Source organism: Zingiber officinale, chromosome 7B (genome assembly GCF_018446385.1).
Source record: "Zingiber officinale cultivar Zhangliang chromosome 7B, Zo_v1.1, whole genome shotgun sequence".
Taxonomy (NCBI): domain Eukaryota; kingdom Viridiplantae; phylum Streptophyta; class Magnoliopsida; order Zingiberales; family Zingiberaceae; genus Zingiber; species Zingiber officinale.
The window spans coordinates 74,645,407-74,789,585 of NC_055999.1; the positions used below are offsets into that span (position 1 = coordinate 74,645,407).

A 144,179-nucleotide genomic window follows, 5' to 3' on the forward strand; every position below is an offset into this window, starting at 1 on the left:
ACTGTACAAAATTTTTGTACAAAGGTCTGAACCTTTTCCTAGCTACCATGTGTTCTTTTAAATTAAATTTTGGATCGCCTGCGGAACTTAACACGTTTGATCCAAAACTTAATCTATTCGTTCTTTTAGGTTTTGACTTGGGTCTCCTACGGAACTTAACACGTTCGACCCAAATCACCTTAAGTTATTAATTCCATTAAATATTAATTTCCATAATTGGTTCCCAGTACTGACGTGGCGAGGCACATGGCCTTCTTGGATATGGGAGCAACCACCACCGACTAGACAAAACATTTTATGGAAAGCTAATATTTAATTTCCTAAAATAACTTTAGGTTAACCGAAAAGAACAATCAAATCACAAGGGAAAGAAAAACAAAAGAACACTATATCGAAAACAAATTCGAAACTCTAGAATCGTATGCCTCTTGTATTTAGTATTATTTTCATAAATAACTAGCATGATGCGGAAAGGAAAAATTACTAGTTATACCTTCTAAAAAAACCTCTTGATCTTCTACCGTATTCCTCTTCTAACCTCGGACGTTGTGTGGGCAACGATCTTCCGAGATAAGAACCACCAAGCACCTTCTTCTTCCTTGCAAGTTTCGACCACCACAATTCTCCAAGAGAAGTAGAGGTCCGGCCACCACCACCAAGCTCCAAGGGATGCAAGAAACAAAACCACCTTTCTCTCCTTCTTCTCCTAGCTAGAACCGGCCACCATCAAGAGCTCCAAGAGAGGTTGCTGCCGGCCATAAGAAGAAGAGAAGAGGAAGAAGCTAGGGCCGGCCACCAAGGAGGAAAAGAGAGGAGAAGAATAGAGTTGATCACCCTGAAGGCACCTCTACCCCTCTTTTATAATCCTTGGTCTTGACAAATAAGGAAATTTTAATAAAAATTCCTTAATTCTCTTGTCATAAAAAAGAAAAATTATTTTAATTAAAAACAATTTTCTTCTTTTAATAATAATGGCCAGCCACTTCTAATTCCCCAAAACAAGAAATTTAATTCACACAAAAATTAAAACTTCCTAATTTGTTTCTAGAAATTTATAAAATTTCTCCAATAATTTTATCCCTTCATGATTGGTTAATAAAAGGAAATTTTATAAATTAAAATTCTTCTTCTAAACATGTGGATAATTTCCAAAAGGAAAGTTATCTCTAAAAATTAAAATCTCTTTTCAATCTACAAATAAGGAAAGATATCAAATATTTTCTTAATCTTTTGTAGAAACTAATAAAAGAGAATATTTAAATTTTAAACTTCTCTTTTAAATTATTATCATGGTCAAAAAGGAAAGTTTTTCTTAAAAATAAAATCTCCTTTCAATCTACAAATAAGGAAAGATTTCAAATCTTTTCTTAATCTTTTGTAGAAAGCTTTAAAAGGAAAGATTTAATTTTTAAACTCTCTTTTAAAACTATGATATCCACATAAGAAATAATTTTAATAAAAAATCCTTTTTAATATGATGTGGCCGGCCACCTAAACTTGGGCTCCAAGCTATTGGCCGACCACCTTAAGGCCAACCTTTAGGCTTGGCCGGCCCTAAGCTTGAGCTTCAAGCTTAGCTTGGCCGGCCCCTATTGGTTGGGTAAGAAGGTGGGTATGTGGTGGGTATAAATCTCTATATACAAGAGGCTACGATAGGGACCGAGAGGAGGAATTAGTTTTGGTCTCCCGATGAAATTAAGCTTCCCGTGTTCGCCCCGAACACACAACTTAATTACATCAATAATAATTCATTCCACTAAAGAACTATTATTGAACTACCGCACCAATCCCAAATTACATTTTGGGCTTCTTTTTATTATGAGTGTGTTAGTCTCCCTGTGTTTAAGATGTCAAATATCCACTAATTAAGCGAGTTATTGACAACTCATTTAATTAATATCTTAGTCCAAGAGTAGTACCACTCAACCTTATCGTCATGTCGGACTAAGTCCACCTGCAGGGTTTAACATGACAATCCTTATGAGCTCCTCTTGAGGACATTCTCAACCTAGATCACTAGGACACAGTTTCATTCTATAATCAACAATACACACTATAAGTGATATCATTTCCCAACTTATCGGGTTTATTGATTCATCGAACTAAATCTCACCCATTGATAAATTAAAGAAATAAATATCAAATATATGTGCTTGTTATTATATTAGGATTAAGAGCACACACTTCCATAATAACTGAGATCTTTGTTTCTTTATAAAGTCAGTATAAAAGAAACGACCTCTAATGGTCCTACTCAATACACTCTAAGTGTACTAGTGTAATTATATAGTTAAGATAAACTAATACCTAATTACCCTACGACCTTCCAATGGTTTGTTCCTTTCCATTATGGTCGTGAGTTACTGTTTATAATTTATAAGGTACTGATAACATGATCCTCTGTGTGTGACACCACACACCATGTTATCTACAATATAAATTAATTGAACAACTATATTTATCATAAATGTAGACATTTGACCAATGTGATTCTTATTTCTAGATAAATGTTTATACCAAAAGCTAGGCTTTTAGTATACACTCTAACACATGATTCCTCCAGTAGAACACATCATACACATAAGCCCTCTACAACATGTAAATGCACAATCAACATGATAACACTTGTAACATATACCAAACATGTGTACACTCAACATCATCTACATAATCAGCATATTAACTCAATCAACAAAACATCACCTACAATACATACTCTATATATGTATATATAATAGAGTATAGATATTCAAAGTCAAGACTGTATTGAAATAACTGGATCATCTCTATGGTCAAGCACATAAGTATCAAGAAGGATAATAATACAAATGGATTTAAGGTAAAGCAGCATAATCCATCAAATAATAAACATGCACTAAGTCCAAAGAACTATATAGAGGATAAGAATGAAATACCCACCTTTAATGGTAGAATGTGTTGAACTATCTCTACTTTGGAACACTTGTCTCATACCAGTGTCCTGCAATAAATCATATAATTACATCCAAATCCCTTCATACATCAAATAACTACTTAAATCCAAACCCAATTAGGAACCCCTAAATAACTTCACCCAATCCATCCACTTCATAAAGGTTAATCAATCCATTTTAACAATCTGATTCTAATAACAACATTAAACTAATATTTTAATCAATCACCAAATAATTATCATGAATCAACTCTAAAACTTACCTAAACTCAAGTGGTTTGATGGGTAGCTCATGATTGAAGAGTGATTTTAGGTCAAAAAGATGGTCGGAGCCATGGATCGCCCATGAACAGTGACATATGGAGTTACAATGGCTGATCTACAATTACAAACATTCCAAAACAAATCACAATCCTCAATCCACAATAACTACAATCAAGCTAAATCCCAAAATCTCAAACTCCTCTATTTGTTACCTTCATGCCATAGCACGTAGCTTAATTATATCCAACTGCCCTCACCACCACCAGGATCGTTGGCCAATAGTGGTGGCCAGAAACTAATACGGAATGGGGATTCATCGTGGCTATGGATATGCTCTTTAGAACATGTAGCTCCAGTTACACAATATGTCGATAGTCGGACAGAGAGAGAAACAATGATAAATGTTACCACATACCTTCTTGTGGCCAGAAAGGAAATCGAGTGATGGCCACGCAGGTCTTACTGTAACAGGTTTGTCGGGAAATATGTGTACCCATATTTTTCCACCACGACGCACATATCGTGTCATTGCTCTTCGCCCTGCTTCTATTTGTCTAGTTGTGATCCAAGTGGGTTCGAGTGCTTTAAGAGCATATCTGCCGAAACAAATATAATTGTCGCGACAAGATATTCCCTTCATTCTTCCTCTATGTTGTTTACGAAATCTGGTTCTTTTGGGGTTATAGTTGATGGTCATTTCTTAATTCGATCTCTACTGCAGAACTGGACATGAAAGTTTCCTTTCATCCAGCTCCTCGCGAATAAAAAGATTCACTAATATGACATATTACAGGTACACATGAAAAAAATAATCCAATAAGACATTTATCAATATTGAATTTATTATATAGGAAGATGTATGTACGGGATATACAGATAGAATATTTCTATTATGCCACGTCAGACGATTGCTTGAGATCTCTTGAGGAGGAAGAAATCACTTGAGATCGAGTGAATCTACAGCGTTGGCAGCACGTAATCGGTGGTGAAATGTGGTGTGGCTTGCGACATTAGCCAAATCGGGTAGCACATACGGAAGGAGAAGATGAGGGATCGACAGTGGTTGTGGCGTCACTGATCTGACCTCACATGAAGGGTGACGACGTCGGGTGGCACTCCAGTGTCGGCGACAGTGGATTAGGAGAGGGGAAGAGAGGTTAACACAACTCAGTGGGGTTCGTAGTGGCCGCAGCCTAGTAGCTTTTGGCCGTGGTGGCCTAACACAAGGTAAGTCATCATCGGAGCAACGATGACCAGTGATCAAGTGAGATCAGAAGAGGAAGGCCCATGGCGGAGACAAGGAGAAAAGGTGTCGACGAGATTAGGGAAGAAGAAAGATTTGGGAGAAAATGAGAAAGAAAATAATAAAACCTAGGTTTTCTAATTAAGCCTTATGTAAATGGAATTAATCAACTCCCACTTAAAGGGTATTCCAAACGGGTTTTTCCCTATCCCAACCGATTCATCTCCTTAAACGTGTCATATAGACTCCGTTTAAATCCCGAAAAATTTCTAAAATTTTCTGTAAAATACAATAAAGTTATTTCTCCAATAATACTTATTATTTAATTTATCGTATCTTACAATTATTATTATTATTATTTTAATAGTTAAAGGGTACATGATTGTAATTAGGTTTATGGAGTTTGAAGTTTTATTTTAGAATTAGCTTTGATTTGTAACCTAGATCTAGATTTTGTGAGTTGGTAAAATTATTAATAATGTTTTCTAGTTTTTTAATTTTAAATTTCAAGAAGTTATTTTGCTTTTCTAATTTTCTTAACTTTGCATTTTTAAATTTTGAAATATTATTTTCTTTGTTATTTAATCTTAAGATAGAATTTTGATTTTTATAATTTAAAAATTTATTTTCTAAATTCTTATGTTTGAAGATTAAAGGATTATTTTTTAAATCTAAATCTTTATTTTTAATTTATAAATTTTTAATTAATTTTTTATTTTTAGTTATTTTTAAATTTTCATTATTTGTATTTAAATTTAAATTAACTTGATTAAATATATTTAGATGTACGTTTTGATCAGATAAATTAAGGTTTGGGTTAATTTGATCAAGTTGAGTTACTTTCGAATTAATTAAAATTTTATTAATTAAATTATTTTTGTTAAATAATGTCAATTCAGAATATTCATGCATTTCTAGTTTTTAAGTATAATCTAAACATGAAAAATCTAAAATATACAAATTTTCTTGAAATTTAAATTGATTTACCTTAATTGCTCCCCCTAAGTCTTTGGGTCTTCTCTCTAGGCATTAAAATTTGTAATATCCCATTCTTTTGCACTTGAAGCATTCGATATGGTCCTTCCTTTTCTGGACTCTAGGCTTTGGTTCCTCCTTTGCCTACGTTTGTGCGGATCGATTCTTTGGACATTTACTTTTGTAGTGCCCTTTTTCACTGCACTTAAAACATGTTACATGATCCTTAAATTTTGAATTGACAATGTTACCTTTTGAAACCTCGGTAGGATTCTCCCCCTTGACCATTGCTATCTTGGATTCGAGCTTGAGCATTTGGTCAGACTTGGGTTCGGATCCATCAGCCATCTCCTTGCCCATTAGTGCAATGAAGTGGATTTGGTCTTGTTCTTCTAAGTCTGACTCTGAGAATAACTCTCTGGATTCGAACTCGGGTTCAAACTCACTTTTGCCTGGATCTTCTAGCCTTGACGGTGTCTCGTGAAGCTTGATCAATTGGGTCCACAACTCGAATGCATTCCTATAATTTTCTAGCAGACACACAATTTTGTTAGGCAAAACACTAATTAAAATATTCGTTACCTTTGTATTTTGCTTCTGAGTTTTGAGAGGATTGTTTCAATGCAATCCAGTTGTCAAAGCTCTCACTTCCTACGAAAGATTCCATTCCCCGCCTTCAATAATTGAAGTAGACTTGATCATATGGTGGAGGTTTGTAGATACTTCACCCTTCTTGATAGGAATTTGATATTCTTGCAATCAAAGAATTTAAGAGACAAAAATTTCCAAGACTCTCGTCTTGGGATTAGTAGTGTGGGAAAAAAGAAATAAGAAACAAAAATTCTATAAGGAAAAGGAAAAAGTTTTAAAATTTGCTCAGAAAATGGTTAAGTAATTCAGAGCAAACCTTGCTATGATATCAATTAAAGGATCGAAAGGGAGTGATAAAGGGGGGTGAATATCACTCTTTTAAAACTTTTTCTTTTCATATCGATTCGTAAAATGATTATCAAAGTAGCAGTGGAAAAACAATATAGAATACTCAGGTGGTTACTTAGTTCGGACCCTATGTTGACTTCTACTCCAAGACCAGTGATCCTTGATCGCACCGTTGGGCAATCCAATAAAACTCTTCTTTCTAAAATTTTCGAAAAGAAGCAATACGTACAATATGAAGAATGTAAGATAGTAACACACTACTATCTTTAGGAAATTAAAATAATGCAAGCTTAAACAAAAGTTATTCCGACACGAGATAGAAGATGAAGCTCAGTCAACATTTCTGATGGAGCAACTTGCTTGTGAAGGTGAAGCAATAGATGATAAGTACTCTAGTTCCCTTATATAAGAACAAACGAGACATACAAAGTTATACAAACTATAGGGATATTAAACTAATAAGTTATACTATGAAACTTTGGAAAGTAATAGGAAAAAAATTAAGGAAGATGACTACGGTGACTGAAAATCAATTTGAGTTCATGCTTGAAAGGTCGATAATAGAAGCTATACATCTTCTTAGACAATTAATTAAAAAATATCAGGAGTAAAAATAAGATCTACACATGATATTTATTTACTTAGAAAAAACTTATGATAGAGTCTCAAGAGAAACTATACGGAAAATTATAGAGAAGAAAGGTGTTAGTTTAACATATATTGAATTAATTAAGGATATGCACAAGGATGTAATGATTAGAATAAAAATTTCATGCGGAGTAACTGAAGCATTTCCAATAAAGATAGAGTTACATCAAGATTTAACTTTAAGCCTCTATCTTTTTACACTAATTATGGATTAACTCATTGCACACATTCAAGACACAATACTCGTGATGCATGTTGTTTGCAGATGATATTATTTTGGTAGATGAAACATGTCAAGGAATAAATACTAAACTAAAATCCTAGTAGGAAACACTAGAAAGGAAAGGTTTTAGACTTAGTAAAATAAAGATAGAATATATGAAATTTAAATTTAGCAATATTAGACATAATAAAATAATTGTTAAGATAGGAGATGATGAGTTGCTTAGAACTTAGAGCTTTAGATATTTAATATTATTTTTGTAAAATGATAGAGGGATTGAGAGAGACGTCTTATATAGAATATAAGAAAAATAGTTGAAATAATGGAGAGCATCAGGAATTTTATATGATTATAAAGTATCTCTAAAACTTAAAGAAAAATTCTACAAAACTGTAGTTAGACTTGTTATATTATATAGAGTTGAATGTTGGGCTATGACTCGAACACATGAGCAGAAGATGAGAGTTGCAAAGATAAGGATGTTAAGGTGGATGAATGAACATACGACAATGAATAGAATAAGAAATGAGAGCATTAGATAGAAAGTAAGAGTTGAATCTATTGAGGAAAAATTCCGAGAGACACATTTAAAATGGTAGGAGCATATACTTAGAGGACCAATAAATACTCTAGTTGGCGATGTGAAACTATGACAAATACACATATCAAATGAGGAAGAGGAAGACTAAAGAAAGACTTGATTAGTAAAATAAACAAGATAAAATTTATTTACATATAGATGATAATATAATATAAGATATATCTTAATGGTGTAAAATAATCCATATAATCAATTTTATTTAGTGAGATAAATTTGAGTTGTTGTTGTTATAAAAAAATATTAAAATAAAATGTCGTATCATTTTGATAATAAATTAAAAAAAGATCGACGATTATAATAAAAAAGATTTTTCTAAAATGGATAGATTCCATGATTATGACTTTTTTTTTAATCTATCACCAGCTCTAAAATTTAACTACTTTTTTTTTCATAAAAAATCGAGCAAAATAAATTTCCCAACTGAGAAAACTTTAGTCGTTGCCATAGTAAATTCCAATAAAACTAATGGACGCGAAGGAAAAAAAAGATGCGGGTTCTAATACCTTATGTCCATTTTTTTTTTTCACAACATATTAACCATTCGGATAGATTAAATTCAGAGAATAAAGTTAAAAAAAAATTCATTCCTAATCAATTTGATAGTATGCGATAAGTTTATCTTTCTTGACCTGAGGACAAACGGTGATGGGAACATGAACATAATTGGATGAACGTCCCATCATGATATCTTTCTCACTTTAAAAAATCTTGGAGTTTTTTGTTTTTTCAAAAAAAATCTCTAGGAATCGTAGTGAGAATGGCGATCACTTTAACGTACGGTGTCATCACAGACATTGGAAGATTGGATTAGGCTTCACTAATCAATCATATCCACGTCATCGACCAAAACCTACTCCTCCAACTCCGAGATTATGTGTTGACTGTTGGTTTAAGTAGTTTCAATTCCAGCCGCCTTTTGTGCCCGTCAACGGGTGTTATCTAACAAACTGTTGATGCAGGAGGCTGATCGATCTTTCTTCGACCTTTTCTCTAACGATCTTTTAATTTATGTTCGATTAATCTTTAGGGAAACAAGAAGAAGAGATTTTATAATTATTTTTTAGAACGGCGATCATTCATGGCTTCATTCAACGCGGTTGGTTTTGACCTGACAGAAGTTGAGTGCAGAGAGGAGCAGGAGAGATCGAGACAGAGGCACGAGAAGTGTTGACGGACGGCGGCTACCTTTCGCCATGACCCCTTCCTTCCTTCCTTCCTACTCCGTCTCCTCCCTGTTTATATCTATCTCCTCGATCTCAAACCACCGGAAATTAAGACAATTAACACGATCTCCGACCATGAAGCTCACCGTCCTCCCCCTCCTTTGCTTCCTCTGCTCGCTGGTGCAGATCTCCACCGCCCAGAGCTGCGACGGTGTGAGCTTCTCCGACGGCGTGTCCTATGACACCTGCAACGATCTCCCCTACCTCGGCGCCGCCCTCCACTGGACCTACCACCCCTCCAACGGCACCGTCGACGTCGCGTATCGCGCGCCGCAGTCCGACCGTGGCTGGGTCGCCTGGGCCATCAACCCCACCGGGCGAGACATGGTCGGCGCCAACGCCTTCCTCGCCTTCCACTCCGCCGCCGGAGTCGTCACCGTTTACACCACCCAGTTCTCCGGCACCGAATTCCCCCCGTCAAGCGTCGCCGACCAGAACCTCACCTTCGCCGTGCACAGCCGCCGGGCCGAGTACTCCGCCGATGGCGGGTACTACACCATCTACGCCTCGCTGGATCTCCCCGGAAACCGTACGACGCAGAACACTGTGTGGCAGGCTTCCACCTCCTTCACCAACGGCGTGCCGTTCCGCCATGATTTAAGCGGCGACAACGTCATGACGATGTCGTCGGTGGATTTCCTCTCCGGCCAAGCATCTTCATCCGGAGGCGTACCGAGGCTTCGCCGGAAGAACGTACGCCGTGCCCTGTTTTCTCTTTTCTATTTTTCGATGCAAATCTTCGCTCAATTTTCGGTGACGATTCCTTCCAGACGCACGGCGTGGTGAACGCGATCAGCTGGGGAATTCTGCTGCCCGTCGGAGCCATCATAGCGAGGTACGTGAAGGTGTTCAAGTCCGCCGACCCCGCCTGGTTCTACCTTCACGTCTCCTGCCAGTGCTCCGCCTACATCGTCGGCCTCTCCGGCTGGATCCTCGGCCTCCAGCTCGGCAGCGACTCCAAGGGAATCACCTACCACAAGCACAGGAACCTCGGCATCGCCATCTTCACCCTTGCCACCGTGCAGGTCTTTGCCCTGTTTGCGAGGCCCAACAAGGATCACAAGCACAGACTCTACTGGAACATCTACCACCACGCCGTCGGGTACGGCATCATCCTCATGAGCATCATCAACATCTTCGAGGGCTTCGACGTCCTGGACCCCGCCAAGAAATGGAAGCGCGCTTACATTGCGATCGTCGCCACTCTCGCCGGCGTCGCGCTGGTGCTGGAAGTCCTCACCTGGCCCATAGTGATACGGAGGAGGAACTCCGACAAGGCGACTGGCCACGCCGTCCACGTCGCGAATGGATACGCTTGAATCCACGGCCGACCTCTGCGCCAGCAACATGAAGCAGATCGATGTGTTATATTGTTCTTCATACTTCAGATTGTTATATATATTTGTAGCGGGCTCAGTCTCTTGGCAGATCGATGCTCTATTTCTTCATTTCTTTCCGATTTTCCTCTCTTTTTGATATATTTTACTGCCTTTGATGAATCTTTATCAGACGTTTCCATTACCTTTGTCCATGTTTAAGCGTGTTCACGGATAGATGTAGTGGCTAGTACATAAAGTGTTATCATCATGAGATATGAGATTCGAATCTCAATAAAATCGAGATAAATACTTCCTTTATGTGCTAGTCATTATTCTAAAGGTTAATATTCGCTCGTGATTTACCTCCTCCGTGTTGACCTTGTGACGGATTGACAGAAGTGCTGAATGCGAACGTATTCATCTTTTGTTACCATGTTTAAGCTCATAGTCATCCCTTTCGGATGATCTAATGACTAGTATACAAAGTATTATCAAATTATGAGGTTCAAATTTCGATAAAATCGAGAAAAATACTAATCACTATTCCAAGACCCGTGAATGATTTACCCCCTTCTGTCCTGAAATAAATTAATTGGGACGGGAGGTGAAGTTATTCGTCTTTTACCTTTAAGCTCACAACTTCCAAGCCATCAATACCTTAGTCGCCTTAGACGCCACGTGGCGCACTTTCGAAACGTACATCGTGAGATCAACGGAGAGGATCATTATCTTAGCACGGTCGCAAACTTGTGCAGGCAGCGAGAAAGTGAAAGCTCAGCAATTTACCATACAGCCCTTGTCCCAGATTCATCGTAGAACGAAAGAACAAGCGTATTATGGTCTTTTCGGAATTGCCAATAAAATCGAAAGGTAGCCGTCGCCAGCTCCGGCTCCGAGCGAGACGAGCGAGTGCGAAAGGGCGAAAGGGAAGAAAGGAGAAAGAGACGGGCGAAAGGAGAGAGGAAAGAGAGACGGAGAGAGAGAATCTCCAGAGAAACCCTAATCTTCCTCTCTTCGAAGCCTGTCTTTCTGTCGGTTCCATCAGGATAAGATAAGGAGGAAGGAGTTAGGGTTCTGCTCGCCATATCAAAAATGGTCAGCATATGTATATATTATGTTTCACTCGTAGACCCAGAATTCGGTTCGTTCTCATGGCTTTTTGATTACTGATCGGCTTTTTAAAGGGTTGACCGATGTTTAATTAAGTTTTCAATACAATGTTTTGTTTAATTAACGTTGTTCTCGAGGTCTGTAAATTTGATTCTGGAAGTTGATTGGAATCCGTATCGTTTGAGGAATCGGGACAGCATAGCGTAGACATGTAGAGTCGTACTGTGTATTTAGTGGGAAAATAGTTAACCAGAAAGAATCAAAATTGCTTGCTTGTTTGTTTCCTCTCTCTTCCTTGTGAAATAAATCAAGTTGTTAGATGCTGAACTTGATGGCGCTAGTGTCCTGGATCATTCGTGTTTGTTTTGTTTGTGCTTTTGAGCTGGCAGCATTTGTAGTTTTGATGTTAAAAAAAATGGCATATTGCTTCTTATTCATCAAGTAAATTTATATTTTCGAGCTTCAACAGCATAAGTTGGGAAGAGGACACCGGGATAAAATTCAGCAGTTTATGGCTATTACTGGAACCAGGTATTATTTTTTTGCTAATGATGTGCACGGTTGACCTTAAGTTCCTGAAGAGTTGTATTTTTCTGCTAAAACTAAATTATAATTGAATTTTAATCTTTATGTGGGTTAGATGTTCGTGGCTAAAATTGAAAATTACTACCTTACTCTTCAATTTCACTTTAAGTTCAATGGCAGAGAATCCATGGAGCTGAACCATTTTTTTTTCTCTAACATTGCTTTATCTTGTTCATCCTGTTACTTGTTGTTTACAATTTAGATTTACTTTCGGATGCAACATTTATTACTTTGTAAGGCATAATCACAATGATGATCAGATACTGGTTCAATTCTTTGGCTACAACACCCTTTTTTTTTTTCCAGATGTAGCTTAAGCTTTTATTTACTGTTTTGTACAAGCAATGTGTTGCACATTTATCCAGTGTTGACTTAAACAGATGATGCAGTTGATGAAACTTATCATGAATATTGCATATTAAAGTCTTTTTTTCATGTTGTCATAAGAGCAGCTGCAAACTATATATTTTTCACTATACATTCTTCCATTGAAGGTTTAGAATACTGCTATTGGAACTGATTTCTGTTCCAAATCAAACTATTTCTGTATTTGTACCAACTTGGCACTAGTTGGTGTAGGAGGAGGAAGAAGAAGTGGTGGTGGAAGTGGTAAAAGCAGCAAAAATCAGTTGCTGTTTGTCGCCTAGGAAACTGGGGTTAACTGGAGAAGTTGCTCCTCTCCTTCCTTGAGACCACAAACACTTTGTTGGATCTTTCATTATCTTTTCTCATCAGAATCTTCTTCGCACAGATCAATGGTGTGAAATCTCGTGATCTACGTGTTGCCCCATTCTGGCAATGTTCTATGCCTCAGTGTACATTCAAAATGAGACGTTTTACATGTCTCCAAGGAAAATATATGATTTAAAATTTTAATTCTGTTAGCTTAAAAACATGTTTTATTTGATGTGATCATGTGATATGAAGGTATTTACAGAATTTGTCAGATCTATCTGGGCTAACTAAAGTTGAGACTCCTATCAAATGTAGATATTACATAAATAACTCAAGTTGTCATTTTTTTTAATTCAATATATTTGGTTTTATACTATATACTCTGCTTAAAAGGAACACTGGAATTCCAAGGTACTTTACATATGCCTCAATATATGTAGTATCTCATTCCTCTTTTACAGTATCTCTTATGTCTTAATATTTTCACTTCTTTTAATTTTGCCATTTTTGCAGTGAGAAAGTTGCTCTTCAAGCTCTGAAGGCAAGTGATTGGCATTTGGAGGGAGCTTTTGACATGTTTTACAGTCAGCCACATATTAGAACTACCACCAATACCAGACATCTTGAAGATCTCTATAACAGATACAAAGGCTAGTTTTTTTCCTTTAGTAGTATTTTTCTTTTTATGAAAGCATCACTACAGGCTCATTTGCATCAATTAATATAATATTTTGTTTATAAGGCAACCACTAGGTTCTGATTCTCCAAGTAAAGCTTCATGGCATCTGTGATATGCAAGCCTAAGTAGGTTGCTAAACCATGCAAGTTCTGGTCATATGCTCATTCTTTTCGTGTTTGTTAAGCATCTTCAGACACCACCCACCAGAAATATGCTCAAAATTCAAAATAATGTCTTCTTTATTTCCCACTGTACATCTAATCTAATCTTGATGCATTCTCTAGTGTTGGGCTCTGTATGGATGTGTTAACGCTTTGTGAGTAGGTTTTCTTTTCTCATTAAAAGTATAGTATTGATGTGACTTTCCTATTAGATAAGTACATTTACACATAGGGCGTATGCAACTACTTTCTTCTTACCATTCTCATCACTCAAATTTTTACTGACTTCAAGTACAAACACGGCTACATAGCTTTATGATGATGATTCTCGTTAGTAATAATTTACATCAGCATTCTCAAAACACTACAGTTGAACTCATTTATTATTGGTGCTCAACTTGTTAGAAATCTATCAACCTGACAGATGTCTAAACTTAGATGAGAAAACCTATAAGTTAATCATGAGAATTGTCAAAAAAAGTACAAGTATAGTTGCTTTATTTCTTTTCCTGCATAAAAATAATACTCAACTTGAAATATTGAATTTAACGTGACATGCAAAGATGCTCAATTGTCATATCATAGTTACATGAATTACAAATAAACTATTCATCTCTACAATTGGGTGCTTGTGACAAAGTAGCTTGCTGGTAATTAATACTTGCATATTCTTCTTCTGAAGCAGATGGAACAATAACCTTTTGATGATACTAGGCCTTGTTTATTATCAAGTAAAGTTGGATGGGAAGAATTAATGAGGAGCAACAATTTGATTTGGGATGTTAGAAAAACTTCATTAGGGACAACATATGAGAAGTTACATTCTTAATATTTTTAAGAGATACCCAAAGAAGTAAAATTCTGTGACTCCAACCATAAAGAATGCAGTTGTCATCTTGTCTATGTCATTATTATCAGCACTTGTAGTTGTGAATCCTTGGGAATAATCTCCTTAATTGTATTGATTTGTGCACCTAATTGCATTCAACGATGTTAATTATTCATAAGTAGAAGCAACAATCAATTTCTAGATTTGATGCTTAATTTTTATGACGATCTTTAAGAGTTACTTGGCCTATCTTCATTTAAATGGATATTGAATTTTTGAACCATTTTTATCCCGTTTCCACACCATAGATTGATCTCAGGGATAAATTGCAGTATGCATCTAGGAAAAAAATATCCTATAAAGCACCATAATGTGTACATGAATAATTATTCATCTACCTTAATGCCCAATGGTCACCTAATATTCATGTTTTGCAAATTGGTTATTTCCGTTAAGAAGAAAGCATTATTTGTTTCTTGCAGATCCATATGTTGATATGATACTGGTTGATGGGATATCCCTTCTTTGCTCCGATTTGCAAGTAAGATTTGGTTTAGGTGTTCATCATATGTACCAGTTCTCCCTTTTGCACCGCTGAATTCTGTTAGTGGTTTTGAAGTGGCATCTAGTCATGCTCCTTGAACTTTATTATCTTTGATCAGGATGTCTGACATCAATGGTGATAGAGACCCTTGATGCATTGCTATCCATGATGCCTACTAACTATAATAAATATTTTTCTTTCAGTGTTTTTTGGTACTGATGGCTATTGTGGTTCAGTAGTAACCTTTTATGTTGATTGAACTATTCTCTTGCTAATCCTATTGCCACGATGATTAAAGAAAGATACCTGTAACTTTAAATGCTTATTCCTTCATAGGTATTAAAAATTTCCTTATAATTTTTGTTTATTCAATTTATTGATTTTCATGAGACTTTGATAATTGTGACTCAACCATGATTTGATAAAAACTTTCTAGAAAATTGGTCATTCTGTTAGTTTCTTATTTGCTCCATAGAGTGCATTAAATAAAACACTTTATGAGGTATAAGATGTCACATATTTATACCATGCCTCTTTTTGATTCCTGTATCAGTTTCCCTTGCAAACTATTCATTTGCTTCTTCATATAGCTAATAGCAACCTGGTTGTTGCAGGTGGATCCTCAAGATATCGTTATGGTGAGTGTCCTTACAATGCGGATGAACTACTTTCCTTCTGGTATTAAGTTTTGAGGAATGAGAAGGATTTCAATAGGCCTAAGTTTTTTGTTTCTGATAACCTATCAATTGCCTTGGAGTTAATAACTTGTCTTTGTGTCATTTGTTTTTGATGTATATATTAACTATCTGTTTTAGTATTCGAAATTTCAATCCATAAATTAGGAATCAGTGCCTTTTCCTTATCTGTTATTTGATGTGATAATTTTAATAGAGATTTTACATGCTTTGCAATGATGAACAAGATGTTTCTGTTGTTTGAGTCTGGACTCTAGGACATATCTTGATGTTAGTGCTTCCAGTCGTTGAGCATGTTGACGGTTACATTTTTTAAGCCTTATTGAGATATTTATAATTGTACGAGAAATTGCCCATGGAAATATTTTCACCTTGTTTTCTTGCATGTTGTTCATATTGTCTCATTTTATCTATCAATGTCGGCTCGGTGACATTTTTTATGGCTGGACATTACTTTCTTAAAAATGTTTTAGCATCTCTGTATGCGGCACACTCAATCTGAGTTTTACTGATTATCAGCATGATTAACTTCAAATTTCAGCATAGTTTAACCTGAGATGGTCATGTCAATGTTTTCCAGTATCTCACTATTTGTATTGTGCTTATCCTAACAGCCTAAAGTAGCCTTGTTGCAATATCTTGCTAAATACCTTCCAAATATTAATTTTGGTACATCACTGGCCTGTGAACTAGACACATGTTCTCTAACTTTTTAGTTATGTATAGTCTTTTAAGAACCTTTCTTCCTTTAACATTTGGTTTAAATGTTATTAAAGGCACAAGGCATCTAAGGTGCCAAGATCCTTCACTGCTTGAGGCTCTTATATATTGTTTAAGGCTTTGAATCCTTTATAAACTAAAATTTTATAACATCAGTGGAGCAACATAGTATTGATTTATCACCTCAATCAGTGATCTCAGCAAGATAACACTTGACAGAACACGGGATAGGTCTGTAACCCTATGCTGGCTATTTACAAAGTTGTGTGCCTTGAAATGGATCTTGTGAAAGTGGAGAAAATATAACTGTAGAAATCATGTGTTATTACTTGACTACAATGGGACGAAGGTTACTTTTGTCATCTTTACCATGATATGGTATCATTAGGAGTTGGGCAACCATACCACAAATAGTTGGGACAAGCACAACTTGATGCAGATTCAAGCAAAATGAAGTAGATGAATTAGCAATATTAAAAATATAGTAAAATATAATTATATAAACTGATTTATTTTTTTATTTGCTCAGTTCATTTTTCAGTGATCTTTTTTACTTGTTTGCATCATAGGTATATAACATGAACTAGAAGAGAGGAATTAGGAAGTAAAAACAGAGTAAGATCTAGAAAAATGAGAAAACAGGAAGAAAAGAACAGCAAACTAGGAATAGAAAAAACAGTAAGAAATTAAAAACAAATACAATTTTAGCAAACTAGGAATAGAAAAAAGAGTAAGAAATTAAAAACAAATACAATTTTAGCAAACTAGGAATAGAAAAAACAGTAGGAAATTAAAAACAAATACAATTTTTCTTAGAAAGGCAATTCAAAAAAGCAAAGAACAAGCAAATGAGAAATATAAACAAAGAAGTAGAAAAAACGAGAACTAGAGAGGAGAAAGTGAAGAGCAACCGCTAACCTCTGGCTATCTAATCTAAAATATTCAGAGTGAGCTGTATTCACATTTGTTATGCTATGCATAATCAGAAAGTTGGGATAAGGACCAACAATAGCATGGTATGGTGGTAAGTGAGTTAGATCCCAAGACTTTCTGCCAATATTTGGGTTTTAATCTGTAAAATGGCACCGTTGGAATACACTGTTGGAGGGGTTTAATTTTTTCATCTCCATCCCGAACAGAATATATATATTTTTTTCTTTCAATGTGGTGGACCTGTGGTGAAGACCAAAAAGGATAAGGTACAGTATGCTGGAACCTCAGTATGATATATTTTAATTGACATTCCAGCACTCATATGAACCATTATATCTCCAGCTCTTATACATTTTATTGTACGATAATACCCTTCCATTTCTTCTGTGGCAATGATAACAGGGAATTAAATAACTTATGGATCTGAGCATGTTATTGGTGAATTCTCGACTAATGTGCACTCTACATTATGTTCTCACACCCATATATATATATATTCTTCTTTTCTTAAGTTACCTTCACTGCTTTCTCCTCTGTTTCTATTGTCTGTTTATCTACCAACTGCATTTAGAAAAAAAGGACTCCACTGACTCTATCAATGGGCTCTTCATATTGTTGTGACAATGTTAAAGTTTATATGGCTTATATGATTAACCATTTGCATTCAACCAACCATATTTATATTACTAACATAAGGGTCTGATCTCATATGGTATCTTGTATATTACAATTGCTTGTATTTTTTTTAAAATATTATGCAGTTGGTTGTATCTTGGCACATGAAGGCTGCCACGATGTGTGAATTCTCACAACAAGAATTCCTTGGCGGATTACAATCTCTAGGGTAACCTTTGATCTGCTGGTTAGCTGTGAGGATGATGGTTTAATAATAGTTGTGCTGAAAGTAGCACTGTTTAATGCAGGATAGATACAATTGAGAAGTTTCGTGAGAAGCTGTCATACATGCGTAGCGAGCTAAGAGATGATCGTTAGTAATTTCTATTCTGTTCATTCTATGTATCACATGCTATTTGCAACATTTGGTTTCTTGTCATGTTAAAACTTCATAATTTTTCTTTTTGTTTTTCTTGAATGAAAACAAAAAAATATCTTTGTTTCCTAATGCTACTATATGGCTTCTGTTCCTTCAGAAAAATTTCGCGAGATATACAACTTTGCATTTGCCTGGGCTAAAGAAAAGGTATTCCTAATGCTACTTTATGGCCACTTGGTAACACATTTGTACAGTTCAGTGAAGATTATGGCTCCATTTTTGATGGAATAATAATGACTTGCTTAATAACTTATTGGCATGACCACATGCACTGTTCATTGTATTCTGTTAGGGATGCAACAGAAATATTTTGTGAACTGTGAATCATGTATCTTTTTTTATGGATAAATTGAATAAACATGGTATGAAGATCATACGTTTAAACAACGTCACTGCATGTATAGTTCATGTAACGGTTATTAATTATACTCATTACTCATGCTGAGAGAGTGAACCTCCGGAGATGTTCATTATGATATTTTTTATTTTTGCTAAAGAAATTTTACATTTGGGGGACTGGTTCGCCTTGTTTTAAATCTGTTTTATAAGTCGTTTGAAGGATAAAGAGCAAGCCATGTTGGATCTAAGTCATGCATTCATTTGATTAGTTAGTGATTTGTTTTCAAAGTCGTCATCTATGCACTATGCTGCACTAACAATTTTCAAGGATCCATTAGTATATGAAGGTAACATGTAATTTCTAAAAAATATTTACCGATTGTACTTCACTAGGGGGTTGCACGAACTCTACTTCTCTCATATCAGGTGAGAAGAATCAATCAGATATTAAGAATGGGATTGGTCCTAGATTATGATCTCTTGAATTAGGTGATACAGAATGAATGTCCATGGTTTCTCAAGATAGTAAATGATTCAGAATCACGTAATTGAAGAACTTATTGACTAGACTACTATTTGCATCCCATTGTGGCCATTAAATAATATACATTTTGAATATAATATTTAATTCTTAATAATCATTAAAGAGGAAAATAGAAATTCCTCAATATTGTATATAGATTCATTTAAAGGGCATAGTAACAAGATATGCATTGAATACACCTCAATCAATGATGATACTAACTCAGCGTATGTATTCAATATGATCAACTATTTTAGCTTGTTACATAGAGTAAAAGAAAACATGTTAGTAAACTAAAACTAATAAATTAAGGGCTTGATGCAAACTAAAACTAAATAACAACAACAATCAAACCTTATCCCACTAGGTGGGGTTTAGGCTTCATCCCTTACTATATTATCATTTATATTTAAATAAATTTTATTTTATTTTATTGTTACTAACAAGTCTTTTTTTAATGTCTCTCTTCCACATTTGATGTACACATTTGTCATATTTTCACATCAGCTAACTAGAGCATTTATTTGTCGTTTAAGTATATGTTTGTACCATCTTAAACGTCTCTCAGAATTTTCTTCCAATAGGTGCAATCCTGACTCTCTCAAATATTTTCATTTTTAATTATGTCCAATCCACACATCTATTTTAATATCCTCATCTTTGCAATTCTATGTACTCGCAGGGACAAACCCAGAAATTTTGTTTAGGGGGCACAATTCATATAAAATCATAAAAGTATAATTTATATCAACTAAAAGATGAGCAAACAAGTTAACATTATCATCAATTCAAATGTGACATTACGGTCTTTCATTTTTGGATAATAATTCATGAAACAATCATTTGATAAGTTACTAAATATATTTTTTTCAATATATGTCAGTAAAGAGTTATTTAACCATTGATCACCCATTCTATTGCAAAGTCGATTTTTCATAATTTTCATAATTGAAAATGCTCTCTACTATGGAAGTTGCAATCGGCAAAATCAAAGCCAATTTTAAAAGCTTGTAAACCAATGGATATGCTATGTCTCTTCTATTTTCCACCATCAGTCGATTAATGTCATTCAATCCCTTCAAATTTGAAAAATTAATATCTGGTCAATATTAGAAAAATCTCTTGGATAGAATTCGGCTAATTAAATCAACTTTTGACATGCAACATAAAGAAACAATTCAGTCTCATTAAATCGACTATTTAGCTCTTGTAATTGCATATCAATGACGATGTTGAATAATTCAACGTGGTTGTGATGGAGATTTGTCATATGTTCAGTTATGCGTTGTGATCTTCCTTAGCTACAATTGTATCATTCATATTGGGAACATGAATAAAATGTTTCCCACAAAAATTGGAAGTCACATCCAACAAAAACATCACTCATCATCCCTCATTGATTGAAGGCGTTGTTTAGAAATATCAACCAATCTCATAACATTCTTAATATCTTGATCTTTCCTTTGCAAAGTTTGTGACAACTCATTTGTTATTCCCAATAATTATTGTATCAAATGAAGAGTAATCACAAACTCAAAAGATTGTATTGCCTTTAGCAAACGAGATGCTTCAAACTTTTTATCTGAAAATAAGCCCTCTTCCACAATTACATCAAGTACATCAACCACAAATGCAAATAATGTAATGAAACCATTTAGAGTTTTGTAATGTGATCCCCAACGTGTATCACTAGGACGAGCGAGAGATGTCTCTTGATTCAATCACCGTCCACTAAGGATTTCTTCATTTTCTAGACTAGCAATTATTCTAGCAACTTGTGACTCTCGTAAAGCATCTTGCCGCTTACATGAGGCTCAAACCACATTAACAATATCAAAAATTAAATGGCAACAAGTAATTTTTAAGGGTATACTAGTAATGTTTTGTTAAAAAATGAGGGGTCTAGGACCCCCTTGCCCCTTTATGAGTTCGTCCCTATGTACTCGAATCATAGCCCAACATTCAACTCCATATAATATAGCAAGTTTAACTTCTGTTTTATAAAACTTTTTCTTTAAGTCTTAGAGGTACTTTATGATTACAAAGAACATGACATTTTCTTTTATTTCAATTATCTTGCTTGTATTCTATGTAAGCTCTCAATTCCTTCATTCTTTTATAAAAAAGACCAAATACTTAAAGCTCTTAATTACAAACAACTCAGCTTCTATCCAAACAATTATCTCATTACGTCTAAATTGTTAAATTTAAATTTCATATGTTCTGTCTTCACTCTTTTAAACCTAAAGCCTTTTACTTTTAGCGTTTCCTGTCGAGATTTGAGTTTAATATTTACTCCTTTATGTGTCTCATCTACTAAAACAATATCATATGTAAATAACATACACTATGGTACAGATTCATAATTATAATTAATGTAAAAAGATAGGGACTTAGAGCTGATCCTTGGTATAACCCTATCTTTATAGGAAATGCTTAGGTTAATCCACTTGAAGTTTTTCACTTTTGTCATTACATTCTCATATTTATTCTTAATTAGTTCAATATACACTATACTAATACATTTCTTTTCTAGAATTCTATAATTCTCCTTGAGACTCCATCATAAATTTTTTCTAGGTCGACAAATATCATGTGTAAGTCTTGCTTTTGTTCCTGATAATTTTTAATTAGTTATTTGAGAAGATGTATAACTTCTATTGTCAACCTTTCAGAGATAAATCCAAATTGATTTTCAGTCACCATGATCTCCTTTCTTAGTCTTTTTTTTTTATTATTCTTTTATAAAGTTTCATGGTATGGCTCATTTGCTTAATATTCCTATAGTTTACACAATTTTGTACGTTTCTTTTTTTGTTCTTATATATGAGAACTAAAACTAAATCAACCTGCAAAATTGAAAAACAAATTTGAAAAACAAAGCTAATAGTTGAAGGGGATTTTTTATACTAATGCTACAAGATGGTCATAAATTGATGATCGTTGTACTAATATTCTTGTATATGGCAAGTTGGTTGTCTTTGATGAATTGGAAATCACTATGCTTGGTGTTCTTAGGTTGTTGGCAATTAATACTGTGGCTAGATTGTCATAATGCATGCTTGCAAGCTCTGAGTGATAAATACGCTCCATGTGGAATAACTCACCTTTTTAATCTGCCTTTGTATTTCAGCAGGTCACCACATTTTGTCTTTTATTTCTCTAAATTACTAGATCTCCATTAAACAAATGACGTAACCTAAGAGGGCTTCCTACTCTTTATTGATTCGGGATAATTAGCATATGAAAAAGATTAGATGCAAAGATGTCCATTTTTACTAGCTAGTGTGTGATCTTTTGGGTAACAAGATATATCTAGCTTTGTGATTATTTGATAAAGTTCCAACTAGTCAACATGAGTATGTACAATCATTGAATTATGCGGTAAAAGGTAACTCGCTCACCCCAAGCACTGCTCATAGTCGGCCCCACAGCGAGATGAAGAGAGTAAATCTTGGTGATTGAGCGATTTCTCTAGGCGGGAGGGATTTTATTTTCCAAGGGATTGTTCTATGGGGGATTCAATCCTTGTTCTCATGTGACAATCTACCATCCAATTACAATCATTGAATTATGTATCTTTGTTAACCAAAGAATTTGACTTTGGATTATTAGAGCATGTTTTAGTTTGCAATTGTATACCAAAATCATGTATGCACAAATCCTTTGGTGACAAAAAAGGATTGTAATGATCAACGAATCTATCAAGAATTTCACTGTAGTTCCTTTGGCAACATAACATCCATCTCACACTAATTTTGATATTATTTTATCCATCATGTCTGAGGAGGCCCTTTTATACATCTAACTCCAATTTTACTGGAAGATTCTTGAGAGTAAGAGTTCCCTTTGTTCTATTCTTTTGCAGGGTCAAAAATCTTTAGCACTAGAGACAGCTATTGGCATGTGGCAGTTGCTATTTGCAGAATGGCATTGGTCTTTAGTTGATCATTGGTGTCAATTCTTGCAGGTATGGAACTGTTACCAGGGGTGAATCATACCACTGAACATGGAGAAGTTTCATGCTTTTAGCATAATATAATGTTTAACACACATGTTAAGAGTTTGATGCAGTGTACCAGATGATCATTGGTTACACAGGAGTTGCGATAAATATTTGCTTTTTTGTCTTGCTAGGTATCTGAATTTTAAGTAATATTATTTCCAAAATAATAAAAGGTCACGGGTTCAAATCTTGGAAACAGCCTCTTGCAAAAAAGCAAGGTAAGGCTGCGTACAATGGATCCTTCCCCGGGACCCCGCATAGCGGGAGTTTCGTGCACCGGGCTGCCTTTTTTTTTTATTATTTCCAAAATAAGTAAATTGATGAGGCATAGGAAAGAGAGGTTATCCATAGGGTATAATTTGGAAAAATAACAAAAAGTGCTTATAAAAATCTCACAATTTCCTGCTCTTGTTTAACTTGTGAGGCTATATTGTGGCAGAATAACCTAAATGTCAGGATTATATTGTAGCAATTTGAACTTGTCAAAAAAGCCTTCGACTAACACAACTCAAAATAATAGGAATGTTATTTTACTTTATCTTATTTTTCTTAATCATATTCTTGCAATATTTTTGATTACACCTCCATTTTCATTTTCACTATATATGAAAACTATCATGATTACGTTTTGTTTCTATTAATCATTTTGAATATGAGTATAAAAGTAATAAAATTAAGAATTTGAAGTACTATATTTCTATTTTTAGGTTGGTATGGGAAATTTTTTAAATAAGTCTAGTAAATTGAAATGGTGAATTTTAGTAATATTTGTCTAATTTGGTAGTTTTGCAATTTAATAAATATGAGAAAAAAATAGAAGTTTGGAAGTTCCAAGTGATTGTTTTTAGAAGATTAACCTCTTTTATTGGTTTTGTAATTCGGTATTTATGGTAGTAAAGCTCACCATGAAGTACTAAGCTTCCGTGAAATCCCATTAATCAGAGATTTTTTGTTCATTTTCATTTGCTGGTAAATTTTTAGCAACATAATATCAAATGGTTTTTTGGGGGTAGATAATTTTGTTAGTCAGTTTCCCATAATAGCAGTTTCTTCATTATGTATTGAGTGCATAGCTGTTTCGTTTGATCTTTCTAAATTTTCGTTATCAGCTAAAACATAACAAAGCAATATCAAGGGATACCTGGTCTCAGTTATTGGAATTTGCTAAGGTATGTACTACGTACTTGTAATTTTTTTGCAGATATGTAATTCTGTTTTATATATATACTGCATGTGATGGCTGTAATTGTAGGATGATGTTTCTAGTGGCCAGTATTTTATTTAGTTCTTTTGTAGTGTATACGAAGTCCCATTAGATATTTCTCCCTTAGTCATTTTATATTCTAATTTAAGTAGACATGTGGGAAGTGTGTCAACTTTTGCATGCATTTTTTTTATTATTGATGTTTGTAATTATATAGTCATGAATATTGGAGTTTTGTATTTTCCATGTGGGTTCCTACTTCCTATATAAGGACTCTAGTTTCGTTATATAAGAACAAGGGAGACATACAAAATTATACAAACTACAGGGGTATTAAATTAATGAGTCATATCATGAAACTTTGAAAAAAAGTAATACCAAAAAGATTAAGAAAGGAGACCTCGATGATCGAAAATCAATTTGGGTTCATGCTTGGGAGGTCGACAATAGAAGCTATATATCTTCTTAGACAATTAATTGAAAAATATCGGGAGTAAAAACAAGATCTACACATGGTATTCATGACTTGGAAAAAGTTTATAATAGAGTCTCAAGAGAAATTATATGCAGAATTTTAGAAAAAGAGAGGTATTAGCATAACATATATTGAACTAATTAAGGATATGTTCGAGAATGTAACGACCAGAGTAAACACTTCAGGCGGAGTAACTGAAACATTTTTTAATAAAGATAGGGTTACATCAAGGATCAGCTCTAAGTCCCTATCTTATTACACTAATTATGGATGAACTGCACACATTATATAGTATCGTGGTGCATGTTGTTTGCAGATGATATTGTTTTGGTAGATGAGATACGTGAAGGAGTAAATGCTAAACTAGAATCTTGGTAGGAAACAGTAGAAGGGAAAAGTTTTAGGCTTAGTCCCCGGGATCCCGCATGGCGGGAGCTTCGTGTGTCGGACTGTCTTTTTTAATATTAGATGTAATGAGACAATTGTTAAGATAGGAGATGACGAGTTGTCCAGAACCAAGAGTTTTAAATATTTAGGATCATTTTTGTAAAACAATGGAGGGATTGAGAGAGATGTCTTACATAGAATACAAGCATGACAGTTGAAATGGATGAGAGCGTCAAGTGTTTTATGTGACCGTAAAGTACCTCTAAAATTTAAAGAAAAGTTCTACAAAATCGCAGTTAAACCTGCTATGTTATATGGAGCTAAATGTTGTTCTATGACTCGAGCACATGAGCAGAAGATGAGAGTTGCAGAGATGAGGATGTTAAGATGGATGTGTGGACATACGAGAATGGATAAAATAAGAAATGAGAGAATTAGAGAGAAAGTCGGAGTTGCATATATTGAAGGAAAATTCTGAGAGACACGTTTAAGATGATACGGGCATGTACTTAGATGACTAATAAATGCTCTAGTTAGACAATGTAAAACTATGACAAACACGCATATCAAATAAGGAAAAAGCGGACAAAAAAGATTTGGTTAGTAACAATAAAACAAGATAAAATTTATTTAAGTATAGATGATAATATAAGTAGGAAATAGAGCTCAATGACGTAAAAGGATTCATATAGCGGACTCACCGAGTAAGATAAAGCTTTGTTGTTGTTGTTGTTATTCCTACTTCCTATACAGAACTATCAGAATTCTTAACATATTCTAAACCAGTGAAGTAGATTGGTACATTTATGTAATTGCTGGATGCAGTAAATGTAGACAATTAAATGGAGACAACCCAATGCTACCCCATTAGCTTTTGGCCAAGCCAAAGTAAATGCATTCATTATTCAAAATTTGTGTAACTGTAGAATGCCATGTTTAAATCTGTCTTTTTCTGCCATGGTCTTTATCCTGTTCTCACGAGCTTCTCATTTGTCACCATCTCCATGGATGGTTCATAACTGTGCCCATCCTAGCAGACGGTTAAAATTGATAATAATATTTTTGGGTACATATTTTTATGCAAAGCATCTCATTTTCATTTTGCAGAGGAAAGTGGTATCATAGTGGAAATGGAAATAACATCAATATTAGTAACAATGGTTAGAATAACATCAATATTAGTAACAATGGTTAGTCAAAATGGAAAGGATCTTCGGAGTCTGTGTGATCGTTGTGTTCCCCTTGGTTAAAAGAAAATTTTTATAAGATTTGTGGACTTATCATACTCTATAGATTAGAGTGTTAGGTTAAGAATTAACACGCACAAAATGTTTCTGTTGCAGCTTTGCAGGGATGAGAATGGTAAAATGGATATGTAGAGTTATTAGGAAGGACAAAAAAACACTAATATTCAAAGAGCAATTAGATCTAAGTTAAATACACAATAAACGCGTTCAAAGGTCACTAATAATTAACCAAGTAAATAATGTTTGGTTCGGTTATAATACAAAATAATTTAATTAAGATGAATATATTGTTTTGATATTACCTTGTATATGTCTCGTGTAGTCAATTGTAAATAGTTGGGATAAATTTGGGTTGATGATGATAATGTTGCCATTTCAGCCAGGCAGAGAAAGGGGGAGTGTCTGTGTTCATAGGAGATAATTGGAACTAAGACTTTGATAAAAGCTTACAAAGGTGGCAAAAATTTTGCATTGGTTTGTGTAGCTGATTCAAGACTTTGATAAAAGCTGACAAAGGGAGACAAAGACTTTGGATTGGTTTGCGTAAGGATGTATAATTGAGATTTAAGAATGGGAAGAACATAACTGTATGTCTTAACGAGTCATTTTAAAAGCAGCAAAGTAGTAGATTGCAAAATTGGGAGAATTAGGGTATAGATCAGAGTTTACACAATATCCTTATAGGATAGAGAAGAGAAGAGTGTATGTAGTAGAAGAGGCTGAAAAACAGGCTAGCTATGGACTGAGTTGATACTGTAGGATTGTTGTAGCTTCATTAATGGGGAATTGTTTTTGGCACTGGTAAGGAAGGGGAATGTGGTTTGGATTTTCATTTCAAATTGAGTGGAAGATGAAAATTAAGGATGCATTTTTTTATGATAGTGTGTGTTCATACGAACTCCATAGTAGGTACCACGAACCCACATTCCAATAAAATTAAATTGGAGAACACATGAGAACATTTACTATAATATAAAGCCTTTCTTCTAAGAATAGCACTTAGTGATGTTGAATCGTCCATAGTTGAGCAATGTTGAGTGGCTTTGAGACAACTTTTGTTTCTTGGATGTTTTGCATGGCTTTGTATGAATAGTCAGTCATACTTCTACCTGCTAACTTGTATACATATGGAATATATTTATATCCATCTTAACAAGAGATCCAGTTAATAGCCATGCTAATCCTCCAAATATTATGTTAAATTTTGTGAAGCTATCAAAAGATAAAAGAGGAGAAGCAAATCTCAATCTTGCAGGTATAAGCAAACAAAACTCTTCTAGTTATGAATCCATGAACTAGTTGTATTAAAAGTGAAACTATTAGAATATTTTTGATCTTAATTTGTTTTTTCTTCAAAGTGTCCTCCAATGACTTTCTTTGGTCTGTATTGACACTGGAAGTTTAATACAGTTAATTTTATCAGCAGTTAGTTTATTAGTTATCTGTGAATTGAATCAACTGTCAAATAGGTCTAACTTTTTACCTCATGGAGTGGTTCCACATTTAATTTTGTAATTATGGGCACATTCTTAATTGGCAAAAAAAACATAATACTTGCTAGCTTGTTTTATGCTTTTGCAAAATTGGACAAATCAGTCAATTGTTTGTTTGCCTGCCTGACTTGTTTGTATATGAAAGTTAGGAGTAAAAAACAACAATTGTAGTTTTCCTTGCTGACGGTTATATTTTGAGGTACTTGTTTCAGACTATCGATCTTCAACTCTCCAACTATGATGAAGAGGGTGCTTGGCCCTATTTGATAGATGAATTTGTTGAATACTTGACTGAAAATGGAATCGTCCAACGTCCTCGAAATTGAGAAACCATACATTATACCGGCGGTGTAGATTCTTCTCGTGCATTGAGATTGGCTCATGAAAGCATTATGCTTTGGATTTGGTGGTTGTTCAAAAACAAAATCAAAGCCTTCAAAACTTGCTCTAGGTATGACATGTGAGCCTGAAGCAAGATGAAGAAACATTTATAACCTGATATTTTTTTCTTTCTATTTCATATCACTCTCTGGTTATTGTAGGTTTGTATTGCCTTCCTTGAGTTGTTGCTACTCTGATACTTTGCTGCGTGTGATTGCGAACTCTACATTTTTTTATGAAAATTAATCATCAGCACTTTTGTAATAACGCTCATGCTAAATGGAAAGGAACTATTCGATCTGATAATAAAATTGCATTTTCGACATCTCTTGGGCTTTTTGACCTTGCAAACTATGGTACTTCTACCAGAGGCATATCCATGTTTGATGCAATGCTCAGCTCTTTCATCTTATCACGTAGTGTGCTTTGATTCTTCTTCTTTATTTTAAAATTGTGCAAATCATTCCCCAAAGGATTCCTTATTGGTGATATTTCAACGCAGCAACATTTGTGTACGAACACGGTTGAGAAGGAAGTGCCTAGATTGAACTGGTGTGCAAGTTTTTGTTCCTGTCTGGAACTCTACATTGTAAGTTGAATACTGATGCACATTCAAACTACCGCTATGTATTGAACAACAAATTCATCACCCTAAGAACTTGGTTGAGAAGGAAAAAAAAGCAGATAAATTTGGATAGTGTAATCTTATCTTATAAAACTTGAGCAGAATATTAATCTCCTCGATCAATCTCATTATCATGATTAACAACTGTATCGTCAATGAGCCTTAGGCATCAGCTGATTGATTGTCTTCCTTTGTAAAACTTGTCTCTTTTTTCATTGAGCAAAGGCTGTTGCTTCTCCATCATCCCGCATAATCCTAGTTTTGGCGACCACTCAAAGACAAATTCATCAGCCTAAGAACTTGGTTGAGAAGGAAAAAAAAGCAGATAAATTTGGATAGTGTAATCTTATCTTATAAAACTTGAACAGAATATTAATCTCCTCGATCAATCTCATTATCATGATTATGAACTGTATCGTCAATGAGCCTTGGGCATCAGCTGATTGATTGTCTTCCTCAGCTGATTGATTGTCTTCCTTTGTAAAACTTGTCTCTTTTTTCATTGAGCAAAGGCTGTTGCTTCTCCATCATCCCACATAGTTTTGGAGACCACTCAAAGACATCATCGATAATATTGTAGACTATCTACAAATGATATGTAAAATGAAGGATATTATATGGATGTGGAAGCTAGTAAGAATGATCATAATTTATCCAAAACAACAGTGTAACTCATTTCGAAACAGGTTCTAACAATGAGAGGTTTGACACAACGATAAATAAAATTATTACCATGTGATTTAGAAGTCATGGGTTCAAGTCGTAGAAATATCATCCTATAAAGTTAGATAAGACTATATATTGATCAGAGTTTCACCACCGGGCTAACCTTTCTAACCAGAATCATTAAGATTTGGAAGGATAAACTTACCTAGCTCTGGCTGCCTCATCAGGAGGAGCACGATGCCAGAGCAAAAATATGAACAACACAGCTCGACTGGCATATGTAATCCTTGACGTCCACTTTGACGGTTCTTTACCATCTTTCTTGGGCGAAAACAAAAAAACTCCCTAAATATTGTTTCTTCAACATTGATATTGGGGAAAAATCAGATGGGCATTGCCAATATAATATATAATATGGTACAGCGGTCAGACCTTCCAAATGATTAACCCCAAATGTTTAATATTCAAATCTCAACTGCGACGTACTACAAAGATCTTATAGTGAAACGACAAATCTAAGAATATTGACCACTTATATGGACCTCCGCAAGAATTTTTCCGATGAAAAACTTTCGTGGGATACCTCTTCTCACTGCTACGAATGAATTGAGATCGTGTAATTTTCAGATCATTAGCAGCGACAAATTCTGAACATGGCAATGAATCAAGTGGCAAAGGCATGTGGATGGTTTGTCGAGGTAATAAACATATCGTTCACATAACTTCAGTTAAATCAAGTAGTAGACAACAAAACTTCTTCATGCTTTTCTTGCATGTGTATACAAAATTCTCAATGCAAATCTATCTATTAAAAATCTCAACAAGGATAGGAAATTCCAGACAAAAAAAGGAATTAGTAGCAAATTAAGACAATGATAGACTTATTATGCATGATCTGGATCTCCATTTCCCAAAGGAAAAAAATAACAATAAAAACTCAAATATACCTAAACCGAATAATCTGGCATTGCAGAACTTACGTAGTAGTAGTAGTGTAACAACCAAGAACAACAAAGATCCGGCACAGGCATAGAGAACAACTATCTTGCATTGATAAGGGTAAATAGGGAACAGGCATACAGCAAGAGCAACCAAAGGGCAAAGCAATGAAAGAATTGTTTGCCATCGGGTCCGTCTTTTCATGAAGCCAAAAAGCCATCATTTTCAGAGAATTCTTGCTCCTACAGATAAAATATGGCGATAAAATCACATTATCCAATTTTTTCTTTCAATGCAGCCAATGAATCAAAGGAAAGAAACTCAAAATTTCAGAGGATAAATGTATTAAGGGTGCTTAAATCAATTAAATTGGGCAAAAATCACAATGCACCTGTTTTTATTTTACAAATCATTAAAAAGACGTCCTATTTTAATTTTTTTTATCAAAAGAGTACCCCACCTTTTATTCTACCTAAATCCTAAATTGGTTGTAAAAAGGCGAATGCACTTGTTCCCAACGCCCCCACCAACCCTTCCCAGGGTCAACACGGAACCTAAATCCTAAATTGACCTGACGTATTGTAGCTACTACAATATGGGGGAAAAAATTAAATTAAGATTAAAATTATTCAGAGTATCCGAAAAGGATTTAAACAATATTTTTTAAACCTGAAACCGGTTGGGTTTCACCTAGTACCCAGTTGTAGATAAACGAGCTTCAATTTGATATATTGTACGTCCTGTGGTTCAACCCAATTTAATATTCACGTTGTAACTACTACGAAACCGTAACTACTACACAGTTATAACAATTACAGCTTCTAGCTGCTAGAACATGAATATTAAACCTTAACTTTTGAGAAGCTATAACTTTTGACGCATGATATATCAAATTGAAGATCGTTCAGAAATCTATAAACGATTACTGAGTGAAACCGATAATGGCTCGATTTTAGACTAAAAAATATTGTTTAAATCCTTTTCGGAGGCTTTGAACAATTTATCTTATTTTTTTTCTCATTTTGTAGTAGCTACTACAACTGTGTGACAATTTAGTTGTAGCATTTATAAAACTGTAGCTGTTACAACTGTGTAGAAGCTACAGTTTCATAGTTGCTACAATGCACCCGACTAGTTTATGATTTAGGCCGGAGATGAATAGTACTAGAGGCCCCTTGTGTCATTCTACAGGGGATGAGACGCCCTTTTGATAAAACATCAACATAGGACGCTGACACAGAAAAGTTTCAGAAGCCATAATATTTTCTGTCAACTTCAACTATTAATCTACTTTTATTGGGAACAAATTACAGGACAAGCCTATATCATCAGAAAGACACATATGTCTAATTTCCAACAAAAAAAATGGTGCCTAAAAATAATATTCCTATAGGAAGTTATGTTCATTTTGTAAATTTGAACGTTGTTAGAAGACATCTCAAATTTTATTAACAACTTCCGAGATTAATCTGCTTTTATTGAGAATAAATTATATAGTTATATATCATGGAAAACCACGGATGTCTAGTTTTGAAAAAAAAAATTATGCTAAAAAATAATATTTCTACAAAAAGTTATGACCATATTGATTGAAGTTTGGCAGGCTAGAAATACTACTCGGGGAACCTTAATAATATTGTTCTAGAAAGATAAATTGTTTAGGAAAGACAAATTACATGGGAAATACAAATTTCTCGAGAAAAGCTAAGTGCTGGGGAATTGGAAAAAATCAATCTACATTTTTTGATATTCTTAGTGACTTTCTTAGAACTTGAAAAAACTAATGATGCCTTAATATCATTGCATGCTTGATCCAATTGTTAAACACACATTTTCATTCTTAAAGCCCTAGGAAATATCAGTGTTCTAAATATCAGCTGCTAGATGGGAGGCAGCCATTAACCGCACCATCTTAGGCAAAGGCGATAACTCACTTCCCACGCCTAGAACGTCCATCGTTGTCGTCGTTTGGACACTGCGACTCATTGCCTGGTCCGACGATAAGTTCGGATGCGTCTCACGAGCCCGGACGCGTCACTTAGGCCTAGTGATAGGCCCGAACGAATCGCCTAGGCCTATCTACTTGTCCAGACGAATCGTACGAGCTCAGATGAGTCACTTAAGCCCGATGATCAGCCCGAACGTGTCACCCGGGCTCGACGACATGCTCAGATGTTGGGACCAAGGGGAGCTAGAGGGGGGGGGGGGTGAATAGCTCACTCGCTTCGATGAATATGATTTGTAACAGAATACTTGAAGCGAAGAACTCTCCCATGCTAATGCCTTGATTTACTTGATATCTACCTTCTTGATGTGACTAATCCACGGATCTGACCCTCTCTCGCACATACATTGTGAAAGAGCTCCTTTTCGGAAACAATCTTAAGATGGAGAAGCCTCGTACAAGCTCAAGAACAAGAATACAACTCAAAATAAGGAAACAAATGCAAATACAAATTGAAACACGACTTAGCACTTTGAACTGACTGTGTAGAGCTTTGTGGGAAACATTCATCCTTTTCTAGGGTTACCTCAAGCACCTTAATCATTTAAGCTTCTCCTTAAGTGATGACCACATCAGCAACCTGCTCAGAACCTACATAATGTATATATTTCCAACCTTAAGAGATTAGACCAATCACTTAAGAGGGGTGAAATCAATTAGCTTGATCGATTCAGCTCCCTTCTGCTCGATCGCGAGAAATACCATAAGCGATTTAGCTTCCCTACTTAATCACTTACCACAACTTCTGTTTCGAAGACAAAATGCCTTAAGTGATTTCTCTAATCGCTTAAGCCATGCTGAATCGATTTGCCAGATCAATTCAACACCATTTTGTGCTTTCGCGAAGAAGAACTCTTAATCGATTAAGATTATCCCTTAATTGATTACCACACGTTGAATCTCTTATCTTAAGAGATTTGGCAACCCTAGCTCCTAAACTTGAGTCCTAGGGTTCCTTGCCCAACATTTGATCAATGATGTCCTGTTGGAACTCCTTATTGCTTAGCATCCGATCACCCTTAACCTGCTGGACTTCTCCACCAAGTGGCTGGTCAATCCTTTTGACTCACTTGGACTTTTATCTTTATGTCAAGCGTTTTGTTCTCCATGATCCACTTGGATTTCCAAACACTAGGTGCCTAATCAACTTTGACCCACGTAGATTTTTTAATGTCTGACTTCACTCACTAGGACTTTTCTCCACCTACCTTCACTCACTAAGATTTTCCCACCTGGCTTCACTCATCATGATTTTCTCACCGCCTAGCTTCATTCACTAGGACTTTTCAATTGCCTGGCTTCAAATTATCAAACTATTCGAATTATTGCTCGAAATAAGTATTTGAAAGGCTCAAAATTTATTTATTTAATATATATTTAATTTATATTAATAAAATATTAAGGCCCGCAAGTTCGCGAAATATCAAACAATATAATTTAGGCTCAAGTTCTGCTCAAAAAAAAGTTCGAACATGTTCGAGTTCGGCTCAAATTCGATAAATTTGAATACAAATCAAATAGTTTTCGAGATGACTTAAAAATCTCGTGAGCCAGTTTAATTCATTTTCACCCCTAGTTAACTTGACTAAATATAGCTTAATGGACTGAAATCATACAATTTCATCCAAAATCAACATTCTTAATTGATTGATTTCAGCTACCAATCGATTACAACCTCTTTGAATCGATTGAAGTTGGGTTTCAATCGACTACCGCAATGATAATCGATTAGACATTTTAATTGATCGCTTGATCGATTCCGCGAGCCTCTGTGCTTGTGAAAATTCACTCCAATCAATTGCTCTAATCGATTGGGGTGGATCAATCAATTACCATAACTGAATTTTTTATTTTGATTTCAGACCGAATTTCAGAAATATATAAATAATTCTAAACAATTCAAAAAATCATGAAACTTTTGGTCAACATTACTTATGTTATTTATTATTATGGAAAAATAATTTTCAATGAAAATAATCTTTATTTTCAAAGATTGACACATAATTGGAAACTATTGAAAACTTCAATGTTTCTCTCAAGTTCGTGTCTAACTATAATTGCTATTAACAAATAGTGTTCGCCAAGGTTTTCAAAAATATTTTGAAATAATTTTTCATAACTAATTTCAAATTATGATTTTTGGGTTAAATGCACATGACTTATACATTTGCTTTCCTAATGATAGGATAACACATAATCTATGTGTTTTGATGAAACTAAAATTCAAATAGATGCACTAAATCAACATTTTGAGTTTTGTTCATCCTCCTAACATCTCACTTATATCTATATGCATTAAAACACATACAAGCCACCTTATTATCCTTATGAGATGTAGATATTGGTATTCCCTAATCTAAGGGATCATGCATTTCTAACTAGGCATTTTTAATTCTGATCATCCACCGGGGATGCCATTTGATAATTAATGTCATTGTCTTTAATTATAAGAAATTAAAATAATGCATGAATATGTTGGAACCCTGTGGTAGTTTTGATGTGATCAACCAGATTAAGTTAGGTTATGTTGTGTTTGATCCTTGTGTCTAAGTGTGTACGAGCTTAGGAACACAAGAAGTCAAGCGGAAGATGCAACTAGTGAGAAGAAAAGTACGAGAAGGGAGTCGATGAGCTTGGTGCATCCGAGAGACGAGATGTTGCGAAGAGTACATCGGTGGATGAGAAGGATGTGCGCGATGTTCCGAGGAACGAGAAGCCGGAGCGGAAGCCTACTCGAGAAGGTCGGAAAATGAGTTCGGGTAAGCCCTATCCCGAATGGCCGCGATCACACAGATGATCGGAGCTGCAGAAGAGTACATCGGTGGACGAGAAGGATGTGCGCGATGTTGCGAAGAGTACATCGGTGGACGAGAAGGATGTGCGCGATGTTCCGAGGAACGAGAAGCCGGAGCGGAAGCCTACTCGAGGAGAAGGTCGAAAAATGAGTTCGGGTGAGCCCTATCCCGAATGGCCGCGATCACACAGATGATCGGAGCTGCAGAAAAGCAAAAGGAAGACTGGAAATACTACTGGAAGCACCTTCAAAGGGAGTTGAAGGCGCCTCCGCACACCTTCGCACCTTCACTATGGAAGGCGCCTTCCATGGTTGGAAGACACCTTCGATGAACAGTACGAAGGCGCCTTCTAGCCTTATGGAAGGCACCTTGGACCAGCCTGAGTTTAGTCGTTGCCAAAGGATAAAGTTGTATCCTTTGGCGCCTCGCTGGAGGCGGCTTCCAACCTAGGATAAGATTTTTCAGGAGCTATAAAAAGACCCCTGGACCTAGAAAATATCAATCAACTCTAGTATTCATTTCCTAGCACATTTATGAACTTTTAACGAGTGTAATAGGCTTCTCCGCCTACACAAAGGAGATATTTTCAACGCTTTCTTTTGCCTTTGATTAACAATCGCCTAGGTTGTAACCAAGTAATTCCTTTGTATCTCTTGTTTAATTATTTGTCTAATTTCTTTTTATAAGAGTGCTACTAATTTGAGTTGAAAAATCGAGAAGGTATTACTTTTCATTTTTGATAGACAATACACCCTCAAACCGCCAAGGGTCCTAACAATTAGTATCAGAGTCCAACAACCTTAGAAAGACTAAACACCGACTAAAGCATAGAAACAATGGTCTGACTGACAATTTATCCACCAAAATTTGAGGGAGAATTTGCGTCTTGGAGGAAACGCATGGAGATATTTTTTAAAACCGATTTTGAATTATTGTTAATATTAAAATATGAATTTTTAGCACCGAAAGACGAAAAGGAGTATCAATGGACCAAAAAGTAGCAAGCAGATTTAGCGGCAAATGGATGAGCTGAATTCCATCTACTGAGCGTGCTACCTCCGCAAGAAGTCCACAGAATTGACACCTATAAATCAGTATAGAAACTTTGAGAAAAGTTCCTGGAACTACACGAAGATACATCTGAAGCTAAACTCGTAAAATGGGATGTACTCCAGAACTAAATAAGCAATCTATGAATGGAAGAAAGCGAATCAGTTGCTTAACTACACGAAAGAATCAAGGAGTTAATCACTGGCTTAAATAACCTCGGAGAAACGGTAACCAATCAGGACACGCTAAGGTATGCTTTAAATGCGTTTCCCAGAACACTGGAATGGACATCTATAGTAGACTCCTACTATATCTCCAAAGATCTCGAGGCGAGTGCTTTAGAAAATATTTTCTCCACTTTCGAATTACACGAATCTTGATGTGCAGGACAAAGAAAGGGACCGAATCAGAACATTGTACTAAAGGCAAGAACGGATGATGCAGACTCTGAAGAGTCAATTGATGGAGATGAAGCGGCTCTAATAGTAATAAAATTTAGTAAATACATTAAATCTTATAAATTTAATAAGTCACAGGCAAAAAAAATACACTACAACAAAAATAATTTTTCACAGCAATATACTATTAATAGTGCACATTAAAAATACACCGTTAATAATAATATTATTAACAGCATGCATATTAAAAGCATGCCATTAATATTATTGTTAATGACATACATATTAATATGCACTATAAATAATTAATAACAACAACGACGTGTAATAATTAACACGCTGCTAATGCATGTATTTATTATTTCTACCTGTATGTCCTTCTCTTTCTCCTTTTTTTTTTTTTTTTTTTTTTTTTTTTTTTTATCTAGGGTTTTTTCCCACTTTCTCATCCGCGACTCTGCTCCTCCCGCCGTCTCTTTCCTGCAACCCCTCCTTCTACGGCTCTTCTCCTCGCCGGCTCTTCTCCTCTGACAACTCTCCTTCCCGTCGACTCTTCTCCCATGATTGCTTTACTGCTCATGTTCTCGTGATTGCTCCCGCACCATTGGTGCTACAACTCTTCTCCTCCTCGCCATCTCTTTATTTCTTTTTTTATTGCTTCGTAGAGAGTCTTCCTGTGGTGAAGACAGTGGTTTTTTATGTATTCTTTTTTTTTTCTATGATCATCTTATCGTTTTAAAGGTTCGGGCCTTTTGTGGCATTGCGTGTTCTTAAAGTTGAGTGAAGAGGAGTTGTGTTTTAAGATGTATAAAGTATTATGTAGAAACTTTGGAACCATTTTTACAAAATTTTAACAGTATTTTTGATTAACTATTCCAAAATTCATGGATTCTCAATATGTAGTTCAACTTGGGAACCTTGCATTTGATTTAATCTCATACTGCCGCTGGTTTGCTTTTGTAGGATTTTTTTTTTCTATGAAGTGCCTCACGGTGCGATGCAAGCATACAGAGAAGCCGTGGAAACCCAATGGATTCATTACAAAGTAAATCCTTGTTACTGAAACTTATAAAACGAAGTAAGCTGTATGCAACCATTTCATTTTTCTTGGAGAACAATACTTGTTGACATTGGCAATAAAAATATCCTTTAGTGCTTGTATCCTACAATCTTTTTCAGAAATATTTGTTTATGAAGTTTAAGTTCTCAAATAGATAACTATATCAAGTTAAAATTATTTTCACTAGTTTATTATGTGAATGCTCATAAATTGCATAGTTTTAATTTAAGCATGCTGTGAGGCTTGGCTAATAAGGTCACTAACAATTTTCTTTTATCTTACTGTCATCAAACTTCAGAAATATTTGATTAACATAAATCTTTTACTTGATCTTTCCTAGCAACTTGTTAATTCTGTGCATCAGAAAGAGTGCGAGACATCTCTTTGTAATTCAATTGCAGGTGACCATTATTACTTTCAAAAATTGTAATTTTGATATTATGGTGAAGAAACCCTTATTGTCATCATATTTTGATATAGGTGAATATGTTGAGGATGTATATAAAGAAGAGGAAGGTGAAATTGACACTTATCTTCTGCCTATAAAATTTGAAGATGGCCCATCATCAAGGCTTGCTCACAAGAAAAGAAAGCATATGAGGCAAAAATGAGATCTATGGTCAGAGTTCATTACATGTGTATCTATGGCCAAGAAAAATATGGGAGTTGAAACTATTGCAGACTTGGATAGGCAGTTGCCATTTGAAGGTGAAATTTTATCAAAATCTAAGAAAAATAAGAAGAAACCGAAGCATTTAGGATATAAAAAGGTGGTTCATCTCTAGAAAAAGCATCTTCCTACACATTTTCACATAACATGAATGACCATTACGTCTAGATCAAGAGAAAAAACATACTAAATGGAGAAATGTAAAATGTGGACATCAGCTTATGTCACAAATACCTACATAATTAGTGATTGCTGATTATTTTGTGAAACTTAAGTCAAATCTGGGTCTTATATTATTGGTATTGGAAACAGAAACTGGTGATAAAGGTAAAGTTGATCAATCTATTGGCCAGATTGAAACTGACATACTTTTAAGTGTTATTTCTATCTTATTTAAGATATATATTTTTACTTAATTTAGTTTTTATCTATAATCCTTTAGTCAACTTTTATAATTTTATTTGTATATGTTTCAGGTAATTATTGATATTGCTAGTTCTGAAGCTGGAATTATTCAGAAGGTTAGAGGATCTATTTTTTTATTTATGCTTTGTTTATATTTTCACATTTTTCTCATGGAACTTAATACTATTGAATTTTTATATAATTGATAGTTCATTGCCAAAGAAGGCGATACAGTGACTCCTGGGACCAAAACTGCTGTTATCTCTAAGTCTGCTCCTACTAACACTCATGTGGCACTATCAAATGAGATGGTAAGGATACTTCACCTGTTGTTCCCGTCCAGAAGAACAATGATACACAAGTGCCAAAAGTGGAAGCTTCCGTTAAAGAGAAGTCAACTAATTTATAGTATTATATATATATATATATATATATATTAATCAACTTAAGTTTAATCGTTATTATATATGTACTAGCTAGTTTGTTAGAGATTCATATGTTGTTTTGGATCTTCAGTCCTTTTATTTTAGTATAATAAAAAATAATGACTTTTATTAATTTTGTGTGTGGATTAAACTTAAATTTGCACTAAATTTGTTGTAAAATTTGATTTATCATTTTTGTATGAAAATGTTTTTTTTAATAAAGATAAAAACATCAACAGCGTGCAATGCACGTTGCGAATTAGAATATTAACAGCATGCATTTGCATGCCGTGGAAAATATATTCCATAATGTATTCGTAGCACGCAATGCATGCTGCGGAATGCATTTTCTGCAGCGTGCATTGTGCACTGCAGAATGGTTTTTCCACAGCATGCAAATGCATGTTATCAATAACTTATGTCTTTCAACAGCTTTTAATTGTGCAGTGTGCAATGCGTGCCGCGAAAACTGAATTTGCACGCTACGGAAAGTCATATTTGTTGTAGTGACATTTTCAGAGTAAAAGAAAGGTCCGATGTTGCAACTGCCAAGAGGTAGGGCACATCAAAGATGAATATCCTAAACTAAAGAGGAAGGAGAAAGACAAGGGCAACATACCAAAGCACAAGAATTTAAAGGCCACATAGAATGAATCATCATCCTCTGAGTTCGAGATCGAGGTCTCTGGACTAGCCCTACTGGTCGACCATCAAGAAGAAGATGAAAATAGCTCAGAAATGAGCATCGATGAAGGGAAAGAATCATCAGAAGAAAGCTGCGATGAAGGAGAGCATCAGAACATGAGGTAAGTGAGGTACGTGCACTATCTCCCAAGCAGTCATTTAATTTCATTAAGATTCTTTCCAAGGATTTGGTAAAATTAGAAAAAGTGAACATTGATTTAAAAAGACAATTAAATAGTTTAAAACTAGAAAATGATAAATTGAAAATGTAAATCGAAAGAATGGAAAATATCTCTAGATGAAAATACCTTCCTAACCTTAGATGAGGTAGTCCTAGTATGAAATGATTTATAATTGACCTTAGATTTTTCATGTTTTCTATTTTCATGACAAATAACATTAAAATGATAGAATTATATCTAGCATGCTCTTTATCATAATTTAAAGAAATACCATCAACTCATTGTACCTTAGTTTTGTTTTTGAAGACTCCCCCTTGACTTGAGCTTCCAATTCTCTTCTTGGTCGGATCTCTTCCCTTGGGCATTGGTTTTGGTAATGTCCCTTTTGATGGCAAGAAAAGCACACAATATGCTCCTTGCCTTTGTGTACCAAGGGGCTAACCTCTTTTGGCTTCTCCTTGCCCTTAGGTGCCACTTAGGTCTTCTTCTTCCCCAATTTAGGATATTGACTCGTGCAATGCCCTTTTCGCCTATACTCACGGTAAATAATATGATCTTTATTTTTACAAATTAAAATTGGTATACCTTCTTTGCTTGTAGGGATGACACAAGCTAAGATTCTTTTTTATTTGATCCGGAAGTGGAGGATTCTTCTTGCTCTGGTGTCAAAGATTAACGCTCCCCCTCACTCCTTGAGGTAGATGCCTCTTTAATTTCCTTCTCGAATGTTGAGCATCTCTCAACTTCCAAATCCTTATGTACATGAAACAAAGAGTATCTCTCTTTGTTTTTGTCGTTGCTCTCCATTGAGGATGGATCTTCATGGAGTTTCACCAATTTACTTCATAGCTTCTTGACATCTTCATAATCTTCAATTTAGTTCAAAATGTTGTTTGACAATAAATTGACTAATAATTTGGTCACTTTGTCATTGACCTCACATTTTTGGATTTATTCCTAGCTCTACTTGCTCTTCTTGAAAATCTTTCCTTTGCCATTTGTTAGAGATTGAAAAATTTCCATTAGAGCAAACTATTGCTCTATCTCCATCATCAAAAAAATTTTAATCCTTGTTTTCCAAAGATCGAATCTTGCCGATATGAATGGTGGAGTCACTCTAGTATCTTATCCGAGTCCTGTTGGGCGCTGGAATTCCGTTCTGTGTAGATCCCCTGTACAAAAATTTTATACGAACACAGAACCTTTCCTAGCAACTCACATACTCGATCAGGCATGTGTTTGATCAATCAAGCAAGATCTTGATTGATCAAAGCACACCTTAATCGAAGCACAAGATCGCTGGCCTCTTGTGTTGGTATTCAAATCGATATCCAAAATCGACATGAAAAAAACAAAACCAATTACGTAGCAGAATTAAAGAACTAGTTGTACCTTTCTTTGTAGCTAAAGACCTCTTGATCTTCTGCCGTATTCCTCTCCTCTTCTTGGACGTCGTGTGGGCGACGATCTACCAAGACAAAACACCTGAACCTCTTCTTCCTTTCCAAGCCGCCTACTACCAAAGAATGCAAAGCAAAAGGGGCGCCTTCTTCTTCTTCTTTTCCTCCAAACTGCCGGGCACCTAGGTGTTTCTTCTCTTTTTTTTTTCTTCTCCTCCAAGCCCTGGCCACCAAGGGGAGATGGGGCGCCGGCCCTAGAGGGAAGAAAGGGATGGGGCATCGACCCTAGAGGAAAGAAAGGGAGGGGCTTTGGGCGCCGACCCTAGAGGAAAGAAAAGGAGAGAGTTTTGGTTGCGGAGAAAAACTTATCACTTATTTTTTATGGCACAACCTCCTCTCCTTTTATAATCCTTGGCGACAGATAAAAAAGGAGAAAAATTAACAGATTTTTTTAGAATTCTGTTAAGAGAAAAAAATCTCCCTTTCATAACTCTTTTTTTTTTCTTTTATTGTGGTCGGCCCCTTACTTGGGCACCAAGCAAGGCTTGGCCGGCCCTATGCTTGGGCAACAAGCAAGGCTTGTCCGGCCCCTTGCTTGGGCACCAAGCAAGGATGTGGCCGACCCCTTTCTTGGGTAGGAGGCAAAATGAAAACGGGTGAATGCGAGCCTTTATAGATGCTACAACAGGGACCGAGAGGAGGAATTAGTTTTGGCCTCCTGATGGACTTGAGCTTCCTGTGTTCGACCTGAACACCCAACTCAAGTTCATCAATAATAACTCATACCACTAAAGGGTCATTATTGAACTACCGCACCAATCCCATATTACAATATGGGCTCCTACTTATCATGAGTGTGTTAATCTCCCTATGTTTAAGATATCGTATGCTCGTTAATTAAATGAGTTATTGACAACTCACTTAATTAATATCTGACTCCAAGAGTAGTACCACTCAACTTTATTATCATGTCGGACTATGTCCACCTGCAGAGTTTACATGATAATCCTTATGAGCTCCTCAAGGGGACATCATTAACCTAAATAAATAGGACACAGTTTCCTTTTATAATCAATAACACACCATATAAATGATATTATCTCCCAACTTATCGGGCCTATTGATTTAATGAATAAATCTCACTCATTGATAAGTTAAAGAAATAAATACTAAGTATATGTGTTTGTTATTATATCGAGATTAAGAGTACACACATCCATAATAATAGATGTTCTATTCTTTTATGCAGTCAGTATAAATCAAACAACCTCAAATGGTCCTGCTCAATACACACATAGTGTATTAGTATAATTTTATAGTCAAGACAAACTAATACCAAATTACACTACAACCGTTCCAATGGTTTGTCCCTATCCATCTTGGTTGTGAGCTACTATTTATAATTTATAAGGAACCGATAACATGATCTTCTGTGTGGCACCACACACCATGTTATCTAGAATATAAATTAAATGGACAATAGCATCGACATATATATAAATATAAAATACAAATATTTGACCAAAGTGATTATCATTTCAAAATATCTCAAGAACAGATGTTCATACAAAAGCTAGGCTTACAGTATACATCCCAACAAGTCCATCTCGAAAATCCATCTTGAAGTTAAATTCCCTTGATGATAATCTTTGACTTGTTGAAATTTAGGGCTTCAACTTCTCCCTCTAGCTCATTTCCCTTTTTGGCGATGAGTCTAGTGAAGAGCGGCCTCACTCTGATACCACTTATTAGGACCAAGGGGAGCTAGAAGGGGTGGGGGAGTGAATAGCTCACTCGCTTCAATGAATATGATTTGTAGCGAAATACTTGAAGCGAAGAACACTCTAATGTTAACTCCTTGATTTACTTGATATCCACTTCCGTGAGGCGACTAATCTAAGGATTCGACCCTCTCTCACACATACACTATGAAAGAGTTCATTTTTAAAAATAATCCAGAGACGGAGAAGCCTTGTACAAGCTCAAGAATAAAAATACAATTCGAAATAAGGAAACAAAAGTAAATACAAATTGAAACATGACTTAGCACTTTGAACTTTGATTTGCTTGAGCTTTTCATACTTTGGAATACTTCTTGAAGGTGGAAAATGCAGCAGCACTTGTCTCCCCTAAATCTCAAGAACTGGCTGTGTAGAGCTCTATGGAAAATGGTCACGAAAAACCCTTTTCTAGGGTTACCTCAGGCGCCTTAATCGCTTAAGTTTCTCCTTAAGCGATTACCATGTCAGTAACCTACTTAGAACCTGCAAAATAACTATATTTCCAACTTAAGCGATTAGCCCAATCACTTAAGAGAGGCGGAATCGATTAGTTTGATCGATTCAGCTCCCTTTCGCTCGATCGCGAGAAACACCGTAAGTGATTAAGCTTCCCTGCTTAATCACTTACCATAGCTTCTGTTTCAAACAGAAAAGGCTTTAAGCGATTAGAGCCCTGCTGAATTGATTTGCTAAATTGATTCAGCACCATTATGTACTTTCATGAAGAACAACTCTTAATCGATTAAGATTATTCCTTAATCGATTACCACATGCTGAATCACTTATCTTAAGCGATTTAGCAACCCTAGCTCTTAAACTCGAGTCCTAGAGCTTTTTGTCGAATATCCGATCAACCGTAACCTGTTAGAACTCCTCATTGCCTAGCATCCAGTCACCCTTGACATACTGGGACTTCTCCACCAAGTGTTCGGTCAATCCTTTGACTCACTTAGATTTTTCTTCTCATGCCAAGTGGCTGGTCCTTCATGACCCACTTAGTGTTAGAGTGTATACTAAAAGTCTAGATTTTTGTAAACATTTATTTTGAAATAAAGAATCACATTGGTCAAATGTCTACATTTATATGCTAAGTGTAGTTGTTCAATTAATTTATATTGTAGATAACATGATGTGTGGTGTCACACACAGAAGATCATGTTATCAATTCATTATAAATTATAAACAGTAGCTCACGACTAAGATGGAAAGGAATAAACCATTGGAATAGTCGTAGTGTAATTTGATATTAGTTTATCTTAACTATAAAATTACACTAATACACTTTGAGTGTATTGAGCAAGACCATTTAAGGTAAGTTCTTTTTATACTGACTGCATAAAAGAACAAGACCTTTGTTATTATGGAAGTGTGTGCTCTTAATCATGATATAATAACAAGCACATATACTCAATATTCATTTCTTTAATTTATCAAAGGGTGTGATTTAATTCGATAAATCAATAGACCCGATAAGTTGGGAAATGATATTATTTATATGGTGTGTTGTTGATTATAGAATGAAACTGTGTCCTAGTAATCTAGGTTGATGATGTCCCCAAGAGGAGCTCATAAGTATTGTCATGTAAACCCTACAGGTGGACTTAGTCCGACATGACGATAAGGTTGAGTGATACTACTCTTGGAGCTAGATATTAATTAAAGTGAGTTGTCAGTAACTCATTTAATTAGTGAACATTCAATATCTTAAACACAGGGAGATTAACACACTCATGATAAGAAGGAGCCCATATAATAATATGAGATTGGTGCGATAGTTTAATAATAACTCTTTAGTGGTATGAGTTATTATTGATGAACTCGAGTTGGGTGTTCGGGGCGAACACGGGAAGCTCAAGTTCATCGGGAGACCAAAACCAATTCCTCCTCTCGGTCCCTGTCGTAGCCTCTTAATTATAAAGTCTTATACCCACCTATACTTACCTTCTTATCCATCCTTAGGTGGCTAGCCAAGCCAAGCTTGGAGCCCAAGCAAGGGTCGGCCAAGACATGGCTTGGATGGGTTGAAGTGTGGTCGACCCTAGCTTGAACCCAAGCTTAGGTGGTCGGCCACAATAAATTAAAAGGATTTTATTTTTTAAAATCTTTCTTATGTAGAAGGCATGATTTTAAAAGAGAGTTTAAAATTTAAATCTTTCCTTTTATAGCTTTCTACAAAAGATTAAGAGAAATGTTTGATATCTTTCCTTATTTGTAGTTAAAAGGAAGATTTTAATTTTTAATAAATCTTTCCTTTTTTGTAACCATCCTCATGATTTTAAAAGAGAGTTTTAAAATTATAAATCTTTCCTTTTATAGTTTTCTACAAAAGATTAAGAGAAAGATTTGATATCTTTCCTTATTTGTAGTTAAAAGGAAGATTTTAATTTTAGAGAAAAATTTTCTTTTTGTAAATCATCCACATGTTTTAATAGAGAGATTTTAATTTATAAAAGTTTCCTTTTATGACCAACCATGAACGGAATTTTTAAAGAGAAATTTTTATTTTCAAAATTTTCGGAAATAAATTAGGAAGTTTTAATTTTGTGTTTAAAACTTTCCTTGTTTGGAGGAGTTGAGGTGGCCGAGATAAGAAGGAGGCTTGGGTGGATTCTCGTCTCTGTAGATCGTCACCCAAACGACGTCTGAGATAAGAAGAGGAATACGACAGAAGATCGTGAGGTCTATAAGCTATAAAAGGTATAACTAGTTATTAGTTTCCGCATCATAACTAGTTCATCCTTTTATTTAGATCTTGAAATACCAAACATAAGAGGATAACGTTTCTATGTTTCGAATTTATGATTCGAGTTTGTGTTTCTTTTATTTTTTCGAACTTGTGATTCGATTGTTCCTTTTGTTTAAACCTAGGGTTACTATAAGTAAATTAAATAAATTTCGTTGAAAGGCTTTGTCTAAGAAATGGTGGATGCTCCCATACCCAAGAAGGTCTAGTGTCTCGCCAAGTTTAACCTGGAAGTCGATATTTGAAATTAATAGTTAATTGAATTTGTAACATAGGTGGATTTGGATCAATAATGTTAAGCATCGTTTACGATCTAAGTCTAAACCACTAAGAACAGATAAGTTGAATTTGGAATCAATGATGTTAAATTTCGTCTGTGATTCCAAATTTAATTTCTAAAGAGCACAATAGGTTGTTAGGAATGGTTCAGGACTTGTACAAAATTTTTGTACAGGGGAACCAGTACGATATTCCGGAATAGCAACCAACACTTAGACTTTCAACCACCAGGTGTCCAGTCAACCTTTGACCCACCTGAATTTTTTAATATCTGACTTTACTCACTAGGACTTTTTTCCACCTAGCTTCACCCACTAGAATTTTTCCACCTGACTTCACTCACCAAGATTTTCTTACTGCTTACCTTCACTCGTTAGAACTTCCCAATTCTCTGGCTTCACTCACCACAACTTTCTAATTACCTAGCATTACTCACCAGGACTTTTCATTTGTCTGGTACGAGGGCTTTTTATCTGCATGACTTCACTCACCAGGACTTTTCCACTGTCTGACTTCACTCACCAGGACTTTTCAACTGCCTAGCTTCACACAACAGGACTTTCTAACTATTTGGCTTCACTCATTAAGACATTCAAACTATCTTGCTTCACTTATCAGGACTTTTTATACCAAGTGTTTGATCACCATTGACCCATTTGGTTTTTCTTCTTTTGCCAACCATCCCATTGGTCTTGCCCTTGCCTAACCTTCAGTTAAGACTTTCATAGTCAAGTATCTAGTCAAACTTGACCTATTTGACTACTCTCTCATATTACATTAGTCAACCTTTGACCAGAGGAGACATGCACCAACAATCTCTCAAATAGACAATTACACTTATAATCTCCATATATTGTCAAATATCAAAACTCAAGCTTGAGTTAAACTGGTCAATTTTGACCCAGAAACAATTGCACCAACATAAGACATGTCGCTCGGTCCTGACGACGCATAAGACTTATCGCCCGACTAAAACAAGATAAGTGATTTAAATAAATTTTAATTAATTCCTATTTGTTATTATCTCCTATTTATCTTACACTTTCATAGGTTAGACGTCCTTGACGATTTGATATAACAAAAGAGGCGCATTTTGACTTTTGCCCCTTAAATCGAGTAGAGTTGTCAGACGGGTCAATTTGTGGTGGGGCGGGTCAGCCCGTGGTGGGCCAACCATTTGGCGGGGAGGGGCGGGCTGACCCGTCAACATGGCGGGTTTGAAAATTTCCAACCCAGCCCAATCAAGGCGGGTTGCAGGTTTGGCGGGTCAACCTGCGGGCCCATCAAAATTTTTTAAAAAAATTAAAAAAAATATTTCATATTTTCAACGTTTTACTTCGGAAAGGTTTCATCAATTAAATATATCAACAAATATGTATTTTAAATATAAATGAACACAAATAAATACTTATATTGAATAAAAAGTATTATTTTTATTTCAAAATTATAATAAAGAAAGATAATAAAATGACATAAAACTTAATTTACATGTGTTTCTCAACTCGCAGGCCAACCCAAACCTGTCACGAGCCGACCTGCGCGGGTCGCGGGCGTAGGCGGGTCAGTCCACAGCGGACTTGGATTGATAAAATTCTAACCCAATCTACTTAAATTGTTTGACGGGACATGTCAATCCGATGAACCAAATCCAAATTGACGGTTCTAAAATCGAGTGAAACAAAAAACGTACAGTGTGACTCTCAAGATAAGCAGGCCATGAAGACAACTTCCCAGGTCTCACAGTTTTGATCACACGATCACATCTTACCAAAAGGTTCTTCATTAGTAGTGTATTTATGATGTCATCCATTTCCAAATCCTAGTCAGAACCAAGAATTTCTTTGACCTCTGGATAATTTTGTAAAAAGACTGTAAAGTCTTTCCCTGTGAAGTATTCGACTCTTGTTTCCTGATTCCAGCTTTTTGTTGTCTCTTAACTTTTTCAGCAAATACCTGAAAAAACATCTTTGCCTGAAGTATTCTTCTGCAGAGTCCAAGATGTTAGACACCACAATTGTAAGAGACGTGGGGACTCACATGGTTGTCATCATATTAAAAACATCAAGCTCACGACAAAAGAAATTACAGGTCATACTATTGGATAAAACAATATGTTGTAAGAGATATTTATTTAAGATTTTATCAAATTTAAATTACATATGGAATTAAATCCAATTTATCTATCGAGATGATCTTAGTTGATAATCTCACACTATCAGTAGAGATTGATGTTACCAATTACTGAGTGTAGACCGAGTACCGAGTCCGAGCAACAAAGTCCTAGAGGACTAAAATATCGGTCGAGTTCAGTAGCCAACCGGGTAGCAAGGCCGACTGAGTTGCTGATCAAACTGAAAAAGTCCAACCGGGTAGTATGATTGAACGAGCTAAGCAGCCGAGTGAGCTTGTGGTTGGACGGGTAGAGAGGCACATGTGACCATGACAAACTGAGCACCAAGCATAGGTGACCATGACGAACTGAGTGGTACCCATCTGCTATCACGGGCACTCCGACGATCAAGAATTGCAAGATAAAGAGGGGCGTAGGTGGAGAGCTTCAACTGCTTTTCAATGTGCGTAACATCTTTTCCTATGATCGCAGCCTCCTTATATAAGAACTCAGATTAACGACAACGTTAATGATCAATTAAAGATCATTACTCGACGAGCTGTGAAACGCTAGCGTTTCGCTCGACCGTTTTGATTCTGCATTAATCTTACTTAATATATCTGTTACACAAGAAGCAAAAAGTTTATGTGGCAAAATATTGATTATTCCACTTGGACAAATTTTGCCCCGACTGGTTTAGAATTCGGCACGTGTAAGTTGTGCCCGCACACGAATAATATGATTTAATACAATCCGGACTTTAAATTTACATTTTTATTGTGCACCCACGCGTAAGAAAGAAAATATATATATATATAGTTCTTCCCAAGAATTAATTAAATAATTTCGATAAATTATAATATGTAACAAATCCAAAAAGATTTGAATTTCTTAGGCTGCAAGATAAGTATAGAGACGTTGCATGTAAGTCGTGAAGATTCATGCAGTTCGTGCGAGAAATATTAGGTTGTATTCTATATTTTAAATAATATTGATTATAAATATTATATAAATAAATTCTATCATTATATATAATATTAATTGGATCAATATAAGAAGAATCTTTAATTAGAATTAAAGTGTTATAATACAAAGTTAACATTTCTTAAATTTCTAATTTAAATCTAGGATCTAAAGAAAATGTAATTAAATAAATTTAAAAAATAATATAAAAATATTGTTTCCATTTAATTTTCATAGCTAATACGCAAGAAAATTGCATTCCTAAGGGTTATTTTCATAGCTAATACGCAAGAAAGTTACTTGCTTTTCAAAATGTTATTTGTACTACAGTAACAATATACAAATATTCAATTGTCTAGTTTGAATAAATCCAAAGTATTCAGGGTTATTTTCAAGCGTGCACTTTGAAAACAACATTATTAAGGAATTCATTGTAGCTTGGAGGCACATTTACTTAATAGACCTGACCACGATTTAGAACCGATGGTTCGACGGTTTCGAACCACCAATTCGACGATTCTCGATAGGTCGACCCTTAATCTTTACAACCCAAGATGGTTATGGTTCATGGTTCGGAACCTTCGGTTCACGGTTCGCCACTGTTGTTCAAGATTATTATAGTAAAAATTTTAAAATTTAAAATTTATTAAAAAAAAAAAGACTTGCACTCATTTAAGTTGCCTATGTATCCCTTTAGGGTATAGGGGAATCAAAACTCACTTAATTCTTTTACATTTTTATCCTTTTACATTAAGAAGTGACATTATTACATATTTCCATTTCCTGTTTCCGTTGTATTCGTTCCTTCGATATCAAAATCTTTGACTTCGTCATTAGAAAGTTGCATTTCTTAGATTCTTTTTTCGACTCTGGTCCAATCGTCAAGTAATGCTTGAGCTTCCGGTGAGTCAGGAGACAAAGTCAATCGTCGTTCATCTAATATATTGCTACCGGCACTGAACATTTGCTCCACGGCAACGGTTGACACTAGGCAAATTAAAATTTCTTTGACGATCACAGAGAGGACGAGAAAGCTTTGAGTCATTTATGACCACCACTTTAGGATATCGAAATTTTTACTATCTGCTTCACTAAAATCAAAAGAAGTAAAATAATTCTCAAGTTCTTGTGTGGAACTTGAGGATCCTCGTGGACATTTCATCCATTCTTTTAATAAAAGTTATGTTTTTGTAAGTTTTAAATTACTACTAATTGTTTGTTGTATTTTAAATATATTAGGTTGTATTCCATATTTTATATAGTATTGATTATAAATATCATATAAATAAATTCTAATATTATACATAATATTAATTGGATCAGAAGAAGAAGAATCTTTAATTAGAATTAAAGCATCATAATATAAAGTTAACATTTCTTAAACTTCTAATCTAAATCTAGGATCTAAAGAAAATGTAATGAAATAAATTTCAAGAATCATAAAAATATTTTTTCCATTTAGTTTTCATACGCAAGAAGATAAAATTCATTATTAATATGTTCATTTAAAATTAATACTATATTAGAAAATTTTTCTAAAATTAAATGAGTAGTAGGATAATAAACACCTGAAAGTTGTTCGATTGCATTGTTAAATACTTTTAAAATTTCATAAATATTACTATAAATATTTCATTATTGTGAAAATAAATATATATTAGTATTAGTATTTTATGTAAAAATAAACATAATAAATCTTTATATTGAAATAAATATTGTAATAATTGATATGATGAATTCCAATGTGTTGGTACGTCACATGAAGATTTTTTAGGTATCATTCCATTAATTTTACAAAACTTACTCCATTGTTTTATTATAGATGGATGCGACCATAAATAAGAAATTACAATTCTAATTGGTTTATTATGATTTTGTAAAATTTTTAATCCATCTTGAACACATAAATTTAAAATATGATATACAAACGGTATTGGAACTAGCATTATCTAATGATATTAAAAATATTTTGTGAGTTAATCCATATTATTCTAAAATTAAACAAAATAATTGTGTGATATTATGAGCAGTATGTGATTCATTAAAAATTCTATAAGCTAACAATCTTTTTTGGAGGTTCCAAGAGTTATCGATCCAATGGCAAGTTACACACATACGAATGTGTTTGCCAATGATCACTCCAAATATCGGAACATAAAGAAACTTTATTATTTAATTTACAAAACTCATCAATTAAATTTATTTTTCCTCGTTTTACTAAATTTTTAATTGTATGAGTAAGTGCAGTCCTAAGAATATGTTTTACACATAGATCAAGAGATTCTTTACAAAAATCTTCAAATGTGCATTTAGATCCAAAACTAAAAGAAAGATGTTCTAAGGAAATAAATTTAGCTAATGATTCTTTTAATTTATTATTAGAATATAAAAATAGTCTAAAATCCATACTATCGCTAGTTAGTATTCCGTCGAATAATTTAGCTAAATGTTCTAGGAAAATTTAGATAATTGTGTTTAAGAACGACCGAGTCCATATTCCATCGGGTGCTTCGTTTCTACGTGTCGTTTCAGCGACTCATAGTCGCCACCTACTTGAAATTTGTAGGAAGCATTGCAGTGCTTATACTTTGCGCGTAATTCTCCTGACAGAAGAGTGACTTTCTCAAAATGTTTATGAAAATAGAAGATCTTAGAGGAGAAATTTCCCAAATATTAGAAGTAATTATTGTTGGTACCTTTGGAGGTCGACAAGATGGGAGGGGTGAATTGCCCTACAAAAATAAATCAACCCTTTCTCGACTTATAGCTTGAATAAGAACACTTGTAACAAAAAATAAAGAGACTAATAAAAAGAAAATAAACACAAGAAGAATTACTTGGTTTGCAATCAGAAGATTGCTAATCCAAGGAGAATGAAGCGCACTTTTCTGAAGATCTCATTCGGGCGGAGTAGCCTCTTACAACGTTCACAGCTCACAAACAAAAGTAAAACAGAAGAAATGGAATTACAAGTTGTTACTTCAACTGTTGAAATCAGCGCTATATTTATAGCACTGTTCCGAGCACCTGGAAGGGTTTCAGACGCCTAGAGGAGGATAGAATTCTATCCCTGATGCGTCGGTCAGCGGCCACGTCACTTGTGATAACATTTGGGTTCCGGGCGCCCAGAAGGGTTCAGGGCGCCCGGACTCTATAGTGTTGGTGCAGCATCCCTCAGGTCAAGGTTGACCTGGTTGACCAAGCTTGAGTCTTGGTTTGGGTTTCAATGTTTGACAATACAAGGTTGATTGTAGAAGAGTCAAGTAGGTCAAGGATGACCAGATACTTGACTGGGAAGTCCTAACTGGGATGTTAGGCAGAAGAAAATCCTGGTGAGTGAAGCCAGGTGAAAATCCTAGTGAGTGAAGCTAGGTGAAAGACCTGGTGAGTGAAGCTAGGCAGACTGGAAGTCCTAGTGAGTGAAGCCAGACACGGGGAAATCCAGATGGGTCAAGGTTGACCAGACATCTGGTGAAAGTCCAAGTAGGTCAAAGGATTGACTGGATACTTGGCACGGGGAAATCCAGATGGGTCAAGGTTGACCAGACATCTGGTGAAAGTCCAAGTAGGTCAAAGGATTGACTGGATACTTGGCACGGAGAGATCTAGATGGGTCAAGGTTGACCGGACACTTGGTGAGAGAGTCCTAGCAGGTCAAGGGTGACCGGATGCTAGGCATGATGAACCAACATGTCAAGGTTGACCGGATGTTTGTTTGGGAGGCGTGGGACTTGGTTTTGGGCAAAAACCAGAAGCTGAATCGATCAGTCGATCGATTGGCTGGAGCCCAATCGATCGGTCGATCGATTGGGGTGTCCCTGCGAGAAGCCTTTGTCCCAATCGATCAGTGGATCGATTGGGAGGAAGTCGCGAGCGCACAGAGTGCCTCTGGATCGATCAACCGATCGATCCAGAGGTCCCAACCGATCAGTGGATCGATTGGGAAGGTGTTGTATGTCGCGATAAGCCCTGGATAGATCAGCCAATCGATCCAGGTAAATTTCCAGAGCACAGAGGTGCTCTGGATCGATCCATGGATCGATCCAAAACCTCCCCGATCGATTGGGAGCAATCCAATCGATCGGGATCCGACCGTTGGCACAGATAAAGGCCGTTGGCGTGCATCTTCTTCGGTAGAACTTCTACTGATCAATCACGATCTTCACCAGCAACTCCACAGCTCTCACTAAGCTCCAGATCGCCAGTTCTTGAAGGTTCTTGGAGGTTCTTCCAAGTCAAGAGGCGGATCAAAAGCAAGAAGAAGAAGCTAGGGTTAGGGCTTTTGTACTCATTATAAGCTTGTGCTTGTATTTCATTACCTTTCCCTTTCTTCTTGTAATGAGAGTCTTGTAGGGCTTCTCCGCCTTTGGTAGTTACCATAAAGGAGTGTTTCATAGTGGAGGGTGCGTGAGTAGGTGTGGATCCTTGGACTAGTCACCTCTTGTGAGGTGGATACCAAGTAAACCATCTTTGTTAGCGTTGCGTGTTTTTGTTTCTTGTATTTCCGCTGCATATCTCTGAAGAAACAAGCAACGTCAAGCACGAAGATCGCACCGAGCTATTCACCCCCCCTCTAGCTACATTTTGGTCCAAACAAGTTGTATCAGAGCAAGGTCGTTCTTCACCGGAATCATCGCCGGAAGGGGCAAACAAAACAAACAAAGCTAGAGGGTGAAGAAGTTGGAGCAAATTCATCAAAGCCAAAGAATTCAAGAAGCTCAACTTCAAGATGCAATTCCAAGATGGACTTGGATTTGACACAAGGGTGGCTCCACCGTACACATCTACTAGTTTCGATCTTTGGAAATCAAGGATCGAAAACTTCTTAATGGTGGAGATAGAGCAATGGTTTGCTCTAATGGAAGGCTTCGAGGCTCCAAGAAACTCAAAGGGTAAAGTCCTCAAGAAAAGCAATTGGAGCCAAGAGCAAATCCAAAGATGTGAGGCCAATGATAAAGTGACCAAGCTTTTGGTCAATCTATTGCCTAGCCACATTCTTGGAAAAATTGGAGAGGTCAAGGATGCCAAGGAGCTTTCGAGCAAATTGGCATCAATTCATGAGATCCCCTCCACCGTACCGAATCAAGAGGAATCCAAAGAGGGCGACTCATTGAAGCAAGACCAAGAGGAGGATTCCAAAGTTGAGAGATGCTCAACTTCTGAAGAAGAAGAAGTCCAAGAAGAAGCTTCATCTTCGAGGGAATGCAATGAAGGGAACAAGGAGGGAGCGTACTTCTTGTTCCATGTACAAGATGATGAAGCCTCCACCTCTAGGATTGAGGGGGAGCAATCCTTGGTGACGCCGGATCAAGAAGAAGGAGAAGCGTCTAGATCCAGGTCAAGAGAAGAAGAGGAGGAAGAGACTTCCACCTCCACAAGTCAAGCAAAATCAAATGGTGGAGTATCATCCTCGGATCAAGAGGAAGCCTCTACTTCCAAATCAAATGGAGGAGCAAGTGCCGTCCCTACACATGAAGGTATAAACATTTCAATAAATAATAAAGATCATATTATTTGTTTTGAGTGTAGGGAAAAAGGGCACTACAAGAACAAGTGCCCTAAATTGGCCAAGAAAAAGGGCCAAGTGGCACTAAAGGGCAAGGTAAAGCCCAAGGAGACCATCCCCACAACAAAGAAGAGCAAGGAGCACATTGTGTGCTTCTCTTGCAATCAAAAGGGGCATTACCGAAGTCAATGCCCAAAGGGGAAGAAGGTGGTCAAGGCTCAAGGAGGAAGCTCAATTCAAGGGGGAGCCTCCAAGGTAAAAAGAAAGGTAACTTTCATTGAGCCTACCCCTTTAAATTATGGTAAAAAGCATGCTAATTCTAATCTATATCATTTTAATGCTATTTACCATGAAAATAGGAAGCATGATAGCATTAAGGAAAAATATATAGCTTATCATGCTAAAACCTCTCAACCTAGGTTTAAAAAGGTAGATAGAAATTTAGGCAAGAACCCTAAGGATTCTAGGTATTTGCCTAAGAAGAAGAAAAATTAAGGTTTTAGTGAAAAACCTAAGGTTGAAGAATTATGACAGGAAAATCAAGTCTTGAGGTCAAGACTTGATAATTTAGAGAAGACCCTTAGAAAAATCACAAATATGACACAAGGGTCTAAGGGTAAAAATCTAGGTCTAGGAGTGTCAAAGCCATCCAATTGCCATAGAGGTTTGGGATACAACCCAAAGGCCAAGAAGGATGTAATTTCCTATCATAGGGTTCTATATAGTTATGAAACCAATCCTAGGTCTAGTGGGCAAGCCAAAAATACTAGGGAGGTCATCCCTAAGAGTATTTTTGCAATAAATGTGACTAAGGCTTCTAAGAAGTCTAAGAAAGTCACAAACAAGGTTACAAGGGAAGCAATCCCTAGAGTTGACCTAGAAAAAGTGACCAAGGCTTCTAAGAAGCCAAACAAGGTCACTAGGAAGGTATCTAGGGAAGTTATCCCTAATGAATACCTAGAGCATCCAAGGAGCACGAATAGATTTTGGGTTCCTAGGAGCATCTTCTCTACCCCATAGATGGGCTAGAGAGTGTCAACTCTAAGAAGAAGGGTAGTTAACCCAACTTTGAAGAAATTGACACTCAAGGAGCATTTTCAAGGTTATTATTAACCTTTGAAAATGAAATGGATTTATGATTTACTCTTTGAAAGAGTAAAATGTGCCAAATTGGAGAAGTATTGATTTTATTTTAAATTGGCACAATTTGAGAAAACATAAGAACTACCAAGTTGGGATTTTGGTATGTTCTTAGGAAATTAAAGGCAAGCTAAGCCTTAATTTATAGTGCTACTCTTGTGGAAAAGTGAAATTTGCCAATATTTAAGGAATACGCTTAATTTCAATTGGCAAAAATTAATCAAGATAATTAGAAATGCCAATATAAGTTTTGGCATTTTCTTGAAGCACTTTTGGGCAATCTAGGTTTAATTTTTAAGTTAGCTAAGATTAAGGATACATAGTTAGGTAATCTAGGTAATTTTATTTATGCTAAACCTTGCCATGTTATGTTTGCCCATCACATGCCATGACACCATATTTAGTTTTGTATTTCTCATTCATGACGTATTATGAAAAATATAAAAATACCATGTCATGTCATACATACATCATGTAATTATAGGAAATTTTCTTTTGAAAGCTATTTCATTTTGATGTATGCCATAACATTATCATGCATTATGTTTAATTCCTTAAAAGCAAGGACAAATGGCATTTATCAACAAGTGTTTTCAACAAGTGTTGTCAACAAGTGTAGTCAACAAGTGGTATTAACAAGTAACATCCTAAGTGGATGTTCAATATCCACAAAATGCCTAGATAGATATGCATGATCCCTAGATTAGGGCAAAACCAAACTTTACATCTCACAAAGACCAATAAGATGACTTGTATGTGTTTTAGTGCACATTAGATACAAGTGAGATGTTAGGATGATGAACAAAACTCAAGATGTTGATTTAGTGCTTTCTTTTGAGTTTTAAGTTTATCAAAACACATAGTTATGTGTTTTCCCATCATTGGGAAAGCTAATGTACAAGTCATGTGCATTAAGCCCAAGGAATATAGTGGGATATTGGTTTTGAAAATGTTTTTAAAATAATTTTGGAAAACCTTGGTGAAGGCTATCTTTTGAGAGTAATCACCATTGAATAGTTAAACACAAACTTGAAGAAAACACTAAAATTTTTGCAAGGTTTTAAGTTTGTGTCAATCTTTAAAAATATGAAGTATTTTCTTAGAAAATTATTTTTCCTTGATAGTATATACCCTAAATAATGTCTACACAAATTTTTACGATTTTTTGAATTTTGTAGATTTTTCTAAGGGCTTCTGAAATTCACAGAAAGTGGGTTTCAGCAACTATCATACCTCAATCGATCACCCAATCGATTGAAGGGTCTCAATCGATCGGGCGATCGATTGAGAGCAAGCTTCTCACGAACAGAAGCTTCCTGGATCGATCCATCGATCGATCCAGCCCTCCTGAATCGATCAGTGGATCGATTCAGCAAGGTTCAATCGATTGGAACCCAACTCCAATCGATCCAAGTTGCTGATTTTGGCTGGGAAGGCCTGATTTCATCATCTTTGAACCTATTTTAGTCTAGGTAACCATTCCAAACCCCTGAAAATATATTTGTATACATAAAAAGGGTGTTTTCATGTGGAAAACAAGGATGGATTGGTTAAGGAAGGCTAAGTTGAAGTTTAGGTTGAGGTTTGTTTCAAATTTTGAATATTTGAACCTCAAAACTTCTAAAATTGGGTTTCCTAAAGTTTTAGGGATTCCAAGTCATTGTTAGTGTAATGACAGAAGTTACCACCATGTCTTTAGGGGGAGGGACTCTTTAAAGACATGAAAATTATTTTTCATGAACCTTGGAAGGTGGTTAACCTTCCGTTAAGAACATGCTCAAGGTTGAGCGTTTGAACTTTAATAAGGAGTGGATATCCTCATTGTTCAAGTGGTTTCAAGTGGATAATGCTCAAGGATGGGCATTTTCCTACATTGGGGGAGAATGTAGGGTTAAGGATAATGAAGGGTATGAGACCTTCATTATCGTGTTGATCACAACGAGTGAAATTGTGAACAACGATGAGCAACTCTTCAGGGGGAGAGTTTTCAACAAGTGAATTTGTTGATGTGTGCCCAAAAATGGGGCATGGTTTGATGTGTGCCAATAGGGGAAGAATGAAAGAGAGTAAGTTAGACTTTCATTACCTAGAGGGAGTTTGCCCTCTTAGGGGGAGAATGAAGGGTTTAACTTATGTATTCATTACCTAGTGGCATGAAGAATGTTTGGGCTATGGGATTAGCCTAACTTACATGTGGTATTGTAAGTGATAGTGTTGGTATTGTCAAACATAAAAAAGGGAGAGATTGTTGGTGCAACATCCCTCAGGTCAAGGTTGACCTGGTTGACCAAGCTTGAGTCTTGGTTTGAGTTTCGATGTTTGACAATACAAGGTTGATTGTCGAAGAGTCAAGTAGGTCAAGAATGACCAGATACTTGACTGGGAAGTCCTAACTGGGATGTTAGGCAGAAGAAAATCCTAGTGAGTGAAGTCAGATGAAAATCCTAGTGAGTGAAGCTAGGTGAAAGACCTGGTGAGTGAAGCAAGGCAGACTGGAAGTCCTGGTGAGTGAAGCCAGGCACGGGGAAATCCAGATGGGTCAAGGTTGACCAGACATCTGGTGAAAGTCCAAGTAGGTCAAAGGATTGACTGGATACTTGGCACGGGGAAATCCAGATGGGTCAAGATTGACCAGATATCTGGTGAAAGTCCCAGTAGGTCAAAGGATTGACTGGATACTTGGCACGGAGAGATCCAGATGGGTCAAGGTTGACCGGGCACTTGGTGAAGGAGTCCTAGCAGGTCAAGGGTGACCGGATGCTAGGCATGATGAACCAACATGTCAAGGTTGACCGGATGTTTGTTTGGGAGGCGTGGGACTTGGTTTTGGGCAAAAACCAGAAGCCGAATCGATCAGCCGATCGATTGGCTGAAGCCCAATCGATCGATCGATCGATCGATTGGGGTGTCCTCGATCGATCAACCGATCGATCGAAACGCGATCGACCGCGAATGGATCGATTAGTCAGGCCGGATCGATCAGCCAATCGATCCGTAAATTCTGTAAGCGCCCGGATCGATCCGTGGATCGATCCAAAGCCTCCCTGATCGATTGGGAGCAATCCAATCGATCGGGATCCGACCGTTGGCGCAGATAAAGGCCGTTGGCATGCATCTTCTTCGGTAGAACTTCTACTGATCAATCACGATCTTCACCAGCAACTCCACAACTCTCACTAAGCTCCAGATCGCCAGTTCTTGAAGGTTCTAGGAGGTTCTTCCAAGTCAAGAGGCGGATCAAAAGCAAGAAGAAGAAGCTAGGGTTAGGGCTTTTGGACTCATTGTAAGCTTGTGCTTGTATTTCATTACCTTTCCCTTTCTTCTTGTATTGAGAGTCTTGTAGGGCTTCTTCGCCTTTGGTAGTTACCATAAAGGAGTGTTTCATAGTGGAGGGTGCGTGAGTAGGTGTGGATCCTTGGACTAGTCACCTCTTGTGAGGTGGATACCAAGTAAACCATCCTTGTTAGCGTTGCGTGTTTTTGTTTCTTGTATTTCCGCTGCATATCTCTGAAGAAACAAGCAACGTCAAGCACGAAGATCGCACCGAGCTATTCACCCCCCCTCTAGCTACATTTTGGTCCTAACATATAGGCTCTGGGCGCCCAAACCACAAAAGTCAACAGGATTGACTTTTTACGATTCGGTTCCTCTACTCCGGTTATGCTCGTCTCGCTCCGAGTCTTTCGCCCCGGCTCCGCTAGCTTGGGTGATCTCAACCATCCGAAATAGGACTCACCCGAACCCAAGTTCTGACCTTCTCCTCGAGCAACCTTCCTCCTCAGTTTATCGTCCCTCGAACGTCGCCTACGTTTTTCTCATCCACCGGTGTACTCTTCCGTGGCACCTCGTCCCACGGACGCACCGAAGCCGTCGGCTCTCTCCTCATGTCGTCCTTCTCGCTAGTCGCGTCTTCCGCTCGACTTCCTATGCTCCTAAGCTCTTGTACACTTAGACAGAAGGGTTAAACCAAACAGTGTTAGGACCGAAAAGTAGCTAGAGTGGGGTGAATAGCTCGTCGCGTGCTAGGTGCTCGTCGTTGCTTGTTTCTTTAGAGATATGCAGCGGAAATACAAGAAACAAAAACACGCAACACTAACAAGGATGGTTTACTTGGTATCCACCTCACAAGAGGTGACTAGTCCAAGGATCCACACCTACTCACGCACCCTTCACTATGAAACACTCCTTTATGGTAACTACCAAAGGCGGAGAAGCCCTACAAGACTCTCAATACAAGAAGAAAGGGAAAGGTAATGAAATACAAGCACAAGCTTACAATGAGTACAAAAGCCCTAACCCTAGCTTCTTCTTCTTGCTTTTGATCCGCCTCTTGACTTGGAAGAACCTCCAAGAACCTTCAAGAACTGGCGATCTGGAGCTTAGTGAGAGCTGTGGAGTTGCTCGTGAAGATCGTGATTGAACAGTAGAAGTTCTGCCGAAGAAGACGCATGCCAACGGCCTTTATCTGCGCCAACGGTCGGATCCCGATCGATTGGATTGCTCCCAATCGATCGGGGAGGCTTTGGATCGATCCACAAATCGATCCAGAGCGCCTCTGTGCTCTGAAAATTCGCCTGGATCGATCGGCTGATCGATCCAGGGCTTATCGCGACAGATCGCAGCTTCCCAATCAATCCACTGATCGATTGGGACCTCTGGATCGATCCAGTAGGCTTCTGTGTGTTCGCGACTGCCTCCCAATCGATCTACTGATCGATTGGGACGAAGGCTTCTCACAGGGACTCCCCAATCGATCGGCCGATCGATTGGGCTCCAGCCAATCGATCGGCTGATCGATTCGGCTTCTGGTTTTTGCCCAAAATCAAGTCCCACGCCTCCCAAACAAACATCTGGTTAATCTTGACATGTTGGTTCATCATGCCTAGCATTCGGTCACCCTTGACCTGCTAGGACTCCCTCACCAAGTGTCCGGTCACTCCCTTTGACCCACTTGGACTTTTCTTCATCTTCCCAAGTATCCGGTCACTACCTTGACCTACTTGGACTTTCACCAGATGTCTGGTCAACCTTGACCCATCTGGATCTCTCCGTGCCAAGTATCCAGTCAATCCTTTGACCTACTTGGACTTTTACCAGATGTCTGGTCAACCTTGACCCATCTGGATTTCCCCGTGCCTGGCTTCACTCACCAGGACTTCCAGTCTACCTAGCTTCACTCACTAGGACTTCTCTTCTGCCTGGCTTCACTCACCAGGTATTTCACCTAGCTTCACTCACTAGGATTTTCACCTGGCTTCACTCACCAGGACTTTTACCTAGCTTCACTCACTAGGATTTTCACTTGGCTTCACTCACCAGGATTTTCTTCTACCTAACATCCCAGGTAGGACTTCCCAGTCAAGTATCTGGTCATCCTTGACCTACTTGACTCTTCTTCAATCAACCTTGTATTGTCAAACATCGAAACCCAAACCAAGACTCAAGCTTGGTCAACCAGGTCAACCTTGACCTGAGGGATGTTGCACCAACAAACAGGACCTAACTTAACTTGTTTGATCACATCAAAACAACCTTGGGGTTCCAACAATCTCTCCCTTTTTGATGTGAGCAACCTAAGTTAAGCTAGGATAAACAAATGCAAAAAATGCAATGTAAAGATAATTAATTTTGTAAATAAGTGCAAAAAGATTTTTCAATTTAAAAATTAGATTATACCTCCCCCTAGACTTAATATCCTTCTCCCCCTTTGATTATATAAAAAATAAGGTTCCTTAATAAGTCTAAGGTTAATTTTAAAAAATTTGCAATAAATTAGAAAGTTTTAAGTGTTAAAAAAATTTCTAAGTTAGAAAATTTTCAAGAAGAAAATTTCTAAGTTAAAAATAAAATTTTTGTGCAACAGATTAAAAAAAATTTAACAGAAATAATTTAAATGAAGTCTGCTATACAACAACAACAAGCAAGCCTTTTTCCATTAAGTGGGGTCGGCTATATGAATCCTTTTACGCCATTGAGCTCTATCTCTTATTATATCATCATCTATATTTAAATAAATTTTATCGTGTTTTATTGTTGCAAACCAAGTCTTTTTTGGTCTTCCTCTTCCTCGTTTGATATGCATGTTTATCATAGTTTCACATCGCCTAACTGGAGCATTTATTGGTCGTTTAAGTACATGTCCGTACCATCTTAAACGCGTCTCTTGGAGTTTGTCCTCAATAGATGCAACTCCGACTTTCTCTCTAATGCTCTCATTTCTTATTTTGTCCATCTTCGTATGCCCACACATCCACCTTAACATCGTCATCTCTGCAACTCTCATCTTCTGCTCATGTGCTCGAGTCATAGCCCAACATTCAGCTCCATATAACATAGCAGGTCTAACTGCGGTTTTATAGAACTTACCTTTAAGTTTAAGAGGTACTTTACGGTCACATAAAACACCCGACGCTCCCCTCCATTTCACCCATCTTGCTTGTATTCTATGTAAGACATCTCTCTCAATCCGTCCATCATTTTGTAAAAATGATCCTAAATATTTAAATCTCTCGGTTCCGGGCAACTCGTCCTCTCCTATCTTAACAATTGTTTCATTACTTCTAATATTGCTAAACTTAAATTTCATATATTCTGTCTTTAATTTACTAAGCTTAAAACCTTTCCCTTCTAGTGTTTCCCTCCAAGATTCTAGCTTAGCATTTACTCCTTCACATGTCTCATCTACCAAAATAATATCATCTGCAAACAACATGCACCACGGTACTGTGTCTTGAATGTGCGCAGTGAGTTCGTTCATAATTAGTGTAAAAAGATAGGGACTTAGGGTTGATCCTTGATGTAACCCTATCTTTATTGGAAATGCTTCAGTTATTCCGCCTGAAGTCTTTACTCTGGTCGTTACATCCTCATACATATCCTTAATTAGTTCAATATATGTTACGCTAACACTTCTCTTTTCTAAAATTCTCCATATAAGTTCTCTTGGGACTCTATCATAAGCTTTTTCTAAGTCAATGAATATCATGTGTAGATCTTGTTTTTGCTCCCGATATGTTTTAATTAATTGTCTAAGGAGATGTATAGCTTCTATTGTCGACTTTCCGGGCATGTACCCAAATTGATTTTCTGTCACTGTGGTCTCCTTCCTTAATCTTTTTTCTATTACTTTTTCCCAAAGTTTCATAGTATGACTCATTAGTTTAATACCCCTATAGTTTGCACAATTTTGTATATCTCCCTTGTTCTTAGATAAGGAAACTAGAGTACTTATCCTCCATTGATCAGACATTCTTTTTGTTTTCAATATCATGTTAAATAATTTTATAAGTCATTCAATACCTTGTTTCCCTAAGCACTTCCATACCTCTATCGGAATATCATCTGGTCCAACGTCTTTTCCATTGTGCATCTCATTTAAAGTTTGTTTTACTTTTGAAGTTTGAATTCTACGATACAAATTAAAATTTCTATGCTCATTTGACCTAATTAAATTACCTAAGTTAAGTTGGTCACCTAAACCTTCATTAAAAAGTTGATGAAAATACCTCTTCCACCGCTCTTTTATTTCTCCATCATTTACTAATACCCTATTACATTCATCTTTAATACATTTTATTTGGCTAAGATCTCTTGTTTTCCTTTATCTCACTTTAGCTATTCTATAAATGTCTCTTTCCCCTTCTTTTGTATCCAATTTTTGATATAACCGTTCAAAAGTTTCATTTTTTGCTTCACCCACTACTTTCTTAGCTTCTTTCTTGGCTATTGTATATTTTTTTAAGTTTTCCTCGTTCTTACAAATATATAATTCCTTATAAGCTATTCATTTTTCCTTCACTTTCTCTTGTACTTTCTCATTCCATCACCAAGATTCTTTACTTAGTGGTGCATGTCCCTTTGACTCACCGAGTACACTCTTAGCTACTATTTTCAACTTTGATATCATCTTATCCCATGTTGTATTAGAGTCATCATATATTTCACTTAATGCTTGTATTTCTACCTTCGCCTTAAATATATTTTGTTTCCCATCCTTTAACTTCCACCACTTAATTCTAAGAGTTGTATATATTTTCTTTCTATTGATACTATGTTTGAGGTGTATATCCAACACTACTACCCTATGTTGGGTAGTTAAGCTTTCTCCAGGGATGACTTTGCAATCTTTACAAATCTTTCTATCCTTCTTCCTAATCATAAGAAAGTCAATTTATGATTTATTATTCCCACTTTTGAATGTAACTAAGTGTTCTTCTCTTTTCTTAAAAAACGTATTAGCTAAGAAAAGGTCATATGCTATCGCAAAATCTAATATAGTTTTCCCTTCCTCATTCCTCGTTCCAAACCCATAACTCCCATATACTCTCTCATATTCCTCAGTTTTCACTCCGACATGCCCATTTAGATCACCTCCTATTAAAATCATTTCATTTGGTGGAATATTTTGTAATATTTCATCTAAGTCCTCCCCAAACCTTGATTTGGTAGCTTCATCTAATCCTACTTGTGGTGTATATACGCTAATTATGTTCATAGTTTCTTTCGCCACTATTATCTTAAGGGTTATAATTCTATCCCCTTTTCTAACTACTACAACTTCATCCTTTAACAAACTATCTACAATGATACCCACTCCATTTCTTGCTTTACTCTTTCCAGTGTACCATAACTTAAAACCCGAGTTCTCTATCATCTTTGTCTTCTCGCCTGTCCATTTTGTCTCTTGTACACACAAAATACCAATTTCTTCTAATCATCATATCTACTACCTCCATTAATTTACCAGTGAGAGTTCCTATATTCTATGTTCCAAATATTATATTATTAGTTTTCCTATCATATTTGTTCTTATTTAACCTATGGTGTGAGAACTCTTGCCTATTTAACACTACACCCAAGTTCTCATGGAGATGTAGCGGTCCTTGCTGAGACATTACAGTCGGACCCTGTAACGCGAACTCTTGCATATTTATCACTACGCCCGAGTTCTAGAGATATAGCGGTCCTTGCCGAGACGTTACAGTCGGACCCTGCAACGCGTTCCTTCCGGGGAGCAACCTAGGATTAACACAATAGTTTAATAGATTCATTCATTGAATATTTACCATAGTTTGACGCTGGCTGGCAACCTAACGCAACCCTCCTCCTTTATCCGGGCTTGGGACCGACCATGACTGGTCATCATGGGCGGAGTTTGAAGTTTGCTATATAAAAAAAAAATTGCTGAGTTAAGTTTGAAAAAGTTTTCTAAGTGAAGTAATTTTTTTTTAGAAGTTTTAACAAATGTTAAACCATTGACAAAGATTGAGGGCAATTAATTTTTATGTTTATCAGTTTGTCAATTAAATATTTAATTCAGAAATTGGCTTCAAGGCTATGGCGAGGCATTAGGCCTTCTTGGTTATTGGATCATCAACTACTTCTAGACAAAGCCTTTTAATGAATTTAAATATTCAATTTTCTACCTGAAAGCCCTAAGTCTAATTTCATTTTTAATTTAAACAAGTTTTTAGAACCAATATAGGTTCCTTCCTATAGGGTTAATCATGTATTTTCTAGGTATATAAACTTTTGATATTTTTCTGATCTGACTTTTGTGAAACCTATAGTACCAGTTGAATCCTTTATAGTTTCTAAAAGCAGAAATATTTGAACAAGCAGAATTTTTCAAATATTTTATTTCTTCTTTTAATTTATCATTTTCAAGTTTTACTTTATCAAATCTTCTATCAGACATATTTTTGCTAAAATTCTTTTTATTTCTAAGTTTTCATTTTTTAATTTATTATTTTAACTTTTTAATTTGTACATAGATTTTTCCATAGACTTAATATCGTAATAAAGTTGATCAAGAGGTAAGAGGTGTTAGTGCCAAAAGTAGCTAGAGGGGGGGTGAATAGCTCGTCGCGTGCTCAGTGCTTGGCGTTGCTTGTTTCTTCAAGGATGCGCAGCGGAAATACAAAAAGACAAATACAAACATGCTAACACTTGGATTTTACTTGGTATCCACCTCCAAGGGAGGTGACTAATCCAAGGATCCACACAACGCACGCACCCTCCACTAATGAAACTCTCCTTTATGGTAACTACCAAGGGCGGAGAAGCCCTACAAGACTCAATACAAGAAGAAGAAAGGGTAGTAAAGAAATACAAGCTTACAAGCTTACAATGAGTGCACAAACCCTAACCCTAGTTTCTTCTTCTTGCTTTGATCCGCCTCTTGACTTGGAAGAGTCTCCAAGAACCTTCAAGAACTGGCGATCTCGAGCTTGAGAAGAGCTGTGGAGGAGCTGGTGAAGATCTGAAATGAATCTGTGAAGAGATGCCGAAGACAACGCTCGCATGCGGCTCAAATACGACGCAACGGTCAGATCCCAATCGATTCGATTATTCCCAATCGATCGGGGAGGCTTTGGATCGATCCACGGATCGATCCAGAGCGCCTCTGTGCTCTGGAAAAACGCCTGGATCGATCCACGGATCGATCCAGCGTTTATCGCGCGAAGCAGCAGCGTCCCAATCGATCCACTGATCGATTGAGACCTCTGGATCGATCCACTGATCGATCCAGAGGCTTTCTGTTCGCTGGGAAAGGTCTGGATCGATCCACTGATCGATCCAGAGCCTAGATCAATCCACTGATCAATCCAGCACTTGGTTTTTGCCCAAAACCAAGTCCCGAACCTCCCAAACCAACATCCGGTCAACCTTAACCTGTTGGTTCGTTATGCCTAGCATCTAGTCACTCCCTTGACCTGCTAGGACTCCCTCACCAAGTGTCCGGTCAATCCCTTTGACCCACTTGGACTTTTCTTTCATGCCAAGTATCCGGTCACTCTCTTGACCTACTTGGACTTTCACCTAGCTTCACTCACTAGGGTTTTCAATTTGCCTAGCTTCACTCACTAGGACTTTCACCTGACTTCACTCACCAGGATTTCCATCTGCCTAGCTTCACTCACTAGGACTTTCACCTGACTTCACTCACCAGGGTTTCCTTCCAGTCAAGTATACTTACTTGACTCTTCTTCATTCACACTGATCAGTTCCTGATCAGAATCTCCCCATATGAACAACTGCACCTGCATTGTCCATGTGTCTACATGTATTGTCAAACATCGAAACTATGACCAAGACTCAAGCTTGGTCAAACCAGTCAACCTTGACCTAAAGGATATTGCACCAACAATCTCCCCCTTTTTGATGTTTGACAATACCTTTAAGTTTGGACCATTCTGAGTTAAGCTAATCCCATAGCCTTAACTCCATTCATGCCAAAGTATGAATGTTGGTTCCCTTCATTCTCCCCCTATGACCTCCCCCATAGGTAATGAAGGTCTAACTTAAACCACACATTCTCCCCCTATTGGCACACATCAACCCATCTTTAAGCACACATCAACTCGTGCCTCAATTTTTGGGCACACTTCAATAAATGCCCCATTGTTGAAAAACGCTCCCCATGAAGAGTTGCTCATCGTTGTTCACAACTTCACTCGTTGTGACCAACACGATAATGAAGGACCCATTCCCTTCATTCTCAAATAATGCTCGCTCTGGAGCATTAACATGGTCTAATGACTCAAATGAAGGTCCCATACCCTTCATTTATCCTTAACCCTACATTCTTCCTCAATGTTGGCAAATGCTCATCCTTGAGCATTATCCACTTAACGGAAGGTTAACCACCTTCCAAGGTTCATGAAAAATAATTTTCATACCTTTAAAGAGTCCCTCCCCCTAAAGACATGGTGGTAACTTCTGTCATTGCACCAACAATGACTTGGAATCCCTAATCCTTTAGGAAACCCAAATTTAGAAGCTTTGAGGTTCAAATATTCAAAATTTGAAACAAACCTCAACCTAAACTTCAACTTAGCCTTTCTTAACCAATCCATCCTTGTTTTCCATACGAAAACACCCTTTTTATGTATACAAATGTATTTTGAGGGGTTAGGAATGGTTACCTAGACTAAAATAGGTTCAAAATGCTGAAAATAAGCTTTCCCAGCCAAAATCAGCATCTTCAATCGATTGGAGTTGGGTTCCAATCGATTGAACCCTGCTGAATCGATCCACTGATCGATTCAGTCTTCTTGGATCGATCGGCTGATCGATCCAGCGAGCTTCTGCTCGTGAGAAATGCCTTCTCAATCGATCGGTTGATCGATTGAGGCACTCCAATTGATCCACTGATCGATTGGAGGCCTGAAATTGCTGAAATTTCATTTCAGCCAATTTCAGAAACCCCTAGAAAATTCTACAAAATTCCAAAAATTGTAAAAATTTGTGTAGACATTGTTTAGGGTATACTTTATTATGGAAAAATAGTTTTCTATGAAAATACATCATATTTTCAAAGATTGACACAAGCTTGAAAACTTGCTAAAACTTTAGCGTATTCTTCAAGTTTATGTCTAACTATTCAATGGTGAGTACTATCAAAAGATAGCCTTCACCAAGGCTTTCCAAAATCATTTTGAAAACATTTTCAAAACCAATTTCCCATCACATTTCTTGGGCTTAATGCACATGACTTGTACATTAGCTTTCCCAATGATGGGAAAACACATAACTATGTGTTTTGATGACTCTAAAACTCAAAAGAATGCACTAAATCAACATATTGAGTTTTGTTCATCATCCTAACATCTCACTTGTATCTAATGTGCACTAAAACACATACAAGTCATCTTATAGGTCTTTGTGAGATGTGAGATTTTGGTTTTGCCCTATTCTAGGGATCACGCATATCTATCTAGGCATTTTAGAGATATTAGACATCCACCTGGGATGTCACTTGTTAATAAGTATTGTTAAATGCCATTTGTCCTTAATTACAAGGAATTAAACTTAATGTATGATTATGTTATGGCATACATCAAAAGGAAATAATTTTTCAAAAGAAAATATCCTATAACTACATGATGTATGAATGTCATGACATGGTATTTTTGGATTTTTCATAATAAAACATGAATGCAAAAATAGACATGATGTCATGGCATATGATGGGCAAACAATCATGGCAAGGTTTAGCATAAATAAAATATACCTAGATTTCCTATCTAACTAAGTATCCTTAACCACCTAGCTATTTCCACTTGTTTTAACTTAAAACGTTAAACCTAGATTGCCCTAAATGCTTCAAAGAAGTGCCAAAACCTAAATTGACATTTCTATTTCTCTTGATTTGTTTATGCCACTTAAAAATTAAGCATATCCTCAAATGTTGGCATATTCCATTTTTCCTCAAGAGTAAACACGTAAATCAAGGCCCGGATTGCCTTAAATTTTTTTTTTTAAGAGAGTACCAAAATCTCAACTTGGTATTTCTCTAGGTTTTCTCAATTTATGTCATTTAAGATAAAATCAAATTTTCCACCATTAGGCACATTTTACTCTTTCAAAGAGTGAAAAATAATTCCATTTCATTTTCAAAGGTTAACAAAAACCTTGAAAATGCTCCTTGAGTGTCAATTTCTTCAAAGTTAGGTTAACTACCATTCTTCTTAGAGTTGACACTCTCTAACCCATCTATGGGGTAGAGAAGATGCTCCTAGGAACCCAACACCTATTGGTGGTCCTTGGATGCTCTAGGTACTCACTAGGGATAACTTCCCTAGATACCTTCCTAGTGACCTTGTTGGGCTTCTTAGAAGCCTTGGTCACATTTCTTAGGTCAACTCTAGGGATAGCCTCCCTTGTGACCTTGTTAGTGACTTTCTTAGACTTCTTAGAAGTCTTAGTCACTTTGGTTGCAAAGATACTTCTAGGGATATCTTCCCTTGTATTTTTGGCTTGCCCACTAGACTTAGGGCTTGTTCCATAACTATATGGAACCCTATGATAACTAGGCACATCCCTTTTGGCTTTGGGTTTGTATCCCAAACCTCTATGGCCATTGGATGGCTTTTGTACCCCTAGACCTAGGATGCTCATTTTGCCCTTTTAGGATATTTTCCATCCTTTTTAGGGTCTTTTCCATTTTATCAAGCCTTGACCTCAAGACTTGATTTTCTATCACTAAGTCCTTAGTTTTTGGTTTTCCATTAAATTTATGAGCATTTTTATTTCTAGGCTTGTAGCTAAAATCCTTTGAGTTTTTGCCTAGACTTTTACCTACATTCCTAACCCTAGGTGTAGTGGTTTTAGCATGAAAAGCTATATGTTTTTCCTTAACGCTATCATGCTTCATATTTTCATGGTAAATAGCATTAAAATGATATAAGTTAGAATTATCATGCTTTTTGCCATAATTTAAAGGGGTAGGCTCAATAAAAGTTACCTTCCTTTTTACCTTAGAGGCTCCCCCTTGACTTGAGCTTCCTCCTTGAGCCTTGACCATCTTCTTCCCCTTAAGGCATTGACTCCGGTAATGCCCCTTTTGATTGCAAGAGAAGCACACAATGTGCTCCTTGCTCTTCTTTGTTCCGGGGATGATCTCCTTTGGCTTCTCCTTGCCCTTAGGTGACACTTGGCCCTTCTTCTTGGCCAATTTAGGGCACTTGCTTTTGTAGTGCCCATGTTCTCTACATTCAAAACATATAATATGATTCTTATTATTAATTGAACTATTTATACCTTCTTGTGTAGGGGTGGCACTTGCTCCTCCATTTGATATGAATGTAGAGGCTTCCTCTTGATCCGAAATCGATTTCCCTCCAATTGATTTATCTTGACTTGTGGAGGTGGAAGCTTCTTCATCCTCTTCTTCTCTTGACCCGGATGTGGAGGATTCTCCTTCTTCTTGATCCGGTGTCACCAAGAGTTGCTCCCCCTCAATCCTAGAGGTGGAGGCTTCACCTTCTTCTTCATCTTCTTGTACATGAAACAAGGAATATGCTCCTTCCTTGCTCTTTTGATTACACTCCCTTGAGAATGAAGCTTCTTGGATTTCCTCTTCTTCGGAAGTTGAGCATCTCTCAACTTCGGAGTCCTCCTCTTGATCTTGCTCCAATGAGTCACCCTCTTTGGATTCTTCTTGGTTAGGTACAGTGGAGGGGATCTCATGAGCCTTTTCCAATTTGCTCCATAGATCTTTGGCATCTTCAACTTCTCCAATTTTCTCCAAGATGTTGCTCGGCAATAGATTAACCAAAAGCTTGGTCACTTTGTCATTGGCCTCACATCTTTGGATTTGTTCTTGGCTCCATTTGCTCCTTTTGAGAACTTTGCCCTTTGAATTCCTTGGAGCCTTAAAACCTTCCATTAGAGCAAACCATTGCTCTATCTCCATCATCAAGAAATTTTCAATTCTTGATCTTCAAGAATCGAAGCTTGTGGATGTGTATGGTGGAGCCACCCTTGTATCAAATCCAAGTCCATCTTGGAATTGCATCTTGAAGTTGAGCTTCTTGAATTCTTTGACTTTGATGAATTTGCTCCAACTTCTTCACCCTCTAGCTTTGCTTGTTATGTTTGCCCCTTCCGGCGGTGATTCCGGTGAAGAGCAACCTGGCTCTGATACCACTTGTTAGTGCCAAAAGTAGCTAGAGAGGGGGTGAATAGCTCGTCGCGTGCTCAGTGCTTGGCGTTGCTTGTTTCTTCAAGGATGCGCAACGGAAATACAAAGAGACAAATACAAACACGCTAACACTTGGATTTTACTTGGTATCCACCTCCAAGGGAGGTGACTAATCCAAGGATCCACACAACGCACGCACCCTCCACTAATGAAACTCTCCTTTATGGTAACTACCAAGGGTGGAGAAGCCCTACAAGACTCAATACAAGAAGAAGAAAGGGTAGTAAAGAAATACAAGCTTACAAGCTTACAATGAGTGCACAAACCCTAACCCTAGTTTCTTCTTCTTGATTTGATCCGCCTCTTGACTTGGAAGAGCCTCCAAGAACCTTCAAGAACTGGTGATCTCGAGCTTGAGAAGAGCTGTGGAGAAGCTGGTGAAGATCTGAAATGAATCTGTGAAGAGATGCCGAAGACAACGCTCGCATGCGGCTCAAATACGACGCAACGGTCATATCCCAATCGATTCGATTATTCCCAATCGATCGGGGAGGCTTTGGATCGATCCACGGATCGATCCAGAGCGCCTCTGTGCTCTGGAAAAACGCCTGGATCGATCCACGGATCGATCCAGCGTTTATCGCGCGAAGCAACAGCGTCCCAATCGATCCACTGATCGATTGAGACCTCTGGATCGATCCACTGATCGATCCAGAGGCTTTCTGTTCGCTGGGAAAGGTCTGGATTGATCCACTGATCGATCCAGAGCCTGGATCAATCCACTGATCGATCCAACACTTGGTTTTTGCCCAAAACCAAGTCCCGAACCTCCCAAACCAACATCCGGTCAACCTTAACCTGTTGGTTCGTTATGCCTAGCATCTAGTCACTCCCTTGACCTGCTAGGACTCCCTCACCAAGTGTCCGGTCAATCCCTTTGACCCACTTGGACTTTTCTTTCATGCCAAGTATCCGGTCACTCTCTTGACCTACTTGGACTTTCACCTAGCTTCACTCACTAGGGTTTTCAATCTGCCTAGCTTCACTCACTAGGACTTTCACCTGGCTTCACTCGCTAGGATTTCCATCTGCCTAGCTTCACTCACTAGGACTTTCACCTAACTTCACTCACCAGGGTTTCCTTCCAGTCAAGTATACTTACTTGACTCTTCTTCATTCACACTGATCAGTCCCTGATCAGAATCTCCCCATATGAACAACTGCACCTGCATTGTCCATGTGTCTACATGTATTGTCAAACATCAAAACTATGACCAAGACTCAAGCTTGGTCAAACCAGTCAACCTTGACCTAAAGGATATTGCACCAACAAGAGGCATACCTCACTTACCATATCAGACTTGAAACCTGACTCTCCCTCTGCTTCGCTGCATTCATCTGAAGTCATTTTCCCTTCGTCGATGCTGGCTTCTGATGTGCTTTGTCATTCATAGCTCACCATAGTGCTAGTCCGGCATACTCTTTTATTTCTGACTCTGATGATGAGCTGTCATCCTAAGTAGCAGTTAGAGTCTTGTGTTTCTTGGGCATCTTGCCTTTTTCCTTCTTGAGTTCTGGACAGTCCTCTTTTAAGTGTCCTTCCTTTTGACACTGGTAGCATCGAACTCTTCTTCTGTTTCTTGGATTTTTCATATTATGCATTTCTTTAAATTTATTAGATCTAAAGAATTTTCTGAAATTCCTTACCATATAAGTTTCTTGATCTTCTTCTGAGTCTGACTCGAGTTCATCCTTCTTGGTTGCATTTAGTGTCATAATCTGGCTTGATTCTTTTGTTGTCCCTATACATCTGATTTCATGTAATTATAAAGTGGAAAAGAGTTCCTCTAGGGTACTTACCTCCGGGTCCTTTGAGATATAGTAGGCGTCGATTATTGAGGTCCATTCTAGAGTCATGGGAAAATCATTGAGTGTGTAGCGTATCGTGTCCCGGTTGGTTACCGTTTCACCGAGGTTTTCGAGCCTGATGATTAGTTCTTTTACCTTCACGTGTAGATCGACTACCTTTTCACCTCTTTCCAGACGAATATTCGTCAATTTGTTCCGAAGTATGTCTCTTCTTGCGAGCTTGGGTTCGGATGTGCCTTCGTGGAGTTCCAGGAATCTTTCCCAGAGTTCTTTTACCAACGAGTAGCTTCCGATGCGGTTGACTTCTTGAGGCGGCAGTACGCTTATAAGTAATACTCCGTTCAGTTATTCGCTACGGAATCATTTTGCTCTTTCTTCATCCAAAGACTCTCTTTTTTTTCTCTCCATTTTGATTCGTAGGAGCTACAAAATCATATTTTATTATTAAACGAATCTCAAAGTCTGTTTTCAGGAATACATCTATATGGCGTTTCCAGTGTGCGATGTCTCCCTTGAATTTTGGTGGAATGATGCTTGGTCCGACCATTGGTTGCTTTGCTTCGGTCGGTGGTTAGTCCTTCTGAAGAGTCCTCGCTTTGATACCACTTGTTGGTCCCTTTGGAGACCGACAAGAGGAGAGGGGTGAATTGCCCTAAAAAATAAACCAACCCTTTCTCGACTTATAGCTTGAATAAGAACACTTCTAACTAAAACTAAAGAGACTAATAACAAGGAAATAGACACAAGAAGAATTACTTGGTTTGCAATCAGAAGATTACTAATTCAAGGAGAATGAAGCGCACTTTTCTGAAGATCTCCTTCGGATGGAGTAGCCTCTTACAATGTTCACAGCTCACAAACAAAAGTAAAATAGAAGAAATGGAATTACAATTTGTTACTTCAACTGTTGAAATCAGTGCTATATTTATAGCACTGTTCCGGGCGCCTGGAGGGGGATAGAATTCTATCCCTGACGTATCGGTCAACGTCTACATCACTTGTGATAACATTTGGGTTCCGAGCCCCCGGAAGGATTCCGGGCGCCTAGACTCTATAGGCTTCGGGCGCCCATACCACAAAAGTCAACAGGATTGACTTTTTACAGTCCGGTTCCTCTACTCCGGTTCTGCTCGTCTTGGTCCGGGTCTTTCGCTCCGGCTATGCTAGCTTGGGTGATCTTAGCCATCTGGAATAGGGCACACCCGAACCCAAGTTCTGGCCTTCTCCTTGAGCAGTCTTCCTCCCTGGTTTCTCGTCCCTCGAAAGTTGTGTATGTTTTTCTCATCCACCGGTGTACTCTTTCGCGGCACCTCGTCCCTCAGACACACCAAGCCCATTGGCTCTCTCCCCGTGCCGTCCTTCTCGCTATTCACGTCTTCCGCTCGACTTCCTATGCTCCTAAGCTCCTGCACACTTAGACACAAAGGTTAAACCAAATATGACCTAACTTAACCTGTTTGATCACATCAAAATAACCTTGGGGTTCCAACAATTATATCGGTACTTCCTTGTGTTTCGGGCGTCTGAATCGAAAGGTGCTCTGTCTCATTATTAGTGGATTGAATGTTGAGGTCCTTGTGCAGATTAACTATTTCCTTTCCCCTCCTAGATCGAGATGTTGAACCTCCATGATCTCCTTCCATTGTAGTTGAAAATTGAAAACGAAACTGCGTAGAAATGGAGACTTGGAGTCGAAAATGTGTAGAGAATGCGAAATTGAAATAAGAGTTGAGAAGATGGGTGTGAAAATAATAAAATGAACTCTCTATTTACGAAGTTTGGATAGAAATAGACACAAAGATACTAAATTATAGTCATTGATAAAAAATGGTCAAATGATCTTAACTGTTGAAAAAAAATACCCAAAAAAACATCCCCACACTCCTCAATGATTAGGAAATGCGGGTTCTAATGCCTAGGAACTGCCAGTAACTGCCACACACACACAAAAGAAATCGACGGGCAGGACCAGCGATTAACCGACAGTCCACCGATCTTGGGAGCCTAGAATCGAAACTGGTCAAGTCAATTCTAGTTTAACTTGGTGACCCGGGTTAATAGCTCGTTGACTCAATTATGGGTCCATGCCGGACCTGTCCTGGGGTCAAGTCTATTACTTAGTCTGAGTGCATCATTGTGGTGGGAGTAAATAGTTTCTTAAGGAAAGTGAGTGTATGCGCTTTGGATTCATTTTCTAATATATTGAAAGATTTACGAAGTTCCTCGATAGCGGTAGCTCCCTGACAAGAGCAAATTTGAAGAAGGAGAATCTTGCAACAATTAAAAGCAACAACAAGTTTCCTAATCGAAGCAATATCAACCATTTTTCCTACCAACAATCTTAAGAAACTATTTATGGCTTCTCAAGGAAATTCTCTTCATAACTTTGATGTAGACTTTGTTAAGTTGGAAAGGTTCGATGGAGAAAACTTTCAAAATTAGCAAAAGAAATTGCATTTCCTTCTCACTTTGCTAAATATAGTATATGTTCTTACTACACCAAAACCAGCAGAAAAAGAAAATGAAACTATGGCACAAACAAGGGCAAGACAAAAATGGGATCAAGACGATTATATGTGTAAAGGGCATATTTGCAATGCAATGACCGATGCTTTGTTCAACCAATACTACAATAAGGAAACCGCAAAGAAAATGTGAGACTCACTTGGAGCTAAGTATCAATTTTAAGATGCTTCAAGTAAGAAATTTCTTGTTTCCAAATTTTTTCAATATTGCATGGTCGACATTAGAAAAATTATTGAGTAATTCCATGAAGTCATACACATTTATAATCAATTTGCATAACATGGAATGCATATAGATGAATCTATTGTTGTGTCTTCAGTGATTGACAAACTCCCTAATTCATGGAAAATTTATAAAAATTATCTCAAGGATAAAAAGCAGGACTTGTCTCTACAAGAATTGGCTAGTCATCTTTGTATTGAGGAAGATTTTCATGCTAACAATTCAGAGGCATAATCCTCTAAGGTGTTTGTGGTGGAGGAAGTCAAAAATTCAAGGAACAATAATAATGGTAACTCCTCTAAAAATAAAAAGAGGAAAGTTGATAACAACAAACAGAATTCCAAGAAGCAAAAGATAAAAGACAATTGCCATCATTGTGGCAAACCAGGGCACTACAAAAGAGAATGTCGTACCTAAAGAAACAAAATCAGACGGAAAGGTTTGAGTATGTGGTGATGATCGTAGAGGCATGTTTGGTTGAGGATTCCCAAGATTGGTGGATTAATACCGGTGCTACAAAACACATTTATATCAATTCAAACCAATTCTCTACCTATTCACTGATAAAAGAAGAGATAATTATCTATATGGGAAACCACTGTACGACAACCGTCAAAGGAATTGGTACTGTCAAATTGGAGTTCACTTCAAGGAAGACACTTACATTGACTAATGTGTATCATGTTTATGAAGTTAGTAGGAACCTTATTTCTAGAAGCATCCTTAACAAGTGTGGCTTTAAATTTGTCATTGAATTTGATTTTGTAACCATCCTTAAAGGAGGTGTATTTGTTAGCAAAGGATTTGTGTATATTGGAGTGTTTAAGATGAATATAAATAAAACTGATGTTTCTACTTATATGGTTACCTCATTTAATTTGTGACATTTTCATCTATGACATATTAATTCTATAAAAATGCATTTTCATCTATGACATATTAATTCTATAAAAATGCATGACAAGAGCAATATGGGTTTAATACCAAAATGTAAGGATAATATGCTAGAAAAATGTAAAGTATGCATGCAAAACAAAATAACTAAAACTCCATTTCCTAATATAAAAAGAACTAGTTCTATATTGGAATTAATACATAGTCATGTATGTGATTTAAATGCTACACCTACTAGGGGAGGAAAATGTTATTTTGTTACCTTTATAGATGATTTTTTCAAGATATTGTTATGTTTATTTAATGAGGAATAAGGATGAAGTATTGGATAAATTTAAAATTTATAAGGTTGAAGTAGAAAATCTATGTAATTCTAAGTATTGAAGAGGGTGAATATCACTTTCCTAAATATTGTGAAGATATGGGCATTGTAAATGAAACATCTTTTGCGTATACTCCTCAACAAAATGAAATGACAGAAAGGAAAAATAGAACTCTCATTGAAATGATGAATACTATGTTGAGTAATTCACAACTAAGGATTATTGAGGTGAAGCGATAATGACTGCATGTCACATTGTAAATCATATTCCTTCTAAAGGAAACAAAGTCATCCCATATGAATTAGGGAAGAAACGCAAGCATAATCTATCTTACTTACGAGTTTGGGGATGTCGAGCTATTGTTAGACTTTCTAAACCAAAAGTGAGGAAGTTAAGAGAGAAGGGCATTGAGTGCATCTTCATGGGTTATACTGAGCGTATATTTCTGTCAATATTATATTTGAATCATGTGATGTTTTAATTTATGAGAACATATTTTCTACTATACCTAAAGCCTTAGATTTTGATGTTTCTCTTGATTCTACTACTAGTGCACCTAATAGCCAATAATGAAGCAATTGTTTATGCAAATGTTGATGTTAAGTCTCTTGAATTAAGGAGAAGTAAAAGGGCTCGAAAGGATAAATCCTTTGGACCTAACTTTGTTATGTATCTTTTGGAGGGAACTAGAGATTCAAATGTGAAACAGATAATCATATATGATTCAATGGAATCTGATCCCAAAACATATGAAGAAGTAACGAAATCTAAGGATGTTGCATTCTAGAAAGAAGCAATTAATGATGAGATGAAGTCTATTATAAGCAATAAAACATGGAAATTAGTTGATCTTTCACATGGCTCAAAACCAATCAGTTGTAAATGGATCTGTAAAAAGAAGATGAAAATTGATGGAACTATAGACAAGTTCAAGGCAAGGTTAGTAGCAAAGAGCTTTAAATAAAAAGAAGGTCTTGATTATTTTGATACCTATGCACCCATTAGGTTTGCTACTATTAGAACCCTGATTGCATTAGCATCAATTTATCATCTTAAGATATATTAAATGGATGTAAAGATATATTTTCTTAATGGAAACATATTTTCTTAATGGAAAGCTAGATGAGGAAATCTATATGGAACAACTGGAAGAATTCTTTATTCTTAGACAAGAACATTAGAAATCCAGTAAGTCATTATGGAACAATCGTAAATTGATTAAGTCATTATACAGGCTTAAACAGACTCCTAAACAATGACATGAAAATTTTGATCAAGTGATAGTTGCTAATGGATTTAAAATTCATGAATGCGACAAACGTGTGTATAATAAGTTTAACAATAATAAAGGTGTAATTATGTAAATGACATGTTGATTTGGAACCGATATGGTTAGTGTCAATGACACTAAATCATTATTGTCATCCTGCTTCGGTATAAAAGATTTTGGTCCAGCAAACGTGATCTTGGGCATAAAGATCTTGAGGTTCTTTCACAATCTCATTACATTGAAAAAGTATTGAGAAAATTTGACCATTTTGATTGTAAGACGGTTACAATGCCTTTTGATTCTGGTATTAAACTGTATCATAATACAGAAAGAGCAGTTAACCAACTAGAATATGTCAAGGTTATTGGCTCCCTAATGTATGTAATGATATCAACTAAACTTGATATTGTATTTGCAGTTGAAAAATTGAGTAGGTATACCAGCAATTCTAGTCAATTGCATTGGAATACAATTTATCGAATATTGAAGTACTTAAGACACACTATGGATTATGGTATACATTATTCTAGATTTCCTCAAGTTCTAAAAGGATATATAGATGCTAGTTGGATATCTGATTCAGAACATCAAGCATCTACAAGTGGATGGATATTCAAAATTGGTGGAGGAGCCATATCTTGGCGTTTCAAAAAGTAAACTTGTATTACTGATTTGACAATGAAAGTCGAGTTTATAGCTCTTGCTTCGTGTGCTAAGGAAGTAGAATAGTTGAGGAACCTATTAATGAAAGTTCTTTTGTAGCCGAAACCAATACCTCCAGTTGCTATACATTGTGACAGTGAGGCTACACTATCAAGGGCATATAACAATATTTACAATGGAAAGTCGAGACATATTGTATTGAGACATAGTTCAGTTGCCACCATAGTTTAGTTAGACAATTGATATATGAATATGTCATAACTATAGACTATGTGAAGTCAAGTCTGAACTTGGCTGACCCTTTGACAAAAGGCCTTGCAAAGGATCTAATTTTGAGAATGTCAGAGGAGATGAAACTAAAACTAACTTACTGATCATCAATAGTAGAAACTTGACTCAACTTTGGATGATTTCCAAATCTTGGGTTCAATGAGCAAAGTATACTATATGTATGGTTGAAGCACGTAATTTGTCCCAAGGGAAGTGCTTGGTTCACGTAATGAAATGATTAGGAAAAGCTTCTAAACTTTGAATGGAGTTATAAAGAGTAATCCTTTGGAATACTTAGTTACGAGGATATTCTTTATAACATCCACCTACGTGAATATAGGAAATGATGTTGTCTATAGTGTGGCTTGGGTAACTACATAAATATTCATGAAAAACTAGGGTAATAAGACACAAAGTCAATCCATGTGTCGCTAATATGAATAACAAAGATAAAAAAAAAAAGTCAATGTGTGGCATTGCTCCAGTTAATTGAATAAGGTCGCTAGTTCAAAACTGGTTTACCAATCATCTTGGTTAGCATTTGAGTGATCTTCTCTATGTAAAGGATCAAATCCATTGGATACCTTTATTTATGCAAAAGGTTTGTCGCTTGATAATTGAAAGTTTTCAAAAATTCATTTTTACGGAAATGGTGGAACATTGTTGGTGATTTTCATAAAATGGGAAATAATGAAAGGAATAAGAAACTTGAACAATTGTATCTATTCAATTATGCCCCTTGATGTATTAGTGTCCTTTGATGTTTGAATGAAAGGTTATGATCCAAAAGACATATCCTTTCATAAACAATGTTTTAAACACTATAAAACTCCACTTTGCACAAACAATCAATCATCTTTTGGGCAACAAAAACCTTTCCTTTCTCAAAGTCACTTTTCAAAGTGTTATTTGTATATTGTTATACTGTACTAACAATATATAAGCATTCAATTGTCAAGTTTGAATAAATCCAAGGTATTTGGGATTGTTTTCAAGTATGCACTTTGGAAACCATATTATTAAGGAATTCATTGTATTCTGGAGGAACATTTGTTTAGTCCGAGTGCATTACCATGGTGGGATCAAATAGTTTCTTAGCGAGTGTACGCACCTTGAATTTATTTTCTAATTTATTGAAAGATTTATGGAGTTCCTCAGCAATGGCGGCAGTCCCCGACAAGAGCAAATTTGAAGAAGTAAAATCCTGCAACAATAAAAAACAATAACACGTTTCCTGATCGAAGCAATATCAACCATTTTTCCTACCAACAATATATTCCTCTGTTAGGTCAAGCTAGCAGGTAGAATTTAGGTCAGGTCGACAGTACCAGTGATGTATATGCTGTAGGACAAACATAAGATTGCAATTACAGGTTCAGGCCCCAAAGTAGCAAGTTTAAAGCTATTCGTACCAAATGGCTTAGTTGGGACAGAATTTGTAGGAGACAAACAACATCAATGTGGTCATAATACTGCTCTTTCTAAGGGCATGGTTGTTGATGCCCTTTGTTAGAACAAAAATGGTAACCAAAATAAGGAACTGTTGCAGCGATTTGTACCACATCTTTTAGATCAATCCAAATGTTCTTCAAACAAAACAATATGATAGTTAGAAACCATGAAAAATCGATCAAACACTTATGAATAAGAACTAAAATCAAATTCTGTTCCAAACAATCGCAGCAGCCACATAGAAAAACTTCATTTCCATGGAATCGACTAGAAAACGGTGAATCTTGTTTCTTCAGACAAAGAAAAGGAAAAAAAGCAAGTTGAAGGACAGACAGGGAAAGGAGGCGAGAGGCGTCGGAACCTTGGACGGTGGGTCGGGCGGTTCTCTTCCCCCATTTTGCGAGACTCGACGAACCCTCCTCTTCACTGTCGTCGATTTCGTCATCTCAATCTCTCACCGCACCAGATCCAGATGCAGACTAGGTCTCCGCTGGGTCGATCAAGGCGCAGCGCGCGCAAAATTAAATGCGTCCCTCACTCGGAATCTCGTCATCATTTAAATTATCTCAATTTCGTACCAAGTAAATATATTGATTGATAAGTTAAAAATTATAATTTAGGTACAGAATTAAGATAATTTAAATGATAACTTTTTAAAATAAATTTATTGGATAAAAGATATTAAAGAACAATTCAGATATTAAGAGAGAATCAGATATAAGAGATCAGAGGATCCGAACTAAGAGAAATAGTATTGACGGCGGAGCCAAGAAAGGATTGGGTACCTGATCAATCCGAATCCGAATCCGAATCCGAATCATCTCAATGGATTAAGGTGGAGTAAAAATTAAAACAAAGTCTTTGTTTTTCTAAATTAGGCGTTGTAACAAGTTATTATTATTTCCCATTTACATGTTTTTTTAAATTAGGCGTTGTAACAAGTTATTATTATTTCCCATTTAAATTCGGCTCCAGATGTATTGTAACAATTACGTGTTCAGACGTATTGGAATAATTACAATAGTAATTATAATTTTGTAAGTGTTACTGAATAAATAGATCGTATTATAACAGTTATGAATAATAAATAAATAAGAATCCGTATTATAATAATTATGATTTAATTATTATAACATAAATATTTCAAAACAGATTCTAACAACGATAAAATCATATTCCCACCGTAGGTAACGACTGTGTTAATTTAGACAGGAGATAACACAGAAATATACATTCCATACATGCGCAATTAAAAGCATCTCTAATGAAAACTCTGGAATGTACCAATATATCATGATGATATATTTCGACGTCAATTTTAAAGGTAAAGAGGGTTATTTTTTCACATAGTCGATACTTTAAAAAATTTTCAGAATATTTTCAATAGAAGATCGATACGATAGGAAAAAAATATTTGTCACTACTTCAGAAAATGTACGACGGACATATGGAGTCCCTGTTAATCATTATGATGAGTATCTACGGAATGCTAAAATAATTGTCATCTAATACTTATTCAACTTCCATCGATATGTAATTGAAGTATTCGGCGCTCAATATTTGAGAAGACTTAATGCTGTTGATATTCAACACTTGCTTGAAATGCATAAGTAGAGACACGACTTTCTTGGCATGTTGGTAGTCTTAATTGTATACATTGGTAATGAAAAAATTACACCGTCGCTTGGAAAGGCCAGTTTACTCAGGGAGATCATGACATTCTAACAATTGTGCTTGAAGTAACCGCATCTACAGACTTGTGGATATGACATACCTTTTTGGGAGTATAGGGTCGTATAATGATAGCAACGTACTTAACGAATTATCTTTACTCAACAACATCTTACAAGGAAATGTACCCGAGGTTAATTTTACGGTTAACGATACATAATATACATTGATACTATTTAATTGATGCGATCTATCTGGAATGAGCTACTTCCGTCACGAGCTTTCTATGCCCCTAGGATCCCAAGAGAAAATTATTTAAGAAACGACAGGAGACCGCGAGAAAGGATGTCGACCGGACATTTGGAGTACTCCAATCTTGATGCGCAATGATAAGAGGCCCAGTACGATTTTGGTTCAAGGATAATTTGAAAGATATCATCTATACATGTATTATTTTGTACAACATGATTATTGAAAATAATGGAGATACAGTAGTGAATTGGTCGGATGATGGAGATCCTCCATCATAAAAGAATTCTAATAATAACTTCGGAGAAATTGCGAGCTACATGATAATCAATTGCATCATCAACTTGTTGAACATATCTAGGCACACTACGATTGTATTCAGTAAAAAAATAATTTATTAATTGTGATAATGTTATATTTTTTTATTTGATATACGGTAATATTTATGTATTTTTTTAATTATTAATGTTATTAGGGTGATTAGCTATTTATGAATTTAAATTAAAAAAAATAATTATATAAGGTAAAATATAAAGGAGAGAGGAAAATATATATAATGAAAAAGTTGAGAGATTTATTTATTTATTATTATTATTATTTAATTGATGGAGCGATATATAGCAATTTTTATTCTTATGTCACATGATGTGGTCTCCGTCCATGCCCGCCGCCTGGGTGCAGCTTAACACAATCGAAAGTAACGTACACGGTACACCTGAACAATGATAAAGAACGTGGGACGTCGCTTTCGTTTAGAAATGGGAGTAATTCGTAACAATATTTCAATTATTTTATTTTATTTTATTTTGTAGACCATAAGATATTTTTTTAGACAACGAGATTTGACCATTCTTCTCGTGGGCGTCAAGGATAGAGCTCGATCAGCGACCGGACTCCCAGATCTCTAAGCTTGTACTCCGAAAAACCAGCTCCGGCGAAGATTTTCTTCCACTCGCGCTCTTCTCGCTCAATTCCACCGCTGACCGTCATCATCAGCATGTCGAAGAAGAACGGAGACTCTGTGGCTTCCTCTTCCCTGAGAACTATATCGATCACCACCACTTTGCCTCCTCGTTCCCTGCAAGGAATTGCCTCCTTGCACCGCTTCAATATCTTTATGGATTCTTCATCGTTCCAGGCGTGTAGAATCCACTGTTATGAAGCAGGGAAGTCGTGGTTGATATGATGTCTTTTTCCTGTTCTGGAAATTGATTTGTTACCTTGAGAATGAGAAGGTCGGCGGATGGAATGAGCTCGAACATGTCTCCGCCGACGAAATCCAGGTTCGTTGGCGTCTGGGCGTCCACGGCGACCGAGGCCACGACGTGGGGTAAGTCCAGGACGGTGCACTTCACGTGGGGGAAGGCCTCGGCCACGATGGCCGCCAAGGCGCCCGTGCATCCGCCGACGTCGACCATGGACCTGGCGCCGTCGAACACGTCGGCGTGGTGCTTGACCAGAAGCTCGCCCACCGTGCGAGAGTCGCTCGCCATGGCCGCGTTGAACTCGGCGGCGAATTCCCGTCGCTCGCGGACGGCCTCGAAGAAGCGCTTCCCGTGGTCGGCGGCGAACGGCGTGGGGGGACTCCCGTCGGCGTCGTCGCGGAACCAGCGGCCAAGCGAGTGCCACGAGTCGATCAGGAGGGGGTGGAGCATCCCCTGCACGAACGGTGACACGGTGGCGGAATTCGAGCTCACGAGCAGCGCCGACAGGCGCGTGAGGGAGTAGGTCTCGTCACCGCCGTCGCTAAGGCGCCGCTTGGAGAAGCAGCCGGTTTGGACGAGGGTGCGCATGAGGCGTCGGAGAGGGGGGAGCTTGGACGGAGGGACGGAGAGGGCGACGGCGAGGGCGGGAAGAGTGATGGCGCCGCCGTGAGAGTGGATGGCGTCGGGGATGCGGAGGTCGACGGCGCACTTGAGGGACATGGAGGTGATGTAGCTGAAGGTGTGGTGCCAGACGTCGCCCAGGGCCGCCAGCTCCTCCTCCATCGCCGTATTGCCTTTGGCTTGCTGCAGCTTGCGACTGCGTTTCGTACAGGCCTCAATCTATCACACGGTCTCACAAGTCAACTGTTCATAAACCTTACACTTCCCATTCAGCCTTATCCTTTTGTCATTTAATTTCCTTGTTAGTTCCTCACCTGCAATGAAATCCAGAAAAATGAATAATTGGATGTCCATAAAATTGAGATAAATATTTTCTTTATGTGTTTGTCAGTTGATCCCATCCGAAAGTTGAGTCGGATGAAGACGGACCTTGTACTACAGAAAGTTGACGGAGAGTCGTTGAAGTGATGGATGAATCGGGTGTCCCTTGGAAAGGTTCCCACGGGTGGTTGACGGAGAGGGGTGATCAGGACGATGGCGCTGTCGCTCTGCACACACTCAGACGAGTCCACCGGTCGTTAGAGACAAAAAACCAGGGAAAAAGTCCCCGGATCAGACCCTCCGACGCTCAAGTCAGGTACTTTTTCCCCAGAAATCGCAGTAAAAAGGACGAAAAGTAAAGGATTAGTGAAACATGACGAGTGAGCGTACCTGCATAAGGGACAATGCATCCCTTTTTATACTGCAACGAAGATTCCTGGGTCTGACGGGTGTCAGGGAATGTCGGCTGTCAGGCTTTGTCTGACGGTGGTTGACACGTGGCTCTTCCTAATAGGCTGGCGACAAAACCGAAGGTGTATTGAGCCCCGACTGTTGGCATATTCCCTGACACCTTGATGATTCCCTCTGACAAGCGGTTACGATTCCTAAGCTGATTTGTCCTGTAGCGTCTGACCGATCCGAGATCTGGACTCACCCTGCTTTTATATACTGTTGCCCTCGACTTGTATGCCCCGATCTGTGTTAAGCTCGTGCCCATATCTGCCTTTGTCATCTGCTATCTCCGATCTGCACTCCGGGTCTGTATCCAGACCGGTGACCCTTGGCTTGGGTGTCCCGACTTGTACTCTAGGTCTGGCTCCTGACCCGCATCTGTATGCTATTATCCAAGACATGTACGTCCCGACCTGCACGTTGGGTTTGGTTCCTGACCCACATCTGTCTGTGTTATCCACGGCATGTACGTCCTGACCTGCACGTTGGGTCTGATTCCTGACCCGCATCTGTATGCTGTTATCCAAGGCATGTACGTCCCGACCTGCACGCTGGGTCTGGTTCCTGACCCGCATCTGTCTGCTGTTATCCAAGGCATGTACGTCCCGACTTGCACGCTGGGTCTGGTTCCTGACCCGCATTTGTCTACTGTTATCCAAGGCATGTACATCCCGACCTGCACGCTGGGTCTGGTTCCTGACCCGCATATGTCTGCTGTTATCCAAAGCGTGTACGTCCCGACCTGCACGCTAGGTCTGTAACCAGACCACTACTCCTTGGCTTGAATGTCCCGACCTGCACGCTGGGTCTATTTCAGGCTTATTTGTTCGTAGTCCCTGTCCTTAGCTATACTGGGCTCGTGGGCCCAGTTCTTAACCGCCGGTCCGGCTTATAATTCCCTCCTTCGACTACCTCGTCAGTTGCGACTTTGACTCTGACCACGGAGGCTTGACTTCTGACTTTCTTGACCTCCACGTTAGATTGACTGTTGACTGTCCACGGAGGCTTGACTTCTGACCTTCCGGACCTCCACGTCAGCTCGATTGTTGACCTGCCACGGAGGCTTGACTTCTGACCTTCCTACGGCTTTGACTCGTAACCACATCATCCTATCGACCCCACAAAACAAGCACTGTATCATCAGTATTTCAAAGATTAGTAATCGTCCATAATTTATCTCCTCCGTGTTGATTCTGAGACGAGTTGACGGAAATGCTAGGAGCGAACGTATTCACTTTTTGTCACAAGAAAAATGAATAATTAGACTGGTGTTTAATGTTTTAAATATCAATTTGATATTTTAAACACCGTGAGTATGAAACTAACTCATTGTGCTAAATCCACTCCAACACATTGGTACACAAGAATAGATAGCACGGATGGCAAAAGCATAATTGGCAACAGCTCACTAAATCTTCAGAAATCTGTTGGATAGTTATTCAGCTGCATTTACACTCAACAGAACCAATCGTCGGCGCTCCAGGTCTACATTTGCTAGTATATGCACTTCCGCTGTCCGCACCGATCGCATCTGAACTAATCGGTCATAGCCTTCAGAGGCATTCAAATAAGGCCTTCTCCTTAATCTCTTCATTTGCAAGTTTCCGCTTGTCACTGGCCATCGCTTCAGGAGTCATAACCACAAGTTTCTCAGGCTTCACCTCTCCAAGGAGAACTTTCCGCAAAGATAGATGTTGTTTCCATCCTTCAAGTAGAACATTATGGACCTATATTTAAGCTTTGGAGAACCAGTGGAACGGCCGAGTTACGTTTTTCAAACATCAGAGAGTCCACTGTGACAGCAAGTCGGATGGGATCCAGGATGTTTCTTATTTCATCCCTTTCGTATTGACTGGTTTCTTGAGGAACTTTAGAGAAAGCTTCAGCTAGAAGTTCCCAGATTTTGTCACGCGTGCGATCGGTACATTTAACCATGGTCGTCAGTGTTGGAGGATGAGCTGATCCAGTAGGTGGCGGCTTCTTGGTCATAGAAGTTTGATTTTCTCCCTTGGAGATTCTTTCAAAATTGTTAGTGCTAGCTAGCATGAGGCCCAGAGTCACTGCTTCTATTTTTCTCAATCATGTTTCTTCTGAATCAAAATCTCAGCTTTGAAACCATGGTCTATATCTTTCTTATATAGTCTGGAACTTTGTGAAGTTCAATTTGCATCACTACTAGAAAATTAGGCTTTTGAGACACAACAAAATATGTCTTAAATTATAAATTTAGTGTCTCAAAATGTTTTTGAGACGACGATAAGACAGTAATGTAGTTGTCCCTAATACAAGCGTCTTAAAAAAATATTGAGACAGTTGTACTGTCTCAAATGCTATTTAAGACGATGATGAGATAGTTATTCAATTGTCTCAAAAGTATTTAAGACAATTATTATTTTGTCTCAAATGTTATGTCTTATCCTGTGAAAAAACTAAAGACACTAAATCGAGATGGTAATGTGCTGTCTCAAATAGAAGTGAAGATAGTAAATTATTGTCCCTAATATTTTAACTTGTTAGATGCAACAATTATGACAAAAATTAATAATCTTTAAAGAACATTTATTATACAAATTAATCTAGATTAAATTTATTAAATTGTGATTACAAAATAAAAGGAAAAACTCTCTTTTTATAAATTAAAAATGATATCCACAATATAAAATTCTATAATCATTAATTGAAGTGCATTCAACATTCATCTAATAATAGAAATATCTACATATCTATCATTAATTTGATAACAAAAAAAACAACTATTCCCATGAAAGTTACACAAAAGAAAGTCTAAATAACAACTCCTCGTGATCTAGAGATAACTTCTATAATCCCTCTTCATCAGAATCCTGAATATAAAAAAAAACTCATATTAGAGGTAAAGATGATTTATAATATATACTGTTCAAAAAAATCAATAAATAGAACATTTCAATAAGAAATCTCATCATCTAACACAAAATCCTCTTTCCTACAACTATATATATATACAACATAAACAACCCAAGTTAAACAAACCTCTTCATCTCGTAATAAGAAATGATGGTTTATGTGTTTGTCAATATCTTTGTATCTTTCAAGTTGTTGCAGCTGTAAAATAAATTTATCTACAGCTTAAAAATATGTACACTACTACATCACCAAAATTGTTAATAAAACTAAAAAAAAATTCTTATGAAAACAACTACTAATGTACTTGTTGGTTATCCACTCCCAATTTGCATGATATTATCACAGTAGATACATTTAATCTTTAAGGAGTTATGTCATATACACAAGGTTCTGTAGAGGAAATTAAATAGTATCACATGCCGCGTAGAAATGAATTAATGTATGGCTTAACCCTCTGTGTTATAGTTTATATTTGATCACCTTCTAATTCATTTTGAGTGTACAGCAAGACTCTGTTTTCTCTTACTGTTTTTGGAAAAATATCCCCTTGTGATGATTGAATTAGCTTTACATCGCTACCATCATCTACAAACCAATTGCATGTCTTGGCCAAGGATTGAGATTCTGATGACCCAGCCACCGTATTTAGTTCTTCAACCTTATATGACTTACATGGAGGCTGAGATTTTATAGATTCTTGGTAACTTTTGAAATCAACTTCTATCACATTGTTCTGAGAGAGTTTGGGAGTAGCACATATTTCTGCTTTGCAAATTTCAAGTTTTGAGTACCTCCCACTAGCTTCATTTCCCACAACCAAAGAACCGCTCACATTGTTTGGACCTGTGTTTCCATAAACATAAGTCGATGGACAGGAAAAGAACAATTTCATGGCATCTTGTCTCCAAGTTTTCCATTCAAGACCTAACTCAGGCTGCATTGGTGCATTCCACAGCTCATTAATTTTCACCCAGAATATTGAATCCATCAACTCCTCTATGAGTGTTTCAATAGAGCCAGCACTTTGTGCATTCTGACATTTATCTTTCCAGGTAGACAAATTATTCAGAAGCCAAGTATTATCTATATAACAAGGGAGAATCATAGTTTGAAGCATCAAAAGCATTCTTCCAAAATCAGGATAATCTCTACACTGAGAAACTTCTCTGGCAAATTCTTTCCAGAAGGCAGCTTTCCGGACATTCTCAATCACAACCTCTATATGCAGATGATCAATAATATTTAGCATTGTTACAGCAAGCTTTTGCATGACATGTCGACGCGGAATAGTCAAATCCTTCACCAGCTTTCTCCATTTCCGATGGGTACCACGAACAAGTGATTCTGGTAATTCATTGATGGAACAAACAAGTAGCATATCTGTCCAAGAATATGTCTTGCTACGAGGAAAAAAGATTGGAATGTATCTCTTTCGCTCATGTGTAGGCTTTGGTCTTATGGCTGAAAGTGGACAATCAGCCTATGGACACTGAATTCCTGTGCACAGCAGGAGTCTCCCATGGCCATGTGCACAGCAGGAGCCGTGGCCAAAGCATCGTGCGGCATAGCAGTAGGGCAAGAGCAGGGGGTGCGAGTTGGTCGTGCGAGCGGCAGCAATCACGCGATGCCGGCGGATGCGGTAAGAGAGGCAATCTCAATAGGTTGGACGGAGAGAAGAGAAGAACTAAAGAAGTACCTGAGATTTGCCGTGGAGATCGCCGTTGCCTCCGTCGCCGTCTTCGCTATCACCGTGATCTCTTTTGTCGCACGAAAGAAACAAAAGAAACCTAACCCCTTTAAAGATAATAACAAATGTAAATTTAATATTAAAATAAAAAACTTAAAACCTTTAATTATATTAACGTAGATATATAATAAATTTATTATTTATTTCAGTATATATCCTAGGCCTATCAAAAATAGTATATTATTAAATATTTAATATACTTTTTTTATAATTTTTAAATTATCAATAATTTAAACACAAATTATAAATTAAAAAAATTTATTAAGTTAAATTTGTAGATGTATTTTTCTATGTTATTATTATATATATATTCGATTCGTGTCGTGACCGTTCCGTGAAAAGATATTGGAACTGGAATGGTAGTGTCTGTAACGATTATCGTGACCGTTCCGATGAACCATATTCAAGATAATTTGAGACAAATACTTTTTTACCGTCTTATTTGAATGTCTTATATAATTATATTTTTAATCATCTTTATTAGGTGTCTTATTTTGTTGAATTTGAGATAAAATCTTAAATACTGTCTTAAATTTAATGACTCCATGTAAAATTTTGAGACATCTATTATTATTGTCTTAATTATTTAGTATTTGAGATGAATTTTGTCACTGTCTTAAAATCTTTGTCTCAAAAGCCTAGTTTTCTAGTAGTGCATGATCCTTTTCAACCTTGATAGTCTCTCTTTATTATCAGGTTTGGAATTTTTCGTCGAGCTTTTATTCTCCAAACTACAATTTTTCTTAGAATTGGATGTCTCTTGAATAATTATATCCTTCCAATATTCCAAGAGGGCAGAAGCTTCAACTTGTATCTTTGAATGGTATGTTTAGTTAGATAGCGGTGTTTGCCTACCTGAAAAAAGGGAAGGATGCATAAGTTTCTACATCCTACGGAAAAGAACTGAATAAATCTGATGATGATGCATATAACAATTAACTCATCTGAGTTTTGTTCAGAAGTTTCTGTTATAAAACATCTACACCAACTTTCTTATTTAAAATATATAATTTAGGATAAATAATTATTTTATTAAATTTGAATATTCATTTTTTACTACATCATATGAGTCTCCCTATTTTTTCTTTCTCTTCTATAATATTTAGGAAATGAATTTCATTTTTAAAATTTTTAAAAATACGGTTCATAAATGTAAAATTCATGAAATGGATAGGATAGCTAATACAAAATTTTTTTTACCTACCTTATCTAAAATTTAGGTAAAATCCTTGAATAAGATAACGGATGTGGGTACTTTAGCATCCCTAAAAAACTAGCAGATGTTATGATTTTAGATAACATTTTTTGGACTCCCACAACTGATGGATAATTAGTTATCAACATTACTTTCAATAGGAAACCAGCTATTCTTTTGATCTTCATAAGAGAAAATTTCAACTAATAACCTAAAATCTAAATGTTTTAATTTAGCAGTAAGCAGAAAATAATGATTCTATTTTCAGTGGAAATTATAAAGAAAGCATGAGCGAGAAAAGGAACAGCTATTTTAAGCTTGGTAGAAAAAGCTGAATATATGGATTTGTAGTTGGTGATGTTGTGTGACAATACAAAGTCTATTAATTTTACGAAATGCTGAAAGATTGGTAAAATAGTAGAATTCTGTAAGGAAAAAAAACTGTCTTTAATTTGCAATCTAAATACAACTTCAACAAGATCACTTTATCTTTGAGGTTTGGCACTTCCAATAAAAATTGGGTGAGGTTGGCAAATGTCAAAAATTTATTAGACGATTGTAATAGTTTGGTATGACAAACAAGAGTTTAAAAAATCAAGTAGGTTCAAGTAGGTTCGACTTTATAACCTTATTAAAGGAAATTACGAGGAGAAGCATATTTAAGAAAGCTGAGACTATCATTGATGGAAGATTCAAGAAATTATGTCCTTAAGGTATATAAAACATAGGTTAGCTTGTCCGACTTGGGCCAATTGGTATCCTATTTCAATACCATTTAGCAACAATAAAATGCGTCTTTGAGATGGGACCTAAACTAGTATCAAAATAGAGATTGCAACCTTATTTTATTTGATGTAATTAGAAGTGTTTCAGGAATTTAATGTTGTAATGGTTAGGTCCCCCAACAAATAACCAAACCAAGGGATTTAAGGTTTGAATTTCAGTTGCAACACACTGTAAGGGATTTTTCCTCCTGTGAGAAGCGGGCTTAAGAATGTTGACTGTATGGATGAGCCTCCATAAGCACTTCTTGATTTATCCTGATAACCGGTGGAAAACTTCCGTCGACCGAGTTGGTCACCTCAGGATTAGTCGATTCGAAGAGCTTATCTGGTGTCAACTAAAAAAAATATCAAGGTAAATCTTTCCCCTGGGGCAGTGGTTCAATGGTTAGACCCTCCAACGAATAACCAAGGGAACTAAGGTTTGAGTTTCAGCTGCGACGCACTACAAGTGATTTTTCCTATAGTGAGAAGTGAGCCTAAGAATGTTGGCCGTTTAAATGGACCTCTAAGAACGTTTCGTGATTTACCCCGGTGGCCGGTAAAAAACTTCCGTGAGACCGAACCAGTTACCCAGAATTAATTAATTTAAAAAGCTGGATACCTGGTACCAACTAATAAAAAAAAATCTTCATGTAGTCCACCAAAAGCAGTTAGGATTGGTAGGTACATTGGTTCGAATATTTAGTCTTGATTCTACTAAGCACATGTCAAAGCTTCATAGAATTATGTTGATCCTGCCCGAAAGTGGTGAAAGTGGTTGGCTGAGAACATGCTTTGCTGTTGACCAAAGGGAGACTCTAAGCTGTCTTGTTTAACACAGAGAGCGTTACTGCTGGGCCAGAGAAGGGGTCCCGGCGTTGGCCCTCCGATGCTTAAATCAGTGTGTCGAAAAATGTAGCATTGCATACCTCTGTTGTAGATGGAGCCCCCTTTTATAAAGTCACTGTTGTGTCTTTGCACGCATTCCAAAGCACTCCTAAGAAAGGACATGCTATAAAGTGACTCTGACACCTTTCCTAAAGTGAGCTTGCAAATCTCCGTAATTTGATAGGCTGGATGGTTTAAAAGCACGATTTATCTGCAGGATATTCTCTATCCTTCGTGGCACAAACTTCCAAAAGAGAGTACGAAGTCATTGGGCCCTAGGGCCCACAATGGGTTGATCGGCCATCACTCCAGAGGACCGTTCACTCGGCCTTGCAAAACGTGCTGAGTGACTCAGTCTTTACTCGGCCTTTTCGTTTGCATCAGGTGTGTGATATATCCGATCTATCTGTATAGGTCCAGTTAGCTGGGTTATGTCAGGACCTTGATGATCGGCTAGAGGGAGGTGAATAGCTGATCACCCATGACGTTCGCTTCCTACAACTTGTTAGCGCACAGTGGAATATAAAATCAAAACTAACAAGTAGAAAGCTAAACCCTAGAAGACAATAAACAAGAAAACAAACCGACATGGTCGTGTAATGTGGTTTGGAGATTAGGGCTCCTACTCTACACTTGCCCGTAAGTTGGACAATCACGATTCGTCAATGGATGACTCCTCTGAAAACCCCGGCTAACTAAAGTAGCTCCTTGTGAGTGAAGAAACCTCGCCACAACCTCGCACAACAATGCTAGATCACATTAGAGCTTGGAAGACTCTAATAGGGTTTAACCACCTCTTTTCGTCAACCATGGCCAAGCACCCCGAGCTATCTTAAATAGAGCTCGGGAGGAAACACTTAGCTATGTTTTACGCCACCAGTCGATTGGTAAAGTCACCAGTCGACTGACCTCTATGAAAAAATCGACCGTTACACACCAACAACTCGATGCCAGTTAACTTTCATACTTACTAGTCGACTGGTCTTCATGGGCTAAGCGAATAGAAACATTTTATTCACTACCAGTCGACTGGTAGAAGTGTCAGTCGATTGCACTACTCGACTGGTACTTGTGTTAGTCAACTAGTAACTCTGCAACCACAAATTCTGCATCCTTCTAAGTTGCTGGTTCTCAACCATCAATCGACTGAGACATATATCAGTCTACTGGTAAACCCTAACTTAGGGTTTTAACCCCCGAGTATAATCACTCATGTACTCGTCCTTACCCGACCGACCTAGACCTAGCCTTCTAGCCTCCTCCATCAGCCTCGCGTCCCTCTGATGCCTTCCCATCCTTCATGCCTTACTAGTGTCTACTTGGAAAAAATACATTTAAAAATGTACATATCTCGGATCCCAAGATTGACACAAAACCCAAAACTAACTAAATAATTTAATTAAACCTCGACCTAAAGTCCTAGTTTTGACTTCCTCTTGATGTATCTGCCTATACTAAACTATAATGTATCCCTAATATTAGTTTATATGATATTTATACATCAAAAATCAATTTTCATGCAATATGAACTCAATTCATATTTTCATGCATGAAATTCAACCTGATTGTGTTAGTTTCTTAGATATGAGACTCAAGTCTATTTCCAAACTACTTTAACATATTTGATGACCCATCTTGAGTCCCAAGCATGGCCCGCTTGAGATCCATTTACCATATATTCCAAAGATTCTTTGAGCTTCCCCTAGAGCTCTTAACCTTAGCTACCTCCCTAGGTGACCCATCCACTATGGCTAGGCCACTTTAGTGCACCTCAAGCGATACATGGCCTACAAACTTAACTTTCTTAACCTTAGACACCTTGTCTTTAGTTAATTTCTTCTTTTCCTTAACTTTGGATACCTTATCTTTGCCATAATTATATGCAACCCTAGCATATTTCTTCTCATTGGATTTGGATGACTTTCCCTTGTCCTTGGTCACTCCTCCCTTACCAATGTCATGTACCACCTTAGCACTTGACCTCCTTTTGGTCTTGGAGAGACCCAATTTGACATTTTTTTTATCTTTGACCATCCAAACACATGTCAAGTCTTTTAGGTCCAATAATGAATCTGTCTAAGACTTTCTCCATTTCATAAAGCGTGACTTCAAGGCTTGATTTTCTAATTCTAAGGTTCTAACCCTAGAATTAACATATCCACTTTAGACATTCCTAAATCTACCCTTCCTAGGCATATGTCTCCTCTTCTTGAGATTAATGTCTAGGTTTTCAACCACCTTCCTCTCCTTAGGCAAGGTAGGTTGTTTTTTTTAGGTCTAACCTTAGTGTATGATTTTCTAGGGTTATCTACCGTGTTAACCCTATTCCTATCATTATACCTAAATCTATAATTATATATGGGTACATAATTTTCATTATTCCTAACAAGCATAAAGGAATTAGAAATTGGATTAAACTTTAAATTAGGGATTACCTTCCCTTTTACCTTTGGAGCTCCCCCTTGACTTAAGCTCCTCTTCTCCCATTTCTTCAAGTGCGCCAATTTCTTGAGCTCCCCTTTCCTTGGGCACTTGATGTGGTAATGTCCTTACTCACCACATGTGAAGCATCCCTACAACCCACGTTAGTCTTTAAAATAACTTTATCGGGTTTGGAGTTTACCTCTTTTACCTTCTTGAGCAATGGACACCTACTTTTGTTGTGTCCCACCTCATCACATTCAAAGCACTTGATGTGTGATTTCCCGCTCTTCTCGGTTGTTGAGGTTGAGGGTTAAGCTTCCAGGATCTCTTCTATCTTGGATTGTTCTTCTTCTTTTTTCCTTGAAGCCGTGGATGGCCCCACTTCTTTCTCCTCCGAAGATGTGGTCGATTCCACTTCTTCCTCCTCATCGGATGTTGGACTCGTCTCCACATCCAATTGGTCATTCTCCTCCTTTTGGACCAATGATCTCTTCTCCTTGGGCTTCTCCACTTCTCGTTCTTGTGTAGGGGTTTCATGAAGAGCAACCACCTTGTGTTGGAACCTCAAGGTTGTTTTTGTGTGATCAACAAGTTAAGTTAGGTCCTGTGTGTTTCTAACCTTGTGTCTAAGTGTGCAGGAGCTTAGGAGCACAGGTAGTCGAGCGGAAGACGCAGCTAGCGAGAAGGACGGCAGTCCGAGGGACGAGGTGCTATGGAGAGTACACCGGCGGACGAGAAGGAAGCGAGCAGTGGTTCTGAGGGATGAAAGTCGGAGCGGAAGATTGCTCGGGGAGCAAGAGACGCAGCTAGCGAGAAGGATGGTACGCGGTGCGTCCGAGGGACGAAGACTGCGGATGAGTACATAGGCGGACGAGAAGGGAACACGCAGCGATTCTGAGGGACGAGAAGTCGGAGGAAAGCCCGCTCGAGAAGACCGGAAGTTGGGTTCGGGTGAACCCTTTTCCGGATGGCAGAGATCACCCAAGCGAACGGATCCGGAGTAGAAGACCCGGACCGAGCCGAACCGAACTGGAGCAGAGGTCCCGGATGAAAAAGTCAACCACTGTTGACTTTCAGCTCCGGGGCGCCCGGAGTAGCCCGGGGCGCGCGGAACCCTTCCGAGCGGCCGGACCTATTTTGTTGATCAGATCGCGTCAAACGCGATCTGAACGTTGGGGATAAAGTTTTATCCCCCCAGGGCGCTCGGAACCCCTTCCAGGCGCCCCGACCAAGGCTATAAATATAGCCTTGGTCCAGAAGCTTTTCATCAGTTCAGAAATTGTAACAACACTTGTATGCTTCCACTGCTTAGATTAGCTTCTTTCTTTTTGTGCCTACACTACTGTAAACGAGGCTTCTCCGCCTGAAGGAGTTCTTAGTGCAACCATCTTCCTTGGATTAACAACCTCCCCGGTTGTAACCAAGTCAAATCTGGTGCCTCGTTTTTATGCTTTATTTTCTGCTTAATCTATTTTTCAAGTGTTAGCTTAATCGTTCGAGAAAGGGTTGTGTTTTATTCTGGGTTATTCAACCCCCCTTCTAGCCGGCCGCAACGTTCCTACACCTTGCTCCATAGGTCATGAGCACACTTGTACTTACCTACACGCAACACAATATTAAAAGGTAATAAATTTAATACAATTCTAGTTACCTTCTGATCTGTCTCCGATTGCTCCCTTTGTTCTTTGGTTCAATACTGAGGTCGGAGACGCTTCCCTTTCTTATCCGTCGGAGCTTCGAAAGGAACTTCCAACGCAGTCCAATGGTCACAATCTATTTGGAACCACGTCTTCAACTGCTTCCTCCAATACTCAAAATCATCTCGATCGTATGGAGGTGGAATTTAGATATTCCATCCTAGATGTCCTTTGGACTCCATCTTCCTCAAGTGCTTTGCTCCCTCGACAATTAGTCCGTAGAAGAGCAATCTTGCTCTAATACCTCTTGTTGGGACTTTGATGTTCGGCTAGAGGGGGGTGAATAATTGATCACCCACGACGTTCGCTTCCTACAACTTGTTAGTGCACAGCAGAATACAAAGCTAAAACTAGCATGTAGAAAGCTAAACCCTAGAAGACAAGAAATAAGAAAACAAACCGATACGGTCGTGTGGGCTCGTAGTACCTATCTCTTTTAGGCTACTATGTGGGGTCGTAGTAATGTTCCATTTGTATAAAATCTCACTACATCCACACGTTTTTCATTATTTCTATTACCCAAAACAATATGAGTCGAGAGTCTTTCTCTTCCAAGCCCGGGTGGGAGCTGTGCATTTTTACAAAATACCCTCTTCCAATAAGGGTTGAAAATCCCACTACTTTTACCTCCGACTCCCTGACCTGCAATCTTCTCGACCGGATGGCAAATAGAGTTACCCGATCCTCCCAAGCTAGGTAAATATAGATGGGAGCTGGTCTACCTTGAAGTCGCTTCTCACCTGACCGGTTTAAAGTATCATATCCACAAGTTGCTGCTTGAGGGCATGTTATACATGTTTGGGCTGAGCCCCACTTTCTCTCGGCTGCCCAAATATTTGGGTGAGAAATTCTTCCATCTGTTGTTTTTGGATCTAACTGATTTCCTTTTCTTTTTTGTAGCTGAAGTGATGTAGAAGACTTTGCTAAGTGACTCCACCAAGTTAACCGATGTGGAACTCGAGATTTGTGGAGCAGCCGAGCTGGAGTGTCACGGGCTCCTACCGATTGAACCCATTGAAGGGCAGACCGACGAACAAGGGGCAAGTCGAGTAGCGAGGAGTGACGCCATTGCTAAACCTGAGGAGATCCCTCCAGAGTGCCCTTCTTTGGTGTCCATCGTCGTTCCTTCGAAATCTACCACTTCTGCTGAGCCGTTAATCCAATGCCAGCATCGTAAATGGTCCTGCCCGGCAACTCCTCTCCAATCAGTGACATCTGCTCCCCCAACATCTCCTATTGTGTCGACCATACAACCACCTTCTAAATGAGGAGAAAGCTCTACCTCCGCGGTTCTTGAGAGAGCAGTCGGTCATCCCACTCACACTTCATTCGATCGGACTCCTTTGACCGGGTTGCCAATCGGTGCTATCATCACTCAACCTATATCTTATCAGATGCCTCCACTAGTATAACCAATGCCCCTTCTCTACACGATACGTTCAACCCCTCTCTCCAAATCCAAGAGCAAGTCCAACTCGGAGCCCATTAGCTCAGGCACGCACAGGTGCATCATGACGGTCCTCAGGCTGCCTACAAACGAAGGGCATCATCCAGACCTAACAACTCATGCTCCCCTGAGCACAAAAATAGAATTCATGGTCCCTTAGCCCAAACCTGGGCGGACGCCAGAGCCAGAGCGATGATGATTCCACCAGAGGAACTAGCCGACTGCTTTAGTCAAAATTCCACTGGGTAAGCCTACTTAGTATTTAAACATTTATGTTTCCCTGTGTGCTCCACCCGATCACCCTTTTATTTTAACAGTTTTGGGTGGACGGTTTGGCCATATGCCAAAGGCTAGCCGAGCTGAGTCACGAGCACAAACAATCACAAGATCTGGCTGGGGAAACGGGTACCTCCCGAGCTTCCGTCGAGCGGTTGTCTGCTGAGGTGGCTCAGCTAAAGGAGGACTTGGAGAGCTAGTCCGAGCATCTTTTGGGGTATGAGCGAGCGCTTATTGTGGATAAGAACAAAAATCATGACCAAACCATCCAGTTCAAAAAGTTAACGAAGCAAGCCTAAAATTATGAATTGCTCGTCAGCTTAGTCAATGCTAAGAAACTTAGAGCCATTGAGGACTTGGCCATCAAAAATAAAGATGCCCGAGCCCTGGTCAAGAAGCTCGAATAGACGGAAGTTGTCCTTCTTACCAAGCAGGTTAATCGAATGGTTGAATAAGTAGAACAAGAGCTTCAGCTTGGAGAACACCACAATGCCTTAGATACGAAGGACGTCGAGTTGGCTGCGCTCAAAGAAGAGCTTGAAGCTTCCCCAGTGGAGATGGCCAACTATAAAGGCGGTGAGTCCAATCAGCTAAAAGTTTTCAAGGTTGAATATCTTCGTTCTAGAAATTTTAACCAGATGCAAGCCAATTAGACTAATAAGTTGCTCGGGTATGGTATCAAGGGGAAACTCAAGCAATTGAAGGAGAATATCTATCTATCTGCTGAAGTTCCTAAGACCTTTATCAAGCATCAAAAAATCCTAGATGTTATCCCTAACGATGCACTTGCTAATTTTGTGTAATATTTTCTTCCAGTCCTTCAGTGATGTTTATAAAAACTTAACAACTTTTAATGCTCCCTCCTTTGTATATCGCTTATTGCCTCTGAACTTTGAACTCTGAATGTTCTAACATTTAATAGTATTCCTTATTATCCTTAGCTTTGGATTTTTTTTGTTTACTTGAGCAATGTCTCAAGGAACGTTCATCGCCTTGATTTCCCTAAAATTCGATAAAAGTTTAATACTCGGCAAGCTCACTTATAATTCAACCGCTCGGTGTGAAAGTTCGGGACTTAGTCATAAGAGCAAGTTCACTTATAACTCGTTCGCTCGGTGTGAGAGTCCGGAACATAGTCATGAGAGCAAGTTTACTTATAACTCGACCGCTTGGCGTGAGAGTCTAAGACTTAGTCATGAGAGCAAGTTTACTTATAATTCGACCGCTCGGCACGAGAGCCTGGGACTTGGTCGTGAGAGCAAGCTCACTTATAACTTAGCCACTCAGCGCGAGAGTCTAAGATTTGGTCGTGAGAGCAAGCTTATTTATAACTCAGCCGCTCGGTGCGAGAGTCTAGGACTTGGTCATGAGAGCAAGCTCACTTATAACTCGACCGATCAACATGAGAGTATGGGATTTGGTTGTTTTCCACTTGAATTTGCCTGCATTCATTTAATATAAAATTTTCCAAATTACATAGATTCAATTTAAACGAACTATCAAGCTCGTTAAGGTTGTAAATAATTTACGCTCGAAGGCCGATCCAAGTTTCTTTCGTCTGAATCCTGCAGGTAATAGGAACCCGCGTTGAGCTTTTGCATCACCTTGTATGACCCATTCCAAGACGGCTCTAACTAGCTAACGTCTTCAACCGACTTAACTCTTTTCCATACTAAGTCGTTAATTTGGAAAGATCTCGGGATAACCCTCGATTATAGCTTTGCTTCATTCTTTGCAGATACGTCGTTAGCCGGGTGGTGGCCTTGTATATGATTTCCTCCACTAAGTCCAACTCTATAAGGTGCTGATCGACATTTTCTTCGTTATATAATTATATTCGATCGGATTCAACACCAACTTCGACGGGTACAACCGCCTCTCCTCTGCATACTAGATGGAACGGGGTTATGCCCGTAGGCTCCCAAGGTGTGGTGCGATGAGTGATAACCATGATTTTACTATCCTATTTTGATTCATACATGCATGGTTTGATGTTGTTTTCATAGATGAAACCTATATTTGCAACACATTTCATGCATTACATTTATTCTTGGACTTAATTGCAAATTATCTTATTTTTGTGTTATTTGATGCTAATATTTGATTGTTATTTTGTAGGCATCAAAGGATCTTGGATTTGGATCTATTCAAACTGAATTTGTGCTTGAATTGGAGTTGAAACGAGAAGATTAAGCTTTGGAGCATTATGGACCATTCATCAAAGATTGGAGAGATCTGAACCATCCATTGAAGATCTGGTCCATCCAACCTAAGGAAGAGTAGATCAAGACCCTTGATCAAGATCAATACCCTTGATCAAGATCAATACATTCAGATCAGATTTTAAGTGACTTTTCACCGTTGATCAAGATCCAAATCATTCTAAGCCATCCATCATAGATCTGATCTGATTTAAATTGAGAAGCTACAGTGCTTCATCCTTTGTCGACTTCTCCACAGTGTTGTTCGCGGCGCACACGGAGGCGCAAGATTCCAACCCCGATTCCATCTCCGACCATCTTCTCAGGCTACGCCCTCAGTGGGGATCTTCAAGGCAGTTGCTAGACTTAGATCCCGATCATCTGGAGCTGTTGGCGAGCGTTTTTTCCGGCGAAATCCTATTTTATGAGATTCTCTATTTTCACACAAATTCAGCGACGTTCCGTCGATCTGTGATTCTCTTCCCATCAACGACATTTGGCGGCGTTCCTCCAGTGTTCCTAAGCTCCATCCGACGACAATCCACCATTCGCAACTTCATTCCAGATTCAGAGATTCTGGGTTGCAGAAATCCAGATTTTCGGCCATTTATAGGTTCCGGGTTGTTTCTAGCTTGTCGGAGGCGTTCCTCTGGTGTTGCTGAGCAATCCTGGAACTGAGACGTTACTGAGGTTCTTCACTGATGACCGGAGTTGGGCGTTCTCGTCTCCGTCTTCTTGTGTGATGGCAAGAAGTGTTGTCTTGTGTAGATTGGTTGTGAGTTGGATCAGTTTATTTCACTTTGTTACTATTTTTGTAGCTAGATCAGATTTCTTTAGATGTTTGTTATGTTCTTATTAAGTAATCTAGCATTTCTTTATCTTGTTGAAGTTTAATTCATGTTAAGTAGTTAGAATTTCATTAATGTAAATTAGTTTAAGACTTGTTTAAGCTTGGTTAATTGTTAGGTTGCTAAGTTTTAAGTTAGGGTTTAAATTTGTGCTTTAGATCAGATTTATCTTATGTCTTATTATGTCATTCCCTATTTTATTCAATGCTTTAGATTAGATTTTGTTTGAGTCTTGTTATTTCATTGCTTAGTTTAATTATGTTGCTGGTGAAATCCTTAGTGTAGAGTGACAATGCATTGTGGATAAACTATTGACACTTAGTTAGATTTTATTTCAACATTAGATTAGTTTCCTACTTGTTCTGCTTTTCATTCGTTGGATTTCAAACCAAACAACCCCTAATTCCATATTAAAAATCCAAAAGCAATAACAAATCAATCCTAAGATATCATCCTATCGTTGCGTTCGTTGGAGATGACTCGAGTCGTTTCTATGCTACATTAGTGTAGAAGGGGGTTCGGTACTAAATTCTTTTGATCTCGTAACACGATAAAAAATGGGTGTATCAATGAGCCAATAGCATGCTCGGGAGTTCATCCACCCAGCTTCCTCCGAGATGGTCGAGGTGAGTTCTGAGCCCTCTAATAATCTCTCTGTTAGTGACTTTTGTCTAACCATTACTTTGGGGATAAGCCACGGATGTGAAAGTTTGTAGTATGTCATATCTCGAACACCATTTTCTGATTCCCGCCCTTGGAATTGTCTTCCATTATCAGAAACTATCTTGTGAGAAATGCCGAACTAACACACTATATTTTGCCATAGAAATTTAATGACCATCTCACAAGGAATGTTCATCGCCTCGATTTCCCCAAAATTCAATGAAAGTTTAATACTCGGTTGTGAGAGCGAGATTACTTATAACTCGGTCGTTCGGTGCAAGAGTCTGAGACTTAGTCATGAGAGCAAACTCATTTATAACTCAACCGCTCGGTGCGAGAGTAAGGGGACTTAGTCGAGTGAGTGAGACTTGGTCGTGAGAGTAAGTTCACTTATAACTCAATCGCTCGACATGAGAGTCTGGGAATTGATCGTAAGAGCAAGCTCTCGGCCACTCAGCATGAGAGTTTGAGACTTGGTTGTGAGAGCAAGTTCCCTTATAACTTGGTCGATCGGCGCGAGAGTCTGGGACTTGGTCATTTTCCACTTGAATCTGCCTACATTCATTGAATATAAAATTTTGTGAATTTCATAGATTCAATTTAAACAAACTATCAAGCCTGCTAGGGTTGTAAATGATTTGCGCTCTAAGGCCGATCCTAACTTCTTCCATCTGAATCCTATAGGTAATAGGGACCCACGCTAAGCTTTTGCATCACCTTGTATGACCTGTTCCAAGGCGGCTCCAACTTGCTAACGTCTTCGACCTGCTTAACTTTTTTCCATACTAAGTCACCATCTTGGAAAGATCTTAGGATAACCATTCGATTATAGCTCTACTTCGTTCTTTGTCAATACGCCGATAGTCGGGTGGTGACCTTATCTTTGATTTCCTCCACTAAGTCCAGCTCCATAAGGTGTCGATAGACATTTTCCTCGTCATATAATTGTATTTAATCAGATTCAACACCAACTTTGATGGGTACAACAACCTCTCCTTTGTATACCTCCTGAGGTGTGGTGTGATGAGCACACAATACGCTCGGAAGTTCATCCACCCAGCTTCCTCCGAGATGGTCAAGGCAAGTTTTGAGTCTTCTAATAATCTCTCTGTTAGTGACTTACATTTGGCCATTGTTTTGGGGATAAGCCACGGACGTGAAAGCTTGTAGTATGTCATAACTTGAACACCATTTTTTGATTCCCTGCCCTTGGAATTGCCTTCCATTATTAGAAACTATCTTGTAAGGAATGCTGAACTGACACACTATATTTTGCCATAGAAATTTAATGACAATCTACTTTATTATCTTAGCGAGCAATTTTGCTTCCATACATTTAGAGAAATAATCCACCGCCACAAGTAAGTATTTCCTCTGACAAGACGCCATTGGGAAAGGCTCTATGATGTCCATGCTTGACTGGTTGAACGGGCATGAGACAATCTATGCCTTCAAAATCTCCATAGGCCGGCGAGGTATATTTTGGTGCCTCTAACATAATAGACAAGTGACAACCATTCGAGCTGATTCTACTTATAGAGTGGACCAAAAGAATCCGGCTAGTAGAAATTTACGAGCAAGCTATCGACCGCCCGGATGGCTTCCACCTAAACTTTGGTGCACTTCTTGTAAGATACATTGAACATCTTCCGATTCGATACATTTAACCAGTGACCTTGAAAAGATTCTCTTGTATATATGGTCCCATATCAATGTAAATCAACCAACTCTCATTTTTTATCAGACACAGTTGCTCCTGGTCGATTGGTAAGCTTCCTGCTCGGAGGAACTCTAATAATGGTGTTCGCTAATCACTTTGCACTTCTACTTTAGCTGGTCTTTAGATATGAGTCACCAGCAGTGTCTGCTCGATAGCCTTGTCTAGCGCCAGCAGACTCAAAAAACTAGCCAACTTGGCCAGCTTATCCGCATATTGATTATTCGCTCAAGGAATCTTTTATATTATCACCTCTTGGAATCCCGACTTTAAGCTTTCAAATGCCCCAACATACATGTTCAATCGTTCATTATTTATTTCAAAATTACCTGAGAGTTGTTGGGACGCTAATTGGGAATTCGAGTAAATGAGAACTCGGGTAGCCCCCACATGTTTAGCCACCTGCAGATCGACGATCAAAGCTTCATATTCTGCTTCATTATTAGTAGTCTGATAATCCAACCGAATGGACAATTGCATTATTTCTTCGCGCGATGATATTAATAGGATCCCGACTCCACTGCCCTATCAAGTGGATGATCTATCAACATAGACTTTCCAGGTTTCTTTTAGCTCGGGATTTTGCATTTCTGACACAAAATCAGCTAAGGTTTGCGCTTTGATGGCCGATCAAGGTTGGTATTGTATATCATATTCACTTAACTCCATGATTCACTTGATTAGCTATCCAGACATCTCTGAGTTGAGGAGAACTCGACCCAACGTGCTATTAGTTAAAACAATTATATGATGAGATAAAAAGTATGGGCGCAACCTCCAAGCAGCTAATATCAGCTTGTATGCCAACTTCTCGAGAGCGGTGTAGCGACATTGAACATCTTTCAATAAATGACTCAAAAAGTACACCGACTGTTGTTCATGGTCGTCCTGTTGCATCAATGTCGATCCGATAACCTGTTCAGTGGAGGATAAGTATATCCATTGTGGCTCGCTGGCGATGGGTTTCACAAGTATAGGTAAGAAGATAAACAACTTTTAAGTTCTTCAAACGCCTTGTTGCACTCGGCGTCCCATTGAAATTTGGTGGCTAGGCAAAAAAGTATCTTTAAAATTGGCAAACTCCGATCGAACGACTTTGAGATGAATCGGGAAAGAGCGGTAATTCGTTTGATCAGGTGTTGAGCCTCCTTTAGATTGTGTGGTGGTAGGGTAGTAATCGAGCCGAGCCAAGCCGAACTCTTGAATGTTTGAGTTTGACTCGTTTATAATCAAGTCGAGCTTGAACTTTATTTAACGAATATATTCATAGTTCACGAGCTTATTCGAGCTTTTATCGAGCTTAAACAAGTTTAATAAATATAAATTATAAATTTAAATATTTATTAAAAATTAAATTATATATTTAGAGAAAATTATAATATTCTTATTAAAATTTATAATTTTATTCTAATAAATAAATTTAATATATTTGTCTATATGTTTCATAAGTAGAGTGTAAAATCTATAAATTTAATATCAAAATTATTAATTTTTATTTAAAAGTTGATTCATGAGATTAACGAACATGCTCACTAGCTAACGAGCCGAATATTATGAAACTTAAGCTTGGTTTGTTTATCTTAACGAGCCTAATTAAATGAGCTCAAACGAGTTTTTATCGAATCAAGCTTCGAATAGCTCATGAGCGACTTGGTTCATTTATACCCCTACGACGTGGTGGTATATCTTGGAGGGTCTTTACTTTGTTGGGGTTGGCTTCGATTTCCGCTCAGTCACAATGTATCCGAGGAAGCACCCACTTCTAGCCCCAAACAAGCACTTGTTGGGGTTAAGCTTGACTCCATACTTCCTTAAAGTTTGGCACACCCCCTTAATGTCTGCACATAGATCAGCAACTCAGAGGGATTTTATTAGTATATCATCAACATATACCTCCATATTTCTATCGACCTGTCGTCGAAACACCACCTTGTTCATAAGTCTCTGGTATATTGCTCCCGTGTTCTTTAGTCCGAACGACATGACATTATAGCAGTAGGTTCCATCTGTAACGATGAAGTTGACTTTCTCTTGATCCCCTTGGCACGCAGGACCTGGTGATATCCTTGGTATGTATCCAACATGCATATCAATTAACAACCAGCTATAGAGTCCACCACTTGATCAATGCATGGTAGAGGATAGTAATCTTTTGGACATGCCTTATTCAGGTCTCTAAAGTCCATGCAAACTCGCCACTTGTTTCTTGGTTTCGATACTAATACTACGTTAGCAAGCTAGCTCGGGAATTGTACTTGCCGGATGTGTCCAGCTTTGATTAGCCTTTCAATCTCCGTCCGGATAATCTGATTCTGCTTTGCTCCAAAATCTCTTTTCTTTTGCTTGACCGGTCAAGCGTCCGTTAGACATGTAACTCATGTTGCATTATTGTTGGATGAATACCCGGGAGCTCGTGTGTTGCCCGAGCAAACATATCATGGTTGTGTTTCAAGCAGGCTACTAACTCTACTTTCTTCTCAGGGCTTAGATCAATGAAGGTAGTGGCCTCTGGTCGGCTGGGATGAACTTGTACTTCCTCTTTCTCTTCGTATACCAAAGCGGGAGGAGCCTCCTGAATTGTGCTAACCTCTAGATGTTGAGCTTTCCGAGCGACCCAAGACTCAGTCTTCACAATCTCTACGTAACACTTGCGTGCTACGAGCTAGTCTCCCTTAATCTCACTGACCGAGTCATCTATTGGAAATTTTATCTTCTGGCAGACACAACAGCCTGGAACTAATTCAGTGTCGGTTGGCCAAGTATGACATTATAAACTGAGGGGGTGTCCACTATAATAAACTTCGTCCTACGTATTCACATGAGTGGCATTTCTCTAAGAGAAATAACAAAACTAACTTACCCGATTGACTGTACTTCATTCCTTGTAAATCCATACAGAGGTGTTGTCATGGATTAGAACTCATCCTTGTTCATTTGAAGTTGATTCAACGCCTTCTTGAATATGATATTGACCGAACTGCCTGTATCAATGAAAGATCGATGAATATTGTAGTTTGCAATCACTGCCTTGATAATTAAGCCATTGTCTGAGGGATTTCTACTCCCTCCAAATCTCAAGGACCATAATTAATCACCATCGGTTGGGTCAAGAAAGGAGTCTCCGGCGTTGGCCCTCCGACGCTTAAATTAGTGATCGAGTTATGAGAAGAAAACGGGGGAGAAACTGTAGCAATGTGCGTGTCGAAAAATGTAGCATCACATACCTCCTTATGTAAATGGAGACCCCTTTTTATAGTGTCACTGTTGTGTCTATGCACGTAATCCAAAGCACCTCTAAGAAAGGACATGTCATAAAGTGACTCTGACACCTTTCCTAAAATGAGCCTGCAAATCTTCGTAATTTGATAGGTTAGAAGTTTTGAAAGCGTGATTTGTATATTGTCTGTCTTTCGTGACACAAACTTCCAAAAGAGAATACGAAGTCGTTGGACCCTAGGACCCACAATGGGCTGATCGACCATCACTCAGGAGGGTCGTCTGCTCAGACTTGCAAAACGTGCTGAGTGACTCAGTCTTCACTCAACCTTTTTGTTTGCGTTAGGGGCACAATATGTCCGATCGGTCTGTAGATTCGATCAGCCAATCGGAAGGCCTGGTCGACTGGGTTATACCTACTTATTGCACCCCGAGGTGCGATCGGCCATCCAAGGTCCGATCGTCTGCTCGGGCGATGATCATTCATATGGCTCATTCAGGTATTGTCCCTCCTCTGGTTGGCGACTCTGAAGGTTGACCGTTTCTTGATTTTGATTGCCTTATCAGCCAATCTTCCTGGTCTTGACCTGTCTTTTGGGGGGTGAAACATGCTATAGTGCATATTAGTTCTATAGGATAAGTACTGCATTTGTAAAGTAAACATTCGAGGAAACCATTAATCATAATTAAGGCAATAACTGGAACATATCTCGAATACTTCAATTCTTGATCTAACCTTTATGAGATACCAACACTTGAACACTGAAACACTAGATGGACCCTCAATGTTTTTATTTATCAAGTGTAACAAATTTTATAAATAGCTGTCAAACATTCGGAATCCATAGCCATGCAGGATACTCATACTCCAGTCTGAGAAACATAGGGACACACAATTTCAAAACCTCGTCTGTTTGAGCTTAAACCTGTGTAATATCAAGACCCTTTCTATTCTAATAAAATGTTCTTTACTTCATGTAGCACTGTCTTGAGTATGGAATGAGATAAAAGATCTTACCATATCATATGTAATCCACGAAAGCCTTATCTCTCAAAACCATTTTATTTTATTTTTTTTTATGTTAGCTCTGTTGTATATGATATTCCATTTTGCTTTTATATTTGGCAAGATATATTTTTATTTGATTCACAATTTTGCCAGATTATAGTTCTTAGTTCAACATCAAAAAGTCAAAGTCAAACAAAAAATTGGGCATAGTTTTTTGCCATGCACTGAAATTTTAAGACTTTCATACTAGAAAATAAGCATCTGAGGGAAATAAATTGCAACAGAACAAACACTGAAATTCAGTAATAGCAAAATCTATTCCATGGAACCCAGGATTAAAGAACAAACAGATCGAAACCACAGTGGAGAAAAGCCAGCATCTGTAAACATTTATTTAAGCAGAGAACGCTACACAAACTATAAAAAATTCTAATGATTTATGTGGAAAATTTTACGATAAGAAAATCGGAAGGACAAAAAATGACTGTACGCGATTCGTAAGTGATAATTTTAAAATTAAGATATTTATTCTTTTTGACCGAAGATAATTAGAGCCGATCAACGGTCCAGTCCGAAGGCTGCCACGTTTGTCCTGAATTGAATCATACGGTGGAGATTCTGTGGGCGATGATATCAGGGTCGGCAACGACAACATGCACTTAATTACGAGTTCGATTGACACGACAATATACCTATCTCATCTCGAAGTTGGGTCAGTGGGGTCTCCGGAACGGAACTATAGGGCCACCTATTTGTTGGAATTTTTTTATTTCACGTGCATCAAAGGATGCTGAATTCTTATCCATTATATACATCAAAAATTAATTAGGTCTATCATATTTTTTTGTCATAATTCAGTGGACCCATGATGAAAAAAACCCAAACGTATAATCATTCACCGTATAAGGAAGGTAATAAAAAATGGACTATAATGAAAATAAAAACTTTTTCCATATTTTTTATTTTTTATTTTATAAAACTATCAAAATTTTTAATTAAAAATATTTTTAACCAAAATACTAAGCATATTATAGATTATTGATGTAAAACAAATGAACTTATTAATTTAATTAAATAGTTTATTGTTAACTAGTCGATTGGTTCAACCAATGGTAGTCGACTAAATAATAAAAAGTCCACAAAAATTAAAGAGGATTCAGACCCATTTAATTGAGTTGCCACCTCATTAATTACTTTGCTAACTAATTGAACTACCAAGTCTAAATAGTGGGGCCCTCCCCCTAAATCCACCTTAAATTCTATTGAATAAGTCAATGGAATTTTTGATTACCTAAAACTAGAAGACGTGCTAATATTAAAGTTTTTTTTTATTTATAAAGATGGATCTAAAGAGACATATTTAACTCATTTAAAAACACATTAGCTCCATTAATTTTCCATTAATCATAATATTAAACATTCATAAAACAATTCGAAGATACAAAAATTGACAAGTGGAAAAATGGCAAAATCATTATTATTATCGATCGAATTAACTCTCAACTACCAACTACTCCTTTTCATTAATGCAATTAAGCCACTCTATTCCATTTTATCACTATAAAATCTCCCCTCCATCGCTCATTCGCTCACATTCCTCTCCACACCACACACCACCAACCCCGACGACTCCCGCTCCCGTTCTTCTTCCCGATGGCTCGCTCCGGTGCCTTAGTGGTGGTCCTCATGATAGCAGCGGTCGTCGCCCTCCTAGCGGGGTCCCAGGCCGATGCCGCGGTCACCTGCGGCCAAGTGGCCTCCAACCTGCGGCCCTGCATTCCCTACGTGACCGGTAAGGTGTCGGCGCTGCCTCCGGCCTGCTGCAACGGGGTGAGGAGCCTGAACAGCGCCGCGCAGACCACCGCCGACCGCCGTGCAGCGTGCAGTTGCATCCGCTCGCAGGCGTCTGGAATCTCCGGTCTCCAGCCCGGCCGCCTTTCCGGCCTCCCCGGCAGCTGCGGCGTCCACCTTCCATTCCCCGTCAGTACCTCCACTGATTGCTCCAGGTCCGTAACATAACTATATTCTAAACCTATAATACATCATTAGATTATTTAGTCCTAACTATTTGACGGTTAACTTTTATCGTAACATATGTCTGTGAATTTGGTCATGCAGTGTGAACTGATCGACCGGACCGAGTGGACCAGATACTAGCCGAGTTATAGAGAGATACATGGAATAAAAATGGGAGGTCGAGTCTCATACTTGTGATCCTCCCATCGCGTCTAGCTTCGATGCCGAGGCTTGTTATTGTTCTATATATCGTCATGTTGTTATGTCTATATTCTAATATATACTTCTCCTTCGCATCGTGTGAAATTCCCGTATATTTATTCTAAATGGATAATAGCAACTGCAACGCTTTAACGTTTGAACACGTTAATGGGTTTTTTTATTATTTTTTTTTGAAAGCTGTAGATATTAACGTGTTCAGAACTTTGAACACGTTAATGCTATAGTGCAATAAAAAGATGTTCATGTCAGCATTAACGTTCCAAATTTAACAGCGTTGATGTCCATGTCAGCATTAACGTTCCAAGTTTAACAACGTTACGATTGCTCTTACATCAAATGTGATAATACTCGTGATTCATTTGTTTTAAACTTTTTTTTTAAAAAAAAAAATATATATGCTTAATTTTCCAACTCTAATCCTTATATATTATACTTTAACACATTTATTTTACTTTATAATTTAAAATCTTTAGAAAATATTAGTATAATATGGACAACATAAAATATATGGGATAATTGATGATTAAACTTTACTGCTTGTTAATAACCCTTTTTCATTACTTTTTATTTAATTTTTTAAATAAGACTAGGTAGTTATTAATGTTTCAAATTAAATAAATAGACAGGACATGATATTCATGGAAAGAATTTAAATATTTATTTTTTAAAATTAAATAAATTGGACATAGTATTTGCAGAGGTTGGATTCGTGGCTTATTAAAACATTATATTTCATATGACTTATTAAAACATTATTATTATTATTTTTTTTTTGAAAAAAAGACATTTGAACTATGGCATAGGCCATTAAGGTCATGTCAAAGGCTACCATTTTATTGGGGCCTCATTGTTTGAGTTTTTAATTTTAATATTATTTATTGATTTTGTCCGAGCGCTGAGTCGACGGACGCTGAGGACATGACACTCTCCGCTGTCTCCGACTAGTAGTGTAGATCTCCGGCGAACCTGCAAAGAAGACGAGCCGGGAGGGGTTTCCCGGCGACAACCCTCCGACGCTCAAGTCAAGCAGCGAAGAAGCAGAGTAACGTTACTGTGGCTACAGTGATCAAGATTGCATACCTCCATCGAAGTCTGGGGGTCCTTATATAGGATCCCGAGGAGGTGCGGGCACGCTTCTCGATGCGTGCACGCTTCCCCAAACATACCTCAGTAGGGTTATGTCAGAAAAGTACACCTGACGCTATCCCGCAATCGTCCGAGCATATCTCGAATGTGACGGTGGAAGCTTCTACCGTATGATATTTTGTCCGCTTAGGCCGCCGACCATGCTGTTTGTCGGCAGCAGGTGTCTCGAGGATGAAGCTACCAGCTGTCCTTTTTGTCTCCTAGCGCTCTTATCTGTTCCCGGGCCGAGCGGAACGGCCGCTCGGCGCTCATGTCCTCCAAGAAGCCCTATTCATGTGCTCCGCTGGGATTGCGGATTACTGTCCTAGCCGCTCGGCTTAAATACTCTTTTTACCTTGAGCATCGGAAACCCGCCCCATGGTCGGGTTGTCTTTTGTCCGGTCGCCTGGGAGACCCGGACCGCGCCCGGTCGGCCGGATGTCCGGGGATGGTCTGCCAGTCCGCTCGGCAAGACCTTGGTGTTGATCCTCTTGACCCTTGACTTCCACGTGTCGTTGACCTCCTGCCAACGAGTGATCCCCCCGTCTTTACCACCGGATCACATGCCTCCCCCTCAAGTCTAGTCGAAGGAGGCATTAAGTCCGACTGACTGGACTATGAGTCTGGCCAATCGCCAGTCGACCCGCCAATACCGAAAGTATACCTCCGCTCAGTCCCTATGGGCCGGTCGGCTAGTTTCCAAGGGCTGGCCCAATGGCCTGTGATGAAGCTACCAGGGATCTTCTTGGAATACGTGCAAATCTCCACCATTATGGTTGAGCACGCGGGTTCTGCCTCGTGATGGGGCTCATTAAATGCCTTCCTCTGACCGAGTGCCACGAGGCGCGGCTGACGTCTTCGTATGTCCGCCACCTTACGCCTGATGCAACATCCGTTGGTTTGAAATGAACGGCGCGATGTGGGCCTAGGTTCCTGTGACCTGAATCTGACGACTCAGGACGACCGGGCATAACCCTATAAAGCCTTCGCCCTTCTCCTTCGTCGCACCTTCGCCTTCGCGTCCAGAAGCCTCCTCCTGCTTAGTGCCCCGGCGACCCTGCTCCTCGGCATTCCGGCGATCCCTCGCCCTCTTCCTTCGCTTCTCATCCTCTCTGTAAGGTTCTTTGTCTTTCCCTCTTTCTTTCTGTGTTTTCTCTGCGTTCTTTGCTGAATTCTCGTCTTTTGGTTACTGTTCCGTTCATCTCCCCCAAGCCTTTGCCTTTTCTCCCAATTTCCGCCTTCTCCACTGTTGTTCCGGCGATGGCGAGTTCCTCTCAGCCCGTGTACCTCGCTCTCGACCCATGGTATACCACCATGGAGTCGCGGTTCGATCGGCGCGATGCCGAGATCCTGTTTAACGCTTTTGATCTCCCTTCTGATTTCGAATTGATCTTACCTTCTCCTTCCGCTCGGCCACATAACCCTCCGCGCGACACTATCTGTTTTTTCTGCGAACAGTTTACAGCCGGTCTGCGGTTTCCTCTCCACCCCTTCATCGTCGAAATTTGTAACTTCTTTAGCATTCCGCTCGCCCAGTTGGTTCCCAACACTTTTCGCCTTCTGTACGGAGTTGTGGTATTATTTAAGATACACAACATTCCCCTCCGCCCGGAAGTCTTCTACTATTTCTACTATCCTAAGCAATCCGAGCCGGGCACTTATCTGTTTTAGGCTCGGCTCGGCTCGGCTTAGTCTTTTTTGATAAACTTCCCTCTTCCAACAAACATTGGAAAGAAAACTTCTTTTTTCTTCGTATGCCCGGGCGGCTCCCTTTCCGCACCAAATGGCAGGTCGGACCGCCAACCTCTCCCGAGCTGAAGAAGTTTAAGACCCGACTGGACTATCTTCAAGCAGCGAATCTGCTAGCCGGTCTGAAGCTCGACATCAACAAGCTTCTTCCTGAAGGAGTGATGTATATATTCAGTTTGAGTCCGAGCCGGACCCCGCTCCCGAGCAGCTTTGGTAAGAACTTCACTTGTACATTTGCCTTGAGTTCCAACTGATTTCTTTCTACTTTCTTTGCAGCAAACATCGTAATGGAGTCGGTACTGTTCGGGATTTTGAAAAAGAAAGCGGCCGCGCTCGAAGCGGCAGCGACCAAGGAAATGGAGCAATTGGGCATTGCTCCGGTCGGCTCTCACGAGGACGAGAGTGAAACGCAGGCAGGGGAGTCGGCCGCTCAGGCTTCGCTAATGGATGCGGCTGGCGGTGCAACTCTTAGCAAGGAACCGTCCGTTCAGGAGGAGGACTCCGAATCGGAGGACGAGCTCCCGCTCGACAGGAAAAGACGGCGAGTTGAGAAGCCTCTCCGTTCGGTAACCTCCGTAGTGCAAGCGTCTGAGCGGATGGACACCGCCTCTCAACGCGGCAAAGCACCATCGGTCGAGGCGCTCTCCTTCGACCGGACTCCCTCTCAACTGGAGGCGCCTGCGGCCCCCATCGAAGCGGTGCCGGTTAGCTCCCTTCCTCCTGCACCCCGCCGAGTCCTCCGCTCGGGCATTTTGTCCATAATGTCCAGCCCGGCCTCTGATCCTTTGGCGTCCGCTCAGACGACTCTGGGTCGGTGCCGCACTATTAGGGCCACCCTGCACCTCCCTACTGAGGCGTTTATGGCCGAGTTCGATCGGCCTACAGTTCCCGAACATATGATCACTATGAAGCGGCTCCTTGCTGAGATGTGGGCGGACGCCCGGGCCCGTGTGGCCATGATATCGCTCGACAAGCTGGCTGGCAGCCATATGCAGCAGTCCACAAGAGTAAGCTTTATTTCTTCTTTATGTAGCCTTCCCGATCGACCTTTTAACATTTCTGTGTACATCAGCGATGGGTGGAAGAGATTGTTGTCTCCAACCGCTTGGCTATGGTGGAGGAGGAGCTGAAGAGGCTGAAGAGTCAGGGCGGCCCGTCCTCTTCTCGAGGCCCTTCTTATGCTGAGCTGTAGAAGGAGCTCGCCAAAACTAAGGATCTGTTAGAGGCCGAGAGAAAGAAGACGGTCGACCAGGCATACATGTTGGACCAGCTTGACAAGAAGGTCAAAACCTATGACCGCAAGATTGAGATAGCCACCACTCCGAAGAACACCGCTATTGCGGATCTGGATAAAAAGAATGTGGAAGCCCGAGCTCTGGAGCAGCGTGTGAATGAGCTAGCCGAGCTGTTAGAAGGAGAGCAGAAAGGTCGCTCGGAGGAGGTGACCAAACTCAAGGACGACGTGAAGGCCCTGCAGGAGGCTCTAGATGCTTCCCGTGCCACCTTCAAGGAGTACCAAGAAGCGGAGTCAGGCCGCGTCGCAACTCTGAGGCAAAAATACATCCGCTCGGCGGAGTTTGTGGAGAAGGTTTGCGACCGGCTGGTCATCACCTTCAAGTTGGCCATCACCGCCACTGCGGACTATCTGAAGTCCAAAGGCCAGCTCCCCGACTCCGTGGTCATCCCTGCTACAGAGCATGCGGCGCTTCTCACTACCATCCCGAAACATATTTTCGACTACCTTGAATGAAGTATTTTATGTAATTCTACCGATCGGCTAGCCTTTAATTTTAATGTGGCATCTCTAACTTTATCCCCGGTCGGCGGACTTTTTAAAAGTAATTTTTAAGTGAATGCCCACTTTTGCTGCGTTAGTCTTTCAACTGTAACTGTGTCGACCGGTCTCTCGACTTTTTTCCTGCAGGGAATTTCTTAACTTCGCCGATCGGTTAAACGACCTCCCACTCTGCCTGGGATTTCTATGAGTTCGATGCTTAGGTGTTTTTCTATACTGCGTCGATCGGTCAAAGGACTTCCCACTCTCCCTGGGACTTCTATGAGCTTTTCGTTGTGTTTTTTTCTTTACTGCGCCGATCGGTCCAACGACTTTCCATTTTACATGGACTTTCTGCTAATGTCTCGCTGAAGTGCTTCAATGCGACGCTGCCTCATCTGGAGGGTTTATAGTCGCCAGTCAAGCCGGGGTTTTTATAGTCGCCGGTCCGACTCTAGAGTTTAACGTCGCCGCTCGACGGTCTTCAAGCCGGGGGGTTTATAGTCGCCGGTACGACTCTAGAGTTTAACGTCGCCGCTCGACGGTCTTCAAGCCGGGGGTTTTTATAGTCGCCGGTCCGACTCTAGAGTTTAACGTCGCCGCTCGACGGTCTTTATGCCGGGAGGTTTATAGTCGCCGGTCCGACTCTAGAGTTTAACGTCGCCGCTTGACGATCTTCAAGCCTGGGGGTTTATAGTCGCCGGTCCGACTCTAGAGTTTAACGTCGCCGCTCGACGGTCTTCAAGCCGGGGGGTTTATAGTCGCCGGTACGACTCTAGAGTTTAACGTCACCGCTCGACGGTTTTCAAGCCGGGGGGGTTTATAGTCGCCGGTCCGACTCTAGAGTTTAACGTCGCCGCTCGACGGTCTTCAAGCCGGGAGGTTTATAGTCACCAGTCCGACTCTAGAGTTTAATGTCGCCGCTCGACGGTCTTCAAGCCGAGGGGTTTATAGTCGCCGGTTCGACTCTAGAGTTTAATGTCGCCGCTCGACGGTCTTCATGTAGATTGCTGTTCGGCGAATAACGCTCAGACTCTTCGCAATTTTTCTTATCTTCAATCCTGCAGCCAATGGATACAAACGAGCGGAACGTACATGAAATGAATTACAATGGTGCACCTTTTATACAACACGGTACGGCTGGAGGTGGTTTGCACTCCATGGTCGATCTAGTCGCCGTCCGCCTTCATCTTCCAGGTAGTAGGCACCCGATCGGAGCTTCTCGACGACTTTAAAGGGCCCCGCCCAGGGAGCTGCCATTTTACTCACATCGCCGACCGACTTCACCTTCTTCCATACAAGATCACCTACCTGGAATGCTCTGGGAATTACACGTCTATTGTAACTCTGCTTCATTCTCTGCCTGTACGCCATCAACCGGACGGCTGATTTAGCTCTTGCTTCGTCCACCAGGTCCAACTCCAGCTGCCTTCGCTCGGCATTGTCCTCATCGTAGCTTTGGATCTGATCAGACTTCACTCCGACCTCGACTGGGACGACCGCCTTGCCGCTGTACACCAAGTAGAACGGTGTTACTCCCGTTCCCTCCTTTGGGGTTGTGTGGATGGCCCATAGTACGCCGGGCAGCTCATCTACCCAGCTTCCTCCTATGTGATCGAGGCGAACCCGAAGTATTCACAGGATCTCTCGATTGGCCACTTCGGCTTGACCGTTGCTTTGAGGATATGCCACGGAAGTGAAGTGTTGTTCGATGTCGTATCCTTTGCACCACTCTCCGAGCTCCTGACCAACGAATTGTCGGCTGTTATCCGAGATGAGTCGACGAGGGATGCCGAACCGACAGATTATATGCTACCAGATGAACTTTTTGACCATCTGCTCGGTTATCTTGGCTAGTGGTTCGGCTTCGACCCATTTAGAGAAGTAGTCGACTGCCACTAGTAGAAACCTCCGCTGACCGATCACCATGGGGAAAGGCCCTACGATATCCATGCCCCATTGGTCGAACGGGCAAGATATTGTAGACGCCTTCATTTCCGTCGTAGGCCTATGGGAGAAATTGTGGTACCTTTGACAAGAAAGGCAGGTAGCGACGGTCCGAGCGACGTCTTCCTGTAGGGTTGGCTAGAAGTATCCAGCCAGCAAGATCTTTCTAGCCAGCGATCGGCCGCTCGGATGACCTCCGCAAGATCCTTGGTGTACCTCTTGGAGAATGTACTCTGCGTCCTCCGAGCTGACGCACTTTAACAGCGGTCGGGAAAATGCCTTCTTGTAGAGTTGGTCCCCGATGAGAGTGAACCAGCCAGCTCTCCTCCTCAATAATTGGGCTTCCTCCCGATCGGATGGCGTGGCCTCCGATGGCAGAAATTCTATTATGGATGTCCTCCAATCGCTCGGTTATCTTGGCTAGTGGTTCGGCTTCGACCCATTTAGAGAAGTAGTCGACTGCCACTAGTAGAAACCTCCGCTGACCGGTCACCATGGGGAAAGGCCCTACGATATCCATGCCTCATTGGTCGAACGGGCAAGATATTGTAGACGCCTTCATTTCCGTCGTAGGCCTATGGGAGAAATTGTGGTACCTTTGACAAGAAAGGCAGGTAGCGACGGTCCGAGCGACGTCTTCCTGTAGGGTTGGCCAGAAGTATCCAGCCAGCAAGATCTTTCTAGCCAGCGATCGGCCACCCGGATGACCTCCGCAAGATCCTTGGTGTACCTCTTGGAGAATGTACTCTGCGTCCTCCGAGATGACGCACTTTAACAGCGGTCGGGAAAATGCCTTCTTGTAGAGTTGGTCCCCGATGAGAGTGAACCAGCCAGCTCTCCTCCTCAATAATTGGGCTTCCTCCCGATCGGATGGCGTGGCCTCCGATGGCAGAAATTCTATTATGGATGTCCTCCAATCGCTCGGGAATGTAAGGCCCTTCATCCGGTCGATGTGTGCCACCAGGGACACTTGCTCGATTGGTTGCTGGATGACGACCGGTGATATCGAACTGGCGAGCTTGGCTAGCTCGTCCGCAGACTGGTTCTCGGCTCGGGGGATCTTTTGTATGACAATTTCTACGAAGTTGACCCTGAGCTTTTCAAAGGCCTCCGCGTAGAGCCTGAGCCTCACGCTATTTATCTCGAAGGACCCTGAGAGTTGCTGAGCGGCCAACTGGGAGTCTGAGAACAGAATCACCCGGCTGGCTCCCACGTGCCACGCGGCCTGCAGGCCCGCTATTAGGGCTTCGTACTCCGCTTCATTGTTGGTTGTTCGATAGTCCAGCTGGACAGACAGGTGCATCCACTCTTCTTGAGGGGAAAGCAACAGGATGCCAATTCCGCTTCCGAGCCGAGTGGACGATCCATCCACAAATACCTTCCACATAGCTTCGGGCTCGGGATTTTGCACTTCGGTCACAATATCTGCCAAGGACTGGGCCTTAATCACCGAGCGGGGTTGATACTGAATGTCGAACTCACTCAGCTCCGTTGTCCACTTGATGAGCCGCCTGGACCCTTCTGGATTCAGGAGCACTCTTCCCAGTGGGCTGTTCGTCATCACAATGATTGTATGAGCCAAAAAATAAGAGGGCAATCTCTGCGCGGCGAGGATCAAGGCAAAAGCCAATTTCTCGAGACCAGTGTAGCGAACTTCAGCATCCTTAAGAATGTGTCTTAAAAAGTACACGAGCTGCTCTTCGTCGTTCGGCCTTACTAATGCCGAGCCCACAACATGCTCGGTGGAAGACAAGTAAATACAGAGCGGCTCTCCTACAGCCGGTTTGGCCAGCACGGGTAAAGAATTGAGATAAGTCTTCAGCTCCTCGAACACCCGATCACATTCCTCGTCCCATTGAAACTTGGTAGCCTTGCGTAAAATCTTGAAAAAAGGGAAGCTTTGGTCGGCCGTTCGGGAGATGAACCGTGATAGCGCCGTTATCCGACCGGTGAGGTGTTGTACTTCTCGAAGATTTCTGGGAAAAGACATATCTTGCAATGCTTTTACCTTGCTGGGGTTCGCTTCTATGCCCCGCTCGGTCACAATATAGCCCAAAAAACGCCCGTCCTTTGCTCCGAACAAGCACTTCTGGGGGTTCAGCTTAACCCCGTATCTCCTCAGCGTCTGGAAAGTTTCTTCTAGATCCGCATAAAGGTCCTTCGCTCGGAAGGATTTGATAAGTATATCGTCCACATACACTTCCAAGTTGCGCCCGATCTGCTCCCGGAATACCTTATTCATCAGCCGCTAATAGGTAGCTCCCGCGTTCTTCAATCCGAACGGCATTACGTTGTAACAGTAAATGCCGTCTGCAGTAACGAAACTGACTTTTTCTTGGTCTTCTCGAGCGAGCGGCACTTGATGGTAGCCTTGAAATGCATCCAACATGCATATCAGCTCGCATCCGGTCGTGGAGTCTACCAGTTGATCGATTCAGGGAAAGGGGTAGAAATCCTTTGGGCATGCCTTGTTTAGGTCCCGGAAGTCGATGCAGACTCTCCACTTGTTGCCTGGTTTGGAGACCAGCACCACGTTTGTGAGCTAGCTCGGGAACTGCACCTCCCGTATGTGGCCGGCCTCCAAGAGCTTCTCCACCTCCACCCGGATGATGATATTCTGTTCGGCACTGAAGTCCCTCTTCCTTTGCTTTACTAGCCGTGCATCCGGTCGGACGTGAAGCTCGTGCTGCGCTACGCTCGGCGAGACTCCTGGCAGCTCATGGGTCGACCAAGCGAAAACGTCGTAGTTTTTCTGGAGGCATCTGATCAGCTTCTCTTTCTGACTTGCTTCCAGGTCAGCTGCTATGAAAGTCGTGGCCTCCGGTCGGGAAGGGTTGATCTGTACCTCCTCTTTTTCTTCATAAACTAGAGAAGGTGGCTTTTCGGTTATAGCGTTTACCTCGACTCGTGGCACTTTCCGAGTGGATCTAGCCTCGGCTCGGACCATCTCTACGTAGCATCGCCGGACTGCAAGCTGATCTCCTCGGACCTCCCCAAATTTATCTTCCACCGGGAACTTGATCTTCTGGCAGAAGGTGGAGATGACCGCTCGGAACTCGTTGAGAGCCGTTCGCCCCAGGATAACATTGTACGTGGAGGGAGCGTCAACCACAATGAAGTTGGCGGTCCACGTTCTTCTGAGTGGCTCCTCCCCCAACGAGATAGCCAATCGGACTTGTCCGACCGACAAAACTTCATTACCGGTGAATCCGTAGAGGGGGGTTGTCATCGACAGCAACTCAGCTCGGTCGATTTGCAATTGGTCAAATGCCTTCCGGAAGATAATGTTGACCGAGCTGCCTGTATCAATAAAAATACGGTGAATAGTGTAGTTAGCTATTACCGCTCGAATGATGAGGGTGTCATCATGCGGGACTTCGACTCTTTCGAGGTCCTTAGGCCCAAAGATGATCTCGGGCCCATTCGCCCACTCTTGATTGCAGCCAACTTCATGGATCGTGAGCTGCCTTGCATGCGCCTTTCGTGCCCTGTTGGAATCTCCTCCGGTCGGACCTCCGACGATGATGTTGATTTCGCCCCTCGAGGTATTTCCTCTGTTCTCTTCCTCCCGAGCGGACAGCTTAGGCCGTTCATGCGACGCCCGGGGATTGGCTCTGTGCGGCGGGTGAGGGTGCCGCTCGGGTGATTCTCTTGCTGCCCGCCGCCCGGCCTCTTGGTGCCGATGTCGCCTATCAGGCGATGGGGATTGGTGACGATAACTCTTGGGAGCGGGATGAGCGATCGGAGGGAGACTCCGACAATCCCGGGTGTTGTGTGTGGTGGATTGGTGGAGCGAGCAGAACATGGGAGTCCACACCTTCTCTTTTGGCTTAGGCCGATCGACCGCTACTTGTTGAACGGCTTGCGGCCTCGCTTGCAGATGGGGACGAGCCATCTCTGCGCGGGATCCTCTTGGCGGTTGATAATTGGAAGGCGGCTTCCGCTTGGTGGGGACTGGTGGCTCGGCTGGTGCTTCTTTTTTCCTCGCCATCTGAGCTTCCTCCACGTTGATGTACTCATTGGCCTTGTTCAACATGTGGTCGTAGCTGCGAGGCGACTTTCTAACGAGTACACGGAAGAAATCCCCGTCCACATGCCCCTGTGTAAATGCGTTCATCATAGTTTCCGAGGTGGCCGTCGGGATGCCCATGGCCACTTGGTTAAAGCGTTGGATGTAAGCCCGGAGCGACTCCCTTGGTCCTTGTTTGATGGTGAATAGGCTGACGCTGGTTTTCTGATAGCGTCTGCTACTCGCGAAGTGGTGGAGAAAAGCCGTGCGGAACTCCTTGAAGCTTGTTATTGATCCGTCTGACAGCCTCCGGAACCACCGTTGTGCCGACCCAGAAAGGGTGGTGAGGAACACTTGGCACTTCACCTCATCTGTATATTGATGTAAAGTGGCGGTGTTGTCGAACTTACCCAGATTGTCATCCGGGTTGATGGTCCCGTTGTATTCTCCGATCGCCGAAGGCGCATAATGCTTTGGTAGTGGGTCTCTCAGGATGGCGTCGGAGAACTGCCGATTGATCCGCTCGGGGGATGAATCCGTCCGGGGCGCCTTGCCCTTCCTAGCGTCACGGATAGGTGCCTCGTCGGACGATCCCTGGTTGGCTAGGGCCAATTCTGACAGCGTTTGGAATAGTGCTCGATGGAATGGAATAGGGGCGGCCGGCGCGTCTCCTGGTGTGCCGGTCTGCCCCTTGTTTTGAGCCCACGTAGAATATTGTTCCGGTCGGTCCTCCATTGCCGCTCGGCCTCCAGAGACGGATGCGGCTTGCTGCGTTATCCTTTCTGCTTGAGCCTTCTGCTGTTGCTTAACCATCTTTGCGGCTCGCGCTTGAATGAGTGCTTCGAGCTCCTCAGGAGAGAGCGTTACCAGGAGTTGACGCCCAGCTTCTTCCATCTTCTAGGCTCGGATTCAGGTGCGTTCCCACAGACGGCGCCAATTTGATCCTGTCCGAGCGCTGAGTCGACGGACGCTGGGGACGTGGCACTCTCCGCTGTCTCTGACTGGTGGTGTAGATCTCCGATGAACCTGCAAAGAAGCCGAGCCGGGAGGGGTTTCCCGGCGACAACCCTCTGACGCTCAAGTCAAGCAGCGAAGAAGCAGAGTAACGTTACTGTGGCTACAGTGATCAAGATTGCATACCTCCATCGAAGTCTGGGGGTCCTTATATAGGACCCCGGGGAGGCGCGGACACACTTCTCGATGCGTGCACGCTTCCCCAAACATACGTCAGTAGGGTTGTGTCAGAAAAGTACGTCTGACACCATCCCGCAATCGTCCGAGCATATCCCGGATGTGACGGTGGAAGCTTCTACCGTACGATATTCTGTCCTCTTCGGCCGCCGACCATGCTGTTTGTCGGCAGCAGGTGTCTCGAGGATGAAGCTACCAGCTGTCCTTTTTGTCTCCTAGTGCTCTTATCTGTTCCCGGGCCGAGCGGAACGACCGCTCGGTGCTCATGTCCTCCAAGAAGCCCTATTCACGTGCTCGGTTGGGATTGCGGATTACTGTCCTAGCCGCTCGACTTAAATACTCTTTTTACCTTGAGCATCGGAAACCCGCCCCATGGTCGGGTTGTCTTTTGTCCGGTCGCCTGGGAGACCCGGACCGCGCCCGGTCGGCCGGATGTCCTGGGATGGTCTGCCAGTTCGCTCGGCAAGACCTTGGTGTTGACCCTCTTGACCCTTAACTTCCACGTGTCGTTGACCTCCCGCCAACCCCCCGTCTTTACCACCGGATCATTTATAATTATTTTTTAAAAAATTACTTTTATTTTTAGATTAAATTAAGGGCCCCTATTTATGGGCCTCAATTTTTATATTGTAATATTATTTATAATCAATTTTACAAAAACATTCACTTTTAATTTTAGATTAATTTAAAAGAAAATCTATTTTGAATTTTAGATTTTTTCCAATTTTATTTTTTATTGTTTTATTAATTATATATCTTATTTTATAAAATTTTATTTTTTATTGTTTTAATAAAATCTATGTTAAAAATTAAATAATTTAATAATTTTATCAGTAAAAAAAATTATTATCAAAATTTAAATATAAAAATTTAATTAGTTATTTTACATTTCAAAATATTAGGAAAATTATTTTTTTATAAAAAAGATTTTTTAAATTTATATTATTTTTTAAAAAAATATTAAAGATCAATTTTTTGTGGTTGCATTGGGCCTTCGTAATGATTGAGACGGCCTGCATTTGAATCCGTTAGGTTATTAGCGCTTCCAATTCTTGAGATAACACCAACTTAAGTATACTAGCCAAATAATAAAATAAATGTATTCATAAAATACTTTTGGCCATTAACTAATTTTATATAATCAAATATTTACATTCCATAAAACAAGTTGACTTCTGACGGGTGGGCTTTGACATCTCTTGCGGAGTCGAACTTTGTGTCTCCTATCGATAGGGATAGGGATGTAAATGAATTAAACGTTCATGAACAAATGTGATATTCAATTTAGTAAATGCTTATTTATATTCATTCAATATAAACAATATCAATTAAACAATCTTGAACAACTCATTAAACTAAATAAATAAGATTAAACTTATATGTGTTTAGTTCGTTAATGTTCATGGATAACATTCATGAATAAATTTGTGAATATCATTTGTGAATATTTAGGAACAATGTTCATGGATCGTATTCATTAATAAAACTCTTATCAATATACTAAATAAGTAAAAAAAACTTTTAAAATGAATAAATAAATTTGAATTATTAAGCTCAATAATCAATTAAATAAGTAAATATTTCAAACAATCAAATAAGTTTGAATTGAGAACTCGATAACATCTAAACGAATCAATCTCAAGCCAAGCCTTAACCAAGCTCAAGCTCATAAAAATAAATCAAACTAAGCTTGAACAATCATTTCAATGGCTTGATTCATTTTAGATTTGACTTGGTTACCTTATCAAACAAGCTTGAACTCCCAAAACTTAGCTCAACTTGGCTTGTTTATAGCCCTACCTGTCGGGTCAAACTTAAAACAGATTGACTTATGATGGATGGACTTTGATGGGATGTTCTATCGAATCAGTCTCCACTTAGTCAGTTCTTGTTGAGTCAAGTTTATATCTAGTCAAGTTCTATTCGTCTTCCTATAGGTACAACTTCTAGTAGATAGGTTCATGGCGAGTCACCTTCAGGCGGGTAGAGTCTATAGGATTGTTGAAGACTAGAAAGGGGGGGGGGGGTGAATCTCGTTCATTTGAAATCTTTTCTTTTATTTAAAGTAAATCAAAGTAGTAGCGTAATAGAGAGAAGACAAACACAAAAACATAAGTCCCTTTTTACTAGGTTCATAGTCCAGTGACTACTATTCCAAAGCCCGCGATCCTTGATCACTTTTGATGGCTAATATAATATAGTTCTTCTGAAGAAGCAGAATAGTACAATGAATATGGGAGGATAGTAACAATACTACTAACTCATGAGAATGTAATAATAAAATATACCGACAATAAAGTATCAAAGATTGAGCGTAGATTGCCGGAGAGTCTTCCGACGTCGTAGTAACTTGCACCTTTTGGTTGATTGATCCAATTATCCATCGACTAAACTATTGGGTCACTCCGGAGATAGGGGGTGAATATCTCGCTCGCTTGCTACGATGATGATGTTATAGTGGAAAATATTTGAAACAAATCTCCCAACACTAGCGCAAAGGATTTACTTAGTATCCACCTCAAATGAGGTAACTAATCCAAGGATCCTGCCCTCTCTCACACATCCACTATGAAAAAACTCTTTCTCAGAGACACTCAGGAGGTGGAGAAACCTTGTACAACACTCTTAACAATCTCAATAAGAATACAATATAATGCACGAAGCCTCCCTTGTGGTCGAGCCAAGCGCGCAAGACTCTGAGGATCTCCCGATTGGTAACCTTTGCTTGCCAATTTCCTAGGGGGTAGGCCACTGATGTGAAGGATTGTTGGATGCCATAGCCTTCACACCATTCTTTGAGCTCCTGACCGACGAACTGCCTCCCATTGTCAGACACGAGTCGATGTGGGATCCCAAACCAGCATACGATGTTCTGTCAAATAAATTTGGTGACCATCCGATCAGTAATTCTTGCAAGCGGCTCGACCTCTACCCATTTTGAAAAGTAGTCCACCGCCACCAGTAGAAACTTTCGCAGACCGGTTGCCATAGGAAAATGCCCCACGATATCCATGTCCCATTGGTCGAACGAGCACTATATTGTGGACGCTTTCATTTCCTCAGTCGGTCGGTGCAGCATGTTGTGGTACTTCTGGCAAGAAAGACAAGTGGTCATTGCCCAAGCGACGTCCTCCTGGGGTGTTGGCCATAAGTATCCAGCCAGAAGTATTTTTTGAGCCACCGCGCGGCCGCCCGGATGACCCCCGCAAGTGCCTTGGTGTACCTCCTTCAGGATGTAATCGACGTCTTCCGGTCCGACGTATTTGAGTAGGGGTTGGGCGAAAGCCTTCTTATAGAGTTGGTCGTCGATCAGTGTAAACCGACCGACCCTCTTTTTTATCAGGCGAGCATCCTCCGGATCGGTAGGTATAGTTTCCGTACGCAAGAACTCTGCTAGGATTATCCTCCAATTGTTTGGGAAGGTGATGCCTTCCATTCGATCGATGTGGGCTACTAGTGAAACTTGCTCAATCAGCTGACTTATAACGATCGACGTTAACGAACTAGCCAACTTTGCTAGCTCATCCGCCGCTTGGTTCTCCGATTGGGAGATCTTTTGGATAACCACCTCTTGGAAGTTGCTCGGATTTAGCTTTATCCCATATGCTAGTAAAGTCCGGCAAGTTTCGTCTATATCTATGCATATCTCATCCGGTGGAAGGGATTTGATGAGTATGTCATCGACGTATACCTTCACATTGCGACCGATCTACCATCGAAATACTTTATTCATTAACCTTTGATAGGTGGCTTCAGCGTTTTTCAGTCCTAACGACATGACATTGTAGCAATATGTTCCATCAGCCGTGATGAAGCTGACCTTCTTTTGGTCCTCGCGAGCGAGCGACACTTGATGTCATCCTTGATATGCTTCGAACATGCAGATCAGCTTGCAGCCTACCGTCAAGTCCACCAGTTGATCTATCTAGGGTAGCGGATAGAAGTCCTTCAGGCATGCTTTTTTTAAGTCACGGAAGTCGATGCCGATCCGCCATTTGTTGCCTGGCTTGGAGACTAATACCACATTAGCTAGCCAGCTCAGGAACTGGACTTCCCTGATGTGGCCAACCTCCAATAGTTTTTCTACCTTTGCCCGGATGATCACGTTCAACTTGGCACTCAAGTCCTGTTTTCTTTGTTTGACTGGCCGAGCACCCGGTCGGACGTGGAGCTTGTGCTGGGCCACACTCGGGGAGATGCCGGGCAACTCATGTGTCGACCAGGCGAACACATCATGGTTTCCCCTGAGGTAGGCGATCAGCTCTACCTTCTGCTTCTCCTCCAGGTCGGTAGCCATGAAAGTCGTGGCTTCCGAGCCGCTTGGGTGGATTTGCACCTCTTCCTTTTCTTCATATACTAAGGTGGGAGGTTTCTCGATAATAGCGTTTACCTCTATCCTGGAGCTTTCCGTGTTGCTTTGGCCTCAGCCCTAACCATCTCCATATAGCATCGCCGAGCGGCCAGCTGGTCGCCCTTGACCTCGCCCACCTAGTTGTCCACGGGGAATTTTATCTTTTGGCAATAAGTGGATACCACCGCCTGAAATTCGTTGAGGGTCGGTCGACCCAAAATGACGTTGTAGGCTGACGGTGCGTCCACAACTATGAAGTTGGTGTTAGTTAGAGCCCTAGAGCCAATCATTTGATGATTGTATGGACTCATGTATATCATATTTTTGTATATTAATAAAGGCATTTGTTTGGTTATTATACTTATTTATATTAGTGCCAAATAGACTAAGTATAATAGCGTCCTTGAGTAGAAGGTTCATACCTATATCAATCGATTAGTTGAATCGATAGTGAGATGATATAGGGAACACTACTCTAAATCATTCCTAGTCGAGTATTAGCATTCAGGGATAATGTTAATACAATAAGACTAGCATGTAGGTCAGCTCGATGACTTGATCTCACAAGTCATGGATATAGAGATATCAAGCTGACACATGGGTATGCATTAGAGAATGTATACTGAATGACCCGCCATGAGAAAGTATCATGGATCGTTATATGAGTGTCATATACTTTCTCATGTGGCTATTAGTATGACTATTAGTCCTTAGACCTGAAGTCACCATGGATCCCTACATAAGGAGTTATGTACTTTAGTTTCGTCAAACGTCACCCGTAACTGGGTGGACTATAAAGGCGATTACTGGGTATGTAACGAATTATGCAGAGGGATGTGAGTGATGTAGATGGGATCTATCCCTCCCATATGACGGGAGCGACATCGCTATTCTTGATAGAGTGAGACCACTAAGCGCATGGCCATGCCCAAATGAGTCAACATTAGATGTTGAGCTCATTTGATCGAGTGAGTCTACTTGGAGTTCAAGATTTAGATTGATTAGAGGATGACACGGTCTATGCCTCACATTGATCAATCTACATATCTAGGATAGAAGGACAATGTCACATATTGTGAGGAGTCACAATTAGTAGTCACAAGGTGATGTCGGATCTCGACATTGTTGTAACTTGGGTAGTAATGATGTGTTGCTAGATACCGCTCATTACTTATGCTCCTAAATGGGTTTAGGGCATTGCCAACGTTACAAGAACCTATAGGGTCACACACTTAGGACAATTAGATGGAGATTAGGTTCATATGATGAACCAAGAGGATTAGATTCATTTGATGAATCAAATTGGATTAAGAGTAATCCTAATTGGGCTAACTTGAGTTCGACTTAAGTTGATTCATGTATTTAATGAGTCTAATTTAGATTATGATTTATTAAATCAATTTAATTTAATGAATTAGATTCATTATATTAAGTTGGCTCGAATCAAATGGTTGGATTAGATCAACCATGGTAGAGATTGGGTCAAGTTGGACTTGACTAGAGAAGGAAGACCAAAGGTCAATTTTGACTTGACCTTTTGCCACCTCATTGGTGAGTTGGCATTAGGTGGACCAATGATGATGTTCCACATCATCATGGTGTGCCACCTCATGGAAGTTACAAAGCCATTTTCTTATTAACTTCACATTAATTGCATTTAATGGGGAGTTACTCTTGATGAGAAGTGGCCGGCCACTTTTGAATTGGATTGATTTTCATTCATTTTCATTCAAGTGTGGTGAATCTTCCTCCTTCTTCCTCTCAAGCTCTCCCTCTCCCTCTCCTCCTTGCTTGGCCGAATCTCACCAAGGTGCTAGCACACCTTTGTGTGAGGTTTTCTCCACCTACGTGTCCATGTGGATACTTTTAGAGGACCGGCGCTTGACGGTTTAGAGATCCGGCAACTCCTTGGACGAGCGGGATAAGCGAAAGGCACGCTTCGAAGGTATAACCCTTATCTAGTGTAGATCTAAAGGTTTTACAAACTCGTACAAGAAAAGGTTTTTCGAAAAGTTTTGTTTACGAATCTTTGCACGGATCTACGGCTTTGGGTGACTCGGGGTTTCCGCGACGCGAAAAAGCGGTTAACCCAACAGTGGTATCAGAGCCACGTGCAAAGACTTGTACGAGTTCGTTTGTATTTTTATGAAAAATAAACCTTCTGTAATTTTCTGTAAAAATTGAGTTTTTAGAGTTTTTATGAGTAATTTTTCCGTAGAAGCGAAGCACAAGTGTCTCGGCACTTGTAGGCTTCGACTACCGGAAAGTTTTCTTTTAAATCCGTTTGGGACAGCGGGGTCGGGTGCCATTAGATCGCAAAGGAGCAACTCACGATGGTTAGATCGTGGGTAGCGGTAACTGCCCCTAACCCAAGGGGATTTGCTCCGCGATTGCACCCGAAATCGCTAAAAACGAACCCGCCGGGAAGATTTTTCCGAAACGGCAATGTCTCGACCCAAATCGTTTTGAGACAGCGGGTTTAGGCGCTGTTGGATCGCAAAGGAACCCTCGCGATGGTTAGATCGCGGGTAGGGGCGATGCCCCTGGGCTCCGCAAGGGGATCCGTTCCGCGATTGAGCCCGAAACCTCTAAACGGGACCGCCGGGAAATTTTATTCGTAAAAATTATAAAAATTAATTTTAAAATTATATAAAATTATGAAAATATATAATTTTGAATTATATATTAATTTTGTGATAGTCATGGCCCAAAGCCCAATATGATTGGTTGTGTTGTAATTCATAATATGGTCTGCGTGCCGTTATGTGTTTGCGAGTGTTGTATTATATTCACGACCTGCGCGTCGTGCCTTCTCTTATTTTCTTGTTGTAAATTAGATTTAGACTCGAATGTAACTCGAGTTTCAAATTGTAATGTACAAATTGGAGCGGTGGAGGGTCCACACGAGACGGAGTTCCGAGGCGGGCACGAGCAACACAAGGTGGTCAAAGGGAGGAGCTTGAAGAAGCTGTTGACCCTAGGTTGACCAATCGATCTTCTCATTGGCTTGAGAAGATCGTAGTAGGGCCATGACTAAATCACAAATAGATTAATTAATTGCTTGTGTATGTGATGCATATTTAATAAGTAGTTAATTAATTAGTGCCTTACGATTAGATTAGATGTAAGTCGTGCACATGATGCACCCTTGCGATTAGATTAGATCTAAGTCGTGCACATGATGCATCCCTTTCGATTAGATTAGATCTCAATCGACTCAACTCTAATGCCTAACCATGCCGTGATACCTATCACTACCTCGATCACATGTATTATTGAATCTGACAAAGCAGAGCAATACATATTATCTTGGTAGTGTTAGGACCAAAAGTAGCTAGAGGGGGGGTGAATAGCTCGTCGCGTTCGCTCGTTGCTCGGCGTTACTTGTTTCTTCAAAGATGTGCAGCGGAAATACAAAGAAACAATCACACAACGCTAACATGGTTGGTTTACTTGGTATCCACCTCACAAGAGGTGACTAATCCAAGGATCCACACCAACACACACACCCTCCACTAAATAAAACTCTCCTTTATGGTAACTACCAAGGGCGGAGAAGCCCTACAAGACTCAATACAAGAAGAGAGGGAAAGGATACAAGAAATACAATCTTACAAGCTTACAATGAGTATAAACCCTAACCCTAGCTTCTCTTCTTGGCTTTGATCCGCCTCTTGACTTGGAGAACTTCCAAGATCCTTCAAGAAGCGCGATCCGAGCTTTGTGAGTCTGTGGAGGAGTCGAGATCCGAGTGAATCGGAGAAGCGTATGAATCGTGCGCTCGCGCCTTTATCGACGCTAACGGTCGGATCCCGATCGATTCGAATGTTCCCAATCGATCGGGAGGCTTTGGATCGATCCACGGATCGATCCGACCTCGCGCGATAAACGCTGGATCGATCCATGGATCGATCCAGCCGCGCACACTCGCCCCAATCGATCCACCGATCGATTGGGACATCTGGATCGATCCACGGATCGATCCGAGGCTCTGATTACCAGAAGGCTTGATCGATCCACCGATCGATCCGACTCTGAATCGATCCAGCGATCGATCTAGTACTGGTTTTGCCCAAAACCAAGTCCCAAGCCTACCAAAACCAACACCGGTCAACCTTGACCTGTTGGTACCCCATGCCTAGCATCCGGTCACTCCCTTGACCTGCTAGGACTTCCCACCAAGTGTCCGGTCATTCCCTTTGACCCACTTGGACTTTTCTATTCATGCCAAGTATCCGTCACCCTTTGACCTACTTGGACTTCCATCGGATGTCCGGTCAATCCCTTTGACCTATCTGTATTTCGTGCCAAGTATCCGACCAATCCTTTGACCTACTTGACTTCCCAACACCGGATGTCCGATCATCCTGATCCATCTGGATTTTCCTCTTCGTTTCACTCACCAGGACTTTCACCTAACTTCACTCACTAGGGTTTTCCATCTGCCTAGCTTCACTCACTAGGGCTTTCACCTAGCTTCACTCACTAGGGTTTTCCATCTGCCTAGCTTCACTCACTAGGGCTTTCACCTGGCTTCACTCACCAGGACTTTCATTCTACCTAACATCCCAGTTAGGACTTCCCAGTCAAGTATCCAGTCAACCTTGACTTACTTGACTCTTCTTCAATCAATTTCTTATTGTCAAACATCTAAACTCAAACCAAGACTCAGCTTGGTCAACCAGGTCAACCTTGACCTGAGGGATGTTGCATCAACAATCTCCCCCTTTTTGATATTTGACAATACCACAATAATACTTACAATACCACAAGTAAGTTAGGCTAATCCTATAGCCTCAATCTTCATGCCACTAGGTAATGAACACATAAATTAAGCTCTTCATTCTCCCCCTAAGAGGGCACACTCCCTCTAGGTAATGAAAGCCTAACTTACACCCATTCACAGGTCCTTTCATTCTCCCCCTATTGGCACACATCAACCCATCTTTGGGCACACATCAACCCATGCCCCAATTTTGGGTACACATCAACAAATCCATTTGTTGACGACTCTCCCCCTGAAGAGTTGCTCATCGTTGTTCACAACATCACTCGTTGTGATCAACACGATAATGACGGTCCCATACCCTTCATTCATCCTTAACTTCTCTCTCAATGTAGACAAATACCCAACCTTGAGCATTTTCTAACCACTTGAGTTCCCACTTGAAATAATGAGGATATCCACTCCCCATTTCAAGTTCAAAAGCTCATACATGAGCATTTTCTTTAAAGAAGGTTAACCACCTTCCAAGGTTCATGAAAAATAATTTTTCATGTCTTTAAAGAGTCCCTCCCCCTAAAGACATGGTGGTAACTTCTGTCATTGCACCAACAATGACTTGGAATCCCTAAACCTTTAGGAAACCCAAATTTAGAAGTTTTGAGGTTCAAATACTCAAAATTTGAAACAAACCTCAACCTAAACTTCAATGAAGCCTTCCTTAACCAATCCATCCTTGTTTTCACATGAAAACATCCTTGAGGTTCAAATACATACATTTGTATGTATACAAATGTATTTTAGGAGTTTGGAATGGTTACCTAGACTCAAAGAGGTTCAAAGATGTTGAAATCAGGCCATCCCAGCCAAAATCAGCAACTTGGATCGATTGGAGTTGGGTTCCAATCGATTGAACCTTTCTGAATCAATCCACTGATCGATTCAGACTACCTGGATCGATCGGCTGATCGATCCAGTGAGCTTCTGCTCGCAGGAGACTTGCCTTCTGAATCGATCCATGGATCGATCGGAGCTCTGATAGTTGCTGAAATTCCATTTCAGTCAACTTCAGAAACCCCTAGAAAATTCTGCAAAAATCCAAAAATCATGAAATTTTGTGTAGACACTATTTAGGGCATACTTAATCATGGAAAAATAGTTTTCTATGAAAATACATCATATTTTCAAAGATTGACACAAGCTTGAAAACTTGCTAAAACTTTAGCATTTTCTTCAAGTTTGTGTCTAACTATTCAATGGTGATTACTATCAAAAGATAGCCTTCACCAAGGTTTTCCAAAATCACTTTGAAAACATTTTCAAAACCAATATCCCATCATGTTCCTTGGGCATACTGCACATGACTTGTACATTAGCTTTCCCAATGATGGGAAAACACATAACTATGTGTTTTGATGAACCTAAAAACTCAAAAGAATGCACTGAATCAACATCTTGAGCTTTGTTCATCATCCTAACATCTCACTTGTATCTAATGTGCACTAAAACACATACAAGTCACCTTATAGTCTTTGCGAGATGTAGATTTTGGTTTTGCCCTAATCTAGGGATCATGCATATCTATCTAGGCATTTTAGAGATATTAGACATCCACCTAGGATGTAACTCGTTAATAAGTGTTGTTAAATGCCATTTGTCCTTAATTACAAGGAATTAAACTAATGCATGATAATGTTATGGCATACATCAAAATAAAATAACTTTCAAAAGAAAGATTCCTATAACTACATGATGTATGAATGTCATGACATGGTATTTTTGGATTTTGCATAATAAAACATGAATGCAAAAATAGACATGATGTCATGGCATATGATAGGCAAACAATCATGGCAAGATTTAGCCTAAATAAAATATACCTAGACTAACTATCTAAGTATCCTTAAAATCTTAGCTAAACTTACAACTTAAACCTAGATTGCCCTAAAGTGCTTCAAGAAAGTGCCAAAGCCTAAATTGGCATTTCTAATTCCCTTGATTAATGTATGCCAAATGAAAATAAGCATATCCTCAAATGTTGGCATATTTCATTTTTCCACAAGAGTAGCACCTTTAAATTAAGGCCCGGATTGCCTTAAATTTCCTAAGAACATGCCAAAATCCCAACTTGGTAGTTCTTATGAATTTCCCAATATGTGCCATTTAAGATTAAAATCAATTCTTCCATCATTAGGCACATTTTACTCGTTCAAGGAGTAAATAATAATTCCATTTCATTTTCAAAGGTTAACAAAACCTTGAAAATGCTCATTGAGTGTCAATTTCCTCAAAGTTGGGTTAACTACCCTTCTAATCGGAGTTGACACTCTCTAACCCATTTATGGGGTAGAGAAAATGCTCCTAGGAACCCAACACCTATTGGTGCTCCTTGGATGCTCTAGGTACTCACTAGGGATAACTTCCCTAGATACCTTCCTAGTGACCTTGTTGGGCTTCTTAGAAGCCTTGATCACATTTTCTAGGTCAAACCTAGGGATAGCCTCCCTTGTGACTTTGTTAGTGACTTTCTTAGACTTCTTAGAAGTCTTAGTCACTTTGGTTGCAAAAATACTTCTAGGGATATCTTCCCTTGTATCTTTGACTTGACCTCTAGACTTAGGGTTTGTTCCATAGCTATATGGAACCCTATGATAACTCGGCACATCCTTTTTAGCTTTGGGTTTGTATCCCAAACCTCTATGGCCATTGGATGACTTTTGCACCCCTAAACCTAGGCTATGCTCATTTTTCCCTAATAGGATATTTTCCATCCTTTTTAGGGTCTTTTCCATTTTGTCAAGTCTTGATCTCAAGACTTGATTTTCTATCATTAAATCCTTAAATTTTGATCCATGAGCATTTTTGTTTCCAGGCTTGTATCTAAAATCCTTAGAATTATTGCCTAGATTTTTACCTACATTCCTAACCTTAGGTGTAGTAGTCTTGGCATGTAGGGCCACATGCTTTTCCTTAAAGCCCTCATGCTTCCTATTCTTATGGTAAATTGCATTAAAATGATAAAAATTAGAACTATCATGCTTTTTACCATAATGTAAAGGGGTAGGCTCAATAAAAGATACCTTCCTCTTTACCTTGGAGGCTCCCCCTTGACTAGTGCCTCCTTGAGCCTTGACCACCTTCTTCCCCTTGGGGCATTGACTTTGGTAATGCCCCTTTTGATTACAAGAGAAGCATATAATATGCTCCTTGCTCTTCTTTGTGTTGGGGATGATCTCCTTGGGCTTCACCTTGCCTTCTTGTGCCACTTGGCCCTTCTTCTTGGCCAATTTAGGGCACTTGCTCTTGTAGTGCCCATGTTCCCTACACTCAAAGCATATAATATGATTTTTATTATTAATTGAAATATTTATACCTTTGCTTGTAGGGGTGACATCATTTCCTTTGGATCCGGAGGTAGAAGCTTCTTCTTGATCGGACCTTGATTCTCCTCCATTTGATTTTTCTTGACTTGTGGAGGTAGAATCTTCTTCCTCCTCTTCGTCTCTTGACCCGGATGTAGAAGCTTCTCTTGATTCTTGATCCGGCGTCACCAAGGATTGCTCCCCCTCAATCCTAGAGGTGGAGGCTTCATCATCTTGAATATGAAACAAGGAGTATGCTCCCTCCTTGTTCCCTTCGTTGCATTCCCTTGAGGATGAAGCTTCTTTGATTTCCTCTTCTTCGGAGGTTGAGCATCTCTCAACCTCGGAGTCCTCCTCTTGGTCTTGCTCCAAAGAGTCACCCTCTCTGGATACTTCTTGCTCTTGTACAGTGGAGGGGATCTCTTCATGAAGCTTGGCCAATTTGCTCCATAATTCCTTTGCATCTTCAAATTCTCCAATTTTGCAAAGGATGGTGCTTGGCAATAAATTGACCAAAAGCTTGGTCACTTTGTCATTTGCATCGCACCTTTGGACTTGCTCCGAGCTCCATTTGCTTTTCTTGAGAAGCTTGCCCTTGGAGTTTGTTGGAGCTTCAAATCCTTCCATTAGAGCAAACCATTGCTCTATCTCCATCATAAGGAAGTTTTCGATTCTTGATTTCCAAGAATCGAAGCTCGTGGAAGTGTACGGTGGAGCCACCCTCGTGTCAAATCCAAGTCCATCTTGGAATTGCATCTTGAAGTTGAGCTTCTTGAAATCTTTGACTTTTGATGAATTTGCTTCAACTTCTTCACCCTCTAGCTTTTCTTGTTATGCTTGACCCTTCCGGCGATGATTCCGGTGAAGAGCAGCCTCGCTCTGATACCACTTGTTAGGACCAAAAGTAGCTAGAGGGGGGGTGAATAGCTCGTCGCGTTCGCTCGTTGCTCGGCGTTGCTTGTTTCTTCAAAGATGTGCAGCGGAAATACAAAGAAACAATCACACAACGCTAACACGGTTGGTTTACTTGGTATCCACCTCACAAGAGGTGACTAATCCAAGGATCCACACCAACACACACACCCTCCACTAAATAAAACTCTCCTTTATGGTAACTACCAAGGGCGGAGAAGCCCTACAAGACTCAATACAAGAAGAGAGGGAAAGGATACAAGAAATACAAGCTTACAAGCTTACAATGAGTATAAACCCTAACCCTAGCTTCTCTTCTTGGCTTTGATCCGCCTCTTGACTTGGAGAACTTCCAAGATCCTTCAAGAACTGGCGATCTGAGCTTTGTGAGTGCTGTGGAGGAGCTGGCGAGAGATCTGGAGTGAATCGGAGAAGCGATGCCGAAGGAATCGTGCGCCTGCGGCCTTTATCGACGCCAACGGTCGGATCCCGATCGATTCGAATGTTCCCAATCGATCGGGGAGGCTTTGGATCGATCCACGGATCGATCCAGAGCGCCTCTGTGCTCCAGTGCTTATCGCGCGAAGCAGCCGCGTCCCAATCGATCCACCGATCGATTGGGACATCTGGATCGATCCACGGATCGATCCACTGATCGCTAGGGAAAGCTGGATCGATCCAGAGACTCTCTGATCGCTAGGAAAGGCTTGGATCGATCCACTGATCGATCCAGTACTTGGTTTTTGCCCAAAACCAAGTCCCAAGCCTACCAAACCAACACCCGGTCAACCTTGACCTGTTGGTACATCATGCCTAGCATCTGGTCACTCCTTTGACCTGCTAGGACTTCCCACCAAGTGTCTGGTCAATCCCTTTGACCCACTTGGACTTTTCTATTCATGCCAAGTATCTGGTCACTCCCTTTGACCTACTTGGACTTCCATCAGATGTCTGGTCAATCCCTTTGACCTATCTGTATTTCCTCGTGCCAAGTATCCAGTCAATCCTTTGACCTACTTGGACTTCCCAACACCAGATGTCCGATCATCCTTGATCCATCTGGATTTTCCCTTGCCTGATTTCACTCACCAGGACTTTCACCTAACTTCACTCACTAGGGTTTTCCATCTGCCTAGCTTCACTCACTAGGGCTTTCACCTAGCTTCACTCACTAGGGTTTTCCATCTGCCTAGCTTCACTCACTAGGGCTTTCACCTGGCTTCACTCACCAGGACTTTCATTCTACCTAACATCCCAGTTAGGACTTCCCAGTCAAGTATCCGGTCAACCTTGACCTACTTGACTCTTCTTCAATCAATTTCTTATTGTCAAACATCTAAACTCAAACCAAGACTCAGCTTGGTCAACCAGGTCAACCTTGACCTGAGGGATGTTGCACCAACAGGTAGGGTACAGAGGGACAATCTTGGTCCCGTATATCAACGCATGGGTGAATACAAACTCAATTAGATTGAGTATTCATAGTTACTCGGTTGGATCGAGTCAACTATAGGCATTCTTCCAATAGTTGGAAAGATAGGTCAAAATCACATCTATATTAACTCTCGGGCGTATTAGCCAAAGCTAACTCGAGTTTTAATATAAATGCGGATATTGATTCTATAAACAAGACTTGCATAGAGATGTAATTGGTAATTGTTACCTACCGATCATACTAAGCCTTGGGCGTATTAGCCAAAGCTAACTCAAGGGTTAGTATGATGTGGATCTTGTCCCACAAGAATTATAGAATTCAGTGGGAGCATCATTTAATTAAAGGCATAATTAAATGATTTTTAAAGAATATGATATTTATTTCTGCAAATTTTCTGTTGTAGATAACCATGACGTCGAACACGAATTCCTTCTCCCTGCGATCTGTCCTTGAGAAGGACAAGCTCAACGGAGCGAATTTCCTGGACGTAAGTTGTACGTTCTGGAGCAGCCCATTCTGGAGGCTCCTCCTGCCAATGCCCCGCGAGCCGACAAAGATGCTTACAAGAAGCATCAAGATGACGCATTAGATGTGTCCTGTCTAATGCTCGCGACCATGAACTCAGAGCTTCAGAAGCAACATGAGTTGATGGGCGCTTTTGATATGGTTGAGCATCTTCGCCAACTATATCAGGGACAAGCGAGGCATGAGAGATTTGAGATCTCGAAGGCATTGTTTCAGTGCAAGATGTCAGACGGGGCTCCTGTAGGTCCTTATGTACTCAAGATGATTGGGTACATAGAGAACCTACAAAGACTGGGGTTCCCACTTGGCCAAGAGCTGGCCACTGACTTGATCTTGCAGTCCTTGCCAGATAGCTATAGTCAATTCGTTCTCAACTATAACATGAACGAGATTGACAAGCCACTGCCCGAGTTACTTAGTATGTTACGAACTGCTGAGATTAACCTTAAGAAGGTTAAGCCCATTCTGATGGTCCAGAAGCACAAGGGCAAGGGCAAGCCCAAAGGTAAGGGAAAGTCCCAAACCAAGGGCAAAGGCAAGGCACTGAAGCCTAAAGGAGGGTCGCCAAGGATGCTACCGCTTCCACTGCGACACTGGAAGAGGAACTGCAAGGTATACTTGGAGGATCTAAAGAAGAAGCGAAGTGAGACTTCCACTTCAGGTATATATGTTATAGAAGTCAATCTATCTATTTCTACATCATGGGTATTAGATACTGGATGTGCTTCTCACATTTGTACTGATGTGCAGGCGCTGAGAAATAGCAGAGCATTGGCAAAGGGCGAGGTGGACCTACGAGTAGGCAATGGAGCACGGGTTGCTGCTGTAGGAACTTATCAGCTATCTCTGCCCTCTGGGCTTGTACTTGATTTAGATGATTGTTGTTATGTGCCTGCTCTTACTAAGAACATAGTTTCAGTTTCTTGTTTAGACAAGAAAGGATAATCTTTTATAATAAAAGACAAATGTTGTTCTGTTTATTTAAAAGATATGTTCTATTGTAGTGCACCTCTAATAAACGGACTCTATATTCTAGACCTTGAGAGCCCTATCTATAACATTAGTACCAAGAGGTTCAAGTCAAATGACATGAACCAAACCTACCTCTGGCACTGTCGCTTAGGTCATATAAATGACAAGCGCTTATCCCAGCTCCATAAGGATGGTTTGCTGGACTCATTTGATTTTGAATCATATGAGATATGCGAGTCATGCCTACGAGGCAAGATGACCAAGACGCCCTTTAGTGGGCATAGCGAGAGAGCAATTGATTTGTTAGGACTCATACATAGTGATGTATGTGGCCCTTTCAATGTTGCTGCTAGAGGCGGTTATAGGTACTTCATCACATTTACTGATGATTTCAGTAGATATGGTTATGTGTACTTGATGACACATAAGTCTGAATCCTTTGAAAAGTTCAAAGAATTCAAGAATGAAGTACAGAACCAGCTTGGCAAGAGTATTAAGGTACTTCGATCAGATCGAGGTGGTGAATACTTAAGCCATGAGTTTCGTGACTACTTAGCTGAGTGTGGGATTTTATCTCAACTCACTCCTCCTGGAACACCACAGTGGAATGGTGTATCCGAAAGGAGGAATCGTACTTTATTAGATATGGTACGATCTATGATGAGTCACACAGATCTTCCGACATATCTATGGGGATATGCTCTAGACACGGCAGTTTTCATACTCAACCGAGTTCCATCAAAGGCCGTGATAAAGACACCATATAGGATATGGACTGGGAGAGATGCCCAGGTGTCTTTCATGAGGATTTGGGGCTGTGAGGCTTACGTAAGACGTCAAGTCTCAGACAAATTAGGACCCAAATCCGACAAGTGCTATTTCATAGGATATCCCAAGGAAACTAAGGGATATTACTTCTACATTCCCAGTCAGCACAAGGTAGTTGTGGCAAAGACTGGGGTCTTTCTAGAAAGGGACTTTGTTTCTAGAAAGACTAGTGGGAGCGTGTTCGATCTTGAAGAAGTTCAAGATGCAAACAATAGCACTGATGCCCAGATGGAAATTGAACAGGAACCACAAAGTGTTGTGGATGATGTTCCACAAAGAGTTGAGGAACAACAACCAGTTCAAGTAGACATACCTCTTCGCAGGTCTGATAGGGTACGTCGTCAGCCTGAGAGATACTCATTTCTCTTGTCTGACCATGATGACATTGTGCTCATAGAGGATGAGCCTACCACCTATCAAGAAGCTGTGATGATACCAGATTCTGAGAAATGGCTAGAAGCCATGAGATCCGAGATAGAATCCATGTACACCAACCAAGTATGGACTTTGGTTGATCCACCTGAAGGGGTAAAACCCATTGGGTGTAAGTGGGTCTTTAAGAGAAAGACTGACATGGAAGGACTTATCTATAAGGGCCGCTTGGTAGCTAAAGGTTTCAAGCAGATTCATGGTATTGACTATGATGAAACCTTTTCTCCAGTGGCGATGTTTAAGTCCATTCGGATCATGCTTGATATTGCAGCCTACCATGACTATGAGATATGGCAGATGGGTGTCAAAACCGCGTTTCTGAATGGAAACCTACTCGAGGATGTGTACATGACACAACTTGAGGGTTTTGTAGATCCACAGCATACTAGCAGAGTATGCAAGCTGCATAGGTCCATTTATGGACTAAAGCAAGCTTCTCGGAGCTGGAATCTTCGATTTGATGATGCGATCAAACAGTTTGGTTTCATCAAGAATGAAGATGAGCCTTGTGTCTACAAGAAGGTTGTAGGGGACATAGTTGTCTTCCTCATATTATATGTGGATGACATACTACTCATTGGGAAGGACATCCCTATGCTTCAGTCTGTCAAGACCTGGCTAGGGAGTTGCTTCTCAATGAAGGACTTAGGTGACACATCCCGCATTCTAGGGATACAGATCTATAGAGATAGATCTAAGAGATTGCTTGGCCTAAGTCAGAGTACATATATTGACAAGGTACTCCTTCGGTTTGCCATGCAGAACTCCAAGAAGGGATTTCTGCCTATGTCACATGGCGTGAGTCTTTCGAAGACTCAAGGTCCCTCTTCTAGAGAGGAGAGAGACCGCATGGATCAGATCCCTTATGCCTCAGCCATAGGATCGATCATGTACGCCATGCTGTGTACTCGACCTGATGTCTCGTATGCTTTGAGCATGACGAGCAGATACCAGTCAGATCCAGGTCACTGGATAGCGGTCAAGAATATTCTTAAGTACTACGAAGGACTAAAGAATATTTCTTGATATATGGAGGCAATGATGAGCTAACCGTAAAGGGTTACGGTGATGCCAGCTTCAGACCGATCGGGATGATTACCGATCGCAATGGGTTCGTATTTTGCATTAATGGTGGTGCCGGATGGAAGAGTTCAAGCGGGATCTGATGGTGATTCTACAAGCCGAGTATATTGTCGCATCGAGGCGGCAAAGGAGGTAGTTTGGATCCGCAAGTTCATTATCGAACTTGGGGTGGTTCTAGCATTCTTGACCCGTTGAGCTCTATTGTGACAACAATGGAGCTATATGACGAAGGAACCTCGCTCACACCAGCGGACCAAGCATATACTACGGCGCTTCCATCTCATTCGAGAGATTATCGATAGAGGAGATGTGAAGATTTGTAGAGTACCTACAGAGGCTAACATCGCAGATCCCTTGATCAAGGCTTTAGCACAGAGGAAGCATGATGGTCACACTAGGTCTTTAGGCCTTAGAGCCTATACTGATTGGCACTAGTGCTAGTGGGAGATTGTTAGTTAGAGCCCTAGAGCCAATCATTTGATGATTGTATGGACTCATGTATATCATATTTTTGTATATTAATAAAGGCATTTGTTTAGTTATTATACTTATTTATATTAGTGTCAAATAGACTAAGTATAATAGCGTCCTTGAGTAGAAGGTTCATACCTATATCAATCGATTAGTTGAATCGATAGTGAGATGATATAGGGAACACTACTCTAAATCATTCCTAGTCGAGTATTAGCATTCAGGGACAATGTTAATACAATAAGACTAGCATGTAGGTCAGCTCGATGACTTGATCTCACAAGTCATGGATATAGAGATATCAAGCTGACACATGGGTATGCATTAGAGAATGTATACTGAATGACCCACCATGAGAAAGTATCATGGATCGTTATATGAGTGTCATATACTTTCTCATGTGGCTATTAGTATGACTATTAGTCCTTAGACCTGAAGTCACCATGGATCCCTACATAAGGAGTTATGTACTTTAGTTTCGTCAAACGTCAACCGTAACTGGGTGGATTATAAAGGCGATTACTGGGTATGTAACGAATTATGCAGAGGGATGTGAGTGATGTAGATGGGATCTATCCCTCCCATATGACGGGAGCGACATCGCTATTCTTGATAGAGTGAGACCACTAAGCGCATGGCCATGCCCAAATGAGTCAACATTAGATGTTGAGCTCATTTGATCGAGTGAGTCTACTTGGAGTTCAAGATTTAGATTGATTAGAGGATGACACGGTCTATGCCTCACATTGATCAATCTAGATGTCTAAGATAGAAGGACAATGTCACATATTGTGAGGAGTCACAATTAGTAGTCACAAGGTGATGTCGGATCTCGATATTCTTGTAACTTGGGTAGTAATGATGTGTTGCTAGATACCGCTCATTACTTATGCTCCTAAATGGGTTTAGGGCATTGCCAACGTTACAAGAACCTATAGGGTCACACACTTAGGACAATTAGATGGAGATTAGGTTCATATGATGAACCAAGAGGATTAGGTTCATTTGATGAATCAAATTGGATTAAGAGTAATCCTAATTGGGCTAACTTGAGTTCGACTCAAGTTGATTCATGTATTTAATGAGTCTAATTTAGATTATGATTTATTAAATCAATTTAATTTAATGAATTAGATTCATTATATTAAGTTGGCTCGAATCAAATGGTTGGATTAGATCAACCATGGTAGAGATTGGGTCAAGTTGGACTTGACTAGAGAAGGAAGACCAAAGGTCAATTTTGACTTGACCTTTTGCCACCTCATTGGTGAGTTGGCATTAGGTGGACCAATGATGATGTTCCACATCATCATGGTGTGCCACCTCATGGAAGTTACAAAGCCATTTTCTTATTAACTTCACATTAATTGCATTTAATGGGGAGTTACTCTTGATGAGAAGTGGCCGGCCACTTTTGAATTGGATTGATTTTCATTCATTTTCATTCAAGTGTGGTGAATCTTCCTCCTTCTTCCTCTCAAGCTCTCCCTCTCCCTCTCCTCCTTGCTTGGCCGAATCTCACCAAGGTGCTAGCACACCTTTGTGTGAGGTTTTCTCCACCTACGTGTCCATGTGGATACTTTTAGAGGACCGGCGCTTGACGGTCTAGAGATCCGGCAACTCCTTGGACGAGCGGGATAAGCGAAAGGCACGCTTCGAAGGTATAACCCTTATCTAGTGTAGATCTAAAGGTTTTACAAACTCGTACAAGAAAAGGTTTTTCGAAAAGTTTTGTTTACGAATCTTTGCACGGATCTACGACTTTGGGTGACTCGGGGTTTCCGCGACGCGAAAAAGCGGTTTTCGCGGCCCGACAAACCCAACAGTTGGTGGTCCGGGTCCTCCTCAATGGCTCCTCTCTCAGTGAGATGGCTAATTTTGCTTGGCCAATCGATAAGACTTCATTGCCTGTGAACTCGTAGAGCGGAGTTGCCATGGGCAGCAGTTCGTTGTGCTTGATCTATAGTTGATCGAATGTCTTCTTAAAGATGATATTCAATGAACTTCCTGTGTCGACGAAGGTCCGGTGGATGGTGTAATTGGCAATCACCGCTCGGATGATCAAAGCATCGTCGTGGGGGATTTTGACCCCCTCTAGATCATTGGGGTCGAAACTGATCTGAGGCCCTTCGGCCTTCTCCTTGCTGCTTCCGACGGCTTGGATCTCCAACCGCCGAGCGTATGATTTCCGGACCCGGTTATAATCTCCGCCGGTCAGCCCCCCATCTCTCCTCGGGAAGCGTTGTTTTTGTTTTCCTCTTCCCGGGTGGACGACCTATTCTGCTCGGATGGGATTCTGGAGGGATCAATTTCCTCCTTCTGTTGATGGTGATGGAGCTCAGGTTCCCTTCTATCTTCTTGCTGCTCGGTCAAGCGGTGGCGATCCTTTCGATTAGAAGATGGAG

At 39.5% G+C, this 144,179-nt stretch overlaps 5 protein-coding genes, 1 long non-coding RNA gene and 2 pseudogenes across 9 annotated transcripts; 4 read left to right on the forward strand and 4 right to left on the reverse strand.

Moving 5' to 3' along the window:
• Positions 1–8,751: 8,751 nt before the first annotated feature.
• On the forward strand, positions 8,752–10,501 carry LOC122006032 (cytochrome b561 and DOMON domain-containing protein At5g47530-like). The gene is made up of 2 exons (XM_042561330.1): positions 8,752–9,741; positions 9,819–10,501. Exons 1-2 carry the CDS (start codon positions 9,019–9,021, stop codon positions 10,365–10,367), a joined length of 1,272 nt encoding a protein of 423 aa, XP_042417264.1. The 5' UTR covers positions 8,752–9,018; the 3' UTR covers positions 10,368–10,501.
• Positions 10,502–11,232: 731 nt separating this feature from the next.
• Positions 11,233–28,732, forward strand: LOC122006033 (DCN1-like protein 2). 2 transcript variants are annotated; one of them, XR_006118604.1, is made up of 12 exons: positions 11,233–11,462; positions 11,947–12,008; positions 13,251–13,387; positions 14,889–14,947; positions 15,565–15,588; positions 18,060–18,142; positions 18,222–18,286; positions 18,450–18,499; positions 23,083–23,184; positions 24,330–24,389; positions 28,239–28,477; positions 28,569–28,732. XR_006118604.1 is itself a non-coding variant. In XM_042561331.1 (11 exons), the coding sequence occupies exons 1-11, from the start codon at positions 11,460–11,462 to the stop codon at positions 28,350–28,352; spliced, it is 759 nt and encodes a 252-aa protein (XP_042417265.1). In that variant the 5' UTR covers positions 11,233–11,459; the 3' UTR covers positions 28,353–28,732. The 2 variants fall into 2 exon arrangements, 1 of the variants encoding a protein (XP_042417265.1); XM_042561331.1 differs by having other exon boundaries at positions 28,239–28,732.
• Positions 28,733–29,488: 756 nt separating this feature from the next.
• On the reverse strand, positions 29,489–81,545 carry LOC122004443 (annotated as a pseudogene).
• On the forward strand, positions 37,307–39,578 carry LOC122006034. Of its 2 annotated transcripts, XR_006118606.1 has the most exons (6): positions 37,307–37,660; positions 37,849–37,930; positions 38,286–38,346; positions 38,426–38,653; positions 39,092–39,136; positions 39,230–39,578. It is a non-coding gene; the product is annotated as an uncharacterized LOC122006034 (long non-coding RNA). The 2 variants fall into 2 exon arrangements; XR_006118605.1 differs by having other exon boundaries at positions 37,307–37,930.
• A 2,247-nt stretch (positions 81,546–83,792) lies between the features above and the next one.
• On the reverse strand, positions 83,793–85,140 carry LOC122003828 (trans-resveratrol di-O-methyltransferase-like). The gene is made up of 2 exons (XM_042558823.1): positions 84,290–85,140; positions 83,793–84,221 (listed from the first exon to the last, which is right to left on the reverse strand). Exons 1-2 carry the CDS (start codon positions 85,055–85,057, stop codon positions 83,934–83,936), a joined length of 1,056 nt encoding a protein of 351 aa, XP_042414757.1. The 5' UTR covers positions 85,058–85,140; the 3' UTR covers positions 83,793–83,933.
• Positions 85,141–87,124: 1,984 nt separating this feature from the next.
• Positions 87,125–87,715, reverse strand: LOC122004444 (annotated as a pseudogene).
• Positions 87,716–88,326: 611 nt separating this feature from the next.
• LOC122003829 (histone-lysine N-methyltransferase SUVR5-like) lies at positions 88,327–90,327 on the reverse strand. Of its 2 annotated transcripts, none has more exons than XM_042558824.1 (2): positions 89,036–90,327; positions 88,327–88,512 (listed from the first exon to the last, which is right to left on the reverse strand). In XM_042558824.1, exons 1-2 carry the CDS (start codon positions 89,931–89,933, stop codon positions 88,505–88,507), a joined length of 906 nt encoding a protein of 301 aa, XP_042414758.1. In that variant the 5' UTR covers positions 89,934–90,327; the 3' UTR covers positions 88,327–88,504. The 2 variants fall into 2 exon arrangements, with proteins under 2 accessions (XP_042414758.1, XP_042414759.1); XM_042558825.1 differs by lacking the exon at positions 88,327–88,512 and having other exon boundaries at positions 88,589–89,899; positions 90,252–90,324.
• A 19,904-nt stretch (positions 90,328–110,231) lies between these two features.
• On the forward strand, positions 110,232–110,969 carry LOC122003830 (non-specific lipid-transfer protein 1-like). Its single transcript, XM_042558826.1, has 2 exons — positions 110,232–110,653; positions 110,766–110,969. Exons 1-2 carry the CDS (start codon positions 110,301–110,303, stop codon positions 110,773–110,775), a joined length of 363 nt encoding a protein of 120 aa, XP_042414760.1. The 5' UTR covers positions 110,232–110,300; the 3' UTR covers positions 110,776–110,969.
• Positions 110,970–144,179: the final 33,210 nt, after the last annotated feature.

Bases quoted from the DNA above. Each gene is read 5' to 3' on its own strand.
- LOC122006032 (XM_042561330.1), top strand. From the start codon at position 9,019: ATGACCCCTTCCTTCCTTCCTTCCTACTCCGTCTCCTCCCTGTTTATA. The intron at 9,742-9,818 runs GTACGCCGTGCC...GATTCCTTCCAG, and splicing joins CGAGGCTTCGCCGGAAGAAC to ACGCACGGCGTGGTGAACGC.
- LOC122006033 (XM_042561331.1), top strand. The intron at 12,009-13,250 runs GTATTATTTTTT...CCATTTTTGCAG, and splicing joins ATGGCTATTACTGGAACCAG to TGAGAAAGTTGCTCTTCAAG. The intron at 18,500-23,082 runs GTATTCCTAATG...ATTCTTTTGCAG, and splicing joins TTGCCTGGGCTAAAGAAAAG to GGTCAAAAATCTTTAGCACT.
- LOC122003828 (XM_042558823.1), bottom strand. From the start codon at position 85,057: ATGGAGGAGGAGCTGGCGGCCCTGGGCGACGTCTGGCACCACACCTTC. The intron at 84,222-84,289 runs GTAACAAATCAA...GCTTCATAACAG, and splicing joins CCGACCTTCTCATTCTCAAG to TGGATTCTACACGCCTGGAA.
- LOC122003829 (XM_042558824.1), bottom strand. From the start codon at position 89,933: ATGCTACTTGTTTGTTCCATCAATGAATTACCAGAATCACTTGTTCGT.
- LOC122003830 (XM_042558826.1), top strand. From the start codon at position 110,301: ATGGCTCGCTCCGGTGCCTTAGTGGTGGTCCTCATGATAGCAGCGGTC.